Genomic DNA, 107,371 nt, shown 5'->3' with positions numbered 1-107,371 from the left:
CAGGTGTACGAAAGATCTTTGTACATTTCACCCCTTTTTGCCCCAAACTTTGAAGCAACAGATTCCATGGATACGCCTACCCTGATCCGAGGAACGTATGAATTGTTTTGAACCATGCCATGATTCTTCTAAAATGACAAGCAGAGACCACTCGCCCGGACGGAACAAATTCACGAGACAGTATGTTCAACCCTCGCCATCAGTTTTGATCCCCTGTCCACGATATTATTCCAGGGCTACAAAGTTTCAAAAATTTTGAAATACATTTTCCGGGATCAAAGGATCATCGCTTGCAGGAGCAGCCGCCAGCAGGAACATCGATCAGGATCACAGCAGAATGCCATCGCGGCAGAATAAAAGTGGAGAAAGATTTGGAATGTAAAACATAGAGCTACGAATCGTCTAGCAGGGTAGAAACTAACGGGAGCGATTTTTTAAAGCCTTTAGGGTGGTCGGATCCCTGAAGGAGGTGCAGACGTATCGGACAGTTGAAATCAATGGTCCCTTCTGAATTGGATTGCTTCAACGCTGCCCGGTAAACGTTCCAGCGCTCTCTACAGTTGCTCGAGGTTGCTTTCGTGAATTAATTAAGGGAGAACGATCGTCGAAATGTTGAAAATTGGTGAAACTATGGGATGGTAAATTCTTCTCAGCCAAAATCGGAATTAATTGGTCGAGAATTCAATGAGTAACGAGCAAGAAACACCGAAGATGATTTCGGGATGTCTCTGCGAAGGACTCGACGGGCAATCGAGCATTTCGGACGAGCGTGTCGCTGAAAGAAATCCAGGGTAAAAAGGATTAAATCCTCGGGGTCTTCTGGACAGGTCCCCTCGTAGCTACAACCCTGTCGGCGCGTGTGCGCGCTGGCAGCCGGCGCAGCAGTCCCTAGCGAATGTTAGTCCTAGTCTGCGCCAATGGTGTGCGCGCCAGTGGCGTCCCGTATACCGCCAAAAAGCATCGAGGTCGAGCGGGTGGCGGCGATCGTGGTCGACAGGGGCCGGAGATAGTCGGCGAAGACCGAAGAGCCGCGAACCAGGGCTCGTGCGCGGTTTGCCTAGCTGCAGGCGCGCAGTGCAGCCGCCGGTTCTCCGCCAGGACAGTCGCGGCTCGGCGATGTTTCAGCCGAAGCTGAGCTGAGCACACGAGGGACGCTCGTGTCGCCGGCGCAGGCGATTTTTCTTCGCACTTTCTCCGTCGCCCTCGGTTACCCCCGGTTCTCTCTCTCTCCCTCTCTCACTCTCTCTCTCATTCTCACTCTCTCGCTCTGTCTCTCTCGGTCGTGAATCTGTGGTTACCTTGTCACCGGGGCCAGCACGCGACCACCGTTTCAACACCTCTGCCAGCCAGCCAGCCGACCAGCCAGCGACTACGTAAGTGCTTCGTGACGATCGTAGTGTCGTTAGAACCTAGATCCGAGTGACAGGTTTCAGGATCAACGGCTGGAACAGGTGGAAAACCGTCGGAGACGTCGCGAACGCTCCAGTGTCGATTAGAGGTTGGTTGGGTCGGTGCGACGCGACGCGACGCGACGCATCGCGACGTTTCGTCGGGCATCCACGATACGAGCTATCCTGGCTCGAGGGTATTCCGGTGGTGTAGCGATCGGTTGTGTCCTATTTCGGGGAACCGTGATAGCGTGATCGGAAGAGAGCTGCACTGCAGCCTCAATATCATCTCCGACGTTCCCGCGGCGATTGATCAATGCGATGTCCGATGGCACCGCGTCGAGAGCGGGTTAATTGCTTCGAGTTCCCCTGGAATCCAATAAAACCACTCTCCATTTACGATACGGGGAACGGAGACAGCGCTCGATCCGCCCGGCACGAGACGATTAGTTCTTCCAAGAAATCATCGGGAAAGCTGTCGCATCCCGTGGGATCCCACTGATTCGATTGCGATGACTCCGACATGATATCGCTCGACGATTTCTAATATCATTTCGTGCATTATTCGCGGGGTGTTCCAGGTCGATCCGGTGCTTCCTCCCTGAATTTTTAAGCGCGCGCTCTGTTTATAGGTCTCTCTTTCGATCGCTATTAAATTAGTCGATTAGCTGCCTGGGCTTTCAATCGAGGAGCGGAGAGTGATCAATCGCAGGAGGATATTTGGACGTAGACGCAATGCGGGGGCTTTTGTTTGAACAGGATATCCGTGCGTTCTCTCGACGCGTAAATCTATCAACGATTTTCTAAAAATACAGCAGCACGTAGAAAGGATTGAATTCTGTTTTAGATTATTTCGGGGATCCCGGTGGGAACCGAGTGGAGTGATCTCATTAAAGCCAAGCTTAAAATTGACAGAATTACTTTTAGCTGCCTGGATACCATTTCAATAGCTAATGGAGCCGATCAAATTGGAACGGATTTATTTCCAGTCGCTCGAATGTTATTTGATGGGAGCTGGATTCCAAATAGTTGGCAGAACTTGCGAGCGGAACGGCCTGGATTGAAATCTTTCTTTTGAAAAGGACTCTTGTGATCGAAGCAGAGTTCGGCCCGAACGTACCATTGAAACGTTTGAGCAGCGTGCTTAGTTTGACGGCGGCGTCAGGTTTCGCGCGGCGTCACGTGAGGATGAGGAACGTGCGGCCAGATCGATCCTAATCGCGCCACACTGCAATCGAACGTTACTGAACAGCACAGAAAACAGAGCGTAAAAATAGAAGGCGACAGGACGTGTACTTGGCCGTAGCCTATCCGGCACGATGTTATCCTGCCGCGGCGCGGCTGGCGGGTGTCCTTGTTCTTGCGACCGCCATTGCGATATGTCAAGGCGAAACGCATACGTACGTGTAATATTAGATCGGTACGATAGCCCTCGCCGGTAACAACGTAATAATTTCTCTGAACAGCCGACGACGACGTACGTTCGACCGTATTCTCTCTCTCTCTCTCCCTCTCCTTGTATCTCTCTTCTGGTCCAGTCTTATTGGCTGCGGTTCTCGCGTGATTCCCTCTCGCTCTCCCGCAGGACGCCGAGCGTTATCCTTCCGCCACCTGTCCCAATTTCGCAGATGCGCCGCCCGCGTTTCTGGAATTTCAATGGGAACCAGAGAGTTCGGTTACAATGGAATGGTTCCACTGTCGATTGTTGGGCGATGTCCATTGAAAATTGTTGATCCTGCCGCGACGGGCCGAGGATCTTCGAGTAGCTAGCGTCGATTTCTAGTACATACGATGCCTTGTAATTTGGGTCGTTTGCTTTCCCTGTTCAAACATCGTGGGTTCCTAATCAGTGTTCCTGTTTCGATTGAATGGCAATAGTCTCGATGTAGAAATTGCATAGATTTTCAACCACTGATAGGACGAGGACGCTACTTATCGTGTCGTCTGTTCGATTCGTCACGTTTGCGATGCTGTTAACAACAGCACAGTGCAAATTGGTTCGCCATCTATGCTATCTGAAAAGAGTTACATGCTCGTCGTAATTTTTCATTTTCTTCTGAATTCGACCAGCCACGTTCTCGCTCCATCTTCTCGATAAATTCTTCGTTGCCTCGGCATTGTTTGACCGTGCGCGAGCGTTCAGCATCTCTCCTCGTCAAACTAAAATTAGCTTCGCGTTCAACATCCTGGTCCGCTATTAATACCATCGGTAAATCGGATCGCCTGTATACCCAGCATCCGCTGCACGAGTTCCCCAATAGAATCCTGAAAATGTGCAAGAGCACAGGCGAACGCCCAACAGCCATGCAAATGCGGGAAGAAGATCCGAGCGGCAGACGGGGCTCGGCAAACGAGATCAAACAAAGAGCAATCGGGAGGAATCGTGAAAAGGGTCGGGAAGAATCGTGTCCTCGGGGGAACCGAGCGAGCCCGCGCGCGTCTCCGCCTAATGAAAAGTACGGGGGATTGGTCCTGGCCGGTTCTCCAAAGAGGCCCGGAGAACCTAAAAGCGTGTGCAGCCGACCTTGCCCTTGCCGCGAACGCAATGAATCCCCGAGGTGACGTACGTTTTCATAGCGTCGGCCACGGGCCGTGCAACAACCAGTCGATATATTGATTCATTTCCGATAATATATTACCTCCCAAGGTGATAACAAGTGCACGCGTCTGTGTGTGCATGTGCGCGTCGCGCACCGTTCACGCACCACGCCAGTACCGCTCGCCGATGTCTTCCAGGCTATCGGATTTTCCCGCCGATCCGTCCGAACAAAGCCGTCGTTCCGACGCGGCTTCGAGCACCGCGAATCCGCTGGTCGCCGACAATTAACGTTTCCTGCGACGTCCGACTCGACTGATCGGCTGCTACCAGCCTGACAGACTCCCCCGGCAAGGAGAAATCCGAATCGTGTTAAGGGCTGCGGCATCGTCTTGACCGCGATCCGGTAATTACGCGACGAAAGAGTGCAATTTGCAATGCAGATTCGATCGACGCGGATACAGCGGCGCAAACAGCCCGGGATGTTTGCCCTGCGAAATGATTGGCACACGGCAATAAGGGCTCTCTCTCTGTTTCTGACCCTGCCGGACTCCGCCGTGGAGCCAGCACAAACAAACTACCCTCCAGTTTCTTTGGCTCTGGACTCCGCGCGCGGCAACGCGGTTATTGTATTCGGCTCGTGCTGTTTTCGGCATTGTTCCCTTGGCAAGCCGAACCTGCACAGCCTAATTACCGCACCACCGGGCTGCTTATCTCTATTCCGGGCAGCTCCCAACTCCGGACACGCCCGCAGCTTCTCAAACTTGTTCGACGGTTCGTTAACAATAATTTCGAGAACGCTGTTCGACGAACAAATTCCGTCCAGTTGGAATAAATATTCGAGGATATTTCTGTTGCCTCCTCGTTTCATTGTTGCCCGGAGATCCGATAAATCGTCGACCTCATAACGTCGACGAAATTTCTATCGCTCGGCAAACACTAAATCTAATTCGCCTCGTTCGCAATCTCGCCGCTTATCGTCGCGATAACGCGTCATCGATATTCGGCTTAATTTCGTTTCTCGTTGATTCGATCCGTTGCTGAAACGATTGCAGGACGACGAATCGAAGAAGCGTTCCTCGGATTTCAATCGGGGGGTGGAACAAGGCTGTCGCCGGGTCCGCGAAAAACACGGGAAATTCCGCCGGTTCGACGGCAATTAACGATATTACATGGTCCCGGGGGCGATACGCGTCCCGGCCGATCCATATCGTTGCAGACAGCCGGTGTAATCGGATCAAGCCTGTCACCGGTTTTGCAATGTGCGGCGCGGCGCGGCGCATCTCCGCGCGCGAATCGCGAACGAACGAACGAACGAACGAAGGGTGCACGAACCCGGCCGCGATATAGAGCGGGTCCGCGCGGATATTTCTAGAGCAGTCCGGTTAAGAATAGAACGGGCAAATAGACGGCTGAATTAAATATAGCCGGTGAACGACCCCCCCCCCCGAGTAGATTACGAAATTTCATTGAAGTCACGGAAGTCCAGAATAGTATCCCGCCTCTGTCCGTGGTCTCCTCCGGTATCGGAGCCGATTCCGGCCGTCGTGGGTTCAGCCGGCCTTATTCGACGGCGATAAGAACGAGGACCTTCGGGTCCAATCGTCCCGAGTCCCCATCGAATTTTTCCTCTCCCTCGTTCGCCGAAATTGGGGCGTCGCCGAGTATTGCACGGTTCATTCTTTGCTACCAACGATCGGCGAAATAAATTGCCGGAATAAAAATTCGAGGGACAATCAGGTTTTTGCTAGGCGCCCTCTTCTCCGTCGCGAATAAAATATTCAAAATTGAAGAGGTTCGGATGCTGAATAATACTCCCTCTCTCTCTCTCTCGGAAAGAAAGAAAGGAGGCTGGATCTCTCAATGGAAGCTGACCTGTAAATCTTGGCTCGAGCTGTTAAATTGTTGATTCGTCCCTTTTCTTATAGCAGACGAGCCTCTCTCGAAAGAATTGAAAACACAGAGTTCTCTCGGTCCTTTGAGGCTGATTCCAACTGTAATCGCAGGTGCTAAATTGTAAATCAGAGGCTTCCGTGACCCAGAAGCCAGCGAACGAAACCTAATGGAACATAAAAATGTACAAAGAGGAAATTCTTGTCGGCTTCCGATCAAAAGCACGGGTCCGAATTGCGAAAGGTAAATCGTCGAATCTCGCCGGACCTCTGCGGAGGTGTACTCGTGAAAAAGCGGAAGCTGAATCGGAACCCGCGAGGGCCGGGGGTCCGCGGATAAAAAGCCACGGTTGACCGTTGAATATTCTGATAACGAAGCCACGTCCTTCCGTCGCGGCGGGTCGAAGAGAAAAATGAATTCCGTGAACTGAAAGGCGCACAGGTTCCGCGAGAGGAGGTACCCGGGCTCATCAGCTAAATGCGGTGTCCCCAGGTACGTTGTCAGCCGGGTGGCGGCTACGCTCGTGCTCCGGAAGAGAGCCGTATCTTTCATTTATGGGCAGCGGGCTCGTCGCTGGCAGAAATATCCCGGAATAATTGGCAGCGGGTAAAAAGCCTCGCTGGTAGCGGGCCGAGTCATCTGCAACGGAAAGCCATTTCGTCGCAGACGTTTCCTCGGGTCGACGTTAACGAGGATTATAAATATCGAGAAAAAAAGAAGCGTGGGGGGTGCTGCCGAACGCGCGAGTCTTTCTTGCCCGCGGGTCGCGAGAACCGGGGGAAGGAAAAAAGAAAACACGATTTGATGGAAATCCAATAGCCAATAGAGTCGTCCGACGGTGACCTAAAATTCGCTCGTTCACCTGGACTCCGTCAGAAAACGGGGAATCAAACGCGCCGCCGAGCAAACGGCCGCCCACGCTTTCCTCCGCATCCGCCGCGCGCCACACTTTACCTCGCGCTCGAGAACACCTGGAAAGCTTGTCGCCGGCTGCGAACCCGGCCGACGAACGTTCGCGCCACTCCTCGGACCGATGAGCCGACGCATCGTCGACGTTTTTGCTGCTGCCTCGGGTCTCGCCTTCTTCTTCCGCGAAATTCCCTGTCGCTGCGCGCTCGAGTCGCGATCTTCGCGATCACTGGCCTGTGTGGATCTTGAGGGGGTACAGGCTTCTTTTTGTCTGAACGTTACCGTCTGTCTTTGGATGCTACAAGAGCCGTCGACAAATTGGAATTCATTTATTTGCTCGACGATGCTTGGATCTATTCAATTACCAATTTTGAAAAACCGTCCCATCGCGTTTCATCAAGTAACTGCCGATCCAATTTCTCTCGCTGCGAATTAAATAATTGAACAACGCGCGAGGCTTAAATAGAGCTCAGATTAAACCTGTAATTGTACTTTCCCAGCAGCAATTTAGAATGATTCGAACCGAATAATTCTTGCATTGGAAATGAAAAAAGTCTCAACGCGTTCGGATTAAAATTCGCTACGATTAACGTTCGATTGGATTGAAATCGAGTATATACGGCGATGTTGTTCGGGGAATCGGAACGGCGACGGTGCAGCAAACCCTTCGGTTTCGATTTTATGAGACAGGTTCGACGATCCGGGGTAGGTAGAAGTTTGAAAAATTAACAACCGACGGACACTCTCGTTCCGCTCCGTGTCGTGAAAGCGGCGTACAATAACGTGTGTTCGCCATTCAGCCGAACGGCTGCTCAATTATTTATTCTTTGAAAGAATCATGGAAGATTCCCTCAATGCTGATTAAGTAATGACACCGTATCCGATTCTCGTCGGCCCAGACAATGGTCTATAGCAGTGCATTGTGCCTCGTTCGGAATATTGAAACAACCGGCGCTGTGTAACTGTTCCTATTGCTCGGGACTCGTCTCTGACATAGAAACGCAGCCGCGCCATGGATCATTTGTTCCTGATAATTAATCATCCGTTGTATGGCGTTGCCAAGAGCCTGTGAAACTTCGACCTCCTTCTCTGATCCCACTTACAAATGCGGACTCTCGCGAGCCATTATATCATTATTATTTCATTGGTACTTCGTGTATATCTGTTATTATGTTAAATCGAATTTATTTATCGACAATATTTGATGTCGAACTAGGACTTGAAGGATTAATGTTTGTTGCAGGTGATCGAAAATGCCGGCTGTACCAGCAGTGGCGGAGGCAGCAGGCCAGCTGGAGGACCTGGAGGAGCCTCCAGAGCCGCGGGTCCGCGGGGCCAGCGGTAGAGCGGGCCTGATGAGGCCCTTGGTCGTCCTGGCGCTTCCCGGCATGTACCTCTTCTACAAGTACAGCCAGTACAGGCGGGAGCAACGGGAGCTGTCCCGCAGAAGAGTCACCGAGAGGGAGCTCCAGCATCTCCGTCACAAGATCGTGAGTAGTAGTAGTAGTAGTAATAGTAGCCGGAGCACAATAGCCAACGGCGATATCCGGCGCTTCCGCGTCTGTTTGAGTTTGACGCGCGCCTCGACTCGGTTCGGCTCGGCTCGGCTCGTAGAGTCGCGCGGCTGGACGCGGCCGGTTCCCGTCCTGGAAAACGGTGTTTGCGTTACTTGGCACCGAAGAGGCCATGACACCGCCGGCGATCTTGCTTGTCCCACCTGTTGTGCCCTTCCGGGCCGCTCTATATTTACGGACAGGTCAATCCGATTTGCTCCGAACGGAATCCAATCGGAACCCATTATAATTTCATCGGGCCGGACGTGTGTCTTCGCTCCAATTCGAGAGAGCCAGTCGATTACCGCCTCGTCCAGGGAAAGTGGAACCTTGTCGCTGTATATCCTCTTAAATAGGAGCCCGGTAATCACCCTGTTTAGAGACTGGATCAACTTTCGATTCAAAGTTGAGACGCGCTAATTCCGCCGCGACGGCATCCGCCGGTGTAGGGAACATTTTGTTTGCCGGTGTACAGGGTGCAGGATCGGGGGAGGCGAGGGTGTCGAAAAGCCGGAGCGAGGGTGGGCTAAGAAGTTTAATCGGCGGCAGGTTTTGAATGGCGGCCTTTTGTGCTCGAGGAACGAACGAGATCTTGTCGGATCGGTGCTCGCGAGCTCCTCGGTCGCGCCGATGACTACGATTATCTAGGGACGATAGCTAGGATGAGCCTTCAGACACGATATCCAGGGTGATAGGAGCGGAAGGATGAGGAAAGTTCGGGATGGGAATACCTGGCGCAGCCGACGGGGGCAAAAAGGGTTCGATTACCCGAGGTTAACGCGATCACCGCTCGCTGAGAAGACCCTGCATCGCCTGACGAAACTTAACTCTATTTATCAGTCTGAGTGCGCGACATTGCCGCGAATCCACGCATAGATAAACGCATCGATCCACCGTTGGGATTCGCACCGGTTCCATCCTTCTCGCCGAGAAATTGATTATTGCTCTCACAGATTCGAGTGGAGCTGGATTACCAACGTAGACGATGATTGATAGAACCTCTCGTAGCACGTTGAAAAACGTGAGAAATTTCTCCAGCGAATTAAAAGGTTTCCGCGGCTCGGAATAAAATGCAAATATCACGATTTCGTATTTTCGCGTAGGAGTTCCGCACCAACGCCGGTGAAACGGCACGATCCACTCTGCGAACGTTAGTCGAAGGTAGGGAAGCAATTAAAGATTGAATAAGTAGCTCGGGCTTGCGATAATGTCAAGAGTTTATCGAATCGATTGTTCGAACCGGGATTATTTTACTCCGGTAACAAACTATTAATACTCAAAAAGGCCTTATCGTTGCGCCGCGGTAACAACGTTCGTTCCAGTTACAAAGTTGGGTAAAAATCGTTCCCGAGACGAGCGAAGCGTGGATCCAGATTTTCTCGAAACGGCTGATTAAACGTCGGTCGAACACGCAGGAAGCAATTAAAGTTTGACCGGGGACCGTCTCCGATAATGTCGGAGGCTAATTGAATTCGTTCTTTAAACCGGAATTATGCGAACGACGACGGGGCACGTCTTTCCACGGAGTCGCCCTTGCCGAAGATTTATGTGCAGAAACTCTGAATGCCCTATTGATTTCCGTGGCCCGGGACGATGTAGCGGCTGACTTAGCGGCGGGCCCCCATTAGCGGGACACACTCTCGAATCGTACATCGACGCCGTAGAAATTCAATATCGCTGGTCTGTCGAGGGAAATAAGGAACAATCGGACGTTCCGCGTCGCGGTGGAGATACCCACCGTTCCGCCATCCAATTTACTGCATCGCGTCGTTCCGATCCCCCGAAGATCCCTCGATAAACAGCTGGAAGAACTTCGGAGACCTGTCCTGCTATACATTTCCGAGTCTAGGTCTAAAAACCGTTCGCTCGACGTTCATGTAGAATAACTGGAGCTACGAGTAACACGTCGCGCGACATTCGGATCTTCTACGGAGTTCCGCAAACTTCGTTCGGCATCTTCAGGGAGAAGCCGAAAAATGATCTCGAAACATGTAGAGCCGCGAGGTCGACGAATAGGTTTCTAGGGACTCGAGTGCAACGCGGCGGAAGTAGAGCTATTTAGAAATATCGAAGTGTAGAATTTTTACTCCACGCGAATAGAGGAACCTTTCGTTCGTCTTTCCAAGGGATCGAGATTAGTCTATGATCTGCAAGACCATCTTTAAGCGAGAAGTTGTTGAGGAACGTTCGGTCCAAGTTGTTAGACTTGCTGAAAAGGGGACGATTAGCAGCCAATTAGCGAGATGCAAATGCGAACGGGTTGGTCTCCGCAGCAGTAGAAGGGATTGCAGTGGTGGCGTAGGGTCACCTTGGTTGGCTGAATAGGTCAGCAGGCAGATTTGGCCGGGACCGGGGAAAACGAAACCGAAAAAAAACCAGTGGCTGTCGGAGCGTCTGCCAAGGAGCCAGTATTCACGGCCGTCGGATCGACGATCGGATAGCCGGGATACTCGGGGAGAGCAGTTAGTATGACCAACATTCGCTTCCCGCCAACTGGAATCCCACGGATCCATTTAGCTCGTTGTCTCGCTCCTCTGATTTACGGTAGCGCAGCAGCGAGCCGCGCCGACGAATCGAGGATCCCTATCTAGGATCGGCAGCTAGGTATATGATAGGAATATCGCCCCTGTCCTGCCAGCTCGATCACCACTTACCGCGAATTCGATTCCCGCCGTCGTAATTCGCATGATTTAGGGGCCCTCGAAATGGGATACTCCTTGCTCGATTAACCCAACCTAACCTAACCTAACCTAACCGGCTCGGCTCGCTGACCCCGTCTTGCTTTAAAGAACTCTGGAAAATGGAATTCTTAAATGGTGGATCATCGTTTCGGTCAGGGAATCGGTAAAAGGTGGACCGGGCGTAGGAGGATCATTTATTTTGATTATTGGAACTGATAATTTCGAAGAGGGAGGACTCTGGCTTCATCACTCTCCGCTACGGTGATTGGGAAGAAACGAAATCGATTTCTGGAATAGACGTGTCTTTTCAGAGAAATTAATTACTCCCGAGTCATGAGGGACAACGGTCAGGAAGAAGGTGGAGAATTTTTATTCAACGAAGACTCTTCCCTTTTGGTTTCAATATATTTTATGGATAGTTTGAAAGACAAGCGACATAGCGAAAATTAGAGAAATTGTAAAATTCTGAAAATTCTGCGGGAGAATTTGTGAAATCGTCGCTGAACGTATAGTTCTTTCCGTAAAACTCCTACCAGCTGTTATCTCGTTTGATCTTCTTTGTCGTCGAGCCTCTATAAGGATGCTTCGTGACCCGCCCGATAAAATCAGATTCCCGACGATAATACTCTAACCTTTATCGGAATCCGTTTATCTAGTCCGCCACCCCAGCGTTATGGACCAGCAATCATTCCCAAGAGCCACTAATCAAGCTCAATCAACATCGAGCGATCGACGCTCGATGCTGCTCCATAATTTCCTTCCTTTGATCCCCTTTGTCAAATCCTTCGATTGCGTCCTTCGTGGCTCCGCCACGAACGATCCTGGCATCTCATAAGTGATCGTATTCTAATTTCCAACAAATCTTCGTCATTCGTCCCAAGTTACTAAAATCATAGAAAATTATTCGCACGATAGATATGGAAACATTTCTATCAATATTAGCGAAGCATTTAAAAGCATTCGATAAGAAGTCGTCGAGGAGATTATATCGGGGAATCGCGAAGCATTTCTATCGATCCCTGCCGTTCGAATAGCTTATTGTATCTTTAATTTCTTTCACCGTTTATTTGCATCTGCCCGAGGTGATTTAGCGAATCGCGAATCGGAAATCTACATCCGTCGAATCTCTGCGGATAAAATCTCGAGTCCCCGGGGGAATCCGAGCGTCGTCGATCAAACGATCGTTTCCAGGCGCCGCCTCTCGTCGCGGATTATTCCGTCGGGTTGGGCCGATCACGGAAACTCGAGCGTCGAATCGGGAAACGTGGACCGGTGGACTCGCGTGCCGTTAAACGTCAAGCAAAGCCTTGGAATTCGTCGACGTTATCGTGGCCCGCCGAGTCGATCGCGACCTTAATAACAAGCACCGGGGGCTCATTAACGACTGCAGCGAATCGCTGGATTATCGAGGATATCGTTAGCGGTCCCGACTTCCCGCTTTCATTTCGAAAAATTTCATAAACGTTCTCGCGTGCTACTAAACGCTGTTTGAGAGAACGTCGTCTCGCCAGGATCACGGCGCGCTCGGCTTTGGCTTCGGGTGTCGAGCTATTTGCATTCGACTCGATCGATCCGCGATTTATTTACCGTTCTGGAAATATTTAACATTCATTATTCTGGTAGATTACTTTGCTCAGTTCTAGATCTTTGTTCTAGGAAGCCTCGGCTCGATATGCTCGAGGTGAAATTTCACTGCAACGCTATTAATCATTTTGGTCGTGGCTTTGTATCCGGAGCGCGAGATGTTTGCCACAGAAATCTGAAATATCTGCAAAATGTTACTTTTCTTGTAGATGATAATTTTCTAGTGTCTGCTGTGAATTGCGGTGAAATATTTCTGAATCCCGAAACGATCCTAGTTCCCCGGGGTAAAAGCATCAGATACGAATGATCGTCTATGTAGGTAAGTTGCTTGGTCTCGAGTCTTAAGATCCTTTGTCTTCAACCCTTAACCGGTCACGTACTGTCTATGAGACTGCTGCGTCGGTAAATTCTTCGGCGACTCTCGCGCCTTAAGAAAAATCAGCGCCTCTTAACCCGTCAACTCGACGGAATAAATATTTCGCAACAGCTTAGACCCGAACTCTGCCAAATTTCTCGGTCGAAAGTCGATTACGTTTCGTTCCGCTAGAACCAGCATCGAGTACCCGTCGTCGCATCGGCACGCAATTTACCGACGGACCTTCTCCATTGAATTTCTAACGCGACAAATGAAGCTGGCAAATTTCAAGAGCGGCGCGCGAGAGTTAATAACGCGGCATTACCCGAGAGAGAGAGAGAGGGGTTGCTTTAGAAAGCGAATTCTCGAGACTTCGAGGGGTCGCGGTATAAGTAGAAAGTAATTGTGTCTGGTTCTCTCGTGGTCGCGGAATATTTTCTTTCGGCGACAACGGAGAGCCAACCTTGGCGAGAAACGCGCGTGAAAAGCACCGAGAGAGCTGCCCCCACTGGGAAAGCCGAGCCTTTTTTTCTTGGCCGGTGCGAAGGACTCCGTAAGTTAACGTTACGTAGACGTGGCCAATGTTAAGGTAGATAAGGCGCACGCCAACCCCGCGTTAAGATCGCGATTGGCCGGCGCGGCGTACGTGGACCTTAAGCGCGAGGCCCGTCTGGACGCCCTCGAATGCCACCAGAAGGGATTCATCGACCCACCGGACCTCACCGCTCCAAGGAAAATTCCCTGCCCTTGCGCCAACCCTTGCATTAAACATTACCTGTATCTTAACCCTTGGAATTCTCATTGGAATTCAAAGCTTGAATGTTACACGTTTGCTCGCCAAAGAGAATCAAATGCAAGATTGAAAATCCAAGAAAATGCCACGAAATTGCAAGTAAAAGATTTGACTGCGCCGAGACCAACAAATGGGTGAATTGTTCGCAAAGGACACATTCGCGGCGGTTAATAGAAGCCAAAGGCTCGACGAAATATTCGAAACGGTGGAAGTCTTAATTCCAGGTGTCCAACGCGAGGCTTTCGGGTTAAGAAGCCGTAATCCCTTCGTAAGTTTGATTCTTGCCCCGAGAAAATTACGCTTCCGTTCGGTTTACGTTTCCGGTCACGTCAGCCGTCCCGACGTGATCTCCCCGAGCATTATTCCAACCCTCAAAACCCGAGACCAGGCTGGAGAAAGTTTCTCTTTTTGATGGACACCCGGATAGAGGAGAGACTCGATTGTGTCGGGGACTTAATAGGGTCACGTGAACTCGTCCAAGTATCTTCCGCCCGAGGTATTTCGGACGGATTTATCTCTTTGTCTCGGTGCCTGTATAAGTCCGATTTTTCTGCAGGCTTTAAATAATTTGACAATAGGTGATTCCGGTCGGAAGAAAATTAATAGGCAATTTTCGAGGCTGCAGAAGGAATCCTTGGGTCTGGACGATTATTATTATTATATTAACGAAAGAAAGGAATACTATAGCACGAAAGAGCAATCGATCAAACTAAAATTAAAATGGAAGAAATGATAAAATAATTTTTGGACGACGCGTGGCGACGTTTCCAGCAAATTTGTTATTTCTTTCGTCGGCTCGCGGGCTCGTGTCGGCGTTAATTGTCCGAAAGCCGCAGCAACGCGGCCTCGTCGTCCACAATGGACACCACGTGGACGATGAACTCGCTTTATAACAATGAACCGACATAACCCGATACACACACGGCGTCCCGGCGACGTATTTAGCCCGCGTTTGCTTTAATATTCCTGAATGAAACGGGAATTAATTAGGAGAAACGAAGTGGATCGCGTGGAGCACAATGGTCGCGTCGGGGTTCTGGTCGACGACCCCGCGTCGGACCCGGCAATAAGGGTTGATAATGCCATTAGTTCAACCGCATCGACCCCCCATATAATGCTCAGACCTTAGAAATGCCGATCGATGCGGCTTTCCGCGTTCGTTGGATTACGCGGGGCTTGTCCACTTTCCGGAGACATAGGTTCGCGAGGATTATCTGTATAATCGGTCGATACCGTGCTCTTCCTGGGGGAATCGTTCTCCGCGCAATTTTCATCAGCAAAGACTAACATTCGTTTAAAATCTCCATCCCTGGCAGCGGCGAATACGTTTATTATTCGATAAAAATGGTCCGAAAGCAATTCATTTTCTTGACAATTTTCACTCGCGAATATTCGCAGGTAAAAAGACCCAGTTTTCAATCGGTGATTCGAATGTCCATTAAGGAGGAATATCCCACGACCTGCAGACACTCTGGCACAGCCGGCAGAACTTTCGAAAGGTATCAATATCTCTGGGAGGACTCGGCCGGAAATTGTCCCTTAGCGCCGCCCTTCGTCTCTCCTCGGTCGCCATTATTTCGAAGCGAGGACGAAGATCGATTCCCTTTTTCTCGCAGCCTCCTGCGCCGCCGACAGAAGAACAGTAATAGAACGTTGGGAGAACGTTCGCAGCTGAAGCGAGAATCTTCGGCCGAACGAGTCCTCGATTCGCGAATAATGAAATTGACGATGATCGAGCTCTCGCAATCTAAAATTATCGGAGAAAGATCGAGGGATTCAATTATTTTTCGTTCGTTAGATACCATTTCCGCGTTCGCGATTGATCGATGTCTCCGACGTTCTATGGAATGAAATTTAAATAAAGGTTTCAATTCTCCCTTCGGTTAATTAGATCAACCTAGATTTCTCAAGTTTTCGGATTTCCCAGCGCAAGTATGGGGAAGGAGGAGGTCCGATAGGGAACCATTTGAATATAAAAGTGATCCGAACAGCGAGCGGAGTTGACGCAACAAACACTCGTTTATCAGAGTACCCTGAGTTTCTGCAGGAAACGATAAGGGCGGTTTAGCGATCGTTGCTACCCATAATGGTCGTCAAAACGCCATTATTCCCGGAACCCGTAGCTATCGGATGCCGCGGGTTTCCCTTCTTCGCTCGTAGGAAACATCCAACGAACCTGTTTAGATATTTAAATCGCACGGACGTCGACAAAGGAAATGTCGACGAAAAATTTTCATTTTCAAGCCGGCCACAGACCGCCGTTTCGTACTTAATCAATGGAATGCGCAACCTAATTTCATTTCGAAAAGAACGTTCGGCCGAAGAGCGGTATTACTTCGGCGGAGCGCTGTAAATGTCTGAGAATATTTAGGGCGCTCGTTGAACCACTGTTCGCCGCTCTTTGTTATTTAATTGGATAGGATCATTGTATTGGGGAAATAATTAGCTTGGACCGTGGCCAAGGATTTTCTAGCTGAACCGAGATATCGATGTTGTCGATGTTTATTACCTAAAGTAGCGGTAGATAAAACGTTGAAGCACATACTTGGGATCTCGGATAAAATAAATGGACCTAAAATAAATGGAAGATTTAGAATCGTTCGCCGGATTAACTGTTTTACAGAGCTCCGACATTATTGCTCGCAGCCACCGATGCACCTTTCTCTGGAATTTCGTTGCTCGCATTCCAAAGAATCTCGAAAATAAACGTTTTCGATCGACAGCTTTAATCCGGGCGCGCTAATTAAAGGTTTCGTTGGTTCTTCTCTGCGATCTCCGCTCGCTAATCGCTAATCGCGAGTCGCAGCTCGTTTTACAATTTCCACGTGCATGGAAACAATCGTGAACCGCTCACGACGCCCACGAAATCGGATTATTAGGTTGAAAGCCTTGCTCGTTCCGAACGTGCCGACAAACATTCCCACGCTTCTTGCGCAACAACGCGTTCCGTTTAATATAGCTTCCATTGCACAACGTGCCGGGAACGTTCGCGCCCTTGCCCCGAGTTTTTTCAACGCGGTCCTGGAACTTTTGCATTCAAGGCTTTCTTTTGGAAGAAAGATATGAAAGAAGAAAAAAGATGTAAGAAAATAAAAAATGGAAACGACTGACGCGAGCAACGCGCCATAGACGAAAAATCCGTAACAGAATTCTGCATAGAAAGATCAGGCTTTGTCCATTGTTAAAGTTCGCGCGATCGCTTGACACAAATGCCGAGTTGTGCCGAGACCCGAAAAAATTCTGGCACCGGAAAATAAAGTTCAGCCGAGCCGCGGCCGATCCACGAAAGTGACAATTTCCAGAGAAATCTGCAGGCTTAATCGGCGCGCGTGCATTGTCAGCCCTTTTCAAACCGTTCCGCGGACGGATAAATACGACGTCCGCCATTACGTCGGACGCATTTGCGCAGCCGGATCGCCGGAAGGGCTGAAGGAGCATCGTGGATTAGAATTTTTTTTTTCCTCTTTCTTCGCCGCGGCCATTTGTTCCGCGTAGCCTCGGCCGATTCCAGAGCGGCGCGGCGCGTTCGTGCTCGCTGGTTTCGTTCCATTACGGGAAATTATACGCGCTACAGTTCTCATCCGCGCGACGTATAGCCGAGCCAGACAATGGTCTTCGCAGATCCGCTCTCCGGCTCGCTGATACCGGCGCGGCGCGGCGCGGCGCGGCGCGGCGAAGAGGGGGCCATTAATGGCGGCGGCTCGGCGGCGAGAGTCGCATCCCACGGATACCACCGAATTATGCCCTCCAGCCGGAATGAACCTCCATTGTGCGACGCGTTCCGCTTTATCGGGCCTCGCTTAAAATCTTCAGCTGCCGCGACTTCGATTTTCTTTTTCTGTTCCGCGACTTCGTTCCGTCGCCGTCCATTCGACTGGCAACGCGGCCACCGAAACTTCTGGCACTCGAGAGCCGCGGCATTTATTCCAGAACCAAGTCCACAGACTTTTCCAAGTTATTCTTTTCGCGACGAACGCGAACCATGGTCTTTCACCGAAGCGTCAACTTTCGGATTTTTTCCTGCCGCGACCGGGAAAGGCACCCGAACGAATCTCGCGTAGAATTATTCTGTAAACTCTCCCGAATACGGTGGTATATACTTTCACGCGATCGTGAACTTTGAAACGCGGTTTGAAAAACTTTTGAAAGGAGAGAGACGGGACGACGATTTTTATTTCTTCCGCAGCCCTCTACCAAGATAAATTATTCATCCCCTCGACCGAAAGGATTATTCGGAAGAAAAAAACAGCGATAAATATTAGGAATTCTCGCACGGAAAAAAAAGATCGTCTGGAATGTTGTTAAGCAAACAATCGCGACGGGGCGATTTTATTTCGAGTATGACGGAGGCCTTCGACGGCGAAGGCAGCCGGCAAACATTGTCGTCGGGGCGCGCGAAGGCAAACAGTATCTGTTCGTGGCAAACTTGTCAACGTTGAAGGATTACCACGGAGAAAATCGATGGCGCCGAGCGTTCGGAATCGAAGCTTCGCCGATGTCGAATTCACTTCCTGTGTTTGACGGTTACTCGGTGTCCCGAAACGGGGGCAGAGGCGGAACGGTGAGTCGCGCGGAGGTGTAGAGGGAGGGGTCCGGAACGGCCCGGCGAACAAAGGGCTTAATTACCTGGGGGCGAGATTCTAGACAAACTGCGGAATGCTGCAAAAATAGAATGGCCGTGATACTCTTCGGGGGCTATCTTCGTGGCTTAATGAGGTTCCCGGTAGAATGAACGGCTGGGGACGCGGCTTTCGCGTACGGTCAGTGATGCTGGCCGTCCATCAATGGGCTGCCGTTTCGTGCCAGTCAATGCAACCGTTTCCAACCGCTTTTCAAAATGCGCACACTTTGTCTCGACGATCTTTATTTCCCACGGCGCGAGACGAGTCGACGGGAAAAGTCATTGTTCCGCGCAATTATCGTCGGTCGCGAGGCGAAATCGGTTTTTTCGTATTCTCCTCTCTGCTGCGTTGGAAAGATGGCTTCACATTATTTTAGTTAATTAGCATGCGAAATTAATTTGTTTCAAGTTTCGGTAGAGTCTCCGCTTTATTAAGAATATCTGATTTCCATTTCTTCGGACTTTAACTTGATTTATGAAATCTATGAAAAATATTGCGCGACAGTTGAACACTGACACCCGTTACATTCCAAGAGCAGACATCTCCCGCAAATACCCAGCATCGTATATTCCGGAACATCGTTCTTCGGCAAACGATCCCAATTTAAACGTTGCCGGCAGTATGAAAGTTTCAGGAACGCGACCGTGTCTACCAGAGTACACGCCGTCGCTTAAACATATTTCATCACTTGCTTCGCGCGCCATAAATTTCGTCGGTCTAATGGAACAAGAGCGAACGGATGCTTAAGCATTCTATCGCATTATACAAACAAACCCGCGATCGACTATCCTTTCTCGTCTCTCGTTTCTTCCGAAACGTTCGGAACGTTCAATCGGAATTCAATCTCGGCGGAAGCTGGCGCGTTCGCTGTTCCTCGCTGAAATTAATTGCGCACGGCGACAGATTATTTTTGATGATTTCACAGAGCCGAGGTATTAGGAGCAGAGTCGGCGCTGGTTTAATCTTCCGAAATTGCTGGAAGAAGCGCAGGGAAAGACCGCGTCGCGTGACTAAAAGCCGATTCAATCGAGGTTTCTTTGCGCGAAGCCCCGTTTTCGCAGAAACGGACGCCGGGAATTGAACGGTAATAGCAACCGCGACTCCCACGGACGGAGAATCGTCGCCGTCGCCGTCGCCGTCGTCGCCGTCGAATGCGGTCTCCGGTGACGTCGCATGATTATCTCGACGAAGGAAAAAGCTCGCACGCGGCCCGGGAGTGACGCTCGAGGCATTAACGCCTCATTAACGCTCTCCGCAAATGACGCGATCCTTCATCACGCGCCGCCACTCTCTCGTCCCCGCGTCCACCCCCGCGCTCTTTAATCTCCGTTTCTCTTGTCGTTATCCAGTCGCGGCCGGTTCCTTCTTCGTCGGTCCTCGACGGTCTTCCTCCGTCGCCTTCAGACACCTACGGACTCGCCTCCGCGCGAGCCCACGAACACACACCTCTGTCCTCGAAAATTAACCGCAGAGTCCACGAGCGCCCGATGCACGCTTCCAGAACTAAAATCAGCCTAACTCTGCTCGACGCTGACATTTACTGGTACTCTGCACGCCAGAGGCCTTTGGGGACTTGTTAAGGACCTTTGGGGACCTGTTTTTCACTTCACTCCCCTTCACCCCCATTGTACCAGTTTTACTCCGTTACCGGATCGCTAAAAGCGAACCCAGCAAACTAATTTCGTATTTCAGTTTCCTTTTCGCTTTTTATTGCCGGGGCAATCGAATTGAAACAGAAATCCTTCAGAAAGAAATGCCCGAGACATTTCGTAGACGAAAGTAAGTAGCTCCTTTAGAAATGAAATTCCTCGGGTGTAATGAATTTTTAACGACCGGAGGATTCGCGTAATTGGCTCGAAGACTCGACGGAAACATAGTTTAGAGTATTGTTCACGGGGTGCGGAGGAGTTTGTCGGTCGTAAAGTGCGTTCATTGATTATTTAAAGCGGTGGACCACGTTCCTCAACCCCCGGCCGGTTCTTTGTCTTCTAAACTGCCCCGACGGTACGAGTGTGTCCGTTCGTTCCACCCACCCCCAGTGGCGTGCGGCACGCCAGGAAACCGTTGCGAATCGAGGTGGAACAGGGGAGAACAACCCTTTGTCCCGACCTTTTCCAAGAACGACCCTGCACACGCACAAAATATCGTGCATACAACCTCCCCCGAAAAGTCTGCGATGTCTGTGCTGTGTCAGTCCGTAGTCTGCGCTCCGTTCGGAACTTTATTATTGGAGCGGAGCTCGCCTAAAATTGCCGTCGATCTACTCTAATATAAACGCGGCTAATTTTAACGTACGACATCCGAGCAACAGATTATTAAATTAACCCGCTTCGAGCCGCACGATCCGATCGATGAAACGGCGAAATAGTCTCTCCTCCGAGACGATACTTGCATTTCGAGTTCACTCGCGTCGTTCCATCGATTGTTCTCTCTCTCTTCAAAGTCGATCGTTTTGCAAGATATTTTTTTCTGCGTAGCGTAAAGTAGTTGCGCTGTCGTAAAAATTGCTGCAAGGTTGCGAAAGGTCGTAGGAAAAGCAGCCGCGTCGGCGCTTCCAGCCGTGTGAAATTACAGCTTTCGTTATCTGATTCTATCCGAAGCGAGTGTTTGGCTTCGTAATGTTTCAAGTTGGCAGCCAGTGTACACACGCGGCGCGTTTTGTCGGAGTATAAACGATACACGGTTGACCCCCACACCCTAACGCAGCGGACGGGTCTCGAGCCGGTGGTGGTTGGAAGGGAAGTTTAGGACACGAAGCCGTGGTCTGACGTGACCATAATAATCCGAGCCGGCTGGAACAAAGGGGAATCGATAAGCGGAGTCAAGCAGAAGGCCGCGGGGGGGAGTGTCGGACATTTCGTGTTTCGTTTCCTATTTCCGGCGGGGACAATGCACCGGCACCGGCACCGGCACCGACACGGGATCGAAATTCTCGGTACGCGGCTGCATTTGAATGCGACCGGCCCACCCCGGACCAGACGGCGCACGGCCCCATCGATTTTATCATCGACGACAACGATGATAATGCTAATATCGCAACGGACCATCATTTCGCCCACTACCTGTCATCCCAATCCTCTCACGGTTCGTACCTTCTTCGCTACAACCTCTCCTCTCCATCTCCTCCGTTTTGTGAGAAACTTCAGAAAATTAATTAAACATTTGTCAGACGCTTTTCGTCGATCGTGTTAACTTCCTGTACAATTTAGAATTTTGTTAAACGATTTTTACCGGTCCTCGGTAATTGGAAGTTTCGCGGAACGATTTTTGTTAACTTGGACAAGAACGATGGACGTAGATTTCTATCAGCGTTCCTGGAAACTTTGGATTCGATTAAAAATTTTTAATGGATTCGTAGCCCGGTCCTGTTCGAGTTTCATTTACAGTCTTCCAACTTTGTACTCAACTTTAGATACGGAAGAAAAATATTGTTCAATTAGACGTTGTCTTTCGCGGCAGATAATTATTTTAGTTTATTTGGACGGTGATTTGCGTACTTTTTAATCATTCTTTGAAGAACGTCGGCGAACCTCTAGAGGGCTCCGCCGCTTTTCCGAGGTAGCGAAAGAATTCGATTGAAATTTCAGTAGCGCTCGGCGGAGGGGAGTCAAAGGGAAGGGAGACTCTGAACGGTGCTGGAGTCCGTTTCTCTGCTTTGAGATGGAACACGAGCCACCGATGATATTTATAGGAAGGTTTGACGGGTTAAACGTCGCTGGAATCAGAGCAAGGATCCTCCGGTGGTTTCCGTGCTCTCGGCTCACGCTTCATCACGATATGATACACTTCGTTTTCTCTTGGACGAAGTATTCCCTCGGCGAGCAACCCGATGCACCCATTTCATTCACGTTTAATCTCGCGGCAATTTCATTTCCACCAGTTTCGACGTCTCGCTTCGCGTCCCTCGGCTCTTTTGTCTCTGCGTCGGCTCTGACCTGTCCAGAAACGTTCACTTTTGCAACATTAAAAAAATCGCCACACAGAATTATTAGAAATCTGTTGACAACCGGCTAGAAGATGCGGGTTTCTCGATTCGGTCGCCGTTTTGCTCGGCTCCGATCTCGGCAAATCGATGGGTGGTTTTTTGCGGTCCAGGCTCCTTTGTTTTCTCGCTAAGAAGAATGTGTTATTCTCAGAGAACTAGCCGGGGTTGGAGATGCTCGGGCCACTCGAGCGCGTTTTAGACATCGCGACGCCGGGCCAAGCAAAATGCCGGCGGAAGCCGGGTTTCGTGAAAACATAGCAGCCGTCTTCGGCCACCGAACACACCTGATCGATCGAAGAAGAATGGAAATTTTCGGAGGACGAAAAGAAATGATCTCGAATAACGTTATCTTCGGCTGGATAACTTTTCCACATTCAATTAACCTATCCAAAAATCTTTGCTCTATAAAATATACCTTCGAAATTGTTTATTCAAACTTGCGATAGACTAATTTTCCTTCTCAGCAATTCGTGATTGCGTGGGTGTATTTTTTAAGTCTATAAAAATTCTAGGAGACAATTATTTTCTGAGGAAAATGTAAATGCCGAACTGTTAACGATCTGCGGGCTTAATTAACCGGCTATCGCGATTGTTAAAAAGGGGAATTCGGTTCCAGGAATCGTGTCCGGGGGAGTTTTCAGAGCTGGTCACGACACTCGGGGGATTTTCTCGTGGTAAGAAAAATGTGGTCGAACGTGGCGTGGACGCGTACTACACGCTTAGGCCTTTAGAATCCCGCGCGGTCTTTCAAGACTAGGGTCATCTATAACCCTGGCCATAGGTCGTCGATCGTTATCGACCTGTCGCTGTTGAATTTTTTAGCGAAAGTGCCGAGTTGACTGACCGGGAGCCCCGGAGCTCTCTCCCTCTCTCTCTCTCTCTCTCTCTCTTTCTCTCGTCGAGATTGCGACAACCTCTGGCGAAAGCTCGAAAGCTTTTCCTCTTCCACTCGCGTGGCATCGATCATCCCCATCGTTCCGCGGAATTACATTTCCAAGATTAAACGCACCGCGCCGTGCCGGGAAATCTCGTTTCATCGAAAACTTCTGAAACGTCTTTCATCGGCACGCGATCGCTCCGAAAGCAAAATTAAACAGCGCGTCGCAAAGAAATATATCGAAAGATTCGGTGCGAGGAAATCGCGAGAGTTTGGATTGCGTTCAGCAAACGCTGGAGAACTATTTTCCTTTCAAATTTTGTCAAGTAGCACGACTCGCTGTAAAGTCGGACGATAATTCGTCGACTCGATGAAAAGGAGGACTCGCCGAAAAACAAACGGCGCTTCGGTCGGTCGATTGAACTGCTTCTCCGCACGGTCCATAATTAATCGGAGCCGAGCAAGGACACGGGAGAACGTGTTCAGCTCCCCGGGGATCCCCTATCCGCGTTCGGTCAGACGAACTTCGACGAGACAAGTTCCCGAGCGAATTATTCATCCGCGTTGCATCATACTTCCTGGCTTCTATTGCTATCGACTTCTCGAGGGTTCTCTAGCAGCCACTCGAGCCAGTCCTCGGATTCTTTCCAAGATCTATCAGACGTTCATCGATTCCATGCATTCGCGTGCAAATATTGGAGGCAAACACTCATAACGCGAGTCTCGCAGCCTCGGAACAGTTGTTTTTCAAAGCCGATACAGCGCGGGTGTGGGTGAAACGGGAACGGGAACTGAGAAGGGCTGGGTCGGGGTAACGGGGAGGGGACGGCTGTCGAGCTTTTTCGGATGAAATGGTGCACGCGGTGTCTACGGAAATGGGCGGATATGGAAAAAGCCGGCGAAGGAGACGAAGAAGATGGAGCCCGGGATGGGCTGGCATTGTCTCGACTAGGATGCCCGTCCGAGCGTTATGGATTGGAAAGTATCTGCGGCAAAGGGAGACAAAGGGGACAAGGAAAATGGTAGCCCCGGCTTCGCGGATGTCTTTGTTGCCACGACGGATTGGAAACGCCGCGGAGCCTCGCCGCGGATTCCGATCTTTCGAAATGTTTTCGCGATGCGCGCGCGACAAATTCTCGGCGATTCGTTCGGACCCCATCGATCTGTACATATATGTATATACGAGTTTTATAAAAAGCCGAGCATTCTTCGATATTCTTTGAGGACAAAAGTCCTTGCACTCGAAGCCATTTTAATTTAATAACTTTCAATTCAACCGATTAATTTTTAACGTCGTGAAATTCGGTAACAAATTGAACATAGTAACGATGCCACAAAAATGTTAATAAAGTGCCTCCAAGTATTACATTAGCATAGTATGTTAGCACAGTCCATAGTCGAGTATCCCGTAAACCACTGCGCATTGAATTTTCCGAAAAACTCATTTTATCGCACGTCCGTTCGAACGGACCGGCATATAAAATTCACCGGTCAAAGTATTGTTCCATGTTCTCGCAAAGAACCATGCATTTCGCCGTTGAAAACAAAAGACCGGCTACGTTGAAGTAAAAGGGTGCTTTAGATAAAATACGGTTCGAATTCAATGCTCGAACGACCGCCGAAAAATGTTCTATTATTTCTGTGGGAACCGTGCATTTAGAGGGTATAACAAAAGAAAAAGAGAAACCGGTTTTCCGCATGAAATTTCAAGTGTCCCCGGAACCTCGATTCCCGCCGTGCAAACACGGCGAGGAATTGCTGAATTCACGAAGAGCCGCCGTAAAATAAGAGCATCAGGAGCTATTGGAGATCGGCCAGCCTCGAACTCTTACATTTTTAACTTCGCGGCCTGAGAAATTTTCATTCTCGCTCCCCGCGCTTATAAATTGTTTAACCGGTCGTGCCCGGCCGACTGTGTAAAAAAAAGGACCACACGCGAATTTGTCCTCTGGAAATTGGTGGGTATTTTTTTTTTTTTAAACGACTACCACGGTTCGAAGCGCACACTTCGTCCAAATTGTAACAATTTTTTTATACACCAGATCGGCCATTGAATTTTCTGCGGAACCGATTCCAGGAAACAAATCATTAATTCGCACTCTTAAAACAATGTTCTGGACCACCGGCAATTATTCCCGCCGGTTTGTTTTCTCAAGGAATTTGCGTTCCCCCTCGCGGCCAATGGTCCGTTCCGAAAGCAAACTCTGGAACCCGAATCCGGGGTGATTGCTTAGAAACCAGTTTGCTCTAGCAATAGATAGACAGATAGATAGAATTCTTCTTCGTTATCCTTGCTGCACGACAGCCTGGTATTTCTGTATTGAGCATTCCCTCCTCCATAGTATTCTTTTATCGATACAGTATTGAATTAGCTAGAATAACTTGGCGAATATTTTTAGGTTTACAGAATTCATCGATTCTCGTTTTATTGAATCGAGTTTTTAAGAACATCTTGCGAGGTTTGAACGAAAATCTAGCATGGACTGTAGGCTCCATTGGTTTGTACATAAATTGGTCCGACTCAAACTATAGTCTTACGCTAAAATGGCTGGGAAAAGTTTCCACTTTGGCAATAAATATCCTGGTTTACGATTATTGGTCTCCTAGAAGTCGTCTAAGAGAAAGAGTGCTGCGAAAACGAACTCTGAACTCGAGCTTCCCGTTTCTTCCACAAGGGAGAGAGCTGGGCAAAGCTCGGAGGGTTGGTTCTATGGTGGTTGATGGTGAGATCGATGCTGCTAGTCTGGTTCATCCAAACTCGATCCCCCGACGATCACTTGAACCTGTACCCGGTCGTGTTTCTAGCGAAAGGTGCGTCCGCGTTCGTTCTCAAGTAGAACTTTCCCCTGACTCGAGAGTTCACTGCGAATCCCATCAGGACGTCGGGTGACCACATACAGTTCACCCGCACCATAGGGTGCCATCTCGGGCAGCTGCTGGCTGGGAAACCGAAAGGGTTCATCACTGATTCCGCGTACAGCATCCAGGCTCGATTGTGGCCGCAAACGACTGGAAATTCAAACACGAATCTTTCACTCTTTCCTAAACAATTTTGTCGAATAATTAACCCTAGACACCCCAAAGTGCGATCATGCTTTTATTCCTATCGTATAAGACGGTGAACAGTATTTAAAACAAAATTGGTAAATCCATTTCATGGCAATTTTTCAATCGAGAAAAGAGCATCCCTAGCTGAGAGGGATCATAGTTTTTTGGGAACTCGCACTTTAGGAGTTCCAAGGTTAAAGAACAAGGACCATACTGTACTCATTGATCAATCGTGATATGGTCCTGCGAATCACGCTGCGCAAATTGCAACCGGGTTGTATAGGTCTACCGCCGTTTGGATAGAAGTCCACGTGACCCAGCGGTTGAGCAAACCCAAAGTTTCCGCCGTCCGTGTGGATCACGTCTACAAACATAGCGTCCGCTGCTGTTAGGTGTCCCTCGCTACCAGCATTCATGTACAGAGGATAGGCTGCGTCCAGTCCTGTTATTCGTCCGACCTGGACAGACCGTTTCTACTGAAATAGCACACCCTTCTTGGCGCATTACCCACCAGAACACTGACAATTGAGTCTCCCCATAGAGCTGTCTTTCGTTTGAATATAGCCTGATAATTTTTTATAAATAAGTAGCAAGTTGATTGATTCGCTATTAAAACTCCAAGTGAATCTAATCTCTTCTAATTTAAAAAAAAAAAATACCACTGTCGACAAATTCATAAAACAGTCACTGGCAGGCAACGAACGATACCCAAAATTGTTCGATGATTTACTTTCTGCGGCGACAGGGCTTTCCCCATGAACCCGGCGATCTCGGCGCCCAGACTGAAACCAATTACGTGCAGGCCAGCCATAGGCACCGCTTCCGCGACGTGCAACCAGCGGACAAGTTTAGCAACCTGGGTGCCCACTATCTTAGTGTTGCGGACCGCTGTCACGTACCATGGCAGGCCTGCCAATTTCGCCCATTCCACCAGGATCACGTTGTACTCGCCCCGCTTCAGGTAAACTGGAATAAAAAAAAAGGGATTCGATGAGCGGAGTCGGTGGATTGATTCGACCAAGTTTTTCTTCTGTTTTCGTTCGGCTAAAAAGTTTCTTGCCGACGCGGACCCTTTTCTGCATCGATTCCTGCCAGCCAGTCCTCTCTCTCTCCCTCTCTCCCCGAGTGTTTGCCGAGAGAGTCCCGGACGGAGGTTTCACGATTTCGCCTCGCAATAAGCTTCCCCTCGATTTGTTGACACTCCCCGGGAGTCGTTTAGCAAAATAATTCGACCACTTCTTCCTATTTGTTGGCGTTGCTTTCAAGCTCGGGGTTTTGTCTCGTAGAAAAAATATTTGGAATTCGTTTCCCTTTTCCATCGAATTTCCTATAAAATTGACCAACTGTCCTTGAAATTTACGGCTCATAAAACAGTACCAATGACACGTGTAACACCGTAATAAAATTCATTTTTTCATAGGAGACTATTAATAAATCCGAGGAGCATATTATTTGCTTGAAAATTCTAACGCGAACCGAGCTTGAAAATAGGCGGTCGAAACGATGATACAATTTGCATAGGAAAATGAAAAATTAGTGTCTAGAGTGGCAAGTTATCGCGAATTCATGGAAGCCATCAGAGGCCGGAAACTGCTGTCGCCCACGGTCGCGTTAACATTTCGAATCGACAGTGCCTGGGAACGCGTGTCGGATCCGAATATGGATGCCGCGCGTGAATGCCGAAGTTTCCACGGCGACGAGAAGTTCATAGAGGCCTGCGATTCGTCATACTGTCAGAATGTTTTAGACTAGCTTGGTGATTCTTGCGGCCTCCGATGTCCCCGGCCCGGTTCCATCAATTCCCGTCGGGGACCTCTTATAAATTGTAACCGGGACCTCTGAATCACTGTCGTCCTCACAGAAACTTCGGAAAGCTCTCACAAATTTTTTGATGGCCGAACAAATTGATAGCGGAGAGGCTGTCGGTAGTTTAGGGTGGCACGGAACAGTGAAAGTACCGTCTCTCATCGCGATGGCGCTCCCAGACGACGAGCTCTCGCTGTAGCCGTGGATGTAGATGACCGTCGGGTAACGATCATCGAAATTGCTCGCCCGCAACGAAGACGGGTCCGCCGGGTCCAACTTCGTTCCGCAGGTTGGGTTCCGCCTGCGATCAAACCGCAAAGGAAAAGCATATTTCAATACCCATTCGTCCAAGAATAACGTAATGAACTACCTTAAAGCTATTCTAATTTAATGGCCGTAAAATCGTTTCTCTCAATACGATGAAAGCGACATCGAATCAGCATCTTCCGGATCCTCCGGCAAAGGTCGATCAATCGATCGCGATAGCTCGACGTACCTGGTGTACAGCTGATACTCGATGTCACTGTCGACGTTGATTGGACAGCAATAAGCACAGGTACCTGCCGGCAGCGGCGTGACGTGCAACGGATTCACACCTGCCGGCAGAAAGGAAACAGAGTGTAGTTGGTCTCTCTGGATTCGCCGGCGCGGCGACTCGATTCGAATGGCGACTCTCGTGTCCTCGACCAATCGTCGCGGTCGTCGTCATTGAACCTGAGGGACCGACACGTGATATCGCGTGCGTGGCCGATCGACGTTCACTGCCAGACTGCCACGGCGAGAGATACGCATCGTTCGCATCGGCTATGCATTTTTCCTGATCCGTGAGAAACGACCGCGAAGCAAAACGCCGCGCCGGCCGCCGCACTCGACCGCTTTTCCCGGACCTTTCTCTTCGGTCTTGGAACCGATCTCTTGCGAGTGGCTGCGGGCTCCTATACTAAACGATAGTAAATGTGGAGCAGCAGTTTTATTCGTCCAGAAGAACAGGTATACGTAGTCGTTTTCTCGGAACGAAATTCGTGCGCTCTCGCGGAGGAATTTCAACTGGGAAAGCTGCGTTCATGAAAACGTGCCGCCCATCGTAGATTCGTTAGAGATTCTTGGCTAATTAGACTGAAAAACCGTGTCGTTCGGTCGAGCGATTTCTTCTGGTGAATCGAGACGACTTTTTCCATCGTCGAGATGAATTACCGACGCAAAATGGCCTCGAAAACGGGGTGGACAAATGTCTGTCTTCGATGATTTTTGTTGGTTCATAATTTTCTGGTTTTTGAAACGTGCAGCGCGTACGCAGGAAAATCGAAAGCGACTGTCGTTGTCGAGGAATTTTTCAGGAGCGTCTAGCACCGTTTTAGCCGTCGCTGAAGTTTAAGACGGCTATCGATTTGGTCGGCCGGCCGGCCGAAGCAGCGGGCGTAAGTTAGGGTTCGACTGCTGGTGCTCGCATATCGATTCCGAAACGAGACACCGCCGGTTTACGTCCGAGCCGGGGGCAAACATGATCGGCCGGGTACATAGCTCCGCGACACAAAGCTCCCATAAAAGTTTAATCGCGAGGCGGGTCGTCGCGTATCTACGCGCGGATCACGCGACTCCGTTTTCCCCGGAAAGAAAAAAAGAAAAAAAAACGGGACCCCGTCGTTCATCGCCGTCGTCGTCGTCGTCGTCGTCGTTGTCGTCGGCCTCCCTCGGAAAATTACAAACTGCCGACGACGGTCAAATGGCACCCGGCGAAAATTTAGCAGGCCCATAAACGTTTCCCCTCTGATTTACGTTACTCGGGCGCGTTCAATTCCGCTCTCGGACGCTTTGCGGAGGTCGCCGCGTTTACGGCCGCCTTTGAACTATTAAACCGCATTGCACCTGACACGTCCGCGTGGGCGGTGTCACGATTGCTACCTCCGACGTCCGACGAAAGCCTGTACAGAACGTTACGACTAACTCCGTGGACAGGGAATGGCCATCAGCCTCGGCGAACGCAACTTTCGGGCCCGTGGAAATTTGCACCCGTCTTGTCTCCTAATTATTCTAGCGACAGTAGACTGCGTTTGTAATATAGTACTGGGACTTTTAATTTATCATCGTTCCATGTTCTTCGGCAAATATTTTCGTAATTCTTGACTCGAATTTTGACACCAGTCTCGGTCGATAGGTTACTCATTGATTCTCGATTGAAATATCGTTCGCTCTATGGTGTCGAAACGGAGCCGTAATGGATCCCCGATAATCTCTCCCGAATTAGAACCATTAGCAATTCATTTCCAATGCTCTGCGAAACCAGAAACTATTTGTTCCGAATTAGCTGCTCTTCGGTCCCCCACCGATGGATCGCTGCGATCGTGTATAAGTTTGTAAGAAGGTTTCATAAGTGCAATTAGTTATTCAATCTCTGCTTGGAAAGACCGCATTTGTCCGTCGATTCGGAGCACGGAGGGAATCGCTGAGATCGGTGAAAGCGCGGGATCGTTAGTTGTTGTTAATCAACCGAGCCACGGCTCTATTGTCGCGGAACCATAAGCGGAGGTGTGAAATGGCAAGCGGAACGGAACGGGGGACAGCCTGGTGCTAGGGGACTCGCGGAACAGCCGGACTCTCGCAATATCGATCAACCGCAATATGCTCTTAGCGTAATGTAACACGGCTAGGCTGTGCTCGATCGCAGTGATTTCGCAGTAAGGTAATCATTCCTCGTGACCGTGAACGCATTCTATAATATAATCGACATTAATCTGCCCGAAGGTGGTTTTCGATCGCGGACGTCTCTCTGCCCGGCTGCGACCGCCCTAATGAGAATCTTAACGAACAATAAATTGCGCTTTAACGCGCTTCGCTGTAATCGGGACAGCGATAGCAATTCTGTCGCGACTGCTGATATAATTTGGCAAGGGTAACGTGATTAAACTGCGAATGAAACTCTGTAAAATGTTTAAATTGTCCGGCCGTTTAATCTACTCGGCGCGCAAAAGATCGATCGGGGGGATCGGAACGAGGAAAATCAATTGGACTCGTCTTCCTGCCAGCGAGCTGTTGTACCTTTATGCAACGATTAAGTAGCACGTGGTCGAGGTTAATTAAACCGTGCCGCGAGAGGTGTATAAACAACGTTTTTATCGGTCGCACTTGGGAAAGCTGGCATGCACCAATTAATGCGCTCGATTTATGGTAATGGATTTTGCGCTCCATACTACGCCGGCCCCGTTCACCCAGACTCGCGCGCCGAAGTTTCCAGTGAAAGTATGACTGCTATTCCGATGCTCGACTAGCCGCAACTTTAATCGCGGCTAACAACGCACAGTCCGTTGCAACAGATATTAGGGACGCGAACGAGAGCCGCGCCGTCGATACTCCAAAACTAGCTAATTTATCCGAGCTCGAGCCTCCTCAATTCCGACGATTAAAATTAGCAGAAGCACAGGTGACCCAGCGCGATAGCGATTCGAAAAAGAAGATGATCGGAATGTTGACGAACCTACCGAAATTCGAGCGATGCTATTTATTCTCTGCAAGCAGCGCGTATGTAAAAGCGGCGCTTTTTAATTACGACGAAAGTTGCAATCTCGAGGCTTCCCTTGCCGCTTTGTCGTGCAATTTCGCTCGCCCACTCGGGAATTGCACCGCGAGCACTTGCTTCCAGTACGATTGAAACGGTTGCCGCGGATTTACGATCGCTGAAAGTCACCGATCCCGAGAATTCCGGTTTCTCTGTAGAAAATTACGTGGACAGGTATCGCGATAATCGATAGTCGTTAAGAAAATTCAATATCCTCGTAGATTTTACGCTTTCGAAATCTCATGCCACGAATCAGTGTGCACCGTGGAATCAGCTGGGTAATATTTGATCGGATACTCACGTCGTCGAGACGTAGAAGTGGAAACGATCTCTCGATTCACTCGATATCACCGAGACATTCCGATAAGGTGTCCGAATCGCTGGTCGAACGAATCGGTTACGAGCCGCGGGTGTTGCACTGAAAATCTTGTCCCGATCGCCGAACGACGACAGCGAGGATCGAAGGAGGCGTTTACGATCGACGATTGTTGGGCTACGTTACCTCTTCTGACGACGACTATGCGGCACAGCACCGAGACAAGAAACTGCGGCACGACCATCTCTCTCCCAAACAAAGCAGCAGGACGGAAGAACGGGATCCTTAGCAACGATAGGCGCGGGAGCAAACTGACAGAAATCGAGAGCGAGGTATCAGCGTGCTCCCGGTTCGAGGATCTCGAGCATGACGCGCCAGGCGTTACCAGGCACTCTTTCCGCGAACACCTGGGAATTGTCTACGGTGAAATGGTCCTCCGTCGCTGAAATTGGCTTCGGCTCGAAACGGAAAGTGGCCATTGACCGTCGCGACCATTAGGCGATCGTAGGAGATTCGATCCGATCTTCTACGATTCATTCGGTCTGCTCGTCGAGCAATCTCTAATGCCGAATGCGTTTCACCAATTCGAAATCGAAGTTCTACAGTGAAATATGATCGGCAATATATTCATCGACGTTCCAAAGTGAAATTTTATCAACACGTTTTTAGTTCCATCTCTTTAAGCACGCAGTCAACGATTGCTACAAAGTGAAATTAATTAGCTTGAAAATTTACGCAGAAATTAAGAATTATATTTCGATTATTATATTGGGAAGCAGAGAACAGTGTCTAAAAATCACGAATAAAGATTTCTAACAAACACCTGCATCCACGAATCTTGGATACAATCGAATCGATCGAATAATTCCCTGCACCTTTAGAATCGATGGAGAAAGGCGCTGACCTAAAAAAATATCAATTTCCATAGATCGAATCGAAAAAGCGGCTCCGCGTCGTTTGCTTCTCCGCTAAAAAGTAACGTCCGACTTCTGATCCCGAACTCCAATTCTCCGCGAAGCAAAGTTACAGGAAGACTGGTCGCGCCAAAAATTGAATCGCGTCGAGATCTCTTTCTCTCGGTCGGTTTTTGCTGGACCAGAAAGGGAATTGTGACATCCGGACATCCAGTGACAATAAAATCCCTGGTCTGGAAACATGCTTTCTAAAAATGGAGGAGTTCGAAGCCCGGGTAGGGTATATATATGTGTACACGGCTCCTGTCTTCGCGGCTCCTCCCGCCGAGATTACGTTCCGATAACCGAATAAATGGAACGAAAGCTGCCGGATGGACCGTCAAATAGAAACTACAATTAGCCCGGAGAATTGGACGGGCGCATCAACGGACTAATCGGGTGGGCTGATGGGGCTCCTTGGCATCGACAGGAACGTCGGCGGATTCATCGAATGGAAATTGCACAATTTCCACGCGGTAATTCCATTAATACCGCGGACACGGGATTTTCAAGAGTTTATAATCGGCCACGGTTTTACACGGTGTACACGCCGGGAATTATTCATGCCGCCCGGTCCCGTAAATAGGGGAACAACATCCGTTCCCATTTGTATCTTCATAATACGTTTCGCGGTGAACGTACTTGCCACCGAGATCGTACGGAAAAAGGAGAATTGATAGTTTTTATTTCCCATTATCCGCTGCCTCTATTCCCACAACCATTTTATTATTCCTCCGTTTTCTCCACTCCAGCTTTATGCTTACTTTGCTCGATTTTTCTTCTCTGCTGCCCCAACGATATCGAACGTTATCGCGGTCGACGTCGATGTTGCAGAAGTTCCATTTTCCGTTTAACTGCAATTTTTGTTGTCGTTTTATTTTCCGAGCCGTTGACGTTCGAATAATGAAAAGCGTTTCCCAATGAACTCAATAATTTATAATTCACGACCGTATTTTACTTACCTTCGAACAATGAAAAACACCTTCCATTCGGCATCGTCGAATTCAATTTATTATTCAAATTATTAGAAAATGCGTTTGCAAACCACTGCAGTCGTTTAAGTGGTTCGTGTAATGTACAACGTAAGCGTCGATTATTTTTCCATAGTTCCGAGTTCATTGAACATTAAGGTTTCACGAACGTGCACCAGTTCTCCAGCTGCGACAATTGTTACAGTTGTGTTGTTTAAGAGGGGTTCGGTTGAAAGAGAAAGTTATGGTTTTCTATTCGTACCGTAAGGGACTGTAAAGTTCTTCGACCAGTTCGGAAAGTCGACGGCGCGGCGTGTCGAGGGCGGTTTAATATTTCATGTAATTCTAAAGAGTGTGTTCTCTCGCGGCCATTGTTTTCGGGGAAATGAAACGCGAGTGTTGTCTAAGTGCGCGTGCACTCGAGTACAGTGCCGCTCGAGCATCTACGGCTGCACACGAGTGCACGCGCACTCGGCGGAGTCGATACACAACTTCCATTTACGCGAAAACGAAGTCCTCCAGCGAAGTACGCCGCTGGAAAAAAAGAGTCTTTCCTCCTGTTTTACACTTAAACACGCCCCGCGGTCCGCGATCCGGATGAAACGCGAACAACTCGGCGATGAACAATTTCGCGAAAACATTTTGGCCGATGCTTGGACCGTGAACGATTTCGAAAAACGTTTCAGTTGTCGACCAGGCGACAATTATGAATTAAAAAGGTGTTAATTTAGGAATTAATTCGGACGCGAAAGGGGGTTGTTTGCGAGGTCGGACGACCGCGCCGCCATTTTGGTACCCGGACATAAACCACGGCGAGAGATCAGGGCGGCGACTTTCATCCGCGCGGTTCCTCCCGCCGGCAGAGCGTCCGGTTTTCTGTTCGACGCGTACGCGCGTGTATCTGGGTCAGGGTGCTTTCCAGATATTAGGGGGATGATGCGCAAAATATCCCCACCACGGTGTGCGGTACCAGCAACTTTTGCGCCCCCGACGTGACGCGACCGCGAGGCGACTCTCGACGCACAGACCGTGGACCAACGTCGAATCGCAGCCAGCCAATTTTCCATTTGCACTCGAGAACAACCACCGATCATCGTCCCCTGCCTGCCCACCTCGAGAGAGTCGTCCATTGTCTCCTCGTGCCCGCGCCTCTGCCAAGAACGTGACGGAAAATTCGCTTTCCCAACGCCCCGGCGAGGCTAGAGAAAGAGAGAGAGGGGCGTCGCTATTTGGCGACGGTCCTCGACGGGACGTTTCGATTTAATGAACCACGACGGGACGCCTAGGAAAATCGCCGGGCAAACTCGCGTTAATTCTGCGGCCGCCCCGGAAGAGATTTCGGGGGGTGCTCGCGCCGCTTTGTCTTCGCGGGCACACGCCGCTCGAGGCCCTGAAACAGAGCCAGGAATCTGGCCTGGGAAAAAGTTCTTTCACGACCTCGGGTTTAACTACCTTCCATTTTATTTTTCCTCGACGAGCGAGCTCCTACGAGGTTGTCGCGAGACCGTATTTTATGCACGGTTTCTTATCTAGAAAGATGGAGCCATAATTCAGCGCGTCCAAACGATACCGGGGTTGATTTTACCGGCTATGATTTTCCAGCCTGATGTTTATTATTAACTTTCACGGACGCCATACTTATTCTAAAAAAAAAATTGTAAATTCAGAAAAATTATTTCTATTTTAGAAGAATCAATTCCATCGAATTTTCGCTGGGAAAATGATCGATACGCAGAAAAAGATCGGAGGAAAGAGCAACTCGCGCTTGTTTTCGTCGTGTTCGAGCCGATGCCTATCGTTTGCTATACCAGCGGGGTGTCGAGCGGGGAGTGTGGGTGGGTTAGAGTTGGCACGGAGCGAAGATCGCGTGGCAACGGGGCAAAAAGCGGCGAAAAACAACGGAGCCGGCGGAAAGAAATAATATATCGATCGGTCACGGGTGCGCTGACTAGGTGTACACGGCGCAGGAATATACGGCGAACTATGCATGTGTTCGTATCGCTATGATTCAGCCTTCCGCGAAAAACGATCGAGCCTTTAAACCCGAGCCGTCCCGCGGAAAAATAGGATCGATCTCCTCGCCGCGTCCCGGGGAGATTCTTCGTAGGAATTTGCCCGTCGCACGGCCGGTTTTCATGGGAGACGTGTTTCGCTGTTGCAGGATAAATTGCTGACGAAGCTGGAGGAGAACGAGCCCGAGCTGGCATCCTCGCAGGAGGACGAGGTGAGTGTCGTAATCTCGTATTTTACATCGCGGCGCTGCCTTTTGTAGTCGGACATGTAACGAGACAACTTAGATATAGAATACAAAATGCAAAATAAGAAAGGTGCTAAGAAAGGTTTTCACGACTAAATTACTAGAAACAGAATTAGTATAAAAAATAAAGCATCGATGTCGAATTTAAAAATAGGAGGAATTTGGTCGATGCATTTATAGCAGGTTCGATTGTCAGAGCTCGCATAAAAGTTAGGATGGTCCCGATGAATAGTAACGCGGGGTAGGTTTCACCTAATCCCAGCAGCGGATGAAAGAAAATCCCTGGGGCAAGTTCGAGTGGCCTCCGATCCAATTAACACCGCGATGGGGCCGAGACTTTCTCCCTTGGTGTAAGGTCAGCCGCATTCCCCGGCGGTGTCCTCCTCCATTTTTCTCCCCGAGGTTCCTCTCGAGGTAACCTCGTTACTTTCTCCTTCGTCGTGGCCAGGACAAGACGTAATCAAGCCTAATTCGTAATTTCACCGGGACAGGAGACCGATGATTGGCGGGGGGGAATGAGATTTCCATCCCCCGAGCCCTTGTGCCACCCTCTCCGCAAAGTGGTACGGAATAAAAGAAACCCTCTCTTGACGTCACCGAAAGATTCCTCGAATCAATCGCGTTCACCGGATCGGCAAAGTGTCTTGCGGGTTTCACCCTCGAGAGAGATTGTTTTTTAATGCCACCGCCGACCTACCCCCATGCAGGCCTGCGGGGGCGGAAGACGATCTTTGATAAAGCGACGCCGCGCGAACCAGATTTCTTCTACGCTGTTGATCTCTCTCTGCGTGATATATTCTGTACGCAATAATGTTCGCCGGCTATTTTTATAGAATACTCTCGCTGGATGAATTTTCAGAACAGTAGTCGAGGGTGACTTTGGTGGATGAAATAATAAAACCGGGCGGAGCAATTGACGACGATAAAAAGAGAGAATAATTGTATCAAAGGTTAAACGGGACAAATATACATAATTCGAAAACAATTCAAAGGCACATGGGAATATTAATGAAAATTCGAATGATACCGGGACAAAACGTAGCTAACCAAAGAACGCGAAATTAAACGCACGCTTTCAGGATCGCGTATAAAAAGGACGCGCGCGCGCGCGCGTTCCGTTTATAGAATATTCCGCGAAGCATTTACTTCTTTGTCCGAAACCAGCAATTGCATTATCAGGGTGATCTCGTCGAGCGGTACTCCCCCGCCTTTCGCGCAGCATAAAGAGACAAAGCGATCCGCGAAACGGTTATATCGGCGAAAGAATAATACAGGGAACGATCCGACGGCCGAGTGCAATAAACGAGGTACAAAAATATATCTTGGATCTGGTCCCCGGCGAGCTAACGAATTTACCGAGTCTATTTCCATATAGAGGGTGTATTTTCGGTGACGAGTAATTTCCGAAAATGGAAGTCTCTCTGACCCAGAAAGTTGCGCCGGTGTTATTAATACAGGTTCCAGTGGGTGGCCACGGTTGCAGAGAAAATATTCAGCCGGACGTTGCATAGAGAGAGGACTGTGTGTCACGGCGGAAAGACAGCCCTGTCGTCCGGAAAAGTTGCAATTTCCGGTCGAGCGACTCGCTCAATGGCTCACGAAAGTCGATTAACGGAGCCTGACAAAGCGCTCGCCCGGCGACCCTGCGACTCCTGACGTGCTCGTCCACCGTTGAGCTATTAATATTTCGATCAAGCCGACGCCTAATTCGGTTACATCAATTACGATCTCCTAAGGTTGCACGGCAAACAGACTATACGGGCTGTACGGGGTGAGCGCGTCGCGGCCGGCTGATCCGTACGCGACGAGATCGACGTCTACGATCTACAACGTCGACGCCGGGATTCCGGGATCTCGTCGTTAATGAGGCGGACACTTTCTGATAGCCATCGTGTACAGGCTGGCACAACTTTGCTTCGATTTAACTTTGCCCCAACGAATCCAACGAATCCCCACGGACGCGCAGACATCTTGCGCGAGAATAATTTTCTTCGATGCTTGAAAGATGTTCTTGATCGTCTTTGAATTGGACGGGAAACGCAAAATGATGGAACAAGTTGAATGTCGCCGATTCCGGAGAGGATGATGAATCGAAAACGTGGGATAGCGTTGCTTGGTAACTGGCACCGGTTTCGAGATAACTCGCGTTGATCGATCGTCCAAGCTGTCCGATCATGGCCGACGGATTCTACTTGCTCGAGGAAAAATAGTTTGAGCGTGTGTCGGGAGGTCTTTGAAAATAATTCTATAGAAATCTTATCCGCATTCACTTCTTTATGATATTTTCATTCAACGACCAACGTCGCGATAACAATAAATCTGGAATAAATTTGACAATCGAGAAATTTTGTGAAACAGATTTATTTGTCAACTACAAATGGGTCCTCAGTCAGGACAGCGGATCTCTACTATCTCTAATTATATGCCCTTTGGAAACAGTTCAACCTTCTTAAATGAAAACGGATCACAGGTGCGTCGCTATACTCGAGGAGTGTCTCTAGGTGAATTTGTTTAACTCGTGGAAATTATCGTGTTCGAGACTTTTCCCATATTGCCGTTGTGAAGCATCCATGGTGGCATACTATCATCTGGCACGGGTGATTCTGTTGTGAATGATAAATATTTTATCATAGCGATATATATTTGATTAGAATAAACTATCTTAAACAAAGCTACCTCATCTTAGGCTTCTCAACCTAGTCTATTTAAATAAAACAGTTTCGTCGTCCATATCACCTGGTTGTTCCTGCGCGAACCTCTTCTTCCTCATCTGCGCTGAGTTTACCATATCTCCTACGGGTGGGGGACCAGGCGGTGGCGGAGGACAGTTTACAGAGTCTCTTTGTGGACTGCGTTTCTCTCTGGGCATCATCGTGGTCGTCATGCCGCTTGGATCACTCTGAGCGCTGCGTTTTCCTCTGGGAAACATCGTGGTCATTATGTCCATTGGATCAAACTGAGGACTGCGCTTTCCTCTGTGGTCCATTTTGCTCACGCCTCTAGGACCATCTCGCGGACCATCCCTTGGCTCGTCCTTCGGAGGACCGTCTTTAGGAGGTTCGCCTTTCGCAAGGGCCATCGATGACACTCCAGTCACCTAGAATTTACCACGATCTTGATAATGTTACTGTAAACATTTCAGCAACATACTTTTTACTTCATTTCGATCGTCTTCAACGCGAGAGACGCTTTAAAAGGTAGAAGATCGGATGTTTTATTTCGTTTTTCGTCGACTTACTTCCAATTCCGCGAGTTGGAAATAAACTGCAATTGCATCGACATATATTATTCGGCCTGGTGTTCCACGATTCTATATAAATTGTCTCGCGCAAATACGAGAAAATTCACGATTCAATAATTCCCATATGTACGATGTAAACCCGGCTGCCTGTATCTATGAACCGGGGAGTGTAATCAGCCAATGAACCGTAATTACTGTTCATTTTATCGCTGGTTACTCGGTCGGCTTTTCTTTACGAATTTCGATCGGTGTACGACGCGTTTGCTTTTAATTGATGGAAGCAAAAGTTGTTTAAATAAAATGGGGTTACGTTGAAGCAGCAGTAAAATATAAGTAAATAAAAATGGTAGGGACACCGGACCCCTCGAGCCGCGATATTCCAGTATGAAATGGCTCTTACCGCTAGCACCAAAATGGCAGCTGCAGCAGCAACTACGAGATGCTTCATGGTGGCTGTTCCTCAACGCTCGACACTGTGCCACCTGTTCCCGCGACCCGGCAATAAATAGCGCCGCGACAAGAACGGAACAGGAAGGAGAAGCAAAACAAGAAAATAGTCGGAACAGAGAGACGCGGACGTCGCACGCGAAAACCGTGTCGCCGCGGAGGAAAATGATCCTGCCTGACCGATCATTATCGGCCCGGCCATTGTTCCGCGTCGCGTTTGATTCCGTTGTCACGAACCGCTGCGACGGAAATGACGGACTTGCCCCGGTAGACCAGGCCGCTGGAAAACATTCGCGAGCAGCAAGAAAAACAAACTCCGGCCACCGTTGACGAGCGAGGTCCGGCTGATCGCGCTACTGAATCTTATCGCCCATCCGATCGTTCCTCTAATTTCAGTTTAATAATTGCCATGCTTGCCGCCGCGCGGAACTAATTTCGTCCGCGACAAGTAATCCACGACGATTACGGAATTGCATAATCTCCGACCGTTCCCCGATAGTTCGTCCGACATCAATTACCCTTTATCAGCGGCCATTTCGTTCAATTATTTCTCGTTTTGTCACGCGGCACCTGAATCAGGCTTCTCGAGATTATATTGTCTAATTAACAATCGCGCGGGAGTCGTTGCACAAGAGGTTTCCGGATTACGCGTCAATCGCCTTTTCTCTGCAACTTTAAATCAATGACTCCTCCTGTGAAATTTTATAGCTTGAAGTAACAAGCTTCTGCTAAGCTACTTTGATTAATTATTAAACGAAACCTCGTTAAATGCATTTGTTTAAGAACCTCTCTCACTCTCTACATTCGGAAACCTTCTGTTGGTCGTACGAAAATCTCCGGGGCGCAGAGCAAACAGAACTTTCTAGGAAATTCATTAGGAGAGATAACAGAGTAGAGATCAAATAGAGAATGTTCCCTTGTAATCAGGACGAACAGTGAAGTACTGTTTTCTTGTTCACAGTGCGTGATATGCGTGAACGCCAGGGCCACGATGCAGACGGCTCCGTGTGGTCACCGTGTGGTTTGCAAGTAAAATACTAAGTTTTATTATCCCTGAATATAATTGCTGTTTAGAATTTGGTGTTAATGAAATCTTGACTCGCTCTTGTTGCAGACGCTGTTTCGTCAAAACGGTACAAATGGCAGTCTCGCAGAGGTTGTTGCCGTTGCGTTGCGTCATTTGCAGAGCGAAGATCCTGCGTCTGAAACAGACTCTAATCCCGCGGGATGTAAGTATCGCGGACTGTTACACGTATCAAATAATTAATAAACCGAGCTCGTTTAAAATCGAAAGTCTCGCGTTCGAGTCTACAGTAAAACGGCTATAATTTCGCAAAGAGGGGACGCGCGACGATAAACTTGGACTCATTTTAAAGCTGGAAGCTTTTACTTTTGCTGTATTTTGTTCATTATTTTATAACAGAATCTCGCACGATATACCAGGTGGGAAAAATAGATGCAAGCTCTTCGTTGAATATACCGCGGTTGAAACAATCGTAAATACCTGCGTTGAAAAATTTTTTTCGCTACCGAAAATGACGCGTATTTAAAGTGCGAAGTCTCCTCTTTAAAAAGACCTCTTCAATTTTGCTCTACTATTTTTTTTAGTCACTTTATCGCGTTCCAAAGTTCGCGAAGCGATCCAAGGGACACGAAGGCTTTACCCGGTCGAACCTATGCTTGGTTTCCGTTGCGTCACGCGGCTAAAAAAAATCGTAGACCCAATTTTGAGGCACCATTTTAAAGGAGACACTCCGAGCTTTAAATCTATGGCATGCGCGTTCGCGAGAAAAATTTTCCGACGTTTTTACGAACGTTGCAATTCGTACCATTTTCGTGCTAATTACTCTTCGATTTTTACTCTTCGAGCCTTCGATTTTCCGGCTGCTGCAACGTAAAACCATGGCGGAGAGAAATGACCGAAGCAACCGGCGCGCGTTCCTCGCGTCCACGAAATTGCTATGAAAAAGAAGCCGGTCCAGTGACGTCGAGGCTTTTTGTGCAGCCGCCGTTATCGCGTATATCACATGTCCGATCACAATTGCCCCAGAAATTCGTGTTTGTTTCTGTATCGCGAGGCCGAGAGCCGAGAGCCGAGAGCCGACGATTGGTCGATCCGATTCCGAGGCGGCGTAAAATCGCGGCTAATTGGAGCGGACTCGAAAAGCCCTCGTCGCCTTTCAGCGAGGCCGAATTCAGCGGGGAGAGGGAAGGGGGCGAAGGGAGAGGGCCGGCTACTCGCGACGTATGACCATTCCGTTCGGGAAGCTTTCCATAAATACCAAACCGGCCTGAATGCACGGTCCACCCTCTTCCCTTGCCCTCCTCTATTCTTCTCCCCCCCCCCCCCCCCCCCTTTTTTTCATTTCGCTGCAATTAATCGAAATTTCCGGCGCGTACGCGAGAAACGAGCCGCGAGTAATTCGTTCGGGCCGAACGTTCCGTTTTTTTTTTTCGATAAATAAACGGTCCCTCTCTCTCTCTCTCTCTCTCTCTCTCTCGCTGAAGAATCGAACTCGACATAACGACCGGCCCGCGATATTTTCCTCGAATTTCCATTGACGTTGCTCGGTCCGTTATTCTTTGTCTTTTATCCCGTCAGGGTTTTTCGTTTTTATTTGATCCCTGTATTCCCCTTGCTGCCGCGCGCGCATTGTTCCGCGGCGACTCTTTGAGAGATTCCGCGGGGTTCGCCAGTCGAGAGCACTCGATTCCGGCTCTCCTTTCAATCGGGGAAATATTAATTAACCGCGGAATGTATATCCGCAGCTCTGTTTTCCGTCGTGCCGGCCTCGTCGCGTTTCCCCGCGATATTTAATTCGTCGATCGAAACGTGTGTCCGACGATTGACGTTTCATGTTTCGCGCGTTCCACAGTATTCGATGTCAGGAAAGTCCTGGGTCCTGCCGCAGAGCTCGTCGGAGTACAATATGAGCGCGGGAGGGGCCGGAGGGGTGACCGGACCTGGCGGCAGATGGGTGGCCGGCAGCGTGCCCGCCTCCGCGTCCCTCTACTCGATGGCCAGTGGCTCATCCTCCATTTCTGGTCAGTAACAATCCTAAACAATTTTCAGAAACAGAACGAAAATCGCGTTTGCGTAGCGAAATTAATACTTGATCGGGCTCTTTAACACGTTCGCAACCGGTGACACCAAAGTGGTGTGATCGTTTGAAATTGTTATAGAACGATCCATAAATCCGTAGAGAATTGTAAGAGTCGGCGATGGTAAAATAGAATCTTCTTTATCCCCAGGAGTGTCTTCCGTATCATCATCGAGCTCGTCTTCGGCGTGTAGCACAGGAAGCTCGAACCTGGGCAAACCGACGAGGGTGAGGCAACCTTCCGGCGAGATCTTGAGACGCTCGCAGACGCAGTCGATGAAGATGAGGATTCAGGTCAGTCGTGGACTTGCGAGCCGGTGAGAGCGGCGCTCCGCGTTTAATATCGAGCCGGGCTAACCCTGTCCGTTTTACGGACGTGTCGCAGGAGTACCAGGATCCTGTTCCTCAAGTTAACGAGGAGGAAGAGGCCATGAGGGAGAACCGGGAACGTAGATTGCCGCCGATCAAGGAATTCCAGAGGGACTTTCGCGCGGGAAAGGCCTCCACTAGGATACGGTAAATTGATCCTGCGTTTTATTCGCTGCAATACCCAGGCAATATAACCGCGCGCCGTTCATACGCGCTCTCGCGAAATTCTAAAATAATTCTACCACCAAGCGGACCAAAACTTGCTCGAAAGAATCCTAGAAGACCTAAACCTGCCCGAGCTATAAAGATTACCCGTCTTCTTTGTGAAAAGTTTATTGAAAAGAATAGGAAGGTTTAGATCCAGGACTCGCGCATCCACTGAACCAAAAGTTGAGATCCAGAACCACCGAACCTTCTTAGTCTCCGTGCCAAGAACTCGGATCCAGATCCACCTAAACAAACAAGAATCCAAAGCCTGATCCTTCCGCCGATAGAGCAGCTCGCATAGAGTAGACCTAGAGACGGCTGAGTCAGACCCAGGCTCGGTAAAATGTTTGCCAAATAGAGAAGTCCGCAACGCGTGTTGTTACCGTTTGCTCCGCAGATGCGCGCAGAAGATCGTGACTCAGCTGGAGACATCGCCGAGTCCCAGGGTGTTGACGAGCGTGGGCGTGACGGCGACGTCCTCGGCGACCACGAGATCGATGACGAAGAGGCCGACGACGGCGCCGAAGTCCTCGATCGTCGTGCAGGAGGTGCAGAGGTCGAAGAAGGAGAAGGAGCGGGAGAAGGAGCGGGAGAAAGCGGAGAAGGCCCGGCAGAAGGAGGAGGAGAAGGCGGAGAAGAGCAGGCAGAAGGAGGCGAAGAAGCTGGCGAAGGAGGAGAAGAAGAGGGCCAAGAAGGAGGCGAAAGCGAGGCGGAAGGAGGCGGAGGAGGCCCTGATCAGGGAGGAAAAGTAGTCTTCTGTCGATTAGAGAGAGAGGCGTGTGCAACCTAATAGATATAGGTTTCGTTGCGCGGCGAGAGTGATCAGGTGTTCGAAAACAAATAGCCTGGACGAAGCTCCCGGCGGAGGATATTCTCGACGCTCGCGCGAGAGGACACCCGTTCAAGGCGCCGCGAACGATCCTCAAATCGAACGCGTCTTTTGTAAGTCACCGTAGCGTTTTCTTCCCGTGGCAAACATCGTTTCTTCGTAGCCTTCGAGACCTGCTGACGCGTGTCCACCTCGATGGAAGTCGAATCTCCTCGACGATGACGATACTCGATTAGTCGAGGTGGACGAGTATATTCGACGAGCCCGTACCGTCTGTTCGAGTCGTCGAACTTTGATTGGCAGGTATTCTAGCCTTTGGGGCGTCATTCTATAGATTTTCACATTTTTTTTATAGACCAACTAGGCACGTTTTTGCTATCGGACTTTGACGGACTTTTTTTCTAGCGGTTTTGTGATGCTGTGCGAATTTTGTGGCGAATCGAAAGTCGAAATTGAGCTGGCTGTGAGCGATCGAAGGGATCGCGAGAAGACGAGGTGAAAAATTGGGGGTTTGTCGTTGGATTTTTCTGTACGTTTTTGGATGGGCATTGGAAATGCGCTGGAACCGTTTGATCAGATGAAATCGATCTACCGAACGCGTCTGAAAATGTAGCAGCTAATCCGTTCGAACGGTGGGATAACAAGGGGTTGATCTCGCTAGCTTCTGGAACTAGAATATCGACTTTCGAGTTCGAGAATCGACGGTGCCAGTTCGCGGCGCATCTTGAACCTTCTCCGATCCCGGGGCAGGGGTATAGCGAGCGTTCTAGCGTCGATAGAAGAAGTATACCTAAGAAAACCTAGAAGCGGCCAAACTTAGCAACCCGTCATATCGAGTTATCGTGGACTAATAATTACTAATCGATAGGAAGACTCGAGAGCGTAGCGCTACGTTGCTATTATTTGATTAAATCGCGTAATCTCTACCACGAAGAGAAAAAGAGATACAACCAACAGGAAACCATCGTCCCGAGCATCCACCAAACACCATAGGACCCCGTGCAAACGAAACGAGAGAAATTTCACCGGTCCCCCCTTTTCATTGGTCCCGGAACGTTTCCGTTTTAGGGAGAGTTGACCGAGCGCGGGACATCGCCGTTACTTTTTTACTAGCTCGTACACGTCCCTCCCCTCCCCCTCCCTCCATTGCGTACCCGGTTCGTCGGCGTGCGGATCTGTCGTTTTAGCGGCGAAGGAACGACGGCGATCCTTGAGTCCTATTTTTCGAGCTCTGCTTCACAGACAATATTCCGAGGACGTAGCTTGACCCGCGTGCCGAGCTCTCGGCCGCGGGGGATCCTCGCTTAGATCGCGATCGACGATCGCCTGTTCCTCCAGTCGACTCGAACTAGCCGCATCCATCATCCGATCCTCCTGCGTCCTCCCTCGTCGATCGTCCGGCGATCGGGCGGAAACGCGAACGGTGTTCAACTTTTAATTGCTTACCCGACCACTCAGAATCGGTCAAAGAAATCTCCGTTCGATCCTCGAACCGGAATCGCTTTTTTAAAATTGGTCCAAGCTACTCGAGCGAAGAAAAAATTTCATGGAAAGCGAAATGAAAGAGAAACGAAAGAATCTTTGGACTGTTGTAAATCCGCAGGATATATATTTTTCGAAGCTTAATCGAAGGCCCAGGCTCGAGGACTCGTTCGACGGAATTCCGGAGGAGCTTTCGCGTCCGGTAGTTTATGCGGAGGCTTCTCTGACAGATTGTCGATTTTAACCGCAAACGTGTACATAAATAGAAGGAACCGATGTCGGTGACGGACACTGCATTCCTTTTTATAAGCGGACCGTTCCGACCCGGTCGCCGGCGTCCGTGCAACAGGAAACCGCGTCTGCCGCGTTGCGCTCGGCGCGGGAAGAGCTAGGAAACGATTTTCCCGGGAGATCGTAGCGTGGTGTCCCGCCGAAGTGGCAACGCGGAGACGTTTCTTTTCGCTTTCATCCATCCCTCCCGACGTCCACGATCGATCCTCCTTCCATCGATTGATTTCACCCTTCTCGATATATACATAGAGTTCGTTCCACTGGGGGAGCCAACGGAAGTACACGGAGTTAGCCTAATCGGAGAGACTGCATCGCGGAACCGCGACGCGTATGCGTGTCCCTTTCGACGAAGATATAAAAAAAAAAACATAGTTTTAAAGTCATAGTACAATACGATAGGTAAAATGACAATGCAGAGTTTCGAGTGCGGCGCGTGTCTCGTTACTGACCCCGTGATTTACCGTAGTTGCGTAGGGCGTTTCGCGAACCGATTCATTTATATACCTTCTCTATATATCTAACTATCTATCTATCGCTCATCTCTCTCCTCTCTCTCCTCTCTCTCTCTCTTTTCTCTGTCTCCCTCTCTCGACGCTGCTCGAGACACTCGACTCACAGCAATCGACTACTGGCGAAGCTGTCGTCACTGTTGGGCAAAGCAGAGCGCAGATGAGTCTCGAGGACTGTTTTTCGTTGCTCATTTGCTAAATAATTAGAACTCGTTCGCTGCTTGTTTCCGTGTTCGAGACGTCGCTTCATCGATCCACGTTCAATTCAGTTCGATCCTCGACCGTTTTAGTGCTCGATTGTGACTCGTTTGCTACTCGTTCCGTATTCATTTATTCCCCGGCTTCGCCGTCTATTTCACTCGCGTTCTCCTTTGTGCATGTTCTTTACTCTCGAGCATTATCTACTTATCGATCTTCTTCCTATAACCGTACGTTCTCCATCGTCTACTTATACGTTCTTCTACATCATTTCTGTGAAAGGATTATTCTTTACTCGTACTATTCCCCCGTTATCTTCTCCGTTGCATTCTCATCTGCTCTGCTTTGCCATCGAACACGTTCTCCCTTTACCTAAGATACCGTTCGAGATACCGTGACCCCCTGACTGGACGAGTTAGTTCTCTATCCACAGATTTTTCCGTAAACGAAAACTCTCGATATAGTAGACGGCTCTGTGGCAAAGGCAGGCGGTACGCCAATGATCGCGCGTTCGCGAGAGGAACGGTACCCGGGACTATGGACGTTCCCATTTTTTTATTAATTATTTTATAAAATACAAATCGATCGGAAAAGCATGCTCCATCGGCCAAGACAAGAGAAACGTCGATAAAACATTTTCCGATCTACCAGTTTCGTTACAGAAATCCACGAAATCGCTCGCTGCGTCGAACACGCCCCTCGCGCGAGACCACGCCTATAATTTCGAGACGGTAGAGAGAGGAACAGACTGTCGACAGAGCCGGTAGACGATAGGAATTCTATTCGATCCAGCGACAGGGGGCCACGGTGGCGACAAACGCGGGAGAAAACGCGTACAAGTATATTAAAAATCTATGTATACAATATGCAATGATCGCGCGTGCGAGGAGAGAGCTATTTAAAAAACGGAAGGAGGCGAACCAAGGGAAGAAAGCAATTGGCTCGAATATCACGAGTATACAATTAACGATTACGAGATTAGTCCGCGGCTAGACCTCTTTGAAACAGTTCACCCTCCGCCCGCGTCCCCCCCTCCCCCGCCGCTCCATCCGTCTGCGTCCGCGTCCCCTTTCCTTCGATGCTTCGGTGCCGTGAGCGACGCTGGATAAAATAATGCTCGGTAGAATTAATAATGTTTGATCGATATTTTATATTATTAGACGGAACCGGCGGACGCTTCGCCTCCTTTTTTCGAGGAACGGGGTTTCCTTTTTCGATCGGCGCGGACAAAAGTTGCGGTGCGCAAACCGAGTAGCCAAAAATCAAAAGCAATTTTTTTACACAGCGACCGACGACCGACGACGCCGACGAGGACGACGACGACTGCGTAGAAACCGTAAAACAAAATGGCGCGATATCAAAAAAGTGAAAAACTGCGGCGGAGAAACGAGTGTCGCGGTAAACGCGAAACGAGACATCGTTCGGCGAACGACAATCTCGCGAATGGAGCTAAATTCCTCGTTTCCTTTTCCCATTAACGATTGCATCACAGTTCGTTCCGTCGTTGACCCCCATGTACCTCCCTCCTCCACGCTGTATCGCCCCCTCCGCCCCCCCCCCCCCTGTGTCTGTTACTTGGAACGTTACGCCTTTTGCCATCCTTCAACTTGACCTAATTTACGCACTGCCGCTAACTTTATTTTTTATTCGACGATACGAAGGGTGAGTACGTCATCGAAGGGCGTCCGTGTTTCCTCGCGAGCGATCCCTCGTTAGCAGCGCAATCGCGGATCGCGGCCCGCCCCTCGGTAATTGTCGCGTTCCGAGATTCTTAACGAGGGCGTGCTCCAAGTGTCCAGCGGTCTGCCGCAGTCCTGCTTCGCGCGATCATTATCCAACGCAGGAGATGTTTCGTCCGAACGTGTTCTACCGGAGAATTTGTCGCTGAAATATTCAACTGTATTCTTCGGGTTTCAGCAATTTACGAGGAACGTGGTCGAGCAACGATTTCTTTCCATCCGCAGATTTCATTTGAAAATGAAATAGCCGACGTCGCCCCGAGAGCGTCGTTTAAAAGTCTTGCGATGGTTTTTATCGAATATTCCGTGCGGTAAATAAATTGTCGCGCGAGGAGATGCAGTTGATATTTTAGCGAGGCATGGGGCTGTCGGACGGCGGAAGGTCTTCGAGTTCCGAGACCGGTCGCGCCGCCATTTATCGAGGATCCGTTTGCGGGGGGTGGACGCTTCGATCGGACGGAACGCGACGAAAGGAACTCGACAGGCGATCTTTGTCGTGTCCGAGGAGAGCCATCGCGCACATATCAGTAGTGATTAGTACGTTTTAATTAGCGCCGTTTGCCTGAACTTCGTCCTCGCGGGGACGATCGCGAATTTTCTCGAATCGATTCTGTCGATCCCCCGATGGGATGGAGGGACGGATCCGCTTCGGCGACGACGGAGTTCAGCCAACGGCGCTGCCAATTAGCGAGTAATGTAGACTGTCAATTATTACCTGTTACATCAGTTTCATCTGTAACGAGTTCTCAGCGCTGTCGGCGTTTCGCGAGATCGGCGATCTTCGATGAACACTCGACGGAGAGAGAGTTTACACGATTGTTTTCGGAAACGAGAAAAACAGAAACGAAGATGAATAATAAAACTACTATACCGCATTACCATTACATTTCTCGACTTGTTCTGTCATCGAGCAAAACCGCGTGTCTTAGTCGCGCGAATCTGTGAAACACCTGCCTACTGTACAGAGAATCGAGGAGAACGAGCTCGAAGAGGTTTCAGACGCCTACGGACTAGCCGACGGGGTGTGTTCCGTGTTCGATTCTTGCCATGGTACCCCATGAAACCGCGAACAGCCGACGAAGTCGACGGGGAGAACGTCGAGAGAAGCTTCGAGCTGCCACAGGGTTTCCAATCAACCACGGTGACTCGCGCGAATCGTTGCTTGAACGGAGCAGGAAGCTCGATTGTCGAACCAATTTCTTTGCGCGTTCGTTCAAGTACAATTCTACCGTCAGCCACAAAAGTTTACACAAGACTTATATTTCATTGCATTTATTTCCATCGAATTTCGAAAACCCGAGTCGATAGATTCGATAGATTCGGTCGAAACTACCAGGCTTCTCGAAATCATTTCTCTAGGTTGCCATTTACGCGGATCAACGAGTCACCGTGGGCCAGAGCGTTCCGTAACCGAGCGAGGAGAGTTGCCGAGTGGACGATAAGCTCGTCGAGAGCATTTAGGGAAAGACGATTGTCGAGCATTCTCCGGCACCGCGAAGTCAAGTCAATTCTACGGTGTGTGTGTGCGTGCACGGGGCGTGGACGGCCGGGGGAACTCGGCGCGAAGAGGGGAAGGAGGTAGCGAGTTGAGAAGGAAACGACAGGACTGATTGTTCGGCGTCTCGTTTCGAGGCGTTCACGGCCGACGTAACTACCATTATCGCGGCCTGACAGCGAGGAACTGGCCGCGCGCAAGGTCTGCGTTCTGTTTAGCACACTCCCGGATAGACTGCCACGACCGACCGCAGCTTGTCTCGCGTACACGGCCGTGCGACACGCGCGGTATGCCGATGAAGCCGCGCGTCCACTTCAACAGTCACTTTCCCGCCGCAATAATTGCCCTGTCATTTACAAATAAATTCTATAGAGTGTCGAAGGTGGAAACCACCCACTGCCAAAATATGCCACGACCCCGGATTCTTTTCAGAGACGACGACCGAATCGAATATTCGAATTCTTTAGATTCATCGAAATGCGAACCGCTAGGCTTCGCGTTCGAATTTCCTTGAACACCGCGAGCGACGCGTTTAAAGTGTACGCGCGGCTAAAGGCGACGTGGACAGCGTACGGAGCGCTACAGGCGGACTCCGGCGGCGAATTTCTCGCGACCTGGTTATAGTCTGTGCTTCCGGATGTTATTTGTGTCTGTGCGCAACGCTATGACCACGTTCCGACGGCTTGGCGGTTGGCGTCATCGGGGTTTAACGATGAGAACCGACATGTTGGCGTCTATGCACCAGGTGTCTGACCAGTCAGGGATATTCTACTTCTTCACCAGGTCAGTTAAAAATAGGGGATACCGTCGGAAATTGGTCGGAATAGTTTCCTTTGAACGTTGGAGGACGCCTTTTGAGGGTATTCCGTCTGTTTGGCGAACCGTAAAGCGACGATTCCGGTGAAACACGCCGATCAATTCGTCTCGCGTGGCAAAGGGAAAAATCCTGGCCCCATGGCAGCATGGGTTTCGACAATTCTCCATTCGACGATGAAGTATCAATTTAGTTTCTCCTTTAACAAAGTGGAACTATAATCGACAGAAATATAATTCAGGAGGGGTAACAAAAAGTTAAAAGACTGGTGATTCGTTAGTCTGTTGCGAACAATCATCGCTGTAGCTCTCTCGATTTTGAGAATTTTAGATTCCACAGGATGTTCTATAGAAGATCGATCATTTTTCGAATACGGGGAGAACCGTCGAAGACATAATTTACACCGGAAGCGGCAGACAGGCGCAGCGGTGGTCGCACGGAGGAAACGGAGGAGTGTGCTGAAAAGCTCGAGCTACTCGGCCGGAGAGGTTCGTCGCGCCGATAGAACGCGTATAAAACACGGTGAACTGTTTTGCTATAATGCGCGGCTTTAGGCGACGAGAGTGCGAGCAGTTGAAGCGGGAGAACGATCGAGCGGCGTCTGTAATCGATACGGCGTGTATGTCGCGTATATCGTGTAACGGAGGACAACTTTATTGTACTTTTATCGTGTAAGAGAGATTTGTAGAGAGTTTATATTAGGCCAATTGTCACAGCGAGAGTTCTATGATAGCGATGTTTTTTTCTTAAAATAAGGGCCGCGGCCAACTGTTCGATCTGCTCGGATCCTTACATCCGATCTTGCTTACTGATTCAGCTGCCAAGGAGACGATCGCGAGTTGTCTCAACTTGAGCGTGTTTCATTTAGAAAAATTCTTCCATTCGGACGGAGACTGCTACTTCTTCTTCTTCTTCGAAGAGGATTTGAACGAAACCTAATCCAGCGATAGAGCTGTTCCCCCACGGATTTTGATTTGCTTGGAATTGATCAGGATTTCATTTTTCTTCTTCCATTTTTCTGATCGAAGGAAACGACTCGACAAACACGGAGGGAAAGCTGACGAACCATGGGACGAACGATTGAAATGTTGGTCGATCGAGGAGACTAGGGTTCGAGGAGCGAGTTCAGTTGGTCGCAGCAGCGTAATACTCGCGTAACGATTGCCGTGGTGGTGATGATGATGATGATGACGAGTTCACGTTTGTACGATCGTTTGAGGAGCCTCGGGTGCTGTCGAAAGAGCATGCTCTTACTTTGTTGCGCACGATCAAATTCGTCGTAGTGTGCGAGTACGTACCTCCAGACATTGGCCGGAACCTTGGAACCATGCTGACGCCTAATATTTTTTTAAACGAACGAACTCGACGCTTTCGTTGGTAGACGGTAGTCAAAAGTCGAATTTTGGCCAAAGAAGCGTTGCTCCTCGAAGGATCGCGCGGTGTCGGCGTCGCGTGCACGAGAATCAAAATTTACTATCGACATTGTTGGCGGGATCGAGCGAGATCTTTGCCGATCGAAAAACGCGATCCTCGCGGATCCTTCGAGGAACACGGTATTATGTCGATGGAACTGCGGGATGTCGGGAACGAGAGAATCGAAAACCGAGGGGCGCGTTCGAACGATTACGCGAGAACGCGTGGGCGTTCCTCCTGGGTTTTCTACATGGAACGCTGCGAGAGAGACGGCGATCACGGAGACGAGCGTCGGAAAGGACTTGAACGGTTGATTTTATCGAGTCTATTTTTAGTAGTTTTCTTTAAAAAACGTGTCGAACAAACGAGAGGAGGAGAGACAATTCTTCTACGAAAATTGTATTACGCGATGTGTTACGATCTGTACGAACAGACAGTGAATATGAACAAAAATCAAATAAAACGTTACAATGAATGTTAGACGAACACGTACCGATACCTTCGCCACGCCCTCACACACACACGCTCTCTGCTCCTCCAGAAAATATTTTTTTCGCCCGTCGAACAGACCGGGATTCTCGCTAGCGAATTCATTCGTTTTCGTCGGAGTAGACGAGATTAGGCCACGCCCATTCGCTTCGCTATACTATGCTCAATGTCCAATCTCCTCGAACCAATTTCCGTGTCTCGAACAGAGTTTTATTGAAATTATTTTCTTTCCCAACCCTGTTTCCGAAATATTAAAAAAGCAGGAATTCGGAAATAATTTCTTCGTTCGAGTTTTGGTTTTTCGTTTCCGTGAAAGTATACGTATGTATAGATTGCCAGGCCCGACCCATTCGATCCAGCTCGGTTGGTATCTCCAAAGAAACCTAGCTTATCAACGGAACTCGACAGACAGTAGAGAGCGTGATTAGTCTATATCAATGTATTTGCCGGCGGAAGTTGGTTCCTTTCAGTCGTGCACCAATGGAGAGCTAATCAACACCGTCGCGGCGATCAAGATCCAGCGGATACAGAGGACCAAAGAAACATTTCGAAAAAATGAAGCTCGACGTTCTGTGGATTGTCCTCGTCCTTTTTGGAGCAGCTAACGCCATCGAAGGTATACCTGATTCGTCGATTCCCGTGTATCGCGTTGTCGACCAGCCTAGATCGGCGCTCGATAACTTTTTTGAGTCGCCAGCTCATTGCCAAATTGATGAGCACTTAAAGCCGACACTCCGTTTTCAAAACCGGTTCTACTCGGCCAATCGTTAGAATCTAACAACGTGGCCACCTGCGATGGCCGAAGCCAATCAACGGTCTCGGACGATAAAGCAGACGCGGTCGATCATTCTCTCAGCACGTGGCAGACGTTCGAATCGTTCCATTCGATTACAGTTAAATCATCGAGAGACGATGCACCTGGACAGTGCGCTCGCGTGCTCCGTCTGCCGCTCCGCTGATATAGAGCCGTCTAAGCAGCTTTATCTCCAGTCATTTCCATATGTCCCAATTGCTTATCAGTAGATTGCGAGGACTCGAGCAAATCCATAATTTTACCGCGAAATTTACGAGAAAGATAACTGCGCGACATTTTGTTCTTCGCTGTGCCGATCTTATCTTCGTGGAAAATATTTGTCGACTATCACATTTTATCAAGCCTGCCATGGTTCGCGAAGACGTTTGTGAATCACTAACAAGTTTTACGCGTCTCTATGTTAGCGGCAAACTGCAGAGTTGCAATTCGTTGCAATCGTAGGCTGCAGATTCTGCGAATTTCCCGCAGAAGCGCAACCGAATTGAATTCGAGTATCTGGTATCTCGCAGCCGATGCAATTTTTAGTTGCGGCTATTGATTCTCGGAACTAGCGATAATTTAGCGAACGAGCACGGCTAACTCGGACATCTTCGTTACGCACAGACGCTGGCCACTGGCGTAAATTAGCCTCGGACGAGTTGAAGGAGGCTCTGTCCTACAAGTGGAACACGAATCGCGCGAAAAACGTGATCCTATTCGTGGGCGACGGGATGAGTCCTGACACCATCGCTGCCAGCAGGATCTACAGGGCAGGCGAGACCAGTCACCTCGCTTGGGAAACATTTCCCCATGTAGGACTGCTAAAGGTTCTTGGATTTCTGTATTTTCTCACTCGATTCGATAAATTTCAAAATTTATTTTCAATTCGCTCGTAACCCCAACGAAGATGTGCTACCGTTAAAAATATATATAATCTGTTCGACGCAGACTTATAACACGAACAAGCAAGTACCGGATTCAGCATCAACGGCCACGGCATTGTTCGGCGGCGTGAAAACAAATTACGAGGTAGTTGGCGTAGATTCGAACGTTCCGCTCGGCGATTGTGCAGCGTCCATGAATGCCAGCTACCACGTGGAATCGATCGTATCGTGGGCCCAGAAGGCCGGCAAATCTACAGGTCAGCGAACGAGACACCGATCTCGGCTACAACGGACCTTTCCCTGACCCCCTTGAGTCGCTGTTTTTCAGGATTCGTCACGACCACCAGGGTCACCCACGCCACCCCTGCCCCCTTGTACGCGCACAGCGCGGACAGAAGATGGGAATGCGAGTCGAAGATCCCGAAAGCTGCATCGAAGTGCAAGGACATCGCCAGGCAGCTCGTCGAGGACCTACCTGGCAGGAATATCCAGGCAATGATTGCTCCTTTTACGTTTTTCCTGCTGTTGAAATTCTGTGTCTCTTCTGCCGGGTATCTTTGCTTCGAGTTATCTCGTTTACTCAGAGCTATCCTCCTAGATAATGGCATCGAAAAATTAGAATAGCAAGTCAACTTTGTACCTTTTGTACAATATTTCTGATAAAGACTAATTGCGGAACAGAATCGTATAGATATCGCAAGTATTAATAGAACGACGAGAAACAATCGAACAGGGGAAGCTAGATTATCTCGGCCCTGACAAGTTAATGAACGTTGATAATTTTTGGACAGGTGATCATGGGAGGTGGTAGACAGGTACTGAAGAGCAACGCAACGGGCACAGAATTCGATCCAATAGACGAGTGGGCCGGTTTCCGACAAGATGGCCGGGACCTGATCGAAGAATGGCGGAAGGAGAAGATCGCGAGAAACGTGCGATTCAGCGTCGTCCAGAACAACGAAGAGCTGTCCAAATTGAACACCGATAAAATAGACTACGTGTTGGGTATCTTCGCGAACGGTCACATCGGTATGGACTGGAACAGACAGAAGGGTCCGAAAGGTCAGCCGAGTCTAGAGGAAATGACGGTGGCAGCTCTGAAGATCCTCCGGAGATCGAAGAAGGGTTACTTGCTGGTGGTATTGATAATGCGTCGAGAAATTATTGCCGGAAATTAATCCTTTCGAGAATGACGCATCGACGACGTTTCCAGGTGGAGGGGGGATTGATCGACTTTGCTCACCATAGAGGACACGCGGCGCAGGCTTTGTTGGAGACCGTTAGGTTCTCGGACGCTATCAATGCGACCATGGGGATGGTCGATACGAAGGAGACGTTGGTCATTGTGACGAGCGACCATGGTCACTCTATGAGCTTCAACGGGTACAGTAACAGGGGGAATAATATTCTAGGTACGTTTCTGCCTAACGGTACTTTGAAATTAATGTAGGAATTCCTGATTGTTCTGATAGCTGGGCTATATGCTACGGTCTCCAGGGGTTACAGTGTAAGCCATTTGTGCATTTCTGACCGTCTAAAACCCCCTGACCGAAACTCTTATATTTAAGAAAGAGAAAACGGCGTCGAACCACATTTTACCCAAACTAAATTAATGTGAAAGAGAAAGTAACGGTCCTGTTCTGAAAAATAACCTAGCACCTTCGGCGAACTGTTGAGCTACGTTGCTCTGCCATAAACTCCCTTTGTTTCTCGGTGCGGTCAGGTAGACAGACTGGCGGACTGGCGCTTTGTGGTTTAATGGGTGCTTATAAAAGCGTGCCGCAAGTTTCGAATCTACGCTTTTAAAATTGTCCATTTCCATTTACAAGCTGAGAAATAAGTGTGAAGGATTCGACGAACAATTTCAGGGATCGCGCAAAAGTCGAGAACCGACGGCATACCCTACACTACGCTGACTTACAGCACCGGAGGACCGAACAATGCCGCCTACGCTGTTCAAAATAACGCGACAGTTAGGATAGATCCTTCGACGCAGGACACTACCAGCTTCAAGTACAGCCAGCAAGCCGGTATCTTAACGGACGAGGCTTATCACGGCGGCAGTGACGTAGCCGTGTACGCAATAGGTAGATCGACTCGCGAAAATCTTCTATATACTTGGTTTCACCATTAGGGTAATCATTATTATTAAATGTCCGTGTCGCAGGTCCGATGGCCCATCTGTTCCACAGCGTGCACGAGCAGAGTTACGTTGCCCGGGTGGTGATGCACGCGGCCGACATCAACAGCGGTGGGAAAATCGGTTCCAGCATTTTGCTGTTCGTCTTTGTCCAGTATAGTCTATACCTGATCACTTAGCTAAGTATTAATCAACGACAAACCATCGTTGCGCTACTTATAGGATTCATTAATTGGGAATTATGCGTTGGGACGGTCGAAAATATCAGGAGCAGGTTTCGGATAGGCGAGATTAGTTTAAATCAATTAGGAATAGAATTTAGTGATATTTTTGTAAAACTCTTTGACGCTCGTAAGATTTATGGTTCGTAATCAACGTATATTTAAAAAAAAGAAACGGTTAACGACGTTACACATGTATCCTTATCATACTTAAGTAAGTGGAGCATCGTGCGGCCATCGAAAGATACACTTGGCTCCACTACATCACAGATTAGCCTAACTCGCCCGACGGACGCACCAAGTCTGTCTCGCAAATGACGGTCGAAGAGGACTCTGTGCCTGCTTTAGCGTCTTTCAATACGCGTCCTGTGCAATCGTGTGTTACGGCTTAGATGCGCGCGAGCGAATATGATACAGATAGAGAAAAATGATCGTCTCCTCGTGTCTCGTATACCTTACACACACACAAATATTACAATATAACGTGGACGTGTCACGTCCATACGCGCTCGTTTCAATCTTTCACTCGCTCCCTATCATTATGTACAAAAACGGAAAGAGGAGAAACAAGTTTAAAACGAATTCTCAGTCTTCTGCTGCAGAGGATACGGTGCGAGATAGCGATCTAAGTTCAGACAACTCCCTAAAGTCGCGAAACCCTTTGTACTATTGCGATTCGCGCGGAATTACAGCGGAAGAGGCCCGACGAGAACAGAAAGAAAATGAAACGCGAAGGAATCCGGCAACCGCCAACAACTCGCGAGAAGTTGGTAGCCAGTCGATTTTCATTCGCAGCCTGTCGCGCGCGATCAATGATTGGATACACCTCGTTCTCCTGTCCGAAAAAAGCTTGCTTGTTCGTGCGAGCATCGGAAACTGTATGTATATTGCAAATAATAAATACGATACATGCACGCGCGCATTTCTTTCGAGATTGCATCTTGTGAGATGCTACAATTCTTCGTTCGCGTTTCGTCGGTGCAAAAACTGCGGCCGGCGTTCCGTTTTACGCCTCCTCGTTAATTTTTCAAATTCTCTCAGTCAAGACGGCGAGGTACATATCCGCGCTAATTGGAACATCACACTTAAAACTGTTATCGAGTCTAAGAACAAATGTTTGGCGACTTGCAGAGTAGGTTCTCTTTCGATGTACGGTGCGAGTAAAGCGATCGATTCTCCACCGTTATTAATCTGCACCTGTGTGTAAATCGTACAGAAAAAAGCGTTGATTACAGCGAATAATAAATCGGTTCGCTCGCAAGTACTCGTCCGAAAATAATTACTAAAAGTGTAATCAAGTTGCGACAGGGTAGTGTACCATCTTCTCTGCTGCTATAAACAGTACATCTGCTTTCGCTCGCAGTCGCTCACCAATCCTCCAAGGATGCGTTCACGTTCGGCCAGGTGCTCTAGCCTTCCACGTTCGCGTCCATCCCATCGTTTCGCGACGGCGCACGGTTCGCACGAGAGAACAACGAAGAAAAATCGGAAAGAGGAACGATCGGGGACCAGGCGGGCGGGCGGGCTAGCTAGCGTACCCTAACTACGAAGCTGGCTAACTACAACGATGAAACTATCGTTCGAGAGCCTCGAAGCGGTGACACCGCGTCACCGGAGCGGAAGAAGCCCGAAACAACCTGGTCCGCTGGCGGAGGGCCGAATGGATCTTGTGGCCGATGAGAATGGGCATGGAGATGGAAAGTACGCGAGCTAACACGATCATTGCACTTTGTTCTTCTGGCGTCTGGCCGGTCGTGGCGTGGTCTCGTGGAAGAAGACCTTGAGGGAGATGCAGCCGAGGAAGAGGAGCGCGGAGGTCAGGAACATGAAGCCGGGCGTGCATTTGCCAATCTCCATGAGGCCCAGCAAGCCGACCAGCTGGAAGAAAAGTAGCAGCGGAGCCAGGTAGACCGCCAGCGTTAGATAGAGCGGCGTCTGCTTGCGCTTCCGTCGAGGTATGCTGTTGAACTTGACCGCGGGCCTGCTGCAGGCGTCGACCACCTCCGTCCTCGATCCTTCCGGCTCCTCCTGGGTTCTCAGCTCTTTCGAGGTCTGGATCTCTTGGAGCAGGCTCTGCCGGAACTGCTGGTACAGGAACAACAATCTGGCAGTAACCACCTGCAGCAGCTGGTCGAAGCACAGGTGCACCCTGCGGGCGATCGGGTGCGACTTCGAGTTGTCGAACGTGTATAGCAGATACGGCAACAGGTTCAGATTCTGGCAGCAGTGTCGGATCTTCTGCATCGACGAGTGTCTCAGCAGCAACGGCGCGGGAGGGCTGCTGCTGTAGCTGTCGTCTGTGGAATTCAGATCGTTTCAACTTAGTTTCGCGAGCTCGCACATTATCGGGGTTATTACGTAGAGGTCAACGGAGTTTATCGGGTCCTCACCTTGCACCATGTTGGACACCCGGTGTACGAGAGCCTGCTTCCCGACGACGGCCTCTGGCTCCATTATTCCGGACACGTTCGACATCCTGATGACTGTGATAGACGTTCGGTTGCCTTAGGCGACGAAGAACACGTTTTTCCGCTGATTCTGGGTTGGGTCGTGGGTGATCGGGGGTGATGACTATTGGCGACTCCTTCTGAAAATTGATTGTTCCTGTTAGATTTGTTGGTTTTAAGCGATCAAGAATTTTTCGAGTAGCAATGTTCTAAAAATATTATATTTTCTGTCAGAATAATCTCGCTATCCACTTCTGTCTAAAAATAATTGTTCTTCGTCAATAAATCAAGATGGATGCCGAGACAACCAACTTTGACGCAATCCTGAACAAACCAAGATATCTACCATATTCTGTGAATTAACTACCATTGCTCTGGAATCTCGATTCTAATCAGAACGTGTCACGAGCTTCGCAAGTGTTACGAAATGCTAAACCAGAAGAGCCTGTAGTGAACAACCACGATTCATCGGACCTACCTAGACTTGGACGGAGCCATCGACGATATCACGAGGAAACGTTTCGACCAGCACTGAACACAGATCTTCGACTTTTGCGTTGCCGAAGCTGCACAGTAAAAAAAAAGAAACCGCGAAGTAACTGTGATAGCCCTGCTGACCCGAGATTGCAACTTGAACAGCAATTTCAATCCAATCTCAGCGACGAATCGCGTTTTCTCGAAGCATCGAAGCTGTCTCGAACTAATCCATCGACTCCTAGATCCAAGCAGGTCGGATGCGAACAGTCTCTCGATCTTCGAAAGCTATCTTATCGACGAAAAAAGCCGAGCACCGATTGACAGAGGCTTTTCAGAAAAATGTTCACCGATTTACAAGCACTCGCGAACCGTTAGCGACGGGCTCCGGGGTCTCTAGAGCAGCGCCTAAGTACGACGTTGACCAATCGAGCAGCAACTGCGACCGTTTCGCAACGACACCAACTTTATGACACACTCGGGGACCGGTTCGACCGATCGTAATATACTCCGCGTCCCCTAGTGGCCCGTACCCCTACTTATCACCGCGAATTAGTCGATGTAGGGGGAGGCTGCCATGTGCGCGCATCAGCTGGAACGGGAATGGCAAACTTCCTGGGAACCTGGCTCTCTTCGTCGTGCTCGCCGACTAGGTTTTAGAGACACCACGCGCTAAAAACCCGAAGGAGGGCTCTCTGCCTTATTCGATCGACGGACTGTCGCACGGCCAGGTCGCCGGCAATTAAAACCGTTTAAGGGCCCACGAGTTTGTGGAAACCCCGGGGGGAGAAAGAAGACTCGTTCGCTTCTAGCCTCTTAGATTATTAACTCGGTGATCGTCGAGCGCGAAGCTGTATTTGGCGAAGCTTCTTTTCGTTGAACGGATCGCGGAATTTATAGAGCAGCAAGTTTTTTTCGACGACTGGGGCGAGTTTCTTCGATTGTTGGACTTTATCCGTTCTTGGGATGACTGTGGACGCTTCGGAACGTCGGTAGAATGTAGGGAACAGGGACTAGTGATTTTTAGAACTTACGTTTGTCGTCTCTTTTGGATTTGTTGTAAGACAAGATTGCGAAAGGGATGGATTTTAGTATCATTGTTGTATCGAATGAAATATAGAAAAAGAACAGTAAGTCTTTTTCAAGCGAATTATTGGATTGTATTAATTTTTTGGTGGCTGAAATGGAAGCAGTAAAATTTGGTTGATCGATTATAATTGTTACATAACGTGGCAGACCTTTGGCACTAGGTTATAGCAAACGGATTATTCACGCTGTTCTTTTTCTTCATCGACGACATCGTGTTTAAATAATAATTATTACCGATAGATATATAGATCGTTACTATAATAACAGAATACATTGTAAATGTAATTATAAAGTATGATCGTTTCTTTTGTTCCGAATGAACGTCCCTTCCGTCCATTTTAAGAGTGCCGTCAATAAGCTTATTTCTCAATAACAACGCCAATATTATTTTTGTCTCTGACCTTCCTTTATGCTGAATGAATCGTTCGATTTTCCCCTTTTTTTCATCTCTCGGCGTTGCTACAAAATAGCTAATTATCTTTTGTTTAAATAACAATGATTATTGAAGAGGCATTGGAAGGAGGAAACACAGATTATTTAATAAATCGATCCACTGGAAGAAATTACACAATCGAACGTTCTACTTTATTCGTTCGCCGCGGAAAGAGTTCGCAGCACGAAGGATAATTGAAATTCAACAATCGACCAGAGAACAATGAATATCAATTTGGATCTTGTGAAACGGTACTCCAAAATCACCGTTCTCGACAAAAGCGAGCTACTTTCTTCATAGAAAAAATAGGTGAATATTTATACGACGAATAAATCCCTAATGAATAACAAATTAATTCCTGGTAACGCGAATTACCTAACAATTATAAATTGTATCCAATCTAGCTACGCACAATAGAAGGGAAAAGCTATTAGCAACATAAACGCTTGTATTAATTGCCCGAGTACCTTCGTCTCATTACAATCTCAATTACCATCAATTTGGCATTGAGGGGCTTTTATGAGAAACGTTGAATCACTACCTCACCCGCAAGAGGAAATATCCGCGATATTACAAACGATAACGAACGTCTATAAAATACAAGCTTGATCGAATAAAAAGTGAAAATTACGATTTTTCTCCACTCAACGATCAAAGGGAATTAAACTGGAAAAATCCCGATTTGGATAAGTCTTCTCTTTTGAGGTCTGAGAAAATTTCTGAAACTACAAATACCCCCTCCAAATAATGCCGATTTTGACCATCGAACATCAAACCATAAACATAATAAACTCATGTCATCCAGCTCGAAAACAAACAAGCAGAGAGAGCCAAAGTTCCGAAAACAAAATCCACGCACCCAGAGGACAAAGTTCGACGTGGCGTCGAACTCATGCTAATCAACCGAGGTATCGCAGAGACGCGAACGAATGCAATCATCGTTCAACGTGGACATCCTGGCTTTCCCAATTACACCATGAAGCTTGACAAGACTAATCTGTCGCGCGCCTCGAGTTACGCTTTCAAAGAATCGCCGCGCCTTTGGTTGTTCTCGAGCAGAACTAATTTTATATTTATCCGACGAGTCGCGTTCAATTTCGTCATTATTTCATTTCGTTGATCATTTGTAATTTTGTCTTATTCGGTAAATAATATACAACCAGCCCCAGTACAATAACTAAATCGGAAATATTGAAAATACGGAGATTGAGCGTTTGTTTGCGATTCGTGATTATTTGAATTCAGAAATGGTCGATACGGGTCGAGTTCTTTGCCCCGCACCCGAAACGCGCGCACCGCGCCGCGCCGCGCCGGTCAATCACGAGGGCGGAAGCGTCGCGTCCCCTTTTGCGAGATCAATTATCGGGACACGTTCGTCGAAAGATTGATCTCTGGAACGTTCTCGCACAGGTCGACTCACCTCTGCGTAATACAGCGGGGTGTATCACGACCGACTCTCCATGAAAAATCCAGCGAACGATCAGCGTCCCGTTTCCCGTCTCGCCGCGCCGCAGAGCCTTCGACTCGCCTAGCTATACTTCTTGTACAGGTTGAACACGATGGGAAACTCGCGGAAAATGCACATCCTTTGTGGCAGTTCGATGGTCCCGTTGCTGTTCGCTTCGCAGAGCTGACTGAGAGGCCTGGGAGGCCGAGGGACTTCGAAGATTGTGGACGGACGGACGACGAACCGACTCGATCGAACGTTAAACAACGACTGATACCGGCGCTGCTGCGACGTTCCACGCTCTACGCACAGCTCGAGTGGCGACCTCGCAACTGCAGCCTCGTACCTAACTGCGACCAATCCCTCGGAGGACCTAACCGAGTCCATTGGCCGAGGGACCTCGGCTCCAAGGGTAGCCGACCAATTGTCGCGAGGATACGAAGGCTCGAAGCGAGAACGACGCGACGAGACTCGACTCGAGTCGGAGCGGCGCGCGGCTTCGAGCGAAGGGTCAACGTGTGCTCGCAGTCACGTAGGTCAGCACGAGGGCAGAACGTGATCTCTGTCGAAACCCTTTGCTCGACCTACTTTGACCAGATGCTGCGGAGACGCGGGCCACGCGTGGGGATGCCGTCGTATTGACGCGGCCTTGAAACTGGGGTGTCGATGCCGATCACGACGCCGCCTCGTACCAGAGCCGACGGAAATTTCAAAGCAGGACTCTAGCTTCTATCTGCATTTGACGCATTGGCGTCTGAATTGTTCGGTATCTGAGGAGAGTTCGATCAAACGCGCAAGTACAGAAGACATTCCACAGTTTCGTCCGAACTGTACAACTATAGCGAACGACGCTGCAAACTAAAATTGATCGCCGGCTGAATTCTACGGCCAGAAGGCGTCGAGTCGAACGTTGGAAGCCAGGTGTTGGACTATGACGTCAGCAGGATTTTTGTTTGGATCCAAGGGTCGACAAAAGAATTTGCCGTTGAGATATCCGAGTTAAGCAGCCGTAGCCTTGGGCTGCGGCACTGGATTTCTTTGCGCGTCATCGCGCGGCGTAATTCGCGACGTTTCCTTCGTTCGAATTGGCGTCACGTTCGCCGAAACTGCGAGCTCGATTGTCGTCGAGAATCGTAGGCAGCGGCGAGCTGCTCTCGCTGGTCACCTGTGTGTCGTTTCTTTTTCGAAACGTGACTCAAACTTCCTGGCCAGAAGAAGTGGGTCATTACGATAAAACAATGCCACAGTCCGACGTTATCATCTGGATTTAACGACAGCTTCGGGAGATCCCCGATCGAATGAGTAATTCGGAAATCGGCGATAATCGAAGATAGAATGTCATATTGGCTAAATCATACGCGGATTCCACAGTCTGACAGCGATCGTAGACCTTGCGATTTGTATTTTTGGAGCTTGAGAAGCCGGGCAAAGAAATTGATGCTTTTGTAACCTGGAATAACATCTAGTTCTTGGAGAACAAACAAATGTAAAGTTCGGTAGAATTTAATGTATTCGCAGACGACGGTTCTCCAGTCTCAGCGATTGCTGTCCGTTGCGTGCGTAGTTTTGTACGATAATCATTTTTACAATCAAGCTCCGTTCTCGAAAACGCGACGGAAATGAAGATTTGGACGAGACAAGTGGACAAGTGGACAAGTTAATTTTCGACGAGATAAGCGATAACAGGAAGATTGAAATCATTTGGGACATCCTATCGAACGTATAGCTCGCAATCGAGGACGCAAGGATCTATTAATAGTTCGAAAAGCGGACTCTCGGACACGGCGTCGTCGATCGACAGAAGAACGGCGCCTGGATCGATTCCGGTCGCGGTTGTAATCGATCGACGGACCTTGTGGGCGGTGATCGACGCTGCGAGGAAATGTTATGCAACGATTCATTGATCCCTGACCAGCAATAGTGGACCAGACTCTTCGAGTTCGGTGACGGAAACGGATGGGAAAAGGGGGGAAAAATCGAATATCGCGATCTTCACGCGAAACGAGCGTGATGGAAACGAGCTCGGAAAACTTGTGAAACCGGCGCGCGGCAATCTTTGAATTTCCTACGGGGAGACATCGCGATGGACGTTGGTCCAGACGAAGATTAGCGGTTCCGCTGATATCGCGGCGCTTGTCTTATCGGCACGTTTTTTCAACGCATGCGAGCCACATTCGCGTCAATAGCCTCCGCAGACGTCTACAGTAATTTTTGAACGATAAACATTTTGTTTCCCATGCTTTCTTTCCAGTCTACGTGATTTCACGCGGCCGGCGATCCTAATGACGCGTTCGGCACGGCTGATTTAATTCGATCGTGATGGCACGAGCATCCAGAGAATTTGATTGCACAATGCGCTTTGATTGCAGGCTTCGCGGGAACTTCGTTATTACCGGCTGCTTCGAGGCTGGTCGTACCAAAAATGATTTGCATTTAAAGAGGACCGTCATTGTCCGTTTCAAGGGACCGTGAAGCTTCGGACAACGTTCTTTTACACTTTTACAAAACCATTATTAGTTTTTTATTTTTTCTGAAATAGCTAATTAATCGCGACTCTGCTCATCGGTGAATTAAATGCGATAAATTTGATTTGTTTGCCATATTTAGCCCGAGCAAGGCCATTCTATCGTATTTGCAATCAATGCTAGACTCTGCAATTTGCAACCAAAGAGCACTCCGCCTCGCGACGTGTTCGAGAAGACCGACAGAAAATCGTCGGATATTATTCGAGTGTTGTCCGACTCGAGCAAATCAACTGTTCCGTTAACGTATTTAACTTCTAGGACTTCTGCGGTCGCTATTATGTTTGCTGGTGTCTCGCCGGTGCGAGGAACTTTTCTCTGTTTGTGTTATGGTACGAAGTCGCGAGACCAGCAATCCGGCGATGGCAAACGCTAGGAAACCCGCCGCGCGAAATTAGATACGTGCTTTCCTGAATTTGCAACCTACGCGCATTCTATCGCCTCGCGAATGAATAATGGAAATAGCAACCGCAAGTGCCTGATATTTTGTCATTCTAATCTCCGGTGTCGCGCACCCATGGAACAAAATTCTGCCCGTAGCAATCTCGAATGAACGCATCGTTAGCACTGGAACAATGTTTGGAACGAGATCAGTCTACCAAAAATGGAAACGTAGCTCAACAAGCTCGGAGTTGTAGAAGTCACCGAAACGGTGAACCTATGCGAAAGAAGCATCATTACCAACTAGTCCAAGCTAAATTAGATGATCCTATTATCCCAGTCCAACCTGAACCGAGCACAACGTCGACGTTTCCCATCCGATTGTCTCGACTCCTTCACCCCGATTATACTCAATTGATCTACATTTTCCTCTCCGCAAGGTTCCATTGTGGATCCGCCGTCCGCTTGCGACACAAGTGCCTACATTCTCCGGCAATCATTCTGCTCCGTCGTCCGCACTAAAGACTCCGTCTCGTCATCGTCGTCGTCGTCGTCGTGTCGTACCCGAGGAAAACGTCCCGCGCCGGTTCGAGACAAAAGAAAATTCACTGTACCTTCGCGAAACGGCGAGCGTCTCTGTCACGGCTAGTACCCGGGGACGATCCCAGCCGAAGTCAAGGATCCAGTTCCGTTGTCCGCCGGACGTTCGTTTACCAGCTTAATTCGATGTTTGTCTCGCGTGGCTCGATATCGGTTAGCGCGTCGACAGCCAACAGTTTGGTTCGTCTATCCTCTAACGGCTAATTGGAACGCGCACGCCGCACCGTCTGCGAGAGCTGAACTGTTCGCGATAGGTTCGCGCGGAGACTAAACAAGAGGATCGACGCGCGCGATAAAGAGCCCTCGAGATGACAAGGGACGCGGGAACAGGCCGGGGAAACCATAATCCGCGTACACGCCGAGCGAAACGGTCGGAGGTGTTAGTCATTGACGTTGGCGTCAACGAAATCGCGGACGCTTGTTTAGGCGGTATTGCACAATCATGGGCAAGTTTCAAAGCTGGCCGGCCTTGAACGACGCCCAGATAACCCTGAAACCAGTCGGACACGATTCGAGGACTGTGTCATGGACCGTGGAGTAGACCAATTTCAAGCATATTTGTTTAGCCTGTTATTTTGTCGATTTTTCGGATGATTCTCGCCTCGCTGATGTCGAGGCTGATTCCGGAGGCATTTTCAGATTCCAGATTTTTTCGTTGCTATCCAGCGATTAGCTTGAAACTATAGCAATTGCATTTGTACTCGAAGAGAGTGGAACTTCCTCTACCTGAATCGATAAGAGTTTTCAGTTATTTATTTGATACAGCCGAGTTTTTAACAATTTTTTAAGAGCTGCTGAAATTGCAGCCTAACGGGGAACTAGCGTTTTAATTAATTTTTTTCTCGAGCCTCGAAAGGCTAACACGTGATCGTGAGGAGCTTGGGTATCGATACACGTAGACAATATTTGTAGCAATCTTCTAATCGTGTTAACTAATTTTTAACAATATTTAAGCGTTGTATTCGCTTTGCTTTTAATTCGCTGCCGATCAATATGTTTGCATAAGACTTGGTTAGATAAGCGAGGTCGTTCTTACTCGATCGCGAGATGCGCTATTTTTTCAAACGTATCGAAAAAATTCGCTTTTTAAATTGCCTATCAAACGTTAGCCCAGGTCATGACCGAGATTTATAAATTCAATGAAACTTTTAGAACGCAATACTCGCAATCGATAGCGTTGGCTAGAATTGCAAAAAGTATCGCTACAATTTGCAGAGTATAAAGTTCCAGGGAAATTATAAAAATCGTAGGCGACTACAGTCGGTGTCAAGAGTATTCCTTTGATGTATCCATAGCTCCTAAATCGAAGCAACTTTTTTATTATTGGTCCAAGCGATCCATTATAGATTTTCTGGGATTCCAGAGGGATGAACTTACTAGACAATGGCTAGAAAAAAAATTGTCTGGTAAACTAATTTCTCTAAAGTTTCAAAATAGTGTAGATCACTTTTCGCATCGACTGTAGAAGAACATTGAGAATAATTATATATTTGCATATTAAGCATCGATCCGAATAGTGTGACCAATCGTTGGCAACTGCGTATAATTAAACATTCCCATTAATCGAAAACTACTGCGACAGCGAAATTTTTTGATAAATCCGTATCAAATTACGGAGTCTTATCTGCAAAAATGTTGCGAGATAGAATTCGTAAGCGGAGCCGATTGTGAGTTTTCTGAAGCCGTTTGATAAAGCGGCGATAAGCGCGTTTATTTGCGTTTCCCATCGAAAGCGATATTATCCTAGTAATTTTTGCGCGTACGTCGAGGATATTTCTCGTAGACTATCGAGGATCCTTCAACTAAAAAATAACGAGATAGATTGGCCAACACACGGTTCCAGCAGGTAAGTAAAAGCGGCGTGCGCTGCGCAGTTACCGAGGAAGCGAGTTCTTCTGGAAGGTACGATGTTTCAATTGACCGGCTGTGCCACGGTAATTGATAGGTAGCGCGGCAGTTGCGCGCGGGATACTTGTCGTCGTGTATGTGCAAGGTTATTGTCTTTATCAGGGGAATTGAGCAGGCAATTTTATCTATTGACCAGGAAGATCCGCAGGCTCGAGGTGATTTGCTGTGTACCGTTCGCGAAGCTCCGCGCCGTCCGTTAACGAAATGACGCAAAAATTTTGGCAAATTTCGAACACGAGGAAAAGATCCAGAGACCAGCGACGCGCATTTCTTGTTTTTAAATCTGCCCGTGCCTCTTGCGTCATTTTTTTGGCACGTGTTGAGCCGATTATACGGCAAAACGATGTCTGGTCTCGAGAAAGAATGTTATCGCGTGTTTAATTAATTGCGTTCTTGCCATTTCCCACTTCTATCTGGCTTACTGTCGCGCCTGCTTCAATAAATAAGAGAGCAGCACGGTTTCCAACTGAAATATTCGCTGGAACAATTAACAAATAAATAGCAAGATACATTTCGCCAATTTCGATTTCGGTTCTAGGATTACCATTTAATCGATCCATTCTTCGATCCCGAAATTAAATACAACGATCACCGAATTCTACACCTCGAACTAGCAGTCGGACTTCGGATTTCTATTCTCTCCGGCTGTATACGAATCTGTCTCGTCTATCTGTTGCGAAACGCGATTCATCCGAGTACATAATGAGTCAGATTACGTCAACTCGTGAATGATTCATCCAGCCGCCTCCTATTAAACATATCGATGCCAAATAATACGAAGAGATTCGACGACCGAGCGAGAAATGATTTCGCTCGAACGATACATCATACTCGGTCGCCTCGTATTAGTGAGCCTCGAGAGCTTCTGCCATTCACGCGTCTGATTTCTGTTAATTGTTTTAGCGATAAAACGGCACTCGGGCACGGCACGGCACGGCGCGACGCGGCCGTTTCTTTCACCTTTCCTCTCGCGTTTCAGCCGCAGAGGGAAACGTCTATTCTCGTATGCAGAAATTTTCCTCGGCTCTCTCTCTCTCTCTCTCTCTCCCATCGCACGGATCCGCAACCAGGTCGGTGAACTGCGAACGCGCTCGCGTCCCCGTGTCCGCAGACAATATTTTTTCAATTGTTTATTGCTCGCCTCGTTCCGTGGGATCTCGATTTCGCGGTCGTCTGCGCTTGTTTCGAGCCCAGACGCGTTCCTATCATCAAATCGACTACTACCGATGGAACGAACCGCTTCTAGAGATAACGACATTCGCTAGCACCGCCACTCGATTCGTTTATCCGATAACAAAGATTCACCGACGGAAATCGGCAGTGGCGATTTTTAGCGATCGCTATCACGATTGCGAATTTCTCCAGATTTAGTCGCGTGGATCTAGATCGAATTCGTGGACTGTTTATTTCTTTGATAAGAGATTGTTGGATAGATGTCTCGTGGCTGTTACGTTACGTTACGACGTCTCCCAAATCACCGTCGCGATTGATAGCGCTACACACCACGGTCGCATTTCATGGTCTCGTGCTGGTCTACGATCGTAAACAGACCTTGGAGTTCCCCGAATTTCGCAAGCAACTCTCTACAAGACTTTTATAGATAGAAAGATAGTGGCGGGGACAGACTTCTAGACACAACATTCGCGTAATTGTATTGAAAAGAATCGAGGCACCGATGATCGCCCGGAGGCGATGGCCATCCGGAAAAGGACATCCCAATGCCGGGCGATCCGAAACAAAGGGAAGAGAACGTTGATCGCGGAAGCGCGAATCCTTGGGGGCCCCACCTCTCGCGAGTGTCGCGGAGTTCGAGCTACAGCGCGGTAGAATCCGGTTCTGTCAGCCTTGGCCGGCATTTTTCTCCGCGCAAACGATTTGGAAAACTCGGCTGGCCTGTGGCCCGGCTTTATCCCACGAGCAAAAGCGTAACGGTTCCGAGGCCTGTTGTGCGCCGGCATCAACAAAATATCTGTGTACCTGGCCTGGCCTGGCCTGGCTCTCTGTCCACGTGCTCCCATAGATCGTGGGCCGCGCGCGGCACGTGATCCTCGCGTGGCCCGAGCTCCGATTGGCTGGCTGGAGGGGTTAGATCACGTGCAGAGACAGTGATCCAGCCCGAAAACAGCTGGTACACCCTCGCTCTCTCTCTCTCTATCTCTCTCTCTCTCTCTCGCCTCCGCGTTTCGACAAACTTTCCATCGTGAGCGCGTGCTAGCCATCGCCGGGCCTTCGGCCGCGTTTCTCGTTTCCTCTCTCGCCTCTCGCCTCTTGCACCTCTCCCCCTTGCCATCGATGTACTATTCTCGATTGATATGACGAATTTTAGGGACGCCACGAGGTCTGTTTATGTTCCACCGCTGGCACGAGACTCGCGCTATCGAGACGCGAAACGATTGCCGCGCGAAAAAACGAAACGCGCGCCCCGGTCGAGAAGAACTGCTATACCAAATGAATGTTACCTCATCGATCTTTTTCAGTCTGGTGCAAGATCGATCTGTTTTCTGGAGGTGGAAGCTAGATCACCGCGTTTTAATTGATCGATGACTCAAATAGGAAGATTCGCGTATTAAATAAAATCTCGACTCCATTTTGTGCGATAAGTCGACTGATAAACCAACGGCTAAAAACACGGGTAAAATGCTAACTCTTTATTTGTTCTGGATCTATCTTTGAACGTAATTTTCCAGTACTCCTTCCTAGACGTCGGAAATATTTCTGATTTTATTTTCAAGCGTGCAACTTATCTAGTCGAACGTAAAGAATGTAAGTTTTCGTATCGGTTCTTGCAACAATCGACCGGATCACGCGTGCAATTGGTGGTTTCTGCTCGACGCGACAAAAAACGGATCAGCGTAAAAACCGGCGGCAATTCGTGTCCGGCCGACGATAATGCCGTATCACCGTCCAATAATTAATGGCGAGACTATAATGCACGGCTTCAAATACCGCGAACCCGATAAAACGCTCGATTTCGGTCCACCCATTCTCCGGTTTTCCAATCGACCAACCAATCGCAGAAACTGACCGCTGCGATGAGATCATTGCGTCATCCGTCGCATTTCGATATTCCCCCTTTCCAAACGAATTCACAGAACCAACACATTTCCATCTTTCAACATTAATTTTTATATCTTTCTTTCCGACTATCGGAAGAACTTCCGAAAATAATAACTGTTTACAGAGCGATCGCGCGAAACGTTTAAACGCGATATCGAACCGCATTGTATTTTCAACTTGCACAGCGCACGCATAAAGCCTAGTCTAGGTTTTATGCAGAAATGGGTAATTACGTATGTTTGACATTTCCCTAATTTCGCAGCGTTTGGAAAATAAGTTCCCCGGTGCCCGGACTCGAACGTTTCCGTCGATTACTGGTTTCCCAGTTGACCCAGTATAATTATCGAGTGAAAGGCCGAGCAACAAAACGAAAACGATTTCAATCGCGTTCGAGCCGTTTTCGTCGGTCACCATTTTTCTTTTTATCGTCGGAAAAGATGACGAACGGGCCGAGCCGGCTACCGTCGCTAATCGGAAGCTAAATATAAAAATATCCGCACAAGTGCTCGACCAACGAATACGCGCGCGACGTCGCTGAATAATCAAGCCGTTTTTCTGCTCTGTCTACAAAGTCCTGTATTTTTTCGAGAGAGGCGAACAAACGACCATAAATTCGCGAATCCTGTTTCTACTCTTCATGATATTCTTCACGATTTCCTGATTCGTTTATGCTACCGTAAGTACCATAGGATAATAAATGTTGACGTCTTTTACAGGGGAACGAACGTGTCACATATTAAATGGACTTCGATCGAATCGACGCGTATTTTAATCGAACTTCGATCGAAATCTGACGAATCGATCTTTCAATTTGGCTTCTATTGGAAACGATACCATCGAACAGGAACACTCTATTAATAGGCGATGATAAGAGATAGCGGCAGCGTGTAGCGAAATTTTCTGGAAATCGAGTTCGATTATTTGCACTGCAACCTAATTGCAATTGTAAAGTACATATTATGCATACAAGAATTTGCATTGCAATCGAGAATTAGAAAAGGAATGACCAGAACACGTTCGATTGCTATAAATATTTTTAATCTTTACTTGTTCGAAAGCAAAATCACAGCTACATACGAAGTGTGGTTCCGGATACTCATTCATAATAATAATAATAATAATATAATAATAATATAATAATAATAATAATAGAGCATATTAATCAATAATTAATAATAATAATAATAATAGATAAAATTATATAATAGTTTTTTTCTTTTCTCTTACATCCATACAGCAGGTATTTTAATACTAATGACCGTACGATAGATTCTCTCTAAACTTCTTCAAATAATAGTACGTTTTCTACTGGTATACATCTCTCGTCCCTTACGCATATCCACACCCGCACGCATACATAAAACATACACGGATCCCATTCGCTCGTTCTCGCACGCATACTTTCAATATGTATCTCGATCGGTGTATCAAACGATCTCGCAATATTTCCACATTTATTTATATTTATATTTATATTTATATATATATACTTTTTTGTTCTCATATATATATAATATATAGGCTCGATAGTTATAAGGCAACCTCAGTTCACCGTCGCTCCTCGAAACACGTCTCAAAACCGTTTCCGTTTCCCATCGGTGTCTCCGCTTCCCCCCCTCATCGATCATCCATGGGCCCCATATTCGGGGACTCATCAGAGTTTGGTTCGCTGTACTTCCGGTTTAGACTGCGCCGACCCCCACTCATGGGTCGAGGCAATTAATTATTTTACAGGTCCTCTCTTTCTCTCTCTCTCTTTTTTTCTTTTTCTCTCTCGTAGTAGTAGCAGTTTCAGGTTCGAGAAAGAGACCGATCCCTTACTATCGCGGTTTATGGCACTCGTTTCAATAATGGCTGGCCCGCCTGCGCCGTCTCTTTCTCTCTCTCTCTCTCCCTCTCTCTCTCTGTTTCTCTCTCCCTCTCTTCGATTTCCCTCGATCCCGAGGATTTTTCTGATCGCATTTCCCCGCGGTGTCCGCTTTCGTCTGGAGACATCGGACACCCCGGAATAAGGCTCCTCGATCTCTCCATCCGAGTTTCTTTGCGGGCAACGAATCAATCGCCTATAGTCCGAGCAGAGAGAATCGTCGCGCGAGGTCAAGTCCTACCACCTCGAAAATTTGGAGCGTGGGAGGAGCCTATGAGTGAGAGAGAGAGGGAAAGAGAGCAGAGTGGAGGCGGCTCCTCCCACTGACCATGAGAGAATATTCAGTACGCTGCGATATCAGTCGGTTATCATGGGTTTCGTTGGCGTTTTCATGCTTGTAGACCATGGTGGAGGCATTTGTTGAACTAATCGAAACAAGTAGATTAATTTGTGAAATCAATGCGACGTATGTCTATACAGTGTTATAAAATTTCTATAAAAATGATTTTAGATTTAGAATAGTTGGAAGAGTTCTAGATGGTTCAGCAACACCTTCTCCATCGTCCAATAATCTTTGAAACAGTTCCAAGCGGAACACCGAAGTTCGTCCTGGCTACCCCTAAAAGGCGAATCATGTGTTCAAAATCCACGGTACAGAATTTTTATCAGGGCGATTCATAGGTTCTTACAATTTAGATTTTTTTAATGACCACTTTTATAATTATCGAGAATTATACCGTTTCACAGAAGTATTTATTTGATAAAAAGATTCGTTAATTAACATTGCTATGGCTAGACTCCGATAACAGGACGAACTTCGTTTCCGCGATTACAGCTGTCCGAAGACTACGCTTTATCGGTCGAGCAGGGTTCAGTTTGCACGAAGAAAATGATCTCTCATTGAAGTAACGTCTCACGAAGTTCTAATAAATTCAACGGGAAGATTTCTCCCCCATTGTGTGTTCTAGGCTATATCTCGGTGTCGCCGTTTCTCTTTCGAATTTCTGTTTTAAGGCACTAACTATCTCTATACTCGTCTATGTTGCTTATTGTTCGGTTTCTGAAGAGGATTCGCAGACAAGCTGCGGCTTTGTCGGAGCTAAGGCACGGTCCTACAAGTCCAGGAGAAACTCTAAAGGCACCCCTAGCGCTTCTCACGCTGCCACGCTATCGTGCGCACGCTCTCGTTTCTATTTTTTTTTTCTTTTACGGAGATACAGTATACAATAGACTATACTATCTGCTACGTGGTACATTTTAATCGTCGATCCTATACGCGTCTCTTCTGATATTATTCCTTATTTCTTAGATTCTCGTAGAGAAGGCTTTTAAAATTAATTTGAGAAAATTCTGACGGATGAGTGGCATGGTGTAACCTAAATTCAGTTAGCCCTCGAAGTTACTTCGTGGTTTACCCGATTCGGTATCAAGGAGTTCGATACTTCTCGGACGATATAAAAATCTAGCTAGGTCTAGTGAAGATGGTATTCAAAGTGTCTAAGAGGTCTTCGACAAGGGATGATGGACGCCATGATGTCCAAACAGAAGTTTACCGGCTTCCGAATCGAAGCCCAGTCGATATAAAAATCTAGCTAGCTTCGGCTGAAATCGTGAATGAAATAAAGCTTGTCCGATGAACGACGGGCGCGATCGTAAAAGGGGGGGTGAGTTTTTTTGGGGGTGAAAGTGTCGGAGGAACCGAATCCTCACGGACAGAGATAGCCCCCCCTTTCGCAACGAGACACAATCGTCGAGTGCCCAAGCATCGAACCTATAAAAATCGCGCGCGATAATTACGGAAATTCTCGCGAGCGTTATATCGTAATCTATTGTCCTCGGAAACGCCATCTCTGAAACCGTGAAATTAGGGAAGCAGTACCGCATGGTCGTTGAGCATTCCCCAAGGCTGATAGTTGCGAGAATCCTTAATCGATCTCGTAGAATTAAGACACGCGAGCGTTGACGATCTATTCTCGTAGTTAAATCAAATTTCTCGTTCGATCGACGAGCACTCGAAGTTCGATCGTCGACCAAAAAAAGCTTAATAAAAGAGGATCGCTTAAATAAAAGTCTCGTCCGTCCGTGTCCGAGCTCGCGCTGTTTAGAGTATACCTCGCATATACTTTCCCACTGTACAGTTCGCAATATACATTATATACTCTTTAGTTTCATGAAAACGTCTCGGCGTCTTCGTTTGCGGGAACCGGCGTACGGCTCCGTTCGCCACGTTCCGTTCCACTCGCTCTCAAAGTTCTCTGCTCTGTCGCGTCTCCGGCTGGCAGTCTTTTTGTTAACTCTCGGTTTAGCAATACTGTTCGTAAAATACGATTAACGTGAACGGGTACCCTCCCGGCCGCGGCACGCGTTCCCCCCGAGGAAGCGTAAAATCTTTAGTACGATTCGATTGACTCTGTCGAACAATTTGGTGGCCGGAACACGGCGTACGCTCGACAATGTTCACCAAAGATCATTTTATTCGGTCGTCTTCGTGTCGACACGCGGATCCTAGAGTCGACGCTAGTTTTACGGAAACTTTTTGATCACGATATACAGGGTGTTGCATTTAATACAGGCCGTTTCGTGCGCGAGGAAGAACAGCAGAGCCTCGATTATCCGAGCTGATCGAGGAAACGGATATTCAGAGGCTAAAACGGTTACTTAATTAAAGTGCTAAATTAAGTCTTGTACTGAGTGAACTAGTCTTGACTGATATATGTACAATAGGTAGAGATGCGTGTAGATCCCTTTAGATCTTATTTACATGAACGACGCGCTTGGATAATAAGGAATACAGACATCGGAGATGTCGGATAATCGAAGCTCTGCTGCGTTGAACTAATGAACTAACCAATCGAATTCTTTTTTTTTAAATATATATCGTAACCTTGTTTCAAGCTGCAAGAGACAAAATGGCACGGCCTGTTTCGCGTGGAACACTCTGCGTAGCTCGCTCTACTTGTTCTATTCGTTTCAAGAGACATCGCGAACGACATTCTCCGCCGCCCGTAAAAAGCTAACGAAACGGAAGCTGTGACCGAGACAGCAACAAAAGAGAATTTAGCGGTCGCTGACGGCAAAGGGATCGTTCCGCCGTCCACGACAAGACCACTCTGTCGTTCCACTGAACCATCGATCGATCGACAGACAATCGTTCTCCGAAGTGACCGACGCGGCGGTGCGATGGTGCGATGGACTAGACACGACGCCATATCGGAAAAAAAAGGAATTGCTTGGCTCGCTAGCACATACCGATCCTATCAATGGTTCCCACTATCGCCACTAAAATCGTCGATCTTTCCGCTGGATCCTCCAGAACCCACTCTCTCTCTCTCTCTCTCTCTCTCTCTCTCGCACACACTCTCCCGCGCTCTCTCTCTCTCTCTCTCATTTTATATATTAACTATCTACTCTAGGAGCTAAGTCGCCGCTGCACCACGCGGAGGGTACACGCTACTAAAAAGAAAAAAAAGAAACGACAAAACAAAAAGAAAGTAGAAGTAGAAGTAGAAACAAAAGAAAAGAAAAATGTACAGGGTCTTTTGCTATTAAATATTACAGTTTGTCTTTTTCTTCGCGCTAAAGCTATACGGTAGACTCGTCGTCATCGTTTTATTGTCTACGGTTCTGTACCAGGTCTCTGACCAACGAACACCTCCTATACATCTTCGAGCGTGTCTTCTCACAATCCCGGAAGAATCACGTCTGTATGTTCTGCGTCGAACTCGGCGCCAGCTGGTATTCGTGCCCGATGGCAGATGGCAGGTAACGGCCGAGGTTTTCCCGACGGTCGGTAAAATAAATATCCTCGTAAGTACGAAGAGCGATCGAGACGGGGATCTCGTCTCGATCGCCGACCGACGGTTCCGTGGATCCCTCTCGTCGACGGTTGACTGATCACGTGATCACTGACTAGGTCGGGCTGCCCCTGATCATGCGGATCGCCACGAGGATGCCATCCATGGTCGCTCTGCGGGGAATGTCTACGGGGATATACGCGTACGGGGTTGTCTTTTGCCGTCCCGGTGCTTGAATCGAATGGTCCCTCGCGATCCAGTCGGTGCTCCCCGTTTTGGGAACACGTTCAACGGGGACCGGGGGGTCAAGCTCGGTTCACCGTCTTCGTTGAGCCTCCTCCGGCGAACAGCCGCTCGACCAGGCGTCGTTATGTGTCCATGTGTCTGTACTTGTGGGCGGACATCTGGGCAAGGCCCAGCACCGCGTACTGACACTGCAGACAGTGGTAGTGGGTCTGCTTCCCCGAGTGCTGGCACTGCACGCCCCCGCAGGGCTGACTCGGGGTGAACTTTTGGAAGCCGGCCGCCGCGATGCTGTCCAGCTTGGCGTGCTGCCGCCGATGAGCGACCACCTTGTTCGTGTCCGTGCACACGAAGTCGCACTTCAGACAGTGGAAGTGCGAGGCCTTGTTCTGCATCGAGCCCAGCGAGGACGTGTACGCGCACTGCGCCCTCCCGCAGGGCACATTCGCTCTGTATTGCTGAAAGTCGCCGCCCATCAGCGTGTCGAGCCGCTCGTGGCGGGCCGTGTGCTGGACGAACCGGGTCTTGTCGCAGAACGAGTAGCCGCAGTCCTGGCGCATGCAGTGGAAGTGCGTCTGGTGCTCCCGGTATCCGCAGTGGGGGTACCTGCAGTCTTCGTTGAAACGGAACCTGAAACCACAAGGTATTCGTTAGACGAAATGTATCTTTCTCGCTCCACGGAGTGGTCCACGTCTCTTGGTCCGTCTCTAGAAGGAAAATCTATACTGCGGCTTCTCTACCAACCTGACGTATCCTTCTGGCACAGGCTCGTCCTTCAGCATCCTCATCGAATGATGCAGCCTCTGCTTCTTGGCTTCGGGGGAATTGCTGTCGGACGGGGAGAGGGACCTCTTGTTCAGATTCAGGTTGGCCGCCAGCGAGGCCAAGGGGTTCTCGTCTCTGGTAGGAGGTAGAAAGTTCGCCGGTGGCAGGCCGGGAGCAAACATGAGCCCCGGCGCGCCCGTGTACATGCCGCCGTGTTGCAGGAAGGGCGGCAGAGCCTGGTTCATCAGGGCGATCTGTTGATTCATGGCGGCCATCACCGCGGGACTCGGGAAGTGGAATCCGTGGCCGAGGTCCAGCTCGAAGCTGGTCGGGACGGGGGATTGTTGAACGCTGGGCGGCAGACTCGGCTGGGATAACTGTCCGTTCTCGTTGGCGTCCATCACCGAGTTGTTGCCCTCGTCCCTGTTGATCTCGCTCGGCTCCCTCTTCACGCTCGGAACGTTCTGCACGCCGACGTCCGCGCCGCATCTCGCCGGCTCCATCTTCACTTCCTTCAGCTGATTCTGCTGGTTCATCTGACCCAGGGTCTGCTGCATCTGGCGCTGCATCTGATTCTGGAAGTTCTGAATGTTCTGCGCCATCTGAGCGTTCTGCGCCATGAAGTCGTGCTTCTGGGACAGCTGGGCCAGGTACTCGTGCTGCAGCTGATTCGGCACTTGGTTCGCCAGGTCGTGCTGCTGCTGGCTCAATATGGCGCCCGTCGAGTGCTTCGCTATGTGAGCCACCAGTCGGTCCAGCTCGGAGAAGGCCTGGTTGCACGCGTTGCAATGGTAGTGATTCTTTCGCTTCAGCTTGCAGAACGGACGGCTGCAGCTCTGCTCCGGACCGTAGAGCGTGTGCGGCGAGGAGGAGCTGGTCGATGGAAGAACCGGAGACTCTGCAATAGTAATAGCGCGATCGGTTAGACAGAGACACCGAGAGGAGATCGCAGGATCTTGAGACTGGCTGGCAGACGAGGCGCAGGCAAACCCAATACGCAGGGGAATTTTTCATCGCGTATATACAGTTTGATCTCTTGCCGCAACCAGTTTGCTTCGATCGTTGACACTTGGCTCGACACGTTTCTCGTTAGATCGACGATCGCGAATCTTTCGAGTTCTAATCTCGGCGTCGGTTGAGTAGGATACAGATCGATCTTCGAAGCTCCGGATCAAGATGGACCCGATCACCATAGTAGTCCAAAGGGTTAAGGACCCCAAAGCACGCGGATTTGCCAATATGTACATCACTGCGCAACGATCGAACGTCTCGCAAACTGTTACCTCAAGATGCAAAGCTTCCGATCGAAAATCATTTTCCCGTTGATCGCAAGAACGTCCGACGACGTTTTTTAGATAAGGCATATTAGGTTTGCTATGCTCCTCGGCTGATTCTACGCTAAGAGAACACGTTTTTCAAGGCAAGAAAATCTGTCGTCGATAGAGACACGAACCTTGATGCACGGAAGTTCGCATGGATAGCACGACGCCCGGAAGTGCAGGTTCACTCGGCGGTCCACTGACCGGATAATAGGTGCCTGCCGCCCTCACCACTAGCAACAATCAACCAAACAACCAACACTTCAAATATACCTCCCACTAGAATTACAACCACCTTGTACAATAGATACATCAGACGCAAAAAAAAAACGATGTACAAACGCAACGACGAAAAAAAAAAAAAAAAGAAATGGGCGATGGGACGTCTCGCGACGATCTACAAATCTTTGCATAGTTCTTGAAATGATCTTTTTTGGTAATTTATCGATAAAATCTCCGGAAGCGACTACCACAGACTGTAGATCTTGAAAATTTGGTTTAATTCAAGAGAATTCGCGTAAACGCTGCAAAGATTTGTAAAAAAGATTTGTAAGAAGGCTGTCCACAGCAGCCTGTCGCAAAGGTAGCAAAACGCAACGGCAACACTACGCTGTTCCTAAAAAAAATAGATGGTTACGCGTCGCTAGCAAAAACGGCAACGCGAACGTCCTCTCGCCAAGCAACGAATCCACACCGAGAACTCTCGATAGGGGTGGCGGTGGTGGTGCTGATGTGTTCGAATATACATTGTGGTGCGTGTACGTGCAGAAACAAAAGACATGCAGTCGACCGACTCTGACTCGGGTGTCACTACCAAACTCGGAACTCTATGAAACAGTACTGTACAGGTGTGCACTGGGTTCGTGTCCGACGATCGCTCGCCACTTACCGGTGGTCTTGCTGGCGTCCGGGCTGGGTATCTCAGCCTCCTTGTCCTCCATCATCGACCTGTTCTCCATGTCGGAGCTGTTCAGACAGTCCTCGGGTTTCTCGATCAGCTCGGCGGGATTCTTCACTTGGATCCTGGGCTTGGTCTCGTGGACGAGCTGCTGCTGGGACGTATGATGATGATGATGACCGTCGTGGATCGAGCTATCCTGATTGGCGGGCTCGTTCTGGCCGGCGTGCTGTTTCTCGTGGAGAGCCATGGTGGAGTATCTGACGAAGGAGTAGCCGCAGTTGGGCCTGGTGCAGTGGAAATGTCTGTTGACTCGGTTGCTGTGGCAGCCGGCTAGCCGGCAGTCCACCATCTTGTCGAAGAACGCGAAGCCGGTCGGTATGTCGACGTTGTCGTGGAAGTCCTTGCTGTGCATGAGCAACTGGTCCGGCCTGTCGGTGGAGAAGTGACACCTGGCCTGGGAGCAGTGATGGTGTCTGGTGGACCTGAGGACGCAGGCGGGATCCGGACAGCCGTCGGGATTGTACGTGGAGAAGCCCTCGGGCTCCCCGAGACTGTTCGAAGGCGAGATGCTGCCCTCTCGATCCTCCATCAAAGGATTCGCCGTCAGACTGGGCGTCTGCGGCTTAGGCAGCTTGAAGCTGGTGAATATGGCTTGGGGGGAGTCGTGGGTGTGAGTCGCGGGGTCTCCCCCGGACCAGATCTCGATCACGCGGTTCTTCGGCGGCCTGCCACGCTTCCGCCTGAACATGGCGTCGATGTTGGTCAGGTGGGTCAAGGTTACGTCCGAGGAGAGAGCGTGGGAGGAGCAGGAGAGGTTCAGCTGCCTGCTGTACTCGTGGATCTTGTAGTGCTGCAGCCTGCGGAAGGGCTTGTCCGTCGAGAGGATCACCTCCCGGCAGTTCTCCCAGTTGCAATGGTAGTGCTTCTCCTTGTCGGCGTACGGGCAGCCGTCGTCGCAGCCGCCCTCCTCGAAGAACGCGTCCGTGATGCGCTCCTGAGTCTCGTGCTCCCGCAGATGCTCCCTGACCTCGCGAGGGTCCCTCAACGCGGCGCCGCATCTGTCCAGGCCGCAGTGATGATGCTCCCTGCCTAGGTGACAAGGGCAGTCCGCGTTCCCTGGCACCAGGTACGCCAGCTCGGTCGTCGTCAGCTGACTCTGCTGCTGTTGCTGTTGCTGTTGCTGCTGTTGCTGTTGCTGTTGATGCTGGTCGATCGTCATCGTCGAACTTCCGCTGGCCGAGACGGTGGTCGTAGGCGCGGTGAGGTCCATCGCCAGGTCGCTTCCGCTCTGGAACGAGTCGTCCAAAGAGTAGTACGACGGCGATCCTCGATCCTCGTTCGAGCTCTCGCCGTTCATGCTCAGCGACAAGCTCTGGCCGCTCAGGTCGTCCGGCGGCCACGAGCCCGGAGGCCTCGAGCCGCCCACCGAGCTGATCTGCTTGTACTTCCGGTAAGCCAGCTCCGACTCGTGGCGCTCGTGTTTCCGCTTGTGGGAGTACAGTTGGCCGGCGGAGTGCAACACGTAGCTGCAGTGCGGCCGAATGCAGTGGATGTGGTTGCAGACACGGGAGAAACGGCACTGCTCGAACGAGCACGCCTCCGACTTCATGAACTTCTTGAAGCCGTCGCGCGAAAGCTGTTCGTCCTTGATGTGGTACGATTTGTGCTTGTCTGAAAGGAGGAGGATCACGTCAGCGGGGAGGAGCAAAGCGATTGAACCACTGGCACGAATGCTATGGGGATCTAGAGTAGAGAAACGTCGCAACTGGATCCGGAACGACAACGATTCCGGATGGTTCTCTGGCAAACGAGTCTAGCGGATACCTCTCTCAGAACTAGGACTACAAAAGCACAGGCGTTTCTGTTGCAGGTGACCGAGGAGTGGTGGCAACTTGGACCGAACACCATGAAGCGGACAACACTTTGCGCACGAAGGAGGTAAATCGACGGGACAAGTACGTTTAAACGGTGATAGAAACGGTGGTCGACGTTGTGTAGGTGTAGGAACGATGCGCCCTACTACATAGTTCGCGGATGAAATAACGAGCAGAAGGAGATGGTTCTTACCCATGTCAGCCTTGTTCTTGAAGGTGAACCTGCAGCCGGGTCTGCGACAGTGGAAATGCGTGGTCCTCTGTCCGACGAAGGTGCAGTGCTCGGTAGCGCAGCTCTCGGTAGCTCGAAATCTCTGGAAGCCCTCTTGTATGATGGCCGAGTCCTTGCGATGGTAATTAGCGTGCATCTGCACGTCGGACGTGGATATGTAAACCTTGTCGCAGTTCTCGTGGATGCAGTGGTAGTGGGTCTGTTTGCGATTGTGCGGACAAGCGCGGCCCGGATGCCTCTCGGAGCAGTCGTCCGTCGGCGAATACCTCATGAAACCGTGCTGCAAAGATTCGTCCCTCTTTTTGTGCCACTTGAAATGCCTGATCATCTCCTCCTTCTTCACGAACACCCTACCACTGCAGTCCAGACAGTGAAAATGCTCGCGGCAGCCTAACTCCTTGCAGTAGGAACTGCCGCACTCTTGGCCCGACGTGTACCGCCTCACGTATCGCGAGTAATCGATTATTGGTTGGGACACCGAGCTTTTCGAGCTACCGATCAGCGTGTCCGCGACCGGAGACATGCTTTGTCTCAGCAGAGCTGAAATCAGAAAATTATTCGATCGATTATTAATTTGATATAGTTGTTGCACGCTTTTTGTATTCGCCGCGCCGCGCCGCGTCGAACAGGTTTCTGTTTGGTCGGACGAAGGTGAAAGGGGTCGGGTACCGTCGAGCGTGAAGGTAAATTCTCTGTCTTGCCGGAATGCAGCTGGCAAGGTAGAAATGCATTGCTACGGAAGGTTACAGAGTTATCGGCCCTGCTGCACCAGCTGTTTTATCTACCGAGTTCTTCGATGCAGTTTCGAGGCGCACAACAGAGCAGCTACCGATGCACTTATTCGCAAGCGGTTCGAATACGTGCACAACACGTTTAGCCGCTCGTTGAGCAATTACTTCTTTTTTCCAACAATCAATAAATTCATTTTAGAGGCAGTTGGCACCGATCTCATTTACAATTTGCAAATGAATGTACTGTGGTTTAATCGATAAATAATTGCAGATCCAAAACTTAGAATAATATTTAAACAAATGGTGGAAAGGATGCAAGGTTTTTTTGAAGCGAAATACGACTCCACCACTGATAAAAAAATAAAATGGCATCGATAAGAATTAAAAGCAGCAAACCCCTACGCATAGGGTACGGCAATTGGGGAATAATTAGTTGACATTAACGAGTGGATACTCTTTGACACGATGCAAAATCGCAATCGAGGACAAGGTCGAACCCCGAATTGCTAAAAATCCTCCGGTTGATTTCGTAGGAACATGATTCCCACCGGTCCCAGGAATCCCGCGAATAACCGCGAAATATGTAACCGAGGGGGGAGAATATACAGCGTGTCCCCCGCCCCCCTTTTCGCCGGAAACCGCGAGCCGAGCCGAGCCCGGCGTGCCCCTTGCGCGCGCGAGGGCCCGGGCCGATTCCGAGAAATTCCTACTTGCCGACTGCGAGCGAGCGCGCGTTTCAATGCGTTCAGAAACGAGTTTAAAAATTGTCGAATATTTCTCTTAGGGGTCCCCCTGGTTCTCGCTCGGTTTCTGCGGGGATGGGTATAGTATAGGCCGTGGGTTTTATGCGCACGTGTGTACGCGAACGGAGAAAGAGAGAGAGAGGGAGAGAGGGAGAGAGCGCGAGAGAGAGTGGAAGGGTTCCCCCCGGCTCGCGTCTCGACGGTCGAAACGAAAGAAAAACGAACAGCCAGAAAGGAGACGAAATGGTAAAGGTTGCGAGGGAGAGGCCCCGAGCATTATGCTCCGGCATTATGTTCCGCAAACTATCGGGAACCCGCGAGGAACACCCGGATGCTTCTCCGAATCAACTGTTGCGCGATGCACCGGCCCCAATCGTCATCCAACAATTTATTTCGTTGCAGATAACGCGCATAAATAATCGAATCTTCAACGTCCTCGGGACTTTCAACAGCAAAGGGTTAAACTTCCAGAAACTTTGAAATTTTTTCGCCACAAGAAGTAGCAAACGCGATGACAAACATCACGGAAGCGATGCACTTGTTGCATTAGAGCAACATGGAGCTTTCGAACGGTGCAACGAACAGTTTTAGGAGGCGACGAGTTAAGAAATTGATGCGGGAACGAACGATTAGCGAAATAATATGCACCGTTGTGGCTTTTAACGAGTTCCAAGGCCAGGTTCCGTTCGACAGTCGGTACCGCGGCCGTTTTGGCACGCTTCCTGCGACGCGGCTCGCATAATTAGGCGTCAACAAAATGTCTGACGTTCCCGGATACGAGAGAGAGAGACGAATCACGGGCTGTCTCTCGCGGTTTATTCTTAATTAATACCAACCGATCGAGCCTTGACCCCCAAGCTATCTCAGTCTCTCTCTCTCTCTCCCTCTCCATCTCTCTTCTCTTTTTCCCATCCGTCGTTTCGCTTTCGTTCTCGTCGCGACAAGAAACTGCGGCTGTAAATTCACGCGGATCAGAATTTCCTCGCGAACGTGCGCGCGCGGAAGAAGGTGGCTCTAACGAGCCGCACAAAACACGCAGCTGCGTTACATAATTACCGCACGCCGGAGGATAGATTAATAGCCATAACCGAACGTTGCGTAATAATACGCGGGACCGTTCCCGGTTCCGTTGAACGCGAATTATTAATTTAAACGGCGAGCCGCGAATTCGGCACGCGACGATCGACTCGCGCGATCCCGTCGACGATTTGAACACGCTTTCGTTTCGGAATCGAGGTCGGAGAGTATCGATAATCGATGTCGGAATTTGTAAACGCTCGATACTCGGGTTTCACTCTTACTTTTGTCGCGCGGCACCTGGCGATTCGCGAAGACGAAATTTCCCCCAATAAAGTCCAGAGAATTCTGCGGTATTTGAAAACGTCGAGGAGATATTCGCGAGCGTTTCGTGGCGTGCACCGCACGGAGCGCTTAAATCGGTGGATCCCGAGCGCGGAGGCAGACACGAGGGATTAATGTCCCCCCCATTGTGATCCGATCGCAAGTTTCGGCTACAAGTTGCTATAGAAAGTAGTTCTAAGGGGCGCCCGGCGAGATCATGCCACCCACACGGCGCGTCTCAAAAACGCCGGTCCGGTTTTTTCTACCCGGGGTCGAATAATAAGAGAAACGTGACACGGCTTAAGGGGGCAAATCTTAAAAAATATGAGAAACTCGGGGGACGACACGCACCAGGCTGCCGTGCTCCCCCCTCCCCTCGACGCCCCTTTTCCTACCCTTAACGCGAGATCCACCTTTCAGGCAGAACCCTTTCTATTCGTGGTTCTTGAAACTCGCGACGAGAGAGAGAGAAAGAGAGAGAAAGAGAGAGAGAGAGGGGGGGCAGAAAGGTCGGAAGGCCCCAGTAGCTTGAAATTTTCAAAAAGCCCGATCCTGAAAAGCAGGCCCCCGTATTTTAACTCTCTCCCTCTCTCGCCGTACCGCTCCTCTCTTTTCCTCTCCCTCTCCTGTTTTCGTCCTCCTTTTTTTAATCATTTAATCCGCGTGGCCTCGACGAGCGTAACCCTTTATGCGAGCCTGACCTGCGTGCACCCGAAATCCTCGAGGACGCACGACCCACACGCACCCGGAGAGACCCCGCCTATAGACACGATTTCATCGAATGGGAGAATTCAATGAAACTGTTCCTGCCTTGCCGCGATACGTTGAAATCTCCCAACTGAAAATCTTGTCCCTTGGAATTAAAAGAGTTCGTTGTTCCGTTCATCCGGGGGAGATTTTATTTTTTTTTTCAAATTTATTGTGCGTTCGCAGTTGCGCCCCGCAAATATTTCTTTGGAACGACAGCCCAGCAGAGAAGTAGTTGTCAAGCTTGCGGGAGGAATCGAAGCTGCAAAAGCGTATTTCGGATCTAGATGGATGATATCTATTTTTATTTTGCAACGGATATATCTTTGATGCAGTAAATTGTTTGAATGTATCGATGATAATGTTCGAGGTCGTAAAAAAAATTGGATAGGCTGGAAATGCATTCTACGAGTGCATTTATAGGGGTTGCATCCACTAGAAATGCGTTCTGGATATTTCTAAAGGCGCGCGTCCTTTATCTAACCAATATTCGGTAAACATTTCCGTACGCGAAACTACAACGCAATCGGAGAATAATTCCAAACGATCTGACCAACCCCCACGAGGGTTAAGAATAATAATAATATTTCAGAGAGCCGAAAGGGGCGCTTCTCGTTCGATATAACGTCCATTCAGTCGATTCTAAAAATTATTGTTAATATCGAAGTAGCTCCCGGGTTCCAACGAATAATTAGCCGTGGACCCTCTCGGAGGGTGAAAAGAGGTCTCGAGCGCCAAAATACCCAGGGGGATGATTCCAACTAGGAAAAAAGAGATCGGTCCAAGTAATTATACTCTAACAATTCCACGCGGAAGCAATTTCGTCGGCCGACCCGGCGAATAATTGACTGTCAACGGTTCAAGGGGGCAGAAGGGGGGTACACGTTCACCTAACCCACAAAATCGCGTGTTTGGATAATGCGTCAAGTGCCCGCTGCGTCGCGAGTCCGTTCTCTCCTTGCGAAGGGCCCCATTCAGCCCTTTTCCTTCCTTCCTTTCTCTCTCTCTCTCTCTCTTCCTCGTCTGAAGGAGAGGGCCTAAATATCGACAAAAAAAACTCCCAACGGGCAGCCGCGCCTCTCCACCCGCCCCTCTCTCGCCTGGTACCCCTTTTTTCGACGGCCCTCGTCACAACATTGTTTCCGGAAAAACGGCTCCGGCAAAGGAGTAACCGGCCAGATGCGATTTAATGAGCCAGAATAGAGACTGCGTTGAATCCGGGGACGTTGAGATGAGGGGCGAGGGGGATGGAAGCGCGAGCGGCTGGTGGGAATATTGTGACGGTGAGTTTTAATATTTTTGATGAAGCTGCAAGGGTTCGCCGGAGCACCAACGGAAGCGATCAACCGCGAGATGCTGTTTCAACCCCCAAATATTAACTTCTGTTTCACTGACTTCCATTTTTCATCGAGCCTCCGCTACGGGTTTTTATTGCCGCGGATTTTTGGCTCCGTTGAACTCTCTCTCTCGACTGCGACGTTTACGACCGCTGAAATGCCGTTCGTGCAACATTCTTTTCGACACGATTAACTCGCGGCATGGGATTTCCAAGGAAATTTACCATTAATTATTTTAATACGCAGGAGTAGTTATCTAAATTTTATCTAACGTAGTTAAAGAAAAATTCACCGAGTCTCTTCTTTCAGCACCAACTGTATATATTAGAATTTTCTAGAGACCTTGTACAATTTTTCTATAGAATTAATTTTCATATAGATTAGCAGAGTATAGCTGTGTTGAATGAAAAGTTGTGCGCAGAAAATCGCGTGTAGTTTTTGCTGGGCAAAGGCGAGCGAAGCCGCAGAAAAATGCGCGAACGGCGGCGTTCCTGGGAACGCGGTCGAATCCACGGATATCGCAAGTGCCGGCCGCTATAAATACCGTTCATAAATCTCGCGAGTGGACGGTCGAGTAATAATTAGGAAGGCTCAGGGTAGACAAAGGCGTGAATAATTCTATCGGCAGGGAGGACCCGGGGTGGCGGAGAGAGATCGTAAATTCCCGTAGTCGGAAGGAGGCAGTCCGAGAAGACGCGTTCGTCGCGCGGTTCTTCTCGGCCATCTCTGGAGAGGCTCTTCTTCCCTAAAGAAGGAAACGACGTTAATTATAATGATGGTGCGCGCTCGGCCACGTTTATTTCTGGTCCGATTCCATGAGTCGCGGCCGGCCAAAGAGAGAGAAATTCGGGAAGAACGAAGGAACGAACGAACGAACGAACGGAGGAAGAAGGTGCTAAACGGATAGCGCTCGGAGAAACGGGACAGTAGAATGGCGACCATAACGTAATTTTGACAGAAATAACGCCGTCGTTGCTCTCACCGAGGGACAATAAGTCCGCGACACTCTCTCGCGGAGGATCTTAGAATAGTTTTAGTGTCCGCCTTACGCGGTTTCTCGCTTTCTCCTTTCCTCGTCCGAGCTACTCGCGTGTCCCCTCTTTCTCTCGCCAGCTTTCGCCCCCTCTTCGGTTCCACCTTCAACTTTCCCGTTTCAGCTCGCTTTCGGGTGACCCTACTGGCGCCACCATTTTCATGGGTGCGCGAGAATTTATACTTCTATACTTCGCTCGTTCCGACAGAATTCCCAGGAACCGAGCCTTCGGAACCAAGCTACGAATTCGATTGGAAATCTGCCGACATTTGCTCGAAGATAAGAGCCACTTCCAACCCTCCAGTTGACGCTGGGACTAGCAAACCTTCGTTTTAATTCTTTGCTTTATAGCAACGACCGTACAGAGATTCGGTAAATACGGTCTCGTTCTTGGTAAAAGATGGTGCTATTCTTAATTCCGTCTTTCGCATAAAAATTCGCGGGAGGAGGGGAAGATGGTAAAGAGTCGCTGAAAAAAAGGGAAACCTCTCGATCCCCCCCTGGCTCGGTAGAATGATTAGGTCTCACGAGGAGCCATTCATCCCGAAGGCAAGATCGCGGAAGGGTTTTCTTCCGAGACCAGGAAGGGGGGGCGAGTTTCGTTCGTCGTTCCCTTTGATCAGCGGAGCCTCGAGTGTCAGGGCCGAATCCCGATGCACCGAAAACGGGATTATTCATCGTCGTCGATTATTCAGCGGCTCGAGTCCATCGTCGAAGCCTTTCGTGAGGAGTGCGGAGAGAGTTTCGGAGAGAAACAGAGAGAGATAGAGAGAGCGCTGTGCGTGAACGAGCGAACGCGCGCGCGTACAAACGGTCGTTAAAGCAATCGAGCCACGTGCTACGCGCGTCTCCGTCCTTCTCTTCCCTGCTCGCCGCGCCGCGCCGCGCCGCACCGCACCGCACCGCGCCGGTTTCTAAAGGCGCATTCATTAATGTCGCGTATGTAGCTGGTATCGTTTTACCCCTCCGGCGAGGCGCGGAATTTTTTTTTTTCCTTTCTTCGCCCCTCTCCAACCCCCTTCGTTTTTTCATTATAATCTAGCTGCCCTTCGGACGTATGGATTTTTCGGGCCACTGTTACACGGACATGCTACTTAGTGTCAACCCCCTCTCTCTCTACCAACCGTGGCCGTTCTTTTCACGGAGCCGTGGCGGCTATGTGCAACCCGCCTCCCCCTCCTCGCTCTCTCTCTCTCTCTCTCTCTCTCCCCCGCCCCTCTATGCGCTATACCTCGTTTCTCCCTTGGTCATGGCGGCCGTGTTAAATTTAAACGGGGGGAGGGAGAGGCCGGTCAGGGGAACAATCGTTTCCGGAATTATTGACCGAGTGGACCCGAACTGGGTTAATCGTTGTTCTAGCGTTACCAACTAAGACGAAACGGAGAAATCTATTTTAATATCGTTACGGGGGGGTTGAGAGAGGCAGGGGTACGACAAAATTTCGTGTCCACGAGTTGCCGGGTAAAGTGGATGTTCCAAAGTTCAATTTTAAATCGAAAACCAACTAGGACCAAACCGTGCACAGCGTACCCCGTCACACCTGACATTTTTTCTCGTCGTTACTATCCCTCGGAAAAATGATAAAATTACTGAAACATCGTCCTGGTATATGGAGAAAGAGCCTTGAAAATTTCCGCGTCCAATAACCGCGCAGAATAATTGTTATTTAACTCGAAAGCGAGGGGGTTGAAAGCACGATCCGAGGCACGAAGGGGGCTACTGTTTTAAATGCCGAACGGGCAGGGGCACGGACGCGAGAGCCACGGCTCCCGACTCCGAGGGGTTTAAATTTTAAAGGAAGAGGGAGGGGGAGGGCACGCGGACTTTCCACGACCCCTAAAATCCGGCCGCCCCAGCCCCCGCGTGTCGGATAAAGATTTCTCGTTTCAAAGGAAAGGCCACCCTTTCGCCGGTGTTTCCAGCGTTACGGGGGTAAATTGAGTTGGAGCGAAAACACGCGTACTACTTATCGCGGGCGCAGCCCCCTGTGTGTCTCGGCCCCGTCACGCCGCGTCACGCCGCGCCACGCCGCGGCCACCCCAATTCGGCCGAGCTCTTACGTGGGACGTAAACTTTTCACGAGGGTGAGAGGTAATATCGGCCATTCACGTGCGAGCTTCTCCTCCCACCCGTTTCCTCGCGGCACACGCGCCTGCATGCGCCCCCCGCCACCCCCGTGGCACCCCCCACGCTTCCCGAAAATAAACAGAATCGAACCCTTTCTGCGAATTCAAACAGCCAGAAGAGGGAGCCAGCCTACTCGCTTGCGCGCACCCCCTTTGTTCGACTTTCGAAAACTCTATTTCTGGTGTCGATCCCGATACGCGAGGAACGATTCCGTCGAGGGATCGGTGGGGGGGGGGGGGGGTTCGGGTGAAAAAAAAGAGTGTAGCCACGGATCGTCGATCCGCTGTCAAAACAGCGAAATTCGACGCCCGGTAATCGGGGCACAGGCCTGATTTTTCATTCAACGAAAGTTTTCCGGGGATCCGAAAGGGGTGCGAAAATGGATCGGCAATAAAACACGGGCGATCGATCGCCCTCTGTTTACCGGAAACACGATACCGTTGAAACGATCCTGAAGGGATCGGATGATTAATCAGACCCCGGGATAATTAAGGGAAGACCGAGCGAGCGAGCGAGCGAGCCGCGTTTCCGAGAGGACTATCGATGATTTTAATTGCCTCGCGTGTGCGGGGAGAGAGAGTTTTTCTGGTAATTTGCGTAGAGGGCCGTCGACCCTCTTTCTGTTTACTCCCGGCGACGTTTCGAGTCGAATTTTTCGAACGGCGTGGCCTGTAACCGGAGAAGATTACGCTTTCGTTTGTTCCTGCCTGTTTCCTTTATTTTTCGAAAGGAGATATCGCTCGCGCAAATAGACAATTGCTTCGAGAAATATTGATCGCTTTCACGGAAGCAGGAAATGAAATTTTCCTGTTAAATTACGCTGTAGAGTTTTTGACGATGGAAAAGGATGGAATTCGGGTCTAAATTGGCGACAGGCTAAACTAAATTAGACAGATTCTAAATCGCAGAAAATCGGATGATTGGCAGCGGAAGATTCTTCCGGGTGAGAAAATGGCTCGGGCTCTTGGTTTGCGGTTGGAGTACGCGAAGGGAAATCCACGACAAATCGTCGAGGCTATTCGTGCTTCGGTGGCTGGTGGCAAGCGTATTTCAAAGTTCCACAATGTCCCATAACGCGCGCTGATTTACGAGATCGCGTGTCCGATAACTTTCGAATATTCCCCGAGAGCGAGTGGCTGTTAGCCTTAACAAGGCAGTTCGACGAGTGCGTAACGAGCGAGGACTATTATTAAGTGCGCCGCCACGCTCTATCGATGCCCGGTGGCGTTTCCGTCTGCGTTCGAGCACCGATTGGACGTCGGTGTGCCGGGAGATCCACCCTTCCTCTCGTGTCCGCCCGCATTTTTCCGGAAAACCTCGTCCGCCTCGCTGCCCCCCTCCCGGCCCCATTATCCTCGCCTCGGGTAATTAGAACGTGGCCTGGGCCTCCGCGGAATTGCCCTGCTCGCGTATTTAACACGCCTCGCTGATGTTAAGTAGATACGCGGTTCGACCGTCAAATTACCGTCTCGAACGAAACAAGACGTTTCAATTCGAGACGGTAGAAATTATTTCGTTTTTACTCGGAATCGAGTGGGATATTGAAGTGACAGCGAAATTGCTGGCTACGTAATGCGACGACGCCTTGTGCGCGCTGTCGGTATTGCCGCAGACCCGTGGACCGATCATAATTTTGCTGCTTACCAATTTCATCGTTGTTCTATCGTCGCGAACGATTAGACCCGAATCACTGAAACCCTTGAATTATTGCGTTCTCGTCTTAAATGTGTTTAGAATTAAAGTGACAGCAGAATTGGCACCTGTAACGATACCTATACATGTATATCTGTATAGTCTAAGGTCTCGATCGATCACAATTTGTACCTGCACGGCTTGCCAATTTTTCTTGTTATAGTATCTGTAACAGCCACAACGGAGTTTCGGTGTTCTAAAAATTATTTCGTTTGTATTTTTCAAAACGATTAGGACAGCTGCTTAAAATACCGTAGCAGAATTTTTAACTCGTCGCTTTAAATCGAAAGTTGAATTTTGTCTGATCAAAGTCCGACGAAAAATCTAATCTACGAATTGAAAAAATTTTAAAATGTTTCTCAAGATCGCGAGAGCTTTGCGTTTGGAATTCGTTTGTTTATCGGGTTTCTCGCGGCAGGGGGTTTTAGATTTCCGCGAAACGTCGACGGACGTCTCAATTGAGCGGCTCGAAACTCGTGGACGTGTCTCGATGACTGAGCCATTGAGTGAAATATGGAGTCGGGGAATTGATTCGACGTCGGATCAGCGTGGGAAAGAGAAATTGAAATTGGGGCTCTCGTTGACCTCTTCATTGCCCAGTCCCGACTCATTCTTTCTGCTCGCTTTTTAACGCGACCGTGAAAGAACATTTGTTTCGTCGTCGATTCTCTCTGCCCACGACGCATCTCGTGTCTCACATCGATGAGAATTAGTCAGAGAAAACTGCGATGCACGATTTCAAACGAAAAAGCAACACCAGATTAATCGAACCTGCAAATAAATCCAATTCGCGACCTTTCATTACGAGTATTTTCTCAAGAATATAAATATATTATACAATGAAATGATAGAGTATCATTTAGTTAATTTTCATCGTCTGGAAGACCATATAAACGATTACACGGTAGTATTAAATGAATTGAACTTGCACTGTAAAAATGTTGTAACCGAAGGAATTAACAAGTGTCTTGATATCGGTGTACGCAACAGCAAAAGATCCCGAGTCTATGAATCACTGTAGCACCGAATAAACACCGCGAAAGTGCACAAATAGAGATCGCCCCGCAACAATCCTCCGGGCAGAGGGATTAATTGAAAAAGTTACGATTATGGACGCCGAAAGGCCACGGTCTTAAAGGATGTTCCCCGAGGAACGAATTTTTAAATTGCCGCGCGAATTCGTCGATTGGTTCCGTGAACGTTCTCTTTGAAGTCCGAAGGTTTTCTTTAGAACTCCCTTTCCCCTCCGATGAATTATTCGACGTCGATGGGGTTAAGAGGTTCGACTCGTACACACTGAAACCGAGAGGGAGAGGTAGTGGAAGAGAGCGAGAGCGAGAGAGAGAGAGGGAAATCGTTTCTCTCGTGTTTCCCCTTTTTTCAACGATGCAAATGCCACCCCGCTAGAGGCTCGACGGGCACACACGGTTCGTCGATCGGCTATTTTTCAACCAGCCATTGGCAGCTCGGACGATTTCGAAAGACCGAGGGTCGCCGGGGTAATTAAATTTAGAATATTTTTTAAATTTCTCCGATTCCGCTCGCATGATTTGGCACACGTCGTTCGACGTCGCCGCTGTTCGGCGTTCACCAGAACGAGCAGAAAGACAGAGGAGAGGCTGACAGAAAAGGCGGAGGGAAAATGCGAGGGAAAAAATAGTGATTCCACGCGAACGCCGCGCAGAACTTCCCAGTACCGTGATCCACCGCGGACCGTGCACAAACATTCCCATTTTCATCCGGCATAGTCTAAAATCGTCGCCGGTCTTGCGGGTCGTGCCACTGGGAAATCATTTTCTGCACAGTTTGCAACAAAGACAGAACGCTCGCGTTGAAATAATTCTTCTCGTTAATTTGAATTTTCTGTTCCATTCGTTCGATTCTGCTATTAATTTCGCTGGGATTAATAGACGCGGTTCTACGACGGAAGACTTAAATAAACAAGATCTGGGTCGACTTTGTACGACGGGAAGATTGGCCACGACTTTAGCTAGACGAGACGTATAAATCTCGGAAGATCTGCGTTTTCAGAATCTCCGAATCTTTTGTTATGGCCCGGGACATTGATGACGATAAACCCGTGCCAGGTTCTCTGAATCTCGATCTATTAACCTCGGCGGGGCACTTGTCCAACAATCGTGATCGCGCGGAAACAACGAAAATACTTTTTTCCCTAAAATATGAAACATTGCGCAACGTTCCCATTGTTCGCATTGCCAAAGTTAAAACTATTTAATCCATTGCACTCTGACAGCCTCGAATTAATTTTTACGGTACTAGATTCGTCTGTAATTAAAAGATTGGTAAAAATGTATTTATGCGAATAAAGCCACGTTTTATTCAGAAGAAGAGACCGCGTTCCAGAATGAAAACAATTTCAAGTGCAAAGAATAAATTTTATAAAAATGGCACGTCTTGTCTGGGTGTCTAATTGTTGCCTCGCCAGTCAATTCGAGGTGTAAAAAAAAGACGGAGAAACGTTCGACGAGCGACGGCCGTTGATAATTCAGGATCCCACGCGACGAACGAAAGTTCCGGAGCGGCTCGGAGGCGGGATAACCACGCGAAAACGAAATTTCCGCGTGTCTGGGCCACGGTTTACGATCGTCGGCGCATCTCCCGCGCCCCTGCGAGCCCCCTCGCGCACGGCCCTGACCCTCCGGAGTTCTCCGGCCGTTTTAGTTTGGCCTAGGGCTAAAACAATCGGCGGTTCGTGGTCTTGGTCTTGGTCTCGGTCCTCTCTTCTCTCTTCTCTCTTCTCTCTTCTCTCGGTCGTTTCCACCGACGGTGCGACGACGCGTGCTCTTCCTTTTTCTCGATTTTCGCCAAGCGCGAAATAACAGAGGCGCAGAGGGAGAGAAGAGCGCGGCGAAGGGAGAAAGAGAGATGAGAGAGTATAGAGAGCGAGAGAGAGAGAGAGGGGAGGACGAGGGGGCACAGGCTGAACAGCTAACTCGAATTACTAAAGCGCCGAAGAGCAACGGCTTTAAGCGACTTATGGCGAACCCGAGGAACGACGCGGGATAAACCCGGGAAGAAAGCTCGATTTATTAGCGACACGGCGCTGCCACGCTCTCTCTCTCCCTCTCGCTCGCTTTCTCTCTTTGGAGCTCTTTCTCTCTGTGATTTTACCGAACCGGCACGGGGAAATTGATTTACGGGGTCGCTTCCGAGAACGCGCGCCCTCGGACCGGAAACTCGCGGCTCTTGTGAAACCAGTCGCGGGTCTGACCGTTTATACTCGCTTTGCCACCATCGACAGTCGCCTAATTCCTCCTACTGCTTGAAATTCCAGAGGGATATTCGGTCCGAAGATGCTACGAATTTTTAACGCCGCGATCTCGATCCCTTTGGTTCGGACAGCTGAACGTAAGTGTCTAATAAAAGTACGTTCACGCGATGCATTTTTTTTATAAGCAACCGCTTCGTAAAATAACCCAAAAATATTTCCGTCGAAAATGGCGCGGGCGAAACGGAATATTGAAAAAATGACAATTATCCCGACCTTTTTGAACAGCGTCGGCGAAGCGAATCGAAGTTGTCGGTGTGTGCCATTGGTGTCGTTGCGGGGCTTATTACGAGCGAAACGAGCCATTACGCGGCAGAGAACGCCGGCTCTCGTACTCGAAGCGCATTTTGCGATCGCCCCGCGGCCCCTTTTCCACTCGTTTCGCGATTATATTCTCGAAATAGTCAACCGGATGCCGGCCGACAGCACGCTCGCGGATATTCCGTATATTTCTGGCGACCCTTTTTCCGACGAAAAAGATCAAGGCGCGGTCGAGAAATCCTCCGACAGAAAAATCCTTCGTCGAAAAAACACACGCGGAAAGTGAAATTTTTCAGCGTTCCGGCGCGTTCGAGCGCAGGAGAAACGCCGTTTCGATGAACACAAAGGGTTGATACGGAGAGACGGGTGCAAGGTCCGTTTTGGTTAATGACACGGCGACGGTATTTGTTTTCTTGCAAACACGATTTATGCACACAAATTTGCATCGTATTATGGTATAATTTGTGTTGCAGATATTTTATAATAGAGAATTGTCGACGGGGACCTTGCATTTATAAAAGCGCGGGGTCATTTGCGCGTCGCGTCGAGGAGGAAGCACTGCTCCATTTTTTTTTAACGTCGTCTGGGTTGTTATTTTCCAGTGGAATATTTTTAATTGCATTTAATATGGACGGCGAATATACATCGAATCGAAAGAGCAGAGTCTAACGACTGGATATTTCGTAAAATATCTTTCTAGCTTTTTACCAGTCGCAGAAATAGTTGAGAATAATTTGACTAATTAGTTTCTCAGGTGACAGAATTTGTTTGTTGGTCGGTGTGGCACAGGTGCGGCAATTCGACGAAAATTGTAAATTAAAATCCCGAAACCCGCAAGCGTTCCCCTACGACCCAGCCGCCGGCCACGGGTCACATCACGTTTCATGCGGTTTAACGTGTGCAAAACTGTTCGAAGGGTTTCGGATTAAGCGCTTTCCGCGTGGCTGGACGAGCATGGCGTCTGAATTACTTCGTGAAAATCGATAATACACTACTCTCCCTCTCTCTCTCTTTCTTCTCTCCTCTCCATAATGCTGTCGGCGTGCGGCAGCTGTTAAAGTGTTTGACAAATCGCCCTTTCAAACGAATCCACCTAGATCGTTGCTCTCGGTGTATTTAACTCCGATCTCCCCCGAACCTGGGAAAAAAAGAGCCCAAACCCCCGAAAAAACTCGAGAGACTTCGATTGGTCTCGATTACCTTCACCAGAAAAAAAAAGACTCTGATCACACACGAGCTCTGTATATTCTCAGGACAACGCGTAAGCCATTCAGAATCTCGATGATTTTGTTAATCGACGTACGCTTCGTTGAGGCAAAGAGAACTACGATGCAAAAAGAAACAAATAAGAATTCAGAGCCGATTAAAGCCGATTCGTCACCACCACCGCATTGTCCACTAAAGTTTGGCAGTAAACTACCGTTGAAGAAAAAAATAATAAGATAAAAATACACCGAAGGCTGAGGAGAGCAGCTCTCGGTCGCTCTAAGAACGCGTTTAGCATAAATCCTTGACCACCGTGCGTCGCAATTAAAAATTCCTCGGAGCGGCCATTAACAGCCGGATGGCGGATTGCCGGACAATCAGACAAAAGGCGGAGCATGTTCGTTTCCACCCCGTAATAGAATTTACTATCTCTACATTAAAGGCTAATTAATGGGCCCGCCACGATTTCCTTCACCCTTCACCCTTCACCCTTCACCCGGCCAACGCAGCGTGTCCGCCTTTCGCCGGGCAAAAAGAATCCCCTAGCACTGGTTTCCAACCCTAATAGAATTAGCACTGTAGCCTACATCCTGGGAGAACTCGGCTAGGTCCCAGAACCGTACTTCCGCTGCCGGGCAGCCGATCGACAGACGTATCATTACGCTCGCGTCGTGCTCCTCGTTTTGCCGACGCATCCTCAGCCGCCGCGTTTAATTGCATACTTAAATATTTATACGCGCGGGAATATAAATCGAATCGATTCATAAAAGGCGAGCCAGCGGCCAGGGAAACAAGACCATCGTCGTTGGAAGGACCCCGCGATCCTCGGGATCCTCGAGATCTCGCAAAAAAAGGGCGAAAACGAGAGAGACGGAAGATATCGGGCCCTTTCTCTCTACTCTACCTTTGTCTCTCTCTCTCTCTCTCTCTCTCGTTCGCGTCTCTTTCTCTCTCCTTCTTCGATTCCCCGTCTCCGTCCGTTCTGGCCCCCTCGTCCCTCCCCTGTGCCCCCGGCTGCTCTATTAATTAGCTCGCGGCAGCTCGGTCTCTCTCCGCTCTGTTAATTTACTCTCGAGGAGGGCGCATTTTATTTTTCGTTAGGGCCCTCTGCGAGCGTCGTCGTCGATCCTCTCCTCTCTGGCTTGGCCTCCTCAATCCGGCTCTATTAATTAGCCGGGGCCCTTTTTTCCCCGCGGCCCGGACCCGCAAGACCCGTCGAACCCCGTCGAACCCCGTCGAACACCGTCCAACACCGTCAGGAAAAAGGCGAACGAACCGGAGAAGCGGGCCCCCGAAAAAAAAAGGAATGCGCGGGGCCCCGCGTCTCGGATTCCAGAATCAGCCGGAAAGGGAGAAGAAATATTCCGGTTTCGAGCAAAACGAGCCACCGCGGGTACTTGCCCCCCTCCCTCGCGGGTCCCCCCGCGCCTCTCTCGGGGGGCCTCTTCGGGGCCCCCTCCCCCCCGAGATCCACCGAGACCTGGCACTCTGGAACGCAAACGATTCGCGACGATTGTTATGCGGGCGGTTTCGTAACGCGATACCCTCGGGCCCCGGGTCCTTCGTCCAGCCTGGCCGAGCGGGGCCCCGCTTTCTTCAAGAATTCGGACCACTTTCCTAGGGAACAGCGATTTTATCGGGACCCGCGTGCTGCCGCAAATATTTGCCAAACTAGAGAGAGACGCGGCAGGGAGGGCTTCAGGAATCATCCTAATTGCCCTATAAATATATATGCTTTCCTTGCAAATATATAATGTTCTCTTCAAAACTTGATTATCGCGTTTAATATATAGCTTGTACATATCCAGCATTTAATCCAACTCTTCTCATCGATGAACTTCACGTTCCGTGCAAAGAACGTCACAATTGCCGACACCAATTGGATCCATCGATCTTCTTTTCTCGTCGACCGCTTCCCAAAGAGCCTACGGCATAATCCCAAGCTCAGAGACGAATTGTCGTTCGTCGATCTTGATCTTTGATCGAATTTGCCACGGCTTGGCTCGCGGATCGTCAAAGATCTAAAGCGGCCGGATCAAGGAGGCAGTCGACGGCTCCGTGGATCGAGGCGATCGGATCTCGATTAGTTAATCGGGCGCCGCGATAAAGTCGTATTCTTGGCGGTCGAAAAATCGCGAAACGTCCGCCAGGAAAAAACGGGGACGAGAGAGTGGTTCTCGAAGCGATCCGAAGCGGCGCGAAGCGCGTGACACGAGAGAGAGAGAGAGAGAGAGAGAGAGAGAGAGAGAGAGAGAGGTTGTGTGTGTCCGCTGAAATACACTCGTCGCAAAGAGGAGTCGATAGGGAGGGAGAGAGAAACGGTGAGAGGGGGGGAGAGGGAGGGAGAGCGGGTGGTGGGCGCGTGTATCGTTTCGTTTCGATCTAGCAACGATGGATTCCTGAGTTTCGAGGACGGCATGCGGATTGCCAATCGCTGTTTCCCGATACAAAGGCGATCGGGGCCAATCGCGCGGCCAACAAACATTGCGGCATTCGCAGCTTCGTTTCGCAATTCCCTTTTTCGAACTCCGCCACTTTTATTGCCAGATATTCTAGCCCCCGTTCGCACTCGCAACAACCCTCTGCTCCGCCTCTTCCCGATCTCTCTCTCTCTCTCTCTCTCTCTCTCTCTCTCTTTATCTCTCTTCTTCTAGGCATCATCTCTCGACTCTGTTGGTCTCTCCTCGCCTGGCCCGGTCTCGCGTTAATTATAGCGGACGGAGAGAACACTGGGAAAAAATATAAAACGATGTTCCCTCCTCGCCGCGCTAGGTGGCGGGACACCGATTCGTCATCCCCTGCTTCGGGAATCACGATCGATACGGATCGATCGCTACACGCGAGCCTCGCTACGAAATTTCTTACTTGCTGGCAGCAATTATCTCATAATAGGAACGTAGATTTTTCGGTGGGATCTATGGTAATTAATATTATTATTTAAACTGTGGGATTCGCAGATTTAATGTTAACAAAGTGCGGTGTTAATATCACTGCAGTAGCAGCATTTGTTGCAATAGCAGTCAGCCATGGACAGACACAATATTAAAATCTATATGGAATGAAGTAATGTGCACCGAATGAGTTCCTAATTTAATCTCGAACGATCAAAGTACTTATTTCTCCGTACCTAGATTTGTTCGCAGATCTTCAGAAAGTTCTTGAAATATCGTGAACCATCCGAAGTTTATAAAATTCGGCAGGCAGTAATTAAAAAAACAGCTTTCCATTTTCTAAACGAGCCCCTAGTAGTGAGCCAGAATCGGTCTTAATAGGTCGCAAATCTCCATTGGGTCGGTCGCGGAGTGAAAAATCCTCCGGAGCCGCAGCCACGGAATTTTCAACCCGGTCTCTTTTTGCGGGGGTGGAGGGTCCGGCCTGCGGCGATGAGAGCGTCGAGAGCGAGATGGGGGCAAGAGGGGTGGGCGCCAGCAGCAGCCGCGACAGTTTGCGGAAAAATGCGTTTCTTCTGTCGGTGCCGATAGCATCGATGGGGCCCCGAGGATCCTCATCCTCAACCTCAGCGGGCGCCTCGACGCTCCCCGCCTCGCCTCGCCTCGTCTCGCCTCGCCGTGCCTCGCCGCGTGCTTAAAAGAACAAGAGGAGGACACGTCCGAGAGGATATTCGCCGCGGAGGGCACCGAAAGGCGTGGGGGGTTCCGAGCGGAGGGAACGGGACCTACGGGGACCTACGGGGACCTACGGGGCCCCGCTCGCGAGGACCGGGAACGCGGGGAGGGAGGGAGGGAGGGGGGGAGGGGGGCCGGCTGGAGAAGAGCGAAAAATTAGGGACGGCATTCCGTCTGTGTACCGATGCATTTCGGTGACCGCTGAACGGCCGTGGACCGTTCCCTTTTAATGCGATCGCGATTCCGCGAGCGGTAAGAAATTAATAAAAAGTTGAGGAACGATAAATTAGACCGGCGACGACGAGACGGCGCGAGAACCGGGCCCCGGCGCGGCCCCGGCTCGGCGGAATAGGATCCGGCAAAGGGGGGGAGGAGAGGGCCCCGTAGAAACGCCGCGGAAAGAATACACGCGGGGCCCACGGGCCCCGGGGCCTCGCTCCGGGCGATAATAAATTTCAAATATAAATAATAAAATTTCGAATCGCCCCGGCCTTCGACCGGCTTTTTACGAGGTTGGCGGACTCGATGCTATGGCTGCCGGACCCCCTAGGCGCACCCTTTTCGGCCTCTCTTCTGCTGCCCCGGTTCACCGTTTGCTCCCTCCGTTCTCTGAAAATCACCGCGGATTCCTCCGACGCCGATTTCTTGCGAAAACTTCGAGCGTTCCGATTATTCCCAAAATCTAAAGCTATTTATCGCAGCCCTCTTCTTTTTAATGCCGATTATTTTGACAAGGAAGCAGAATTTTTTGGAAATTTACGTGTCGTTTAATTTTTTGTGAATTCTCGAGAGGTGAGAAGAGTTTCATTGAAAAGAATTGCGAAAGAAGGCGGCGCGCCGTTTCCGAAATAATTACCGCCGTTTTCAATCAGCCCGGAATGGCTCGGGGATATCGGCGAAATTAGAAACACAATCGTTACCGGGGCCCGGAGCTAGAAAAAGAGAACGAGCACGCGTGTCGTAAGAGTTTAATGTTTATGCATGGGGGCCGCGGAACGAGACCCGGCTCTCGAAGAATAATGCATCTGTAACCAATTATGCGAACAGCCGCGGCGAGAAAGCCGAGGCGAGAAGGAAAATCGCGGAACGATGAATCGAAGATCCGGCTGTCAAATATTTATTTAGCTGTTCGTTCGACGAACTTAAAACGCTTTTTAATCGACCGTGAAATTCGCTCTTCCTCTCTTTCTCTTTCCCACACCTTCTCGCGTATCTATCCCACACGGGTTTTGTTTCCTCTCCCGGGACTCGATAACTATCCTCTCGAAATTGACGCGACCTTTCCTGATTGTTTACTCGCGATACAATTATCGCCAGATTATTGAAATTGGGAGACGAACCGATTCTATTTCTCTTTCTCGAAACTCGTGCTAGGTGCCGGTTTGACACAGGATAGAACGCAGCTGAAATTCGCGCGGAGCATCCCGTCTTCGGTGCATTCTCGGGCAAAATCCGTCGAGCAACCGCAAACGCGGTAAGTAGATATTCGCGGCCGGAACGCGTTCCGAGCGCGGTGGATGGCCTACCTGCCCCCCGGGTAAGTCGAAAAATCCTTCCACGGCCGAATCAATCTCCGTGGACGAACGAATAAGAAGAAAGGGGATTCGCCGATTCCCGAAAAGATGCCCGAGGAGGGCCGGCTCGCCGAATGAAAAAAAGTCGAGGAAGCACAAAAGCCGATCCTCCGGCGATCCCCCAAATCCGTTTTCACGGCAACCGCATAAGTCAGGAGCGATTTTTCTCAAAGCCCGGCTCCCTTCGCGTCCGCGTTGTGACATATATATGGACCTTAAAGGGGGCTCCTATGGTGGGGGCGTAGGAACGCGTCGGTGGTTCTTGGGAGAACGGCGAGAGGAGAGAGGAGAGTGGAGGGAGCGGGGGGACAGGGACCCCGAAGGGCCCCGTGGCTCTCTCGCCGCAGCGCATATGCAGAGAACGCGGCGGTGCACCAGTTATTTATTGTAGCTCCCGTTTATGCTTTATTTGTTATTTGCCTGGCCGACTGGCTCTCTCTCTGCCTGACTGCCAGCCCACGTAGGTGTACGGCGTGGCTACGGGAGGGTACCTTATCTACCTGCGAGACATGCGTTACACCGGCCTTGCTCGCCGAGATGAGCCAGATTCGCATAATTGGCCGCTTAATACGAAGCATTCTCTTCCAGCGAACCCCCCCGCCGACCCCGCGTTCCCCTCTCTCTCTCTCTCTCTCTCTCTCTCTCTCTTCGAGAACGCGATCGAACACCTCCCTCGCTCCCCTCGACGAGAACATCCTATCAAAATTATTTCTTCGGTGCCTGAAACGTTTCTCCAAATTCTGCGAGTTCGATGATCTCGTAAAGGAAGCTGGGAATGATCGAGGAGAAGAATCGTTCTCTGTAGAAATGCTAGAGAACTAGATTGCTATGTTTATCGGTGAATAAATTCCGAGAGCGTCTCGGAGCGAAATGAAACGGTAATCGGTGACCCCGGGCAGCCTTTGCTCCTCGATCGTCGATCGGATCGTCGATCGAGCAGCAGAGCAGGGATATCGAAGCGACGGCCCGGCCCGGCCAAGACTCGGCTCGACTCGGCCCGGCCAGACCCGACCGGCCGGGCTTTAACAATTACAAGCAATTTACGACTTTAACAATTACCGTCGTCGTACGCGGAGGACCGTCGTCTGCGCGGCCGGGGCTGCACCTGTTCGACATTCATTTACGGCGCGGCCTTAACCGTCTCGTTGATACGCCACGGTCGTTAATTCACTTTAAATACAATTTAATTAACAGTCTACGCGGCTCCGTGTCGCATTAATATTCGACGGCCCGCCGAAAATTGTCTATTACGCTCGATTGCCGCGCGATAAACCTTAATTGAGCCCGCAACCGGACCACGCGGCCCGATGCTACTTTACGAGCTTTGGAACTTTGCTACTGCGCCGTCGGGCTCCGCTCGCATTTCCGAACACCGGAGTCCGAGCACCGCGCGCCTGTCTCCATTACTCTACATCAGAAAATCCGAAAGCAGATCGTATCGATGGAAATGTAATTTCGCTCCTTTGAGCTCGGCTTTAATTGACCGGCCACGGTGACGCTTCCGTTCCGCTGTCGTGCCCGACGCCTGCCTCGATTTTTCTCCGATGGAAATACAATTAAGAGAAACGATTTCCACGCAGAATTGCGTAAGCTTTTTCTTTTCAACTTTTCAACCCAGCTCTTTGACGCCGCGGCCTTTTCTAGGAGGAGATATTGCTAGAAAACCGATCGATCAGCTGTCTCCCAAAGCCAAGCGATTCCAAGACCGAAAACATCTATTCGGCTTCAAGAGGCGTATTGACTCGCGATTATGATTGACAAGATAGCATCTCTCTCCATTCTTACCGAACCAAACTTCTCCAAACCAAATGTAACAAGCTCTGCGAGCCGACAGGCTCCGAATCTGCCTCTGCGGGTGGCCAAAAATGATTCTCATGGACCTAAAACCGCCGAAGAAAGGCTGGATCGTATCGATCGCGATCGACGGAAGCGTCGGCAACGCGGTGCGCGCCCTGCCGTCTTCCCGCGAAGATTGATTCGTGAAGCGCGATGGGCGATGCGCGATGCGTGGCGGTCGGCAGTTAAGTCATCCGTGTCGTAACGGCGCTGTTACCTCGCGAGCGCAGCCCTCTCGAGTCTCGACACGGTGCAAGGTGGCCGGCGTGCGGCGACGGTAACGCGGCAACGCGGTAACGTGTCCGTGTCAAACAACGCGACCGAGTCAGAGGGCAGAGCGCGAAAACGGCGATTGCAGTCGATAGTGGGGGGGTTCCCCGCGAGACGAGGATGCAGAAAGGGGAGGCAGAAAAAGAAGAGGAGGAGGAGGTGGTGGAGGTGGAGGTGGAGGGAACGGAGCAGAGGATGCGAAGAAGAAAGAAGTTCGAAAGAGGGTGCCCCGTGGCGGTCCGAAGACGAGTGGAGAACCAGGGCGGTAAACGAAGGGGGTTGGGGGGGGAGGGGGAGGGGGCAGGAGGGGGATGGGGACGTGGAGGAACCGGAGAGAGCCGAAGACACCGCGAGAAAGAGAGAATAATGCGTTAAAGCAGCAAGCAGCAACTACTCTAATTGGCCACTTTGTCCATTTATTCGATTTATTTAAATTATGGGACAATTGACAGTAGGCATTCTATTTTTTAAATCTCCCCGGCCAACCGGCTGATTGGGCGAGATTGGCGTGAGACACTGGCCCCACAGATTCCCCAGTTGTGGGCTTAATCAGCTTTGATTGCTGTCCTCTCTCTCTCTCTCTCCCTCTCTCTTTCTCTTTCTCTTTCTCTCTTCTCCCGCGCTGCTCCACTGTTCTACGTTTCTCTGTCTTTCTTTCTGTTCTCGCGTTATTTTCTTCTTTCTCGCTCGTACTCTCGCGCGCACTGCTAACCGAGAGCCTCTCTCTCTTTCTCTCGCCTTCTCTTTTTGTTGTATGTCGGCGAACGGCAGCGCTACACACGACACAGGCAACGCGCACAATTTTATTTTATTCCGTTTCATCGCGGATCTCGCGACGGCGGGCTTAATATCGTCCGGGAGTGCGAGACGTTGATTGGACGATCCGAAATTGTGGGAATGTGTCTCTGGATTACAGAGACACCGAGAGAGGCCGCCCACTCTCCTCTCTCTCTCTCTCTCTCTCTCTTTCTTGCTCTTTCCGTCTCTCACGTTTCCCCCTCCGTCCCGGCCTTCCTTTGTCAACCGATTACCGTAATTTCCGCTGTCGCTGCTGATTCGTTTCTTCGTTTTCAACTGAAAACCTTCTCGTCCGACCGCGGAAGCTCTTTCAATCGGACCTACGCGCGCCTCGTTGTCTTATCGAACTTCAATTAACCCGTTCATTACCTTCATTTATCCCCCCCGACCGTGTACAGGTTTTGGAAAACGAAAGGCAGATGCTACGCGATTTTCGAACAAATTAACGCGCCGATATCGATCTTTTTACGATAACTAACAAGTGCCGGAGATATCGATGGCTACCGACAAAACTCTCGATGAAAACATCCTTCCTTCCTGTTATCTCGGATCGGTTTAACGAACTTGTATCCGAGCGAATTTTTCAGCGAGTCGAACGAGTTAAACGAGTCTCGGAAAACGCGTAATTACGGACGGCCACGAGCCGGCTAAGACTCGGCCGAACGTTTCGCAGCATGATCGATCCGGAGTGGTCGCGTCAGTTTCCGGGAGGTCTTTCCGAATTATTTAAATTTCGTGGACAATGGTCCCGCATCTCTCAATTAACAATTCCCACGGTCGGCCGGCGTCGGATCGGTAAATCTCGTTGAACGAAGGACGCACGAGCGTGTACGCGCTCCGAAACGCGAGCGCTGCGGCGGCGGGCGGCTCGATCCGGTCCCATCTTCTTCTATTTATTCGATTGAATCGGTGCAGGCTGGTGAAACGCGTGCAACCTGACGAATCGAGCCGTGTCCCATGCTTTCAGCGTTTTGTGGCCGGGGGCTCTTCCCCCTTTATTGGAATATCCGCCCACAGCATTATGGGAATTATCAAGGAAATGGGATGAGCGCAAAGTGGGTCCCACGAGGGGGCTGAAGGGGGTTTGGCTCCGAGCCGCCTAGCCGCCTAGCCGCCGAGCCGCGGACGAGATCGGGAAAGAGAGGAAGAACCGGGCCGCGTGGAAACGGATTGGATTCATGCAGGTCCCCTATAAGCACCCCCATCCCCGTGCCTCTCCCGAAAAATTCTGTCTCCGATGGGTTAATTATGACGCCCGAATCGTCAATTTACAACACCGTGAAAAATACCGATCCGAATTATTATATAAAACACCATCCATTTTCAGGAAAGCCGACAGATTAATTTAGCGGAGATATATTATCTACAAGGTACAGCGATTTCGGTATGACAAATGGAAAAATTGTTCGCGTTTAGTGGTTAGAAATATTGGCCAGAAATTGTCCTCGGATTAACGCTTCTCCCGTCGTGAAAGTTTGCAACCACCTGTTGCCGCACCCCCATCGCTGTCACAGCGAATCTGACATTTCAAGCTTGGATTAAAATTCGACCAGAGAACATGTTGTACGAGATAAGCAGCTTTCAACAGTTCAAGCAGTGTTTAAGTTGCTTCGCGATTTCGCGAACATACGCGACGGATAGGAATTAATTCTGAAAAAAGAAATAGCCTTTCTCTTCACACTAAATTTTTCTTTTAAACACATTACTGCAGCAAAATCTACTTGTTTCAGAAAAAGATCTGAAAAGTACCTACTTCGGAATATTGCCCAGCTTTTCGCCTTAAACGCTTGAATAAAATTCATATACATATAAAAATTTTATAGTCTGTTGTTCCATTTGCAAAACTTACGAAAAAATTCGTCTGCAAAATCGAGACTAAAGAATGAAATCACGAGAGTATGAAGAGCGTCCCGCGCCGAATCTGATCGAACCAGATCATCGTTCGTCCCGACGCCCACGCTCTCCCCGCTCCCCCTATCCCTCCGCGCCGATTTTTTCCCTTTATCATTCTTTGTTTCTCCGTGGCCTCCCTCCCGAAGAGAGGCGCGCGCGCGCGCTCGCTCGCTCGCGCGCAGGGTCGTCGAACGCCGGGGACTCGATTTGAATCTAATTACGATCCCGATAATTCCGTAAGGAGGAGGAAATAGTAACTCACCGGAAACCTTCGGGTCAGCTGCCTCCACCTTCATCGCCGCCAGGCTCGCTATTGTCGGCGGTACCTAAAAGAAAATACATTACGATGTACAATGCACCAGCATGCTCAGGGCCGGCTCGCGTCGGGGGACGAAAGGGAGGCCGTCGCCGGCCGGCGGCCGCCGGCCGCGCCCACGCAGGCCCTGGGGGACGAACCGAACGATTCTATGATGCCTAGCGACTGCCGCGACACGTGTCGCGTGTCGTCGAAAAAACCCGCCAAATTATCCGGGCCCTGGAGCGACCTTCCCTCCGAACCGTCCCCCCTACTTGTTCCGCAATCTCTACGTTTTCAAAAACCATCTCCGATAACGACCGACGTTCCTCCTGCAACTAAACTCTATCCAGCGACGCGGTTCGGCGATTCGATTTATTTCAAGCTTTAGAGACATTTTCCACTTCTGTAGCAAAATTCCTATTAAAACGAGCAGAGTTTCTTTCAAGTTCTGACAGCTTGAAATTTAGCAGAATT

At 49.5% G+C, this 107,371-nt stretch overlaps 6 protein-coding genes across 11 annotated transcripts; 2 read left to right on the top strand and 4 right to left on the bottom strand.

The window, feature by feature from the left end:
- The first annotated feature begins 1,026 nt into the window (after window positions 1-1,026).
- Window positions 1,027-52,679, top strand: LOC144469468 (uncharacterized). Of its 3 annotated transcripts, XR_013493979.1 has the most exons (10): window positions 1,027-1,373; window positions 7,970-8,216; window positions 35,985-36,047; window positions 40,730-40,797; window positions 40,883-40,997; window positions 42,645-42,813; window positions 43,021-43,163; window positions 43,255-43,385; window positions 43,843-44,577; window positions 44,680-52,679. XR_013493979.1 is itself a non-coding variant. In XM_078179799.1 (9 exons), exons 2-9 carry the CDS (start codon window positions 7,980-7,982, stop codon window positions 44,195-44,197), a joined length of 1,281 nt encoding a protein of 426 aa, XP_078035925.1. In that variant the 5' UTR covers window positions 1,027-1,373; window positions 7,970-7,979; the 3' UTR covers window positions 44,198-52,679. The 3 variants fall into 3 exon arrangements, 2 of the variants coding, with proteins under 2 accessions (XP_078035925.1, XP_078035926.1); XM_078179799.1 differs by having other exon boundaries at window positions 43,843-52,679; XM_078179800.1 differs by lacking the exon at window positions 1,027-1,373 and adding an exon at window positions 6,246-6,309 and having other exon boundaries at window positions 43,843-52,679.
- LOC144468322 (pancreatic lipase-related protein 2-like) lies at window positions 25,795-32,143 on the bottom strand. The gene is made up of 6 exons (XM_078177722.1): window positions 32,086-32,143; window positions 28,527-28,626; window positions 28,183-28,331; window positions 26,955-27,190; window positions 26,439-26,682; window positions 25,795-26,185 (listed from the first exon to the last, which is right to left on the bottom strand). Exons 1-6 carry the CDS (start codon window positions 32,141-32,143, stop codon window positions 25,950-25,952), a joined length of 1,023 nt encoding a protein of 340 aa, XP_078033848.1. The 3' UTR covers window positions 25,795-25,949.
- Window positions 38,426-39,876, bottom strand: LOC144469469 (uncharacterized). The gene is made up of 3 exons (XM_078179801.1): window positions 39,722-39,876; window positions 38,817-39,177; window positions 38,426-38,683 (listed from the first exon to the last, which is right to left on the bottom strand). The coding sequence occupies exons 1-3, from the start codon at window positions 39,767-39,769 to the stop codon at window positions 38,592-38,594; spliced, it is 501 nt and encodes a 166-aa protein (XP_078035927.1). The 5' UTR covers window positions 39,770-39,876; the 3' UTR covers window positions 38,426-38,591.
- A 503-nt stretch (window positions 52,680-53,182) lies between the features above and the next one.
- Window positions 53,183-57,714, top strand: LOC144468729 (alkaline phosphatase). The gene is made up of 8 exons (XM_078178404.1): window positions 53,183-53,320; window positions 54,122-54,324; window positions 54,446-54,638; window positions 54,710-54,873; window positions 55,173-55,520; window positions 55,595-55,793; window positions 56,250-56,468; window positions 56,549-57,714. Exons 1-8 carry the CDS (start codon window positions 53,260-53,262, stop codon window positions 56,698-56,700), a joined length of 1,539 nt encoding a protein of 512 aa, XP_078034530.1. The 5' UTR covers window positions 53,183-53,259; the 3' UTR covers window positions 56,701-57,714.
- Window positions 57,715-57,970: 256 nt separating this feature from the next.
- LOC144468731 (uncharacterized) lies at window positions 57,971-66,384 on the bottom strand. 3 transcript variants are annotated; one of them, XM_078178407.1, is made up of 3 exons: window positions 66,150-66,384; window positions 59,133-59,329; window positions 57,971-59,039 (listed from the first exon to the last, which is right to left on the bottom strand). In XM_078178407.1, the coding sequence occupies exons 2-3, from the start codon at window positions 59,215-59,217 to the stop codon at window positions 58,462-58,464; spliced, it is 663 nt and encodes a 220-aa protein (XP_078034533.1). In that variant the 5' UTR covers window positions 59,218-59,329; window positions 66,150-66,384; the 3' UTR covers window positions 57,971-58,461. The 3 variants fall into 3 exon arrangements, with proteins under 3 accessions (XP_078034533.1, XP_078034531.1, XP_078034532.1); XM_078178405.1 differs by lacking the exon at window positions 66,150-66,384 and adding an exon at window positions 62,606-62,954; XM_078178406.1 differs by lacking the exon at window positions 66,150-66,384 and adding an exon at window positions 59,668-60,756.
- A 5,633-nt stretch (window positions 66,385-72,017) lies between these two features.
- LOC144469467 (zinc finger protein castor homolog 1-like) lies at window positions 72,018-106,920 on the bottom strand. 2 transcript variants are annotated; one of them, XM_078179797.1, is made up of 6 exons: window positions 106,862-106,920; window positions 82,057-82,635; window positions 79,978-81,660; window positions 79,223-79,321; window positions 77,749-78,667; window positions 72,018-77,634 (listed from the first exon to the last, which is right to left on the bottom strand). In XM_078179797.1, exons 1-6 carry the CDS (start codon window positions 106,893-106,895, stop codon window positions 77,130-77,132), a joined length of 3,819 nt encoding a protein of 1,272 aa, XP_078035923.1. In that variant the 5' UTR covers window positions 106,896-106,920; the 3' UTR covers window positions 72,018-77,129. The 2 variants fall into 2 exon arrangements, with proteins under 2 accessions (XP_078035923.1, XP_078035924.1); XM_078179798.1 differs by lacking the exon at window positions 79,223-79,321.
- Window positions 106,921-107,371: the final 451 nt, after the last annotated feature.

Source organism: Augochlora pura, chromosome 4 (assembly GCF_028453695.1).
Source record: "Augochlora pura isolate Apur16 chromosome 4, APUR_v2.2.1, whole genome shotgun sequence".
NCBI lineage: Eukaryota > Metazoa > Arthropoda > Insecta > Hymenoptera > Halictidae > Augochlora > Augochlora pura.
Note: the sequence above shows the minus strand (reverse complement) of the source record. Positions and strands in the feature narration are given on the sequence as shown.

What these genes read in the sequence shown, in the direction of transcription:
- LOC144468729 (XM_078178404.1), top strand. Translation starts at nt 53,260, where the DNA reads ATGAAGCTCGACGTTCTGTGGATTGTCCTCGTCCTTTTTGGAGCAGCT. An exon ending in TACCTGGCAGGAATATCCAG is followed by an intron (nt 54,874 to 55,172) that starts GCAATGATTGCT and finishes ATTTTTGGACAG; the next exon opens with GTGATCATGGGAGGTGGTAG. An exon ending in CGTAGCCGTGTACGCAATAG is followed by an intron (nt 56,469 to 56,548) that starts GTAGATCGACTC and finishes TCCGTGTCGCAG; the next exon opens with GTCCGATGGCCCATCTGTTC.
- LOC144469469 (XM_078179801.1), bottom strand. Translation starts at nt 39,769, where the DNA reads ATGAAGCATCTCGTAGTTGCTGCTGCAGCTGCCATTTTGGTGCTAGCG. An exon ending in CTGCCATTTTGGTGCTAGCG is followed by an intron (nt 39,178 to 39,721) that starts GTAAGAGCCATT and finishes GGTAAATTCTAG; the next exon opens with GTGACTGGAGTGTCATCGAT. An exon ending in GTTCGCGCAGGAACAACCAG is followed by an intron (nt 38,684 to 38,816) that starts GTGATATGGACG and finishes CATTCACAACAG; the next exon opens with AATCACCCGTGCCAGATGAT.
- LOC144469467 (XM_078179797.1), bottom strand. Translation starts at nt 106,895, where the DNA reads ATGAAGGTGGAGGCAGCTGACCCGAAGGTTTCCG. An exon ending in GCGAACTTCCGTGCATCAAG is followed by an intron (nt 78,668 to 79,222) that starts GTTCGTGTCTCT and finishes TTACTATTGCAG; the next exon opens with AGTCTCCGGTTCTTCCATCG. An exon ending in GTGCCAGAAGGATACGTCAG is followed by an intron (nt 77,635 to 77,748) that starts GTTGGTAGAGAA and finishes TTGTGGTTTCAG; the next exon opens with GTTCCGTTTCAACGAAGACT.
- LOC144469468 (XM_078179799.1), top strand. Translation starts at nt 7,980, where the DNA reads ATGCCGGCTGTACCAGCAGTGGCGGAGGCAGCAGGCCAGCTGGAGGAC. An exon ending in CATCCTCGCAGGAGGACGAG is followed by an intron (nt 36,048 to 40,729) that starts GTGAGTGTCGTA and finishes TCTTGTTCACAG; the next exon opens with TGCGTGATATGCGTGAACGC. An exon ending in TGGCTCATCCTCCATTTCTG is followed by an intron (nt 42,814 to 43,020) that starts GTCAGTAACAAT and finishes CTTTATCCCCAG; the next exon opens with GAGTGTCTTCCGTATCATCA.
- LOC144468731 (XM_078178407.1), bottom strand. Translation starts at nt 59,217, where the DNA reads ATGTCGAACGTGTCCGGAATAATGGAGCCAGAGGCCGTCGTCGGGAAG. An exon ending in GGTGTCCAACATGGTGCAAG is followed by an intron (nt 59,040 to 59,132) that starts GTGAGGACCCGA and finishes TGAATTCCACAG; the next exon opens with ACGACAGCTACAGCAGCAGC.
- LOC144468322 (XM_078177722.1), bottom strand. Translation starts at nt 32,143, where the DNA reads ATGGTCGTGCCGCAGTTTCTTGTCTCGGTGCTGTGCCGCATAGTCGTC. An exon ending in AAGCCCTGTCGCCGCAGAAA is followed by an intron (nt 26,683 to 26,954) that starts GTAAATCATCGA and finishes CGGTCTGTCCAG; the next exon opens with GTCGGACGAATAACAGGACT. An exon ending in ACGATTGATCAATGAGTACA is followed by an intron (nt 26,186 to 26,438) that starts GTATGGTCCTTG and finishes TTGAATTTCCAG; the next exon opens with TCGTTTGCGGCCACAATCGA.